The sequence below is a fragment of the Heteronotia binoei genome, chromosome 2 (genome assembly GCF_032191835.1).
Source record: "Heteronotia binoei isolate CCM8104 ecotype False Entrance Well chromosome 2, APGP_CSIRO_Hbin_v1, whole genome shotgun sequence".
NCBI classification, from domain to species: domain Eukaryota; kingdom Metazoa; phylum Chordata; class Lepidosauria; order Squamata; family Gekkonidae; genus Heteronotia; species Heteronotia binoei.
Window position 1 is genome coordinate 17,200,536 of NC_083224.1, and position 142,214 is coordinate 17,342,749.

The following is a 142,214-nucleotide window of genomic DNA, read 5'->3' on the forward strand; positions in this document are numbered from 1 at the left end:
GCTGAGGTTTTTCATGCCTACCTGTCTGGACCCTTTTATCCGTTTTAACCCGACTGCTCAGCAATTTCATTGAATACCCACGAGTTCTTGTATTGTGAGAAAGGGAGAAAGTACTTCTTTCTCTGCCTTCTCTATCCCAAGCATAATCTTGTAAACCTCTATCATGTCACCCCGCAGTTCACGTTTCTCCAAGCTAAAGAGCCCCAAGCGTTTTAACCTTTCTTCCTAGGGAAAGTGTTCCAACCCTTTAATAATTCTAGTTGCCCTTTTCTGGACTTTTTCCAATGTTAAAATGTTCCAATGTTAAAGACCTTTTAGTAGCTTGAAAATATAATACAAGTTTCAGTAATATAACTGCAATACAACTAAAATGTATGTTGTGTTACTATTTCAATGAAAATTTTTTAATAACATCATTTTTCGAGGATACTTATTTTAGTTTAGTTTTAGTTTATTTATGATTTATATCCCGCCCTTCCCCGGTGGAAGCTGGGTTTTCAGGTAGCCAGCTCAAGGTTGACTCAGCTTTCCATCCTTCCGAGGTCAGTAAAATGAGTACCCACCTTGCTGGGGGGAAAGCGTAGATGACTGGGGAAGGCAATGGCAAACCACCCCATAAAAAGTCTGCCGTGAAAACGTTGTGAAAGCAACATCACCCCAGAGTCGGAAACGACTGGTGCTTGCACAGGGCACCCTTCATTACCAGAACTTGGAATCATACATGTTGCTATCTGTGACAGAACCAGCCCGATTCAACCTTCAGACTCCGTTCCATCAGCTCCCTCTTGGGTTGCCAACTACTTCCTGCCACTAGGGTGCGCTACCACCACCTGCTCGATTTAGGGGTTCCTGACTGAGAGGAACAGGGCTCCCAATCCCCCTTGCCAGTTCTGAGGCCTGGCCTTGAGGTCCTCTGCTAGCCAGCACTTAGTTATTACAGAGACCAAAGTCCTTCTTTGGGAGACCCCTGAAGGATTGGCACCCTTGCCAACTGCATGCCTTCCCCTTTCCTGAGACTCCCCTCTTACAGTCTAAGGTGGTTGGGGAACTATGTGGTACTTTACTACGGTACCAGCCTTCAAAGGCTTTACTACCAGCCTTCAAAATAGTAAAAGGTTTATCTTTTAAAAAGTAAAAAAGTTACAAGCATAATCTTAGATTAGCAACCAGATCAGATAAAAGTTGGTTTGAAACGCATCCTTCTGTCCCTGGTTTAAAAACTTGCCCTACCAGATTGGCACATCTAAGCTTAGTAAGTTACAAAGTCTTAGTAAGTTACAAAGTAAGTTACAAATTATTATTATTCTAATGATACCTCATTGCTTCCTGCATCCAGCCACATGGTCAAATATGGCTACTGGCTGAAGAGTAGCAGTCTGTTGTCTTCCAGTACCAGTTCCAAGAGAAAAGAGGCCCCCTTGCTCTTCAGAGCAAACACTTTTACCCCTGACTCCACCCACTTACACAGTACTCTCCGTGTTACCTGGCCCACCCAGATTTAGGCTTCTTTTCCTGTTGTCCTCAGGAAGTCTCTTTTCTGGTAGGCATTCTGGGAAACCCCATGTGTTCTGGGAAATCTCCAGCTCATTCCTGGAGATAGTCTCTGGGGCTGGTCTAGCCCAATACCCTCCCCACTGTGTTTCCTGCCTGGAGAAGAAGGATTCCCATTGTCTCTTCAGGTAGCATCTCTTAAGAGGTAGGCCAGATGCTGCTGTAATGTCAGGGGCTAAATTCCTCCCCCCCCTTCTCGTCTCTGAGCTCAGAGACAGAACCTTTTAGCAGGGGTGTCAAACATGTGGTTCGGGGGTCGAATTAGGCCCCCAGAGGGTTCCTGTCAGCCGCCTCCCCAAACAACTGGCTGTCATCTGCTTCCTTCTCCCTACATCTTGCTTTCTTTTGCATAACAGTTCGCTTTGCAAGGCTTGCTCAATTGCACAGGAGTTACAGAGCAAAACCTCTATATTCTCCATGGGTTGAGGCTCCTCCCTTGGAGAGGAAGGGGGGGAGGCAGAGCATGCTTTGCCGGGCTCTCTCAATCGCACAGCAGAGCTACTGAGCCATGCCTCTCTTCCTTCTATTGGCTGAGGCTCCCCCCAGTCCCCTGGGGAAGGAAGAAAAGAGCCATAGCTTCCTTTGCCCAGTTCCCTGGATCCTGTGGAAGAAATACAAAGAAAGCATCTATCCAGGAGACAAGGCATTTCTCCACACTATCCATTAAAAAGGAATTGTTAGATGAATTAGATGCAGAAACAATTATTGACAGATTCACACAATCATGGTGAATTCAAATAATTGCTCTTAATATCACTATATTAAGAGCAACTGATTGAATTCACTAGACTGCATGAAATATGCTTTTGAACTACCTTTTAATGTGTAAGATGTTCAGTACAAGCGAACTATTTAAACATATCCACCATTTATTTAAAAAAAAATTAAAATGAAAAATTTAATTATAACGATCCGTATTTACGTTTAATATCTACTGCATACTGCCAGTAATATGTACAATATATGTACACTGTAATTACTGAAAAATATACATTTATTTTGCAAAAGTTTTAATTGTACCTTTTCCCCACTTATGTGTTTTTTGAAAATTGTATTTATTTCTTATGAAAATATAATGATAGTCTGTGGATGGACCCCCTTTGCCTCCCAGTAACTAATATTTTTAGACCCTGTCCACCGCTGGCAAAAACCTGGAGGAGTCTCAGGAAGTGTATTTGCATACGAAAGCTTATACCTTGAATAAAACTTTCTTTCTTAAAGGTACCACTGGACTTAAACTTTGTTCTACAATTAATGCGAATAAATGAAATATCCTCCTTCTGAAACTGCAGATGGGAGTGGGGAGCTCTGGCCCAAATGCGTGGTCTTTTGAGCAGCCAATCAGCACAAATTATTCCTCCCATGTGATCACCCCCTGGGCTATTTATTTAACAGAATAATAGACTGGAAGGGACCTCCAGGGTCATCTAGTCCAACCCCCTGCACAATGCAGGAAACTCACAAATACTTTCCCCTAAATTCATAGGACTTACGTTCTGAATAAAACTTCTGAATAAAGCTTCTGAATAAACGTTCTGAATAAAGCTTACGTTCTGAATAAAACTTTGTTGGTCTTAAAGGTGCCACTTGACTTTTTTTGCTTTAAAAACCTCTGTTTAAAATCCTGCTCCCTCTCCCCGGAATGGGACACAAGGTGACTTCCAACGCATAAAATATACCTGATAAAACAGCGTAAAAGGTACAAGAATCCGTAAAAACATAAAACAATTAGCAATCTATCCCTCCCGGACAGACTCCATCCACCCTCCCGCAGGGCAGGATGCAGGGATGGGGCTTGCCTGGGAGCGCCCCCCTCCTCATCCCCACCCCACTGCCTGGCGGTCATAAGAACATAAGAGAAGCCATGTTAGATCAGGCCAATGGCCCATCCAGTCCAATATTGTGTGTCACACAGCAGCCATATACACACACACACACACACTGTGGCTAATAGCCACTGATGGACCTCTGCTCCATATTTTTATCTAACCCCCTCTTGAAGGTGGCCATGCTTGTGGCCGCCACCACCTCCTGTGGCAGTGAATTCCACATGTTAATCACCCTTTGGGTGAAGAAGGACTTCCTTTTATCCGTTTTAACCTGTCTGCTCAGCAATTTCATCAAATGCCCACGAGTTCTTGTATTGTGAGAAAGGGAGAAAAGGACTTCTTTCTCTACTTTCTCCATCCCATGCATTATCTTGTAAACCTCTATCATGTCACCCTCAGTCGACGTTTCTCCAAACTAAAGAGCCCTAAGCGTTTCAACCTTTCTTCATAGGGAAGGTGTTCCAGCCCTTTAATCATTCTAGTTGCCCTTTTCTGAACTTTCTCCAATGCTATAATATCCTTTTTGAGGTGCAGCGACCAGAACTGCACACAGTACTCCAAATGAGACCGCACCATCGATTTATACTGGGGCATTATGATACTGGCTGATTTGTTTTCAATTCCCTTCCTAATAATTCCCAGCATGGCGTTGGCCTTTTTTATTGCAAACGCACACTGTCTTGACATTTTCAGTGAATTATCTACCACGACCCCAAGATCTCTCTCATGGTCAGTCTCTGCCAGTTCACACCCCATCAACTTGTATTTGTAGCTGGGATTCTTGGCCCCAATGTGCATTACTTTGCACTTGGCCACTTGGTCCGGATCCGCCAGAGACCGCCCGGGAAAGACCCGCCTTGCAAGCCCTGCAAACTTCCCTCCCATGCAGGCACCCCCGGACTCCTCACCCCCCACCCCATGGGTGACAAAGGAAAACCCCGACAGAGAAGAACAATCACTATTTGCAAAGGATTTAAACCCTTGCAACACACTACAACCCTTGCAACACCGCCCCCCCCCCCCCCCTTCCTGCAACACACCAGAGCAGAATTTGTGTCTTCCAAGACTGCAAGGACTTGCTGGGGAGGGAACCTTGTCGGGCTCTTCCTGCTTTGGCCTGACTGGACCCCCCCCCCTTCCTCTTCTCCCTCCGCCCCCCCCCCCAACTCGGCCGCTCTAGCCGACAGCTCCACTCTTTTAACCCGTTCACGGCTGCAGACCTATCAAAAAAGCTCTCTGCCCTCCTCCAAAAGACCACCCCCACCCCCCGCCCCGACTGGGCTTCATTCAGCCCGACTGCATTCAGCGACGCCCTCTAATGCGGCTGAATGGGGCTGCCTGGGAGTCACTCCGCACAGAGTGCGCCTAGGGTTGCCAAGTCCAATTCAAAAAATATCTGGGGACTTTAGGGGGTGGAGCCAGGATATTTTGGGGGTGGAGCAAGAGTGTGACAAGCATAACTGAACTTCAAGGGGGGTTTTGGCTGTCATATTGAAAGGGACCGCACACCTTTTAAATGCCTTCCCTCCATTGGAACTAATATAGGAGCACCTTCTTTTGGGGCTCATAGAATTGGACTCCCTGGTTCAATCTTTTTGAAACTTGGGAGGCGTGTTTTGAGGAGAGGCACTGGATGCTATGTTGAAAATCTGGTGCATCTATCTCAAAAAACAGCCCCCCTCCCCCAGTTAACCGCAGATCAATTCTCCGTTATACCCTATAGGAATTGGAATAATGCAGCGCCCAGCAGACATTCCTCCCCTTTCTAATGACCCTGAAGCAGGGGGAGGGCCTACAAACCAAGGGATCCCCTGCCCCCACCTGGGGATTGGCAACACTAGCTGCACCCCAGAGTGGATCGGCCCAGAGTCTTCGTACCAGGAAAAGAGGCTGAGCAAATGGCCCCCAGTCCCTTCCTTGCCTGGCTAAGTATGCACCTAAATAATGAGTGCTGGGAAACTCTGTGTTCACAGGAGAGCTGCAGATCAGAGAAGGGAAGGGCTGCGGTACTTCAAGGGACAGCTCAGGTGGTGTTGCCAGCCCCCCTGTGGGGTCTGCAGAATTGTTTCCAACTGATCCCCTGGCAACAGAAATGGCTACTTGGCACGGTGGACTCCATGGGAGGTCCCACTCCTCAAGCCCTTCACCCCTACTCTCCACCCCCAAATCTCCAGGTATTTCCCAACCAGGAGTTGGCAATCCTAGGAAGCTGGCCAGAGATATGCAAGCAAAAGGTAGTGGTGGGAGTAAAGAAAAGGGGGACTGGGTAAAAGTTGGATCTGGATTATTTTAAACCCATCCTCATGAATTCATACGATTTTTATATTGAAACAAAACGCAGGAGGGTCAAACTGATTTAAGAGGGACAGATCTGACATAATCGTTACTTTGTTGGGCCGGGCCATGTGTACCATAAAATGTTACACCAGAGAAGAGTTATAAACTTTATAAATTATTTCAGATGGCAAATGGCAATAGCAGGTTTAACTGGATTAGGTGTGATGTGCAGAGGGGCAGTAGGCATGGAAATATCAGCTTTCGTAATGAGACAGGAAACCAGGGTCTCAATTCAGTCCAGGAGGATTCAGTCCAGGAGAGAATGAAATGAATAAATGGAAACAAATCTGAAGAAGGGAAGAGTGTCTCACAACAGCACACACCCTACCACAAATGATAGCCTTTGAGGTGCTACTAGATCTGTGTCTCACAACAGCACACACCCTACCACAAATGATAGCCTTTGAGGTGCTACTAGATCTGGAAACGCAATCTATCTAACAGCATGCAATCAACTACTCAAGGCATTCTGAGTGAGAAATTCAAAACTTCATTTTATTTAACAACACAGATAAGAACTAGCCTTCAAACTTTCTGGGAATGCGGCCAACCAGAGCCGTTTCGCAGGCCATTTTCCAGTCATAATTTACACCTTTGAGGACTTCAAACTGACAGACAGATGCAATCTTGTGAGTAAAGGATGCAGGGCCGGATTAACAATTAGGCAAACGAGGCACTTGCCTATGGGCCCCCATGCCTTTAGGGGCTCCGAGGTCAGCTTTCCCCCCACCCCATTTCCTCCCCACGGCTGGGGCTAGTTTGCCTCTTCCTCCATCGGCCCCTTCCCCTCAGCTTGCCTGCCTTGCCTCCTCCCCATCGCCTTCCTCTTCGTCCGCCCACCCCCTCCCTCCCCCTTGCTTCCCTTGTTGCTTCGCTGTTCGTCCGCTTCCCTCTTCACCTGACCCCTTCCCCTTGTTTCCTTCTTTGTCCGTCTGCCCCGCCTCCTCCCCATCTGCCAGTCCAGCCCGAGGGAAACCCATCTCTGGAGTGAGAAAACCGCTTCTGTGCTTGCTGGGCTTGCAAGGCACTTTCGTCAGGGAAGAAAGGGAAGCCATTGCAAAACTCCGTCTGGGCTCTGGTTGAGTGATGGGCAGCTAGCACAGGACACTCCCCCCCCCCCCCACCTAGAAGCAGAAATCTGAATTGCCTGCAGCAAAATAAAGTGAGAAAGCCAGTCAAGCAAGCTAGCTCCATCATGCTCGCCTGTCCTTCAGCAGCTCCTCAACCCCTCTTCTGCGTCTGGCAACGCCAGGCCAGTCAGCACTGGCTCTCATAGAGCAATGGGACAGGGAGAGAGATGGATTGGGCTGGCAAAGTTGCTGCGAAGTTTGCTTCCCCACCCCCCTCGGTCACTTACAGGCTGCCTCTGTCAGTAGCAGAGGACAGATTATTTTAAAGTTCCCTTTGCTCTTTCAGCTCTTTCTATCAAGCACAAATGAGAGAGGGAGGGGGAAACAACAACTTCCCTTTGTTCCCTTCTTGGGCTGTCTCTTGCCCCCTTCTTTGACCATGTGACGGTCACCTCAAGATTGGACTACTGTAATGCCCTCTACATGGGGCTGCCTTTGTGTCGAACCCGGAAGCTGCAGCTAGTGCAGAACGCAGCGGCCAGGCTGTTGCTAGGACTCCCGAAATGGGAGCATATACAGCCAAGGCTGCGCGAACTGCACTGGCTGCCAGTTACATACCAGGTTCGCTACAAAGTGCTGGTCATTACCTTTAAAGCCCTATATGGTCGAGGACCTGCCTACCTGAAGGACCGTCTCTCCCCATACGAACCCCAAAGAGCACTGAGGTCAGCAGGGAAGACTATCCCTGGGCCAAAGGAGGCGAAATTGCAGAACACTAGTGCACGGGCCTTCTCCGTTGCAGCTCCGTGCCTGTGGAACCAGCTCCCGGAAGAGGTGCGGGCCCTGCGGAGCCTAGACCAATTCCGCAGGGCCTGCAAGACCATCCTTTTTAGGCAGGCCTTCGCAGACTGCTGACAAAGGATGGCCGAACTGATGACCCATCAAAGTGACTCTATACAGTGATCTCTGCCACTATGTAAAAGGATAGAATAGCGCCAGGAACATCCCTGTTGCTGTTAAATGTTAAATTATAAATTATATAAACTGGAATGGTTTTAAGACATGGAGTTAACTATTGTATAACTTTTAATGCCATTTTAAATTATTGTATATATTGTATAATGTTTTATTTGAATGTTGTTAGCCGCCCTGAGCCTGCCTAGGCGGGGAGGGCGGGATATAAATAAAATCTAATAATAATAATAATAATAATAATAATAATAATAATAATAATAATAATAATAATAATAATAATAATAATAGTTTGATGTGGAACCCAAACCCAATTTTAATCATGACAGTCTTAAGGGAGCCATGGGAGTCAAGCTTTACTCTTTCTCCTACACAAGCACTCCCTTTTATTTTTGCCTTCTCTCTCCCTCTCATTCTCCCAAAGGAGAAGAGCTCAGCCAATAGAAGCAAGGGAGGCATGGCTTGGCTGTCTTCCGCACAAAAAGTAGGAACCAGAAAGATGGAGCTGGGCAAAAGCGGGCTGTGATACAATGACGGCAGCAACCCCAGCAAAGAGATCCAGTTGCTTGTGAGAAGGATCTGGGGCTTCCACGGTACAGATCCAGCCTGTGGACCGTTATGTTTGAAATCGCTGGGCTAGAATCTGGGAGAGCCAAGTTCAAATGCCCTTCTGGCTTAAAACTGGACTGTCACCTTAGGACCACTACATTCACTCAAGTGGACCTGTGAACATATAAAGCTGCCTTATACTGAATCAGACCCTCGGTCCATCAAAGTCAGTATTGTCTACACAGACTGGCAGCAGCTCTCCAGGGTCTTAAGCTGAGGTTTTTCACACCTATTTGCCTGGACCCTTTTTAGTTGAAGATGCCGGGGATTGAACCTGGGACCTTCTGCTTACCAAGCCGATGCTCTACCACTGAGCCACTGTCCCTCCCCATCCTGCCTCACAAGGCTCTGCTAAGGATGGAATGGAAAAGGGTAAATGTCACAATCCTCTTTGAGTCCTTGATGGAGAATACGATGGTGCCCAGATAATCTTCATACTCATTCTTTTTAAAGGACATCTAATGTTACTACTTAAAACAGGTGCTCCATGGGACAGACTTTGACATGGTATAATGATTTAACCCACCCTAAGGATTCTCAACTCCTCCGGTGTAGCGGTTAAGTATGCGGACTCTTATCTGGGAGAACCGGGTTTGATTCCCCACTCCTCCACTTGTAGCTGCTGGAATGGCTTTGAGTCAGCCATGGCTCTCACAGAACTGTCCATGAAAGGGCAGCCTTTGTGAGAGCTCTCTCAGCCCCACCCACCTCACAGGGTGTCTGTTGTGGGGAAGGAAGATAAAGGAGATTGTGAGCCACTCTGAGATTCTGAGTGGAGGGCAGGATATAAATCCAATATCTTCTTTTTCTTTGTTGAGCAGCCCAATCTTCTTTCTATTTCTGTCAATCCCACCCAGCCCGTATCTTCCTTTTAACCAAGGAGAAGTGAGAACCCAGGCAGTTTAACAACAGATTTATTATAAGTGCTCAAACAATAAATGGGTAGCAAAGGCATTTACTGCAACAGTGAATAAAGAAACAGCAAAGGTTGGTGCAAAGAAATAAACAGCCCTAATGCGACTCTCTATACGTCCCTTTCCTCTAATACTAAAACTCATCACCTCCTTAGGGTGAGGGATCTCTCTAAAATTGGATGACCATGGGGTAATAGGATTACTGAAGGAGAATAGGGAAATGGCTGAGAAGCTGAATGAATTTTTTGCCTCCATCTTCACTGCGGAAGATGAAAACTTTTTGCCCACCCCAGAACCACTAATTTTGGAAGGGGTGTTGAAAGACCTGAGTCAGATTGAGGTGACAAAAGAGGAGGTCCTACAACTGATAGACAAATTAAAAACTAATAAGTCACCGGGTCCGGATGGCATACATCCGAGAGTTCTGAAAGAACTCAAAGTTGAACTTGTGGATCTTCTAACAAAAATCTGTAATCTTTCACTGAAATCTGCCTCCGTTCGTGAGGACTGGAAGGTAGCAAATGTCACCCCCATCTTTAAAAAGGGTTCCAGAGGAGATCCGGGAAATTACAGGCCAGTCAGTCTGACTTCAATACCGGGAAAGTTGGTAGAAACCATTATCAAGGACAGAATGAATAGGCACATTGATGAACACGGGTTATTGAGGAAGACTCAGCATGGGTTCTGTAAGGGAAGATCTTGCATCACAAACCTGTTACATTTCTTTGAGGGGGTGAACAAACATGTGGACAAAGGAGACCCGATAGATGTTGTTTACCTTGACTTCCAGAAAGCTTTTAATAAAGTTCCTCATCAAAGGCTCCTTAGAAAGCTTGAGAGTCATGGAGTAAAAGGACACGTCCTCTTGTGGATCAAAAACTGGCTGAGTAATAGGAAGCAGAGAGTGAGTATAAATGGGCAGTCTTCGCAGAGGAGGACGGTAAGCAGTGGGGTGCCGCAGGGCTCGGTACTGGGTCCCATGCTCTTTAACGTGTTCATAAATGATTTAGAGTTGGGAGTGAGCAGTGAAGTGGCCAAGTTTGCGGATGACACTAAATTGTTCAGGGTGGTGAGAACCAGAGAGGATTGTGACGAACTCCAAAGGGATCTGTTGAGGCTGGGTGAGTGGGCGTCAACGTGGCAGATGCGGTTCAATGTGGCCAAGTGCAAAGTAATGCACATTGAGGCCAAGAATCCCAGCTACAAATACAAGTTGATGGGGTGTGAACTGGCAGAGACTGACCAAAAGACAGATCTTGGGGTCATGGTAGATAACTCACTGAAAATGTCAAGACAGTGTGCGTTTGCAATAAAAAAGGCCAATGCCATGCTGGGAATTATTAGGAAGGGAATTGAAAACAAATCAACCAGTATCATAATGCCCCTGTATAAATTGATGGTGCGGTCTCATTTGGAGTATTGTGTGCAGTTCTGGTTGCCCCACCTCAAAAAGGATATTATAGCATTGGAGAAAGTCCAGAAAAGGGCAACTAGAATGATTAAAGGGATGGAACACTTTCCCTATGAAGAAAGGTTGAAACGCTTGGGACTCTTTAGCTTGGAGAAATATCGACTGCGGGGTGACATGATAGAGGTTTACAAGATAATGCATGGGATGGAGAAAGTAGAGAAAGAAATACTTTTCTCCCTTTCTCACAATACAAGAACTCATGGGCATTCAATGAAATTGCTGAGCAGACAGGTTAAAACGGATAAAAGTCCTTCTTCACCCAAAGGGTGATTAACATGTGGAATTCACTGCCACAGGAGGTGGTGGAGGCCACAAGGATAGCCACCTTCAAGAGGGGTTTAGATAAAAATATGGAGCAGAGGTCCATCAGTGGCTATTAGCCACAGTGTGTGTGTGTGTGTGTGTGTATATATATATATATATATATATATATATATATATATATATATATATAAAATTTGCCACTGTGTGACACAGAGTGTTGGACTGGATGGGCCATTGGCCTGATCTAACATGGCTTCTCTTATGTTCTTATGTTCTTAATTGCACCCTACTTCAGACCAGCTTCAGCAGAGAGAACAATTTCCTTTCCCAGCCAAGCCTATTTACACTTTCCTCTCAGGCTCTTCCCCTCCCTTGAGGTTAGTTTTTGCTCAAAAACTCTGCCACCCAATCAGAGGCACATCAGAAATCCTGGGAAACGTAGAAGATCCAGTTTGGTGTAGTGGTTAAGTGTGCGGACTCTTATCTGGGAGAACCGGGTTTGATTCCCCACTCCTCCACTTGCACCTGCTGGAATGGCCTTGGGTCAGCCATAGCTCTGGCAGAGGTTGTCCTTGAAAAGGCAGTTGCTGTGAGAGTCCTCTTAGCCCCACCCACCTCACGGAGTGTCTGTTGTGGGGGAGGAAGATAAAGGAGATTGTGAGCCACTCTGAGACTCTTCAGAGTGGAGGGCGGGATATAAATCCAATATCTTCTTCTTCTTCTTCTTCCCTGTATCTACTCCTACACAGACTTCTACCTGCCCTCTAGGCCACACTAGGCCTCAGATCATGACAGGAGATCATCAGGTCTCTTAGAGGGAATGAAGTGCCAGGAAAGGAGTGGAAGCAGTCTGGAATTTGGAGGAGAGTGGATTGGCGTGGGTGAATCATTTCAAGGTGGTGGGAAACAAGGGCAGATTGAGGAGGTCTGGTCATTGATAGGGGGGGCTGATGAATCTGCGGAGGGTTCATGATTTTTGTGGTCCATTCAGCTACTGTTGATGGCAGTGGCGCCCATTCCTTGGAGGGTTTACATTCTATGTGTACAATTTTCAGTGAACCTCTCTAAGTTTTTCTAAGGTGGAAGGGGTTCTGAGGGTAGATTATACATTGTAAGTCAGTAAAGTTGGGGAAATGCTCCTCACCTACCAATCAAAAGATGCTATGACTTGCAGGTAGGTGGGGGAGCAGTGTGGTGCTATATAAAAGGATAAGCTTTCTGAAGTTGGTGTTAGTAAATTATATCAATATTTTGGGTCAAAACTATCCCTACCTTTAAGACTTTGCATCTAAAATTCTGTATATATTTGGAACAACATGCATCTCTGAAAAGCTTTATTCCAGAATAAATATCAATAAATCAAAAGTATATTCTCAGCATACAGATAAACACCTAACCAGCACACTCAAGATTGCTACAGCACAGACATCATATTTTATGCAGTAATTCAGAGAAAGAAACGTCAGTTATTGAAGACTGCTAAACAAAGCATTAATAGCCTTATTGAGTAAAAGATAATATTGTTAATTGGATATCTGGCATTACAATGTGTGGCACACAGGGCTCAGCCCAACTAAGTGACATTTCTGTTGTATCATTAGAAAAAGAAATGAATTCAACACTCTTAGGCTAAGAAGTTACAGTTTCTGCTTTGTGGGTTCTTAGATGTTGTTGAAGATAACCACACTGACTGAATCTCTTTCTATTCCAAAACTTTTTGCCCTATGCGGATTCCTTGATGCCTTTGAAAATAGCTGCTGTGACTGAATCTCTTCCCACATTATGAGCATTCAAAAGGCTTCCCCCCTGTGTGAGTTCTTAGGTGACTTTGAAGATTGCCACTCTGGCTGAATCTCTTCCCACACTCTGAGCATTCAAAAGGCTTCTCCCCTGTGTGGCTTCGTAGATGAGTTTGAACACTGCTACTGTCCCTGAATCTCTTTCCACATTCTGAGCATTCAAAAGGTTTCTCCCCTTTGTGGGTTCGTTGATGCTGTTGAAGATTTCCACTCCTACTGAATCTCTTCCCACACTCTGAGCATTCAAAAGGCTTCTCCCCTGTGTGGATTCGTAGATGAGTTTGAACACTGCTATTGTCCCTGAATCTCTTCCCACATTCTGAGCATTCAAAAGGCTTCTCCACTGTGTGGATTCTTAGATGACTCAGAAGACTGCTACTGACCCTGAATCTTTTCCCACACTCTGAGCATTCAAAAGGCTTCTCCCCTGTGTGGATTCGTAGATGATTTTGAAGATTGCCACTCTGACTGAAACTCTTCTCGCACTTTGGGCACTGAAAAGGCTTTTCCCCAGTGTGAGTTCTCTGATGGTTTTGAAGATAGCCACTGCGGCAGAAACTCTTTCCACACTCTGAGCATTTAAAAGACTTCTCCCCTGTATGCGTTCTTTGATGCTGTTGAAGATAGCAACTACGGCTGAATCTCTTCCCACACTCTGAGCATTCAAAAGGTTTCTCCCCTGTGTGGGTTCTTAGGTGACTTTGAAGATCACCACTCCAGCTGAATCTCTTCCCACACTCTGAGCATTCAAAAGGCTTCTCCTCTGTGTGAGTTCTTAGGTGACTTTGAAGACCATGATTGTCCCTGAATCTCTTCCCACACTCTGAGCATTCAAAAGGTTTCTCCCCTGTGTGGGTTCTTAGGTGACTTTGAAGACCATGACTGTCCCTGAATCTCTTCCCACACTCAGAGCATTCAAAAGGCTTCTCCCCTGTGTGGGTTCTTTGATGCAGTTTAAGACTGCCACTCCGTCGAAATCTCTTCCCACATTCCAAGCATTCAAAAGGCTTCTCCCCTGTGTGGGTTCTTTGATGCAGTTTAAGACTGCCACTCCGTCGAAATCTCTTCCCACACTCCAAGCATTCAAAAGGTTTTTCTCCTGTGTGGGTTCTTAGATGGATTTGAAGACTGCTACTGTCCCTGAATTTCTTCCCACACTCTGAGCATTCAAAAGGCTTCTCCCCTGTGTGGGTTCTTTGATGAAGCTGAAGGTGGCCACTCTGATTGAATCTCTTCCCACACTCTGAGCATTCAAAAGGCTTCTCCCCTGTGTGGGTTCTTAAATGATGCTGAAGAGTGCTACTGTGACTGAATGCCTTTCCACACTCTGAGCATTCAAAATGCTTCTCTTTTATGTGGGTTTGTAGATGACTTTGAAGATTGCCACTGTGACTGAATCTCTTCCCACACTCTGAGCATTCAAAAGGCTTCTCCCCTGTGTGGGTTCTTAGATGAATTTGAAGATTGCCACTCTGACTGAATCTCTTCCGACACACAGAGCATTCAAAAGGCTTCTCCCCCGTGTGTGTTCTTTGATGCTGTTGAAGAGCGCCACTCTGTCTGAATCTTTTCCCACACTCTGAGCATTCAAAAGGCTTCTCTCCTGTGTGGGTTCGTAGATGACTTTGAAGATCACCACTCCAGCTAAATCTCTTCCCACACTCTAAGCACTCAAAACGCTTTTCCTCTGTGTGGATTCTTTGGTGCTGTTTAAGAAGGGAACTATGACTGAATTTCTTTTCACACTCTGAGCATTCAAAATGTTTCTCCACTCTGTGGATCCTTTGGTACACAAGTAGTTTTGATTTGTATCTGAAGTACTTTCTACACCGAAAGCATTTACATGCCTTCATTATACTGTGCTTTGAAACATGTATATTATATTGGGTTTGATCTGAAAAGTTCATGCCACACTCCAAGCTCTTGTTTCTTTCCTCCACCCTTTGAATTACTTCTTGGAAAGGAATGGATTTCTCCCTTTTCTTCATCTTGTGCCTGAGTTTCTGCCTCTGAGGCCTGCTTTGAATTCTGACGTTTCTTCTCACATCTTCATTCTTGACTTCATTTGGCGATAGATGATGCAGTTCCTCATCCTCCTCATTCCTCTGAACATCTCCTGCTGGGGGAGAGAGAGAGAGATTCTATTAGAATCCATGCAAGGAGGTCTAATATGCTCCTGAAGTTTCATCCACGCTCCAAAGATTTCAGTGCCTTCCTTCTGTTTACATGAAGCGTACAATAATATACACTTTGAAAGTACATTAAGCTTTCTGCATCAGAGATGTGTGGTTGAAACTTTTGTCATTTTTATTGCTCCTTACCTCTGTAACTTCTTTGATGTTAACTAAGGGCTGCTTTATGACGGAAGAGGTTTTTGTATTCCAAGCAATTATATAATTTCCCTACTAAGGGAATTAGAATCTGCCTAATGATGTTCATTCTCTGACTGAAACTCTTGACAAATGCCACACTTTCATTTCCCTTTTCCACGCAGTGGATTCTCTGGTTCACATGGAGACCTTTGTTTCTTGTTTTGTTGACTGGTCTTTCCTCACGGACTGGGGTTTCAGGGAGGCCCCCTCTTTGGCAAGGAATGGGCTCATCCTTCCTCTTACCTGCGTGGCTTTCCTCCTGCCTCTGTGGTCCATCTACAAAGTTTTCTTCATCATCTTCATTCTTGACTATTTCCAAAGAGAACTTGTGGAATTCCTCAGCTGTCTCTTCTACATCTGCTGCTGGAATAAGGAAAGAGTTTCAATCAGCACCCATGCAAGAAGCCAAGCCACTCGTCAGGCACTCCTCACTCTTGGGTCTGCATTTCTAAGATCTTCCTTCCCTCCAAACTGAGCTGCTGGTCACACCTTATCCCTGCCAGGCCTGCCCATAGAGCTGTTTTGATATTCAGCCCATCTCTCCTCTTCCCGTGTGTATTTTAAGGGGGAAGGTGGCAAAGAATGCTTCCCCTGCTTCTCCATTTGACTTGCCGTGCAAGTCTTTTGACTTTCTGCTCTTGATGATTAAATACAAGAAGTTATCATACAATCCAGTCCTGCAACTGCACTGAGTTTCCTTCCAGTTGTGAAGAGAGCTAGGAGGAGCTGGTTTCCAGCCTCCCTCAAATACGCATTTTCTGTGGATCTAACCAGGATCTCAGCAAGCAAAGCCAGGGCTGGCCCCAGGGTTTCTGGTGCCCTTGGCCTCCGGTCCCATCCGCCAGAAACACAGACCTGGGAAGGCTGACTCCGCTTAGCTTTCCCAGTCTCAGGAAAGCTGAGTGAGATTGGACCAGCTGCAACTGGAAGCACCTGCTCTACGCTGCCTACCACCACCGTGCTCGTCCTTACCACTGCGGGGGCAGGAGGGGCCGGGGGCCTAGGGCACCAGAAACTCTGGGGTTGTAGCTTGGTGATATCCTGGTTAGATCCACAGAAAATGTGTATTTGGGTCCCAGGAAGGCTGAGCAGCGTTAGCGGGGCACAACCTCCACTGTGGTCCTGCCAACCTTGGTGCCCCATTTACTCCACCACAGCCCGCAGGGAAGCAGAGAGGCTGGTGGCAAGGGTGAGTGCAGCAAGGAAGGGGCATTGGGGGTGGCAGGGCATACACCGGGAGGGGGCTCCCGCCAGCCACCCCTGAGGCCAGTTAGCACCTTAGGTGGCTGCTGTGCCACTGGGCTGCCCCGGCCCTGAGTGAACCCCACCGAGCAAAGGGAGACTCCTATACTTTTTGGAAGAGGTGCAATTTGTTAGGCGGGGGGGCAGGTGATGACCAATTTGAAAACCAGTCCTGCAGAGTAGGGCTGCCTTTCTCAAGGTCAGGAGCATTGTCTTGCTATTTCTGAGCTATTTTCTACACCTTAGCTGGGCTTCTTGTCTAATGTGCAGCAATTTCTGAATGATCCAGGAATTTCTGCCTTTCCTAGAAGCACCGAGTCAGCCTGTCTCTCTTATTGTCAGCAAGAGGTAGCTAGAAGACTGGCTTTTGGGGCCTCAAGGTCATTGACTTGTTCCAGTAGAGTAAGAACCTCTGATAGCCCATCCCAGAGGAACACAAAATGACAAAAAACCAGATAAGGCCTCAGAAGAATCTGTCCTGTTCCATCCTCCCAAAACACCTGTAACACACAGGAAACACACACGGGATGTGCAGAAGTGCAATCCGTGTTCTACATGACGAGGGTGATGCAAATGTGGGAAAGCTAGTTTGGCCATCCCTTGGAGCAGCACAGGGGTGTCACAGTTGTCAGCCCTCTTCCTTTGGGATGGGGGGCAAAGGTGCCAGCAGGCTTTGGAGAAACCTAAGGATCAGGGTACACTGAGTGGACAGGTATACCTAGCTGTTCTCTGTCTGCGTGTTTTTCTGTGGCAGATGCTTTCCTGCCTCTAGGGCAGGGGTATCAAACTCATCCGTTATGAAGGCCAGATCTGACATAAATGAGACCTGAATCTCTTCAACAGCACACGATTCCACCCTCTTGGGAGGAGGACTGATGCACCTAATGACAACACTGGTTGTTGTGTGGTTTGGCTTAAGTCACTTTCCCTTGGGTTTCAGTGTCAACTGGTGGGACTACTTGCTGTAGAACACCGCTGCAAGGTAGAACAGCTCCAAAGGAGGCACTCAGATCCATCTCCAACTAATAGGAAGGCCTGAAGGCATCCACGTGAGGAATGAAGGAAAGGGTTGATGTGCCTATGGCCTCATCTAGCAGGGCTGGTCTTTTCTAACATCCCATTCCTTGGAATATCTAGTATTTAAAAATAATGCGGCCACAACAGCCACAAGTGAGCTCAGTCCCAGAAGGAGTTTCTGAGCCCCCAGAATCCAGGTCCCAGAAGGCCTCTCTCTCTCTCTCCTCATTCAGCAGGCCTGGGAATTCTACCAGAATAAGAGTTGTTTAAGAGTGAAGAAGAAAGGTCCCATGGGGATTCCTTGCCGATTCCCTTGACATAACTGTAAAAGTTACCCACTTGCTGCCAGTTCATTGGGGAAAGAAACAGTCTCTTCAGATCTTCTGAAGAAACTCTGCATCCATTTTTCAGAGCCAGTTTGGTGGAGAGCCAGTTTGGTGTAGTGGTTAAGTGTGTGGACTCTTATCTGGGAGAACCGGGTTTGATTCCCCACTCCTCCACTTGCACCTGCTGGAATGGCCTTGAGTCAACCATAGCTCTGGCAGAGGTTGTCCTTGAAAGGGCAGCTGCTGTGAGAGCCCTCTCCAGCCCCACCCACCTCACAGGGTGTCTGTTGTGGGGGAGGAAGGTAAAGGAGATTGTGAGCCGCTCTGAGACTCTTTGGAGTGGAGGGCGGGATATAAATCCAATATCATCTTCATCTTCTTTCAGATGCAAGGGCTTGGTCTGTCTCCAGTGTAGCATTTCTTACATTCTTGGCTTCTTAGACAGGTTGTGGGGTGGATTATTTTTATACAGAGAAGTAAAGAAACCAAGAAAGAAGGAAATTTCTTGTGGAAGAACAGAACCGTGGTCTATCAAAGACCACAAAGCTAACCGCTCTAAGAGGGATGGATCTTTTCCAGATTACAGTCAGAGTGGATGGCCAAAATCCCATTTGGGGAAAGGGATGTTGTAAAGGCTGACAACTGAGAAATTAGGATCTGGCTCCTTCCAGAGTCATTCTGAGGGCCTCTCAGCTCCTCCTTGACCTCGGGCCACGACAGCATTTCTGGCTTGGGTGATGGCCACAACACTGGCCTCAGCTGCCCCTGGATCAGTGGGATGGCTTGTATTATTCTACCTGGCCCTGCTGAACATCACTTTCATGGGCACCTCAACTTCTCCAGGCAACCAGTGGTGGCCAATTACCTGCACAGGTTTCACAAACATATACTGCTGTTGATTCATGTATCATTCCAATGTAAGCAATTCACACCTTTAGCACCCACAAAAGATCCTTACCCAGAAAAGCCACACTCCCATAGTTCTCCAGCATGACTTCTCTGTAGAGGGCTTTCTGGCCTGGATACAGCAGGCCCCATTCTGCCACAGTGAAATACACAGCCACCTCCTCAAAGGAAAATGGAGACTGAAAGAAGAAGCAGATTCCCTCATCACAGATCATGCCGGGCAGGGACTTGACACTCTTGACAGGGAGTTTGTGAGGGTGCAGGAGGCAGAGCTCAGTATGGGTAAAGGCACTGCACTTCAGAACTGCTCTTCCTCAGACAGCAGGAGGAAAAGCTTCCCTGAGAAAGAACCGAGGGCCCTGACTATCCCCTATTCATCCTCCCCTACCTGGGCCAGAAGTTGAGTAGGCATTTCCACTTCTCCACAAAGAAAAGGGTTCAATAACGTCTCTTCACTGCCTGCAAGGAAGATATTACAGCATTGGAAAAAGTGCAGAAAAGGGCAACTGGAATGATTAAAGGGTTGGAACACTTTCCCCATGAAGAAAGCTTAAAACACTTGGGGCTCTTTAGCTTGGAGAAACGTCGACTGCGGGGTGACATGATACGAGGTTTATAAGATTATGCACGGAATAGAGAAGGTAGAGAAAGAAGTACTTTTCTCCCTTTCTCACAATACGAGAACTTGTGAACATTCAATGAAATTGCTGAGCAGTCGGGTTAGAACGGATAAAAGGAAGTACTTCTTCACCCAAAGGGTGAGTAACACATGGAATTCACTGCCACAGGAGGTGGCAGCAGCTACAAGCTTAGTCAGCTTCAAGAGGGGATTGGATAAACATATGGAGCAGAGGTCCATCAGTGGTTATTAGCCACAGTGTATTGTTGGAACTCTACGTCTGGGGCAATAATGCTCTGTATTCTTGGTGCTGGGGGGGCACAGTGGGAGGACTTCTGGTGTCCTCAGCCCACTAGTGGACCTTTTGATGGCACTTGGGTTTTTTGGCCACTGTGTGACACAGAGTGTTGGACTGGAGGGGCCATTGGCCTGATCCAACAGGGCTTCTCTTATGTTCTTATGTGACTCAGAGTGTTGGACTGGATGGGCCATTTGCTTGATCCAACATGGCTTCTCTTATGTTCTTCAAATGGCAAGGAAGAATTTTAGCCTCAAATTCCTATTGTTTTAGCTTGTCTCAACCTTCCTTACGCATCCTAATTCCCAGGGTTGTGAAACCTCGCCTTTTTTACACTCAAGAACATTTTGTAAGAACGTTTAATAAACTGTGGGAGAGGAGGAAGACAAGCCTCAGGTACCCACGAACCTCGGGGGGTTATAAACAAGGTTCCATTTATTCACCTTGGCTAAGAGCTACACACAAATTTGTCTTCCTTTTCTTTTTTAGAGCGACCTTGAATCTTTCTAATAGAAAGAAAGCAAGATATGCATATTTCTATTAATGTAAATACAAATGGCTTTGCTCTCCATAAATCTGTGAACTCCCCCTTAAAGTGGAGCAGCCATCATGACATCCTATAGCACTATTTCCCAGAACTCTATTCTCTGTAGTCTGCAGAAATATTTCTCTTTTCTCCTGTCCTGAACCTTCTGCACAAAAAGAGCCCCGATCCCCTGTGGGCAGGAGGCCCCCTTACCACTAGACAGGGCATCTTGGGCACGTTCCTGGGCCTGCACCCTCTGACCTTCCTCTGGCGGAGCTCCTTCCGCCTCAGAGAAGCTTCCTTCCACCTTCATGGATCCTCCCCACATCTGAAATAACAGCAAGGGAGAGGGGCAAGAGAAGGAACAGAATAGGCTGAAGAGATGGATCCGGACCCACTGCCGGAGTCCTCATCCCTGACTCCACCACCAGAGCTGCTTGAACCAGAGGAGCAAGAACCAGAGTTGGGTTTTCTTCACAGCCGAGTGAATCATCTAGAGCAGGGGTTCCTAATCTCCAGGCCATGGACCGTTACAAACTGGGCCGCAGAGGCACCGCACCACTTCTTTCGCCTGTCTGGGACCTGGGCGGACAAAGGAGGCAATGCAGCCTCACTCAAAAGCTGTCTCGCCTTGCAAGTGGGTAGAACAGGTAGCATGGCAACAACCTTCACCTATCCCTTCGTCTACCTAGTGTGGAGGCAGCAAAAGCAGCCCCAGTCTCCCCTCAAGACTCCCATGAAGGGGACAGGGGCAGGTGGCCTGTGGCAGCAAAAACTCCAGCACTGCCCCCTCGGTCTGTGGAAAAATTGTCTTCCACGAAATCGGTGTAAAGCTATTTCAAGCCAAAGAAAAGGAGTCCATCAAAATCATATCAAGAATATCCTAACAAAGATGGAAACAAAACAAAGGCCCACAGGCTGAAAATACTGAATTTAATTTTCAGTTCTGAAAAATGGGAGACATCAAAAGCTATAGGAACTATCAGACCATTGCATTAATTCCTTATGCAAGTCAAGAGAGGCTCAACATTTCAGAAGGACGAGTGTTGTCACACATCAAAAGAGAAACGCCAGATATCCCGCTTCAGGTGGATTCACAAAAGGAAGTAGTATTTGAGATCCTACTGCAAATATAGGTTGGTTAATGGAACACAGGAGATAATTTCAGAAGAAAACCAGCTTGTGATTGCTAGATTACATCAAAGCTTTTGACTGCAGAGATTTTTTTTTTTTTTAAGCAATGGTTGGTTTTAAAAGAAATGGGTGTGCTACAACAGTGTTCCCTCTAAACCAGAGGTGTCAAACGCATTTGTTATGAGGGCCGTATCTGACATAAATGAGATCACGTTGGGCTGAACCATGTTGGGTTGGGCTGGGCCATGCTTAAAACATTAGCACTCATTGGTTTCAAAGGTGCTTTCTTTGTATTTCTCCCATGGGATCCAGGGAACTGGGCAAAGGAAGCTCTGGCTCCTTCCTTTCTTCCCCTTGGGGGACTTGGAGGGGAGGAGTCTCAGGAAGAAGGGCTTGGCTCAGTAGCTCTGCTGTGCAATTGAGAGAGCCTGGAAAAACAAGCTGTGCCTCCTCTCCCCCCCCTTCCTCCCTCAGCCAATGGAGAAAATAGAGGTTTTGCTCTGTAGCTCCTGTGCAATTGAGCAAGCTTTACAAAGCAAACTGTTATGCAGAAGGAAGGAAGTTATAGGAAGAAGGAAGCAGATGACAGCCAGTTGCTCGGGGGCCTGATAGGAGCCCTCCGGGAGCATGATTCGACCCCTGGAATGCGTGTTTGACACCCTTGCTCTAAACTGAATTAGTGTGAGCTAGCTCACAGTTTTTTAGCCTCCAGTTCACACCTTTTTGTCTTTGCTCAGGAAGAATGGCCCCAGTGCAAACTAATTAGTGCAACAGCTGATGACTTTCCTGTCAGTAACTCACAAAGTAGAGTTTTTGCTCACAAGACTCTACAGGTTAGAGGGAGTATTGGATACAACATCTGACTGTTTTGATGCATAGCCTGTACTCTGGTCAACAGGCCACTGATAGAACAGAATATAGGTAGGACAAAATATTGATAGGACAGAATACAGACATACAGAATGGTTTCTAATTGGCAAAGGTGCCAGACTAGGATGCATTTCATCTCCCTGTCTCTTCAGTCTACATATCATAAGAAAGGCTGGATTAGATTTAGATGAAGGTGGAGTGAAAATTGGCAGAAGGAACATTAATAGTCTGAGATATACAGATGACACCACATTAGAGGCAGAACACTGTGAAGACCTGAAATAATTACTCATGGCTAAAACAGAAAGTGCTATAAGAAGATTACAGCTGACGATCAGGAAGACAAAAGTGATGAGTAGTGTGGAATTACAGGCACTGAAGGTTGATGATGTTCCTTTTGTCCACTATCAACCAAAAGGGAGACTACAAACAAGAAACCAGCAAACAAGAAGGGTAACCATGAGGAAGCTAGAAAAAAGTGTAAGGATGTGTCCCTGGTGACCAAGGTCAAATTAATTCGAGCCACCGTATTCCCCATTCCTGTATGTGTGTGAGAGAAAGTTGGACAATAAAGAAAGCTGACAGAAAGACAGTTGATTTTCTGTGCTGATGAAGGAGAGTTTACAGTTTCTACAGATACCAAGGTCTGCCAGAAAGATAAATAAGTGGATTCTAGATCAAATCAAGACTCAACTCCCCCTGGAAGCTAAAATGACTCAAATAAGGCTATCGGAATTGGGTGATATTACAGAAATCACTGAGAAAGACAATAATGCTAAAAAAAAAAGTTGAAGGGAGCAGGAAAAGAGAAGGACCAAAAATGTGATGGATTGAATCATAATTGGAAGGGACCTCTAGGGTCATCTAGTCCAATCCCCTGCACAATGCAGGAAACTCACAAATACCTCCCCCTAAATTCACAGCATCTTCATTGCTGTCAGATGACCATCCAGTCTCTGTTTAAAAACCTCCAAGGAAGGAGAGCCCACCACTTCCCAAAAAAGCCTGTTCCACTGAGGAATCGCTCTAACCGTCAGGAAGTTCTTCCTAATGTTGAGCTGGAAACTCTTTTGATTTAACTTCAACCCACTGGTTCTGGTCCTGCCTTCCGGGGCCACAGAAAACAATTCCCCACCATCCTCTAGATGACAGCCCTTCAAGTACTTGAAGATGGCGATCATATCACCTCTCAGCCACCTCCTCTCCATGCTAAACATCCCCAGCTCCTTCAATCTTTCCTCATAGGACTTGGTCTCCAGACCCCTCACCATCTTTGTCGCCCTTCTGTGGACCCGTTCAGTCAAGGAAGCTACAGCCCTCAGTCTACAAGACTTGAGCAAGGTTGTTAACTAGAGAACGTTCACAGGGTTACCATTAGTCAGTAGTGACTTGATGGCAGTTCACACACACACACAGAAATATCTGGCAGGAAGCCTTAGGAGAAGCTCATTGCTTGAGTGGAGTGACTGAAAGCCCCTCACCTGCTGTGCCTGCCTCTTCTCCTCTGCCTGACTCAGGAGGAAACCTTCGGCCAGGGCCACTGCCTGGGAACTGCTCTCTGGCCCGCATCCTCTCACCCAGCCCTGCACTTCCTGCGGCAGGATGGCCAGGAACTGCTCCAGGATCACCAGGTCCACCATCTCCTTCTTGGTGCGCCTCTCTGGCTCCAGCCAGACCTTACAAAGTCCGTGGAGCCGGCTGCAAACTTCTCGGGGCCCATCAGCCTCCTGGTAACAGAACTGCCGGAAGCATTGGCTGCGTTCATCTGGGGTCACAGGGTCTTGAACCACATTCTCTGGCATGGCTCTTTCCCAGAATTCAGCACCACTCCCTGCTTGGAAGGGATGGGGACCTTTCCTGGATGTCTTGCCAGTTCCAAGCACTTCTAGGTCCTTCTCTTCCATCTTCTTCCTTTTTCTCTTGCGTTGCTCTCAACTCTGGAAAGACACTTTTATTCCCCTGGGTGTGAAAAGGGAGAAGAAAGGATATCAAAAAAGCAGGAAGAAAACAGAAGATAATGGAATTGCATCACTGACCCTGGTGGCGAGACACCTAAGGATTACCCCAGTGGATCAGAAAGAGCGTCCTTGCTGAATTCTGCAGTTCAGGATTAACATCACTGTGCTATATTACATATCAAGCTTTGTAGGATATGCCTATTCAGCCCTTGAGTGAAAAAAACCACTACTATTCGCCTTTCTAAAAATCTGTTGGGGATGTTGTGAGCTTGGCTTCCGATTTCTGGAACTCAGTCTGTCTAGTGGGCACATCTCAAGGTAAACCAGAGCCAGGACAAAGGGACTGTTAAAGCCTTAACCATTAGAGTCCACCACTCCTTAACTACTACCCCAAGCTGGTGTGCCCGAGGAGGTTAGGAAGGCGCCCGCTCCCCTGGCTTTCCCCAAACTATTAATTATTCAATAGGGCTTTCAACTCTAGCAACAGAGCTGCACTGTAGTTTGCAGATCAGGATTAATATCACTGTACTATATTACATATCAAGCTTTTAAAGACATTCCTGTTCGGTCCTTCCGGCAACAAAAACACTATTATTTACCTTTTTAAAAATCTGTCATGGATGTGTAAGCGTGGATTTCAAATTCTGGGGATCCGTCCGCCTAGTAGGTACTTCTCAAGTGGGTAAACTGGAGCCCATGTGTAATAAAAGGATCTCCAAATCAACTATTTTAGACCTCTGGCTGTTGAGTCTCTTAAATTGGGCTGGGGACTCTACTCTTGGCACTGATGGTTCACACAACAAAACGATGGGTAAGGGCTTAACTATTGCAGGTGGCTCCTTAATAGGCCAGTAGGGTTGGGCAATAGCAGAGGGGAAGGGGCAGAGGGGTATCAGGCCTCTCCACGTGAGGGCACGGGGGCTGCTGGGTAAACAGGAGCAAGAGGAGGCAGTGATGTGTTAGAGCTCAACTGTTTCCTAGAGTCATGGAATCCCAGAGTTGGAAAGACCATATAGGCCATATAGTCCAACCCCTACTGTGGTTAAATGGTGTGAATCAAGAGAAAGGAAATCCTGGAAAGACAGGCGTAATGTTGTTCAGCTAACCATCATCAACTCAGTTCACAGTTTAGATGTTTTACCGGACCCAACATTATCGCTGGAGCAGCAAGTTAATGCAATTGGAAAACTCTGCCCTCCCAACTCAGCCTAGCTCGAAAAATAGCCCTTTCCCTTGATCTATCTCATCCGGCCACCAGAATCCACGGCATGGGGACACTGAGAGGAGACAAGTTCAGTCCGTGGTTTCCCCAAAAAACCAACTGAGAATCTCTGGCTGGTGCAAAACGCCACATCTCAGCTCTTATTAAAAGCTAGATTGAGCAGGCATTTACTGCTGTTCTGCAGTCTCTCCACTGGCTGGCCTTTTCGGTTTTGGCCCCCACAAATGAAGAGCTAAAAAGAAGCCCTTGTAGCGTAGTGGAAATGTCAAGAAGAAGAAAAATGGGGTTTATATCCCAGTCTCTGACTGCCCAATACTCCAACTGCTCAAATACTTTGGCCACCAAATGAGAAGGGAGCACTCACTGGAGAAGATCCTAATGCTGGGAAAGACAGGAGGCAAAAGAAGAAGGGGATGGCAAAAGAGGAAATGGCTGGACAGCCTTACTGATGTAACTAACACGAATTTGAGCAAACTTCAGAGGATGGTGGAAGACAGGAGGGCCTGGCGCGACTTTGTCCATGGGGTTGTGCAACGGAACAACAACTCTGACTGCCCAAAGGTTCCTCAGAGTAGCTTACAATCGCCTTCTCTTCCTCTCCCCATGACAGACACCCTGCGAGGTGGGTGGGGCTGAAAGAGTTCTGAGATAAAAAGTTTTTGTTGTGTCCTGCATTTCAGTTGCTGAAATTACAACACAGCATACCTTGCATCTCAGAACCCAGTACATTACAGTTTTATTGACTGCAAAAAAAGAGAAGTTTTATTAACTCTGTGCTTGCACATGAAAGCTTACACTCGAATAAAAGTTTGTTGGTCTTCAAGGTTCAACATGAGGAAGAACTTCCTGACCCTTAGAGCAGTTCCTCAGTGGAACAGGCTTCCTCAGGAGGTGGTGGGCTCTCCTTCCTTGGAGGTTTTTAAACAAAGGCTAGATGGCCATCTGACAGCAATGAGGATCCTGTGAATTTAGGGGGAGGTATTTGTGAGTTTCCTCAGTGGAACAGGCTTCCTCAGGAGGTGGTGGGCTCTCCTTCCTTGGAGGTTTTTAAACAGAGGCTAGATGGCCATCTGACAGCAATGAAGATCCTGTGAATTTAGGGGGAGGTGTTTGTGAGTTTCCTGCATTGTGCACGGGGTTGGACTAGATGACCCTGGAGGTCCCTTCCAACTCTATGATTCTAAGGACTCAAACTTTGTTCTGCTGCTTCAGACCAACACGGCTGCCCACCTAAATCTATCTTCATGGAAGCACCACGTTGAACTGCATGGAATGGAACTACATCAACCTCCAGAAGAAACACGCACGGCTACAAACTGATATTGTCTTTCTTTAAAAATGCAAAAACCTGCACAATTCTGAAAAAGTGTGTGTGTGCTGCACAGCGTGCACACAAAAGCTCGTACCTGGGCCTCCCTCCGCGGCTGAGAATTGATGTTTGTTCCAAAAGTCAGCTCCCGCCTTCCAGCCTCTGCTGCCGGGTGGCTCTTCATTCCACCACGTTCATCTCCCCAAGAACGGGACTCGGGCGAGGGGACTTCCAGCAGACCCTGCCCACCCCAGAAACACAGGGCAAGAACCACTGCAAATGCCAAACCATTCGCAGTCTCTCCAGGAGCGACTCCCTCCCCCCTCGAGCAGGGCAGGATGCAGTGATGGGCTGGGCTGGGCTGGGGCGCCCCTCTCCTCACCCACCCCCCACCCGCTGCCTGGCGGCCCCGATCCGGAGCTATGAGACCCCCGACAGAGAAGAGCCTCCCTCTCTGCAAAGGGTTTTAACGCCCCCTCCCCCAAACACGTGGCGAGAGCAAAATTCCTGCTTTCCCAGACTGCAAGGACTCACTCAGGGGGAGGGGATCTTCCCGGGCTGCAGCTGCCGGGCTCCTCCCGCTTTGGCCCGTCTCAAGCTTCTGCCCCCCCCCCGCCTCTCTAGCAAACAGCTCGGCTGGTTTTAACCCCTTCAGGTTTGCAGAGCCCCCCCCCCCCAATAAATAAATAAAAATAAAGCTCCCTGCCTTTCTTTTCCTGGGAAGAAGACTCAAGGCTGATCCACTCTGGGGTGCACTGCAGCCCTGTGCGGAGCGACTCCCGAGCAACCCCATTAGAGGCGTCGCTGACTGCAGCCGGGCCGAAGGAAGCCCAGTCCCGCGAGGGGAGGGGGGGTCTTTACGGGGAGGGATTTTCTTCTGGGCTCTGCAGCCGTGAAAGGGTTAAAAGAGCAGCGCTGTTGGCTAGAGAGGCCGAGGTGGGGGGCGGCGGAAGAGAAGGTGGGGGATGGAGACAGGCCAAAGAGAGAAGAGCCCGGGAAGCCTCTCCCCCCCCCCCCACCTAGGAAAGCAATGGTCCAGTTGAGTGATGCTGGCCCCTGGGCCAGGCCAACCTGCCTGGTAGGAAACCCTCAAGCACTCGGGAAGGGGAACCTCACATTCCCCTCTATCCCCCCCCCCCCACTGTTTCTCTCTCCTTGGCAGTCCCCATATCCTCTTCCCCCTTCCCTGCCTTATTCTGTGAGAATAAGGAGAGCCAGTTTGGTGTAGTGGTTAAGTGTGCGGACTCTTATCTGGGAGAACCGGGTTTGATTCCCCACTCCTCCACTTGCACCTGCTGGAATGGCTTTGGGTCAGCCATAGCTCTGGTAGAGGTTGTCCTTGAAAGGGCAGCTGCTGGGAGAGTCCTCTCAGCCCCACCCACCTCACAGGGTGTCTGTTGTGGGGGAGGAAGGGAAAGGAGATTGTAGGCTGCTCTCTGTCCTTGAAAGGGCAGCTGCTGGGAGAGCCCTCTCCAGCCCCACCCACCTCACAGGGTGTCTGTTGTGGGGGAGGAAGGGAAAGGAGATTGTGAGCTGCTCTGAGACTCTTCAGAGTGGAGGGCGGGATATAAATCCAATATCTTCTTCATCTTCTTCTTCTTCTCTCCTCCTCAGCAATTCACCAACCTACCTTTTAGATCCTCTCATCATCACCTAAATGTATTATTTATTTGCTTCATTTATACCCTGGCCTTTTCTCCAGTGCGGGCCAAAGGAACTTGTATCATTCTTCTCTGATCCTTTTTATCTGCACAACCACCATGTAAAGTGGATTAAGCTGAAACTTTGTGACTAGCCTATAATCACACAGGTGAGTTTCCATAACAAGGTGGGGATTCAAAACTGGGACCCTGAGACCCTGCTCTGAAGCTCTAGCCAATACGCCATGCTGGCTTCCCTAGGGTGGCTGCTGTTGAAGAGTATCGACCAATCAGTCTTAGGTGAGACACACAAATCAGATGCAGGTCCGGCACTAGGGGTTCTGCAGCTCCCGGCAGACCCCTGTGCTGCACCTCGCCCCTGCTCCTGTCAATTTGTGCGTGTGCGCACCACAGTAATGTCAAAAAGTGACGTCATCATGCAGCCGACTTGGCTTTTCAGAGACTTCCTTTGAAGCCTCTGAAGAGCGTGGCGTTTTAGTGGCACCCAGTCGCTTTCGGGATGAAAGTGGTCAAGCGTCTTTCCATGAGGGCACCACTCGGCTGCTTTCTACCAGAAAGTGGCCAGGTGCCACTAAAACGCCACACTCTTCAGAGAGTGCGGTGTTTTAGCAGCGTCCTGCCGCTTAAACGGCTCACACTTTGGAAGCTTCCAGGGAAATCTCTGAAGAGTGGAGGGGAGTACGGGGGCCTCTTGGCGCCCCCAGGTGGGATAGCACCCTAGATAGCTGCCTACGCCACCTTCTCCCATGCGCCGGCCCTGATCAGATGGCATCAAGTCATCCAGTGGTTGCTGACAGACCTAGAGTGGCCAGCCTCTAGGTGAGACATGGAGATCTCCCAGAATTACAATGGAACTCCCAGCGAGAGATCATGTCCCCTGGAGAAAATGGCAGCTTTGGAGGGTGGATCAGGCCCAGATGGCATACATCCAAGAGTGCAGGGTGGAAACTCAAATTTGAACTTGTGAATCTCCAGATAAGAATATCCAATCTGTCACTAAAATATGCCTCCATTCCCGAGCAATGGAAGGTTGCTAATGTAACCCCCATCTTTAAAAAAGATTCCAGGGGCAATCCAAGATATTACAGGTCATTGGTCTAACATCGATAGTGGGTAAATTGGCAGAATTGGTATCAAGAACATAAAAGAAGCCATGTTGGATCAGGCCACACAGTGTGTCACACAGAGGCTAAAAAAAACAGGTGCCATCAGGAGGTCCACCAGTGGGTCCAGGACACTAGAAGGCCTCCCACTGTGCCTCCCCCAAGCACCAAGAATACAGAGCATCACTGCTCCAGACAGAATTCCAACAATACGCTGTAGATAATACCCACTGATGGACCTCTGCTCCATATGTTTATCCAGTCCCCTATCTATGCTTGCAGCCACCACCACCTCCTGTGGCAGTGAATTCCATTTAATCCCCCTTTGGGTGAAGAGGTACTTCCTTTTATCAGTTCTAACCCGACTGCTCAGCAATTTCATTGAATGTCCACAAATTCATGTATTGTGAGAAAGGGAGACAAGTATTTTTCTCTACCTTCTCTATCCCATGCATAATCTTGTAAACCTCTATCGTCACCCCTCAGTCGATGTTTCTCCAAGCTAAAGAGCCCCAAGCGTTTTAACTTTTCTTCATAGGTTCATACTTCCTTCATATTTCATATTAAAGATCCAACTAGCAGTTACACGAAAGCCACTTAGGAAGAATCAGCATGGATTCCATAAGGGAAGATCACTAACCTTTTAGGGTTCTTTGAGGGGGTGAATAAACATGTGGACAAGGGTGACCCAGCAGATGCTTACTTGGCCCTTGGTGATTTAGTTAAGTGTCTAGGGATCATACCAGATCCAACAGTACTGCAGCAGAAGCAAGTCAACACAGCTCCAAGTAATGCCTTTCCCCAACTCAGCCTAGCCATCAGACAGCCCCTCACCTTGATACGGCTGACCTGGCCACCTGGATCCAGGCCATGGTGACATCCAGACTAGACGACTATCATGCACTGTCCATTGGCCTCCCCTCAGCATCAATTCTGAAACTCCCATTGGTGTAGCATGCTTCAGCTTGGCTATTATTGGGAGCTGGATCAATAGCTCAGGCTGGCCTGAAGTCATCAGATCTTGGACACTAAGCAAGTTTGGTTCTGGCTAGTATTTGGATGGGAGACCTCCAAGGAAGACCAGGGCCATGACCCAGAAGCAGGCAATGGCAAGCCACCTGTGAACTTCTCTTGCTCCAAAAATTCCACAGGGTCACCACAAGTCAGCTGTGACTTGATGGAAACAACAACAAACGATGGACCATACATATTACTTCCCCTCCATGGTCACTCCACTGGCTACCCATCAGTTACCTGACTCAAAATAAAGTATTGGTTAATACATGCAAAGCTCTTCACGGCCTTGGACTGTGTGAGACTGCCTCTCCCACTATGCACAATACTTTTGCTGATCTGAGTGCGCTCTCCTACAGGTGGCACGAAGCAGCAAACTTGCCTGGAGTGCCCCACGCCCTAGGGCTGGCCTTGGTAGGCACCCCACTGTGTCTTGCTTTCATCGCACAGTGCCACCGCCAGCTCCCTTCTGTCAATTGTCAGCTTTCCTTTAGGAGCCTCTTGGAAGGACACGACAGCTCCAAGGGCATCCCTTGCCTTCTCCACTGGATCTTTTAAATTTAAGTTTGTGATGTCATTTTGGGCCCCATGGCCCCTCCACCTAAAATTTTATTTATTCCCTAGCCCCGCCCCCTACCCTAAAATTTTCAGGCTACAGGCCTGCATACACAGACTCAGAGAGAGAGAGAGAGAGAGACGAAGTCTCAAAAAAAACAGAAGGGCGATCTCAATGTAAATTGTGCTTAGCAGAAGAATCCACCCATCCTCTCACCCGCCCACCCTTTATAAGGAAGAAGAAAAACAAAAGCTCATACCTGAAATAAAACTTTGCTGTCTTTGTGGGGAGAAATCCCATTTCTTAGGGGATCCTCACACACACAGGGGGTCGGTTCTTTGTCGCCCAACCAGGGCCTGCACCTGAATTTTGGAAACACAACCTATCTAAAAGCATGCAATCAACTACTCAAGACACTCTGAGTGAGAAATTCAAAACTTCATTTTATTTAACAGCATAGATAGCAACTAGCCTTCAAACTTTCTGGGAAGGTGGCCAACCGGCGCCGTTTCTCAGGACGCAAATGAGTACAACAGTTAACATTTGTAAGTATTCAAAACAATGCTAAACATTTTCACTCCATGTTTCTTCTGCATCCCCATGAGGGTCCCTTGAGCCTCTCAATGATGCTGTGACAAAAGCAGAGTCTTCAGAGCATGGATAGAGAGACCCCGAGCATTGAACTTGCAATTTACACTCTTGAGATCAATGGTTACAACATTTTGCACTGTCATAATTTACACCTTTGATGACTTCAAATTGACAGACAGATGCAGTCTTGTGGGGAGAGGATGTGCTTACAAGAATGCTTACTTTTGTAAGTGTGGAGTGTAATACAACAAGTTATCATGGTCAAGAGTGTTATGTTCCCTTCCTTCAGCAGTATTTTGGAGCAGTAAGGTCATTCTGTATGAACTGCAATTTTCGTTTTTATCTGTGTCAATACTTCCTCCCTTTTCTAGCTGGCAGCGTTCCCAGGATGTGTGTGATAGTGAAGATGAGTGGAGGGGGGAGGCAGAAAGCTATTCTGACAGTCTGGCTGGAGAAACCAAGCAAGCTGTACCTTATGGCCTAGCCTTTTCACTATAGAAAATCAATATGGTTCTGATAATTTGACGTGGAACCCAAACCCAATTTTAATCATAAGTCTTAAGGGAGCCATGGGAGTCAAACTTTACTCTTTCTCCTGCACAAGCACTCCTTTTTATTTTCGCCTTCTCTCCCCCTCTCATCCTCCCAAAGGAGGAGAGCTTAGCCAATGGAGGCTTGGCTTGGCTGTATCCCACACAAAAAGGTAGGAACCAGAAAGAGGGAGCTGTGCAAAAGCGAGCTGTGATACAATGGCGGCAGCAGCTCCAATGAAGAGACCCTGTGAGAAGGATCTGAAACTTCCATGGTACGGATGCAGCCTGTGGACCATTATGTTTGAAATTGCTGGGCTAGAATCTGGGAGAGCCAAGTTCAAATGTCCTTCTGCCTTGAAACTGGACTGTCACCTCAGGACCACTGCATGCACTCAAGTGGACCTGTCTCACAAGGCTCTGCTAAGGATGGAATGGAAAAGGGTAAATATCACAATTCTCTTTTGAGTCCCTGATGGAGAGTACGATGGTGTCCAGATAATCTTCATACTCATTCTTTTTAAAGGACATCTAATGTTGCTACTTAAAACAAGTGCCCCATGGGATAGACTTTGACGTGCTATAATGATTTCACCCACCCTCAGGATTCCCCACTCCTCCAGTTTAGTGCAGTGGTTAAGTGTGCGGACTCTTATCTGGGAGAACCGGGTTTGATTCCTCACTCCTCCACTTGTAGCTGCTGGAATGGCTTTGGGTCAGCCATGGCTCTCGCAGAACTGTCCTTGAAAGGGTAGCTTCTTGGAGAGTTCTCTCAGCCCCACCCACCTCACAAGGTGTCTGTTGTGGGGAAGGAAGATAAGGAGATTGTGAGCCACTCTGAGTGGAGGGCAGGATATAAATCCAATATCTTCTTTTTCTTTGCTGAGCAGCCCAATCTTCTTCTTTTTTCTGTCAATCCCACCGAGCCGGTCTCTTCCTTATTAACAAATATGTTTTAACTGTGACCAAGGAGAAGTGAGAACCCAGGCAGTTTAACGATAGATTTATTATAAGTGCTCAAACAATAAGTGGGTAGTAAAGGCATTTACTGCAACAGTGAATAAAGAAACAGCAAAGGTTGGTGTAAAGAAACAGCCCAAACGAGACTATCTATACGTCCCTTTCCTCTAATACTAAAACTCATCACCTCCTTAGGGTGAGGGATCTCTCTACAGTTGCACCCTCCTCCAGACCAGCCTCAGCAGAGAGAACAATTTCCTTTCCCAGCCAAGCCTATTTATACTTTCCTCTCAGGCTCTTCCCCTGCCTTGGGGTTACTTTTTGCTCAAAAACTCTGCCACCCAATCAGAGGGACATCAGGAATCCTGGGAAATGTAGGCCCCCGTATCTACTCCTACACCGGCTTCTATCTGCCCTCTAGGCCACACTAGGCCTCAGATCATGACAGGAGATCATCAGGTCTCTTAGCGGGAATGAAGTGCAAGGAAAGGAGAGGGAGCAGTCTGGAATTTGGAGGAGAGTGGATTGGCGTGGGTGAATCACTCCGAGGCAGTGGGAAACAAGGGCAGATTGAGGAGGTCTGGTGATTGATAGGGGGATGAAGAATCTTCAGAGGGTTCATGATTTCTGTGGTCCATTCAGCTACTGTTGATGGAAGTGGCACCCATTCCTTGAAGGGTTCATATTCTATGTGAACCTCTCTAAATGGGGAAGAAACTCAGCTTCACAAGCAAAAATGCTTCCAGCGCAGAGGAGAAAAAAAGTTGCTGATCTAAAGTAGTGAGGAAATGTATTTTTGGAGCGGGAAGAGGACTGCTTATGCCGAGAAATGGGGAGGAAGATGGAGAGGAAAAGTTTCTCTAAGGTGGAAGGGGTTCTGAGGGTAGACTATATATTGTGAGTCAGTAGAATTGGGAAAATGCTCCTCACCTACCAATCAAAAGATGCTATGACTTGCAGGTAGGTGGGGGAGCAGTGTGATGCTACATGGAAGGATAAGCTTTCTGAAGTTGGTATTAGTAAATTATATCAATATTTTGGGTCAAAACTATCCCTACCTTAAGACTTTGCTTCTAAAATTCTATATATATTTGGAACAACATGCATCTCTGAAAAGCTTTATTCCAGAATAAATATCCATAAATCAAAAGTACATTGTCAGCTTACAGATACACACCTAACCAGCACACTCAAGATTGCTATAGTACAGACATCGACTCCAAATTTTGATGCAGTAATTCAGAGGAAGAGACGTCAGTTATTGAAGACTGCAAAACAAAGAATTATCAGCCTTATTGAGTAAAAAATAGTACTGTTAACTGGATTTGCCTATGTCCTTTCTAATGTTTATATCTCTGGTATCTGGCATTACACTTTGTGGCACATATAGCCTAGCCCAACGTAGTGACATTTCTGTCAGATCATTAGGGGGGGAAATGAATTCAACACCCTTAGGCTAAGAAGCTACATGGTTTTTCCCCTTTGTGGGTTCTTAGATGTTGTTGAAGATAACTACACTGGCTGAATCTCTTTCTATTCCGAAACGTTGTGCCTCATGTGGATTCTTTGATGACTTTGAAAATGGCTGCTGTGACTGAATCTCTTCCCACACTCTGAGCATTCAAAAGATTTCTCCCCTGTGTGGGTTCGTTGATGCTGTTTAAGATTTCCACTCCTACTGAATCTCTTCCCACACTCTGGGCATTCAAAAGGCTTCTCCCCTGTGTGGATTCGTAGATGAGTTTGAACACTGCTATTGTCCCTGAATCTCTTCCCACATTCTGAGCATTCAAAAGGCTTCTCCACTATGTGGGTTCTTAGATGACTCAGAAGATTGCTACTGACCCTGAATCTCTTCCCACACTCTGAGCATTCAAAAGGCTTCTCCCCTGTGTGGATTCGTAGATGATTTTGAAGATTGCCACTCTGACTGAATTTCTTCCCACACTTTGGGCACTGAAAAGGCTTTTCCCCAGTGTGAGTTCTCTGATGCTTTTGAAGGTAGCCGCTGTTGCAGAAACTCTTCCCACACTGTGAGCATTTAAAAGACTTTTCCCTTGTATGCGTTCTTTGATGCTGTTGAAGATCGCAACTACGGCTAAATGTCTTCCTACACTCTAAGCATTCAAAAGGCTTCTCTGCTGTGTGGGTTCTTAGGTGACTTTGAAGATGGCCACTCCAACTGAATCTCTTCCCACACTCTGAGCATTCAAAAGGCTTCTCCCCTATGTGGGTTCTTAGGTGACCTTCAAGATGACCACTCCAACTGAATTTCTTCCCACACTTTGAGCATTCAAAAGGCTTCTCCTTTGTGTGAGTTCTTTGGTGACTTCGCAGACCATGACTGTCCCTGAATCTCTTCCCACACTCTGAGCATTCAAAAGGCTTCTCCCCTGTGTGGGTTCTTAGGTGACTTTGAAAATCATAACTGTACCTGAATCTCTTCCCACACTCTGAGCATTCAAAAGGCTTCTCCCCTGTGTGGGTTCTTTGATGTAGTTTAAGACTGCCACTCCGCCGAAATCTCTTCCCACACTCCAAGCATTCAAAAGGCATCTCCTCTGTGTGGGTTCTTTGATGCAGTTTAAGACTGCCACTCCGTTGAAATCTCTTCCCACACTCCAAGCATTCAAAAGGCTTCTCCCCTGTGTGGGTTCTTAGATGGATTTGAAGACTGCTTCTGTCCCTGAATCTCTTCCCACACTCTGAGCATTCAAAAGGTTTCTCCCCTGTGTGGCTTCCTTGATGAAACTGAAGATGGCCTCTCTGACTGAATCTCTTCCCACATACCGAGCATTCAAAAGGCTTCTCCCCTGTGTGGCTTCTTAGATGAATTTGAAGAGTGCCATTCTGACTGAATCTCTTCCCACACTCAGAGCATTCAAAAGGCTTCTCCCCTGTGTGGCTTCTTAGATGAATTTGAAGATTGCCACTCCCACTGAATCTTTTCCCACACTCAGAGCATTCAAAAGGCTTCTCCCCCGTGTGTGTTCTTTGATGCTTTTGAAGATTGCCACTCCCACTGAATCTTTTCCCACACTCTGAGCATTTGAAAGGCTTCTCTTCTGTGTGGTTTCGTCGATGACTTTGAAGATCGCCACTGCAGCTGAATCTCTTCCCACACTCTAAGCATTCAAAACGCTTTTCCTCTGTGTGGATTCTTTGATGCTGTTTAAGAAGGGAACTATGACTGAATTTCTTTTCACAATCTGGGCATTCAAAATGTTTCTCTACTGTGTGTATCCTTTGGTGCACATGGAGTTTTGATTTGTATCTGAAGTACTTTCCACATCGAAAGCATTTACATGCCTTCACTATACTGTGCTTTGAAAAATGTATATTATATTGGGTTTGATCGGAGAAGTTCATTCCACACTCCAAGCACTTGTACGTTTCCTCCAACCTTTGAATTACTTCTTGGAAATCCCTCCCTTGGCAAGGAATGGATTTATCCCTCTTCTTAACCTTGCACCTGACTTTCTGTCTCTGAGGCCTGCTTTGAATTCTGATGTTTTTTCCCAAAACTTCATTCTTGACATCATTTGGCGATAGATGATACAGTTCCTTATCCTCCTCATTCCTCTGATCATCCCCTGCTAGGAGGGACAGAGAGAGAGAGAGAGGGAGACAGAGAGAGAGAGAGAGAGACAGAGAGATCCTGTTAGAATCCATGCAAGGAGGTCTAATATGCTCCTGAAGTTTCATCCACACTCCAAAGATTTCAGTGCCTTCCTCCTGTTTACATGAACTGTACAATAATACACACTTTGGAAGTACATTAAGCTTCCTGCATCAGAGACACTTGGTTGGGACTCTTACCATTTTTATGGCTCCTTACCCGTGTAACTTCTTTGATATTAAGAAAGGGCTGTTTTATGATAGAAGAGGTTTTTGTATTCCAAGCAATTATATAATTTCCCTCCTAAGGAAATTAGCGTCTGCCAAATGATGTTCATTCTCTGACTGAAGCTCTTGGCAAAAGCCACACTTTCATTTCCCTTTTCCCTGGTTCACACAGAGGCCTTTGTTCCTTCTTTTGTTGACTGGCTTTTCTTCACGGATCCCTCTTTGGCAAGGAATGGGCTCTTTCCTCCTCTTACCTTCGTGGCTTTCCTCCTGCCTCTGTGGTCCATCTCCAAAGTTTTCTTCAGCATCTTCATTCTTGACTATTTCCAAAGAGAACTTGTGGAATTCCTCAACAGTCTCCCGTACATCTGCTGCTGCAATAAGGAAAGAATTTCAATCAGCACCCATGCAAGAAGCCAAGAAACCGGTCAGGCACTCCTCACTCTTGGGTCTGCATTTCTAAGATCTTCCTTCCCACCAAAGTAGCATCTCTTACATTCCTGGCTTCTTAGACAGAGGGAGGGTGGGGGGATGGATTATTTTTATACAGAGAAGGAAAGAAAACAAGAAAGAGGGAAATTTGTTGTGGAAGAACAGAACCATGGTCTATCAAAGACCACAAGGCTAACTGCTCTAAGAGGAACGGATCTTTCCCAGATTACAGTCAGAGTGGATGGCCAAAATCCCACCTGAGGAGAGGGATGCTGTAAAGGCTGACAACTGAGAAATCAGCATCTAGCTCCTTCTAGAGCTTTTCTGAGGGCCTCTCAGCCCCCCCCTTGGCCTCAGGCCACAACGCCCTTTCTAGCTTGAGTGGTGGCCACAATATTGGCCTCAGCTGCCCCTGGATCACTGGGGTAGCTTGTATCTATCTACCTGGTCAGGATGAACATCACTTTCATGGCCACCCCAACTTCTCAAGGCATCCAGGGGTGGCCAATCACCTGCACTGGCCTCACAAACAGATATTGCTGTTGCTTCATGCATCATCCCAATGTAAGCAATTCACACCTTTAGCACCTACAAAAGATCCTTACCCAGAAAAGCCACACTCCCATAGTTCTCCAGCATGACTTCCCTGTAGAGGGCTTTTTGACCTAGATCCAGCAGGCCCCACTCGGCCACGGTGAAATACACGGCCACCTCCTCAAAGGAAAATGGAGACTGAAAGAAAAAGCAGATTCCCTCATCACAGATCATGCCGGGCAGAGAGTTGACAGTCTCAACAGGGTGTTTGTGAGGGTGCAGGAGGCAGAGTTCAGTATGCATAAAGGCAGTGAGCTTCAGAACCTCTCTTCCTCAGACAACAGGAGCAAAAGCTTCCCTGAGAAAGAAGCAAGGGCTTTGACTATCCCCAGTTCATCCTCCCCTACCTGGGACAGATGTCGACGAGGCGTTTCCACTTCTCTGCAAAGAAAAGGGCTCGATAGCGTCTCTTCACTGCCTGCAAGGGAGACAAAATGGGAAGGAAGAATTTTAGCCTCAAATTCCAATTTTGTTGGCTCATCTCAATCTTCCTTATGCATCCCAGTTCCCAAGACTGTGAAACCTTGTCTTCTTTACACTCTAGAAAATTTTGTAGGAACATTTATTAAACTGTGGGAGAGGTGGAAGACAAGGCTCAGATACCCACAAACCTCGGGGGGGGGGGTTATAAACAAGATTTCATTTAATCACCTTGGCTAATACCTGCACACAAATTTGTCTTCTTTTTCTTTTTGTGAGCAACCTTGAATCTAATGGAAGGCAAGAGGTGCACATTTCCATTAATGTAAATACAAATGGTACTGCTCTCCATGAATCTGTATACTCCCCTTAAAGTGGAGCAGCCATCATGACATCCTATGGCACTATTTCTCAGAACTCTATTCTACGTAGTCTGCAGAAGTATTTCCCTTTTCTCCTGATCTGAACCATGGGACCAACGAGTGCTCCAATCCTCTCTAGGCACGAGGCCCCCTTACCACTTGACAGGGCATCTTGGGCACGCTCCTGGGCCTGCGCCCTTTGACCTTCCTCTGGCGAAGCTCCTTCTGCCTCAGAGAGCTCTGCTTCCACCTTCACGGATCCTCCCCACATCTGAAACAACAGCAAGGGAGGGGGATAAGAGAAGGAATGGAACAGGCAGAAGAGATGGATCTGGACCCACTCCCAGACTCCTCATCCCTGACTCCACCACCAGAGTCCACTGCTTGACTCATCCCTGACTCCACCACTGCTTGAACCACAGGGGCAAGAACCAGGAATGGGTCTTCTTCACAACCTAGTGAATCATCTAGAGCAGGGGCCCCAAATCTCTGGGCCATGGACCAGTACTGGTCCGTGGCCTGTTAGGAACTGGGCCGCAGAGCAGAGACGCCGCACTGCCCCTTTCGCCTGGCCAGGACCCGGGCAGACAAAAGAGGCAGTGGAGCCTCACTCCAAAAGCTGCCTCCCCTTGCAGGCGGGTGGAACAGGGAGCATCCTTCGCCTACCTAGTGCGGAAGCAGCAGAAGCAGCCGTAGTCTCCCCCCATTTAAAGACTCCCATGAAGGGGACAGGGACGGGGTGTGGGCGGGCGGCCTGTGGCGGTAACAAACCCAGCACTGCTCCCTTGGTCTGTGGAATAACTGTCTTCCACGAAACCAGTCCCTGGTGCCAAAAAGGTTGGGAGCCACTGATCTAGAGTTAAAAATGTCTAAGAATACACATTATTTGTTTTATTTATTAGTTCAATTTCTATCCCGCCCTCCCCGCCGAGGAAGGCTCAGAACAGCTTACAAGAGCCGAACTCCATATACAGATAAGATAAATAAGAGGTGAAAGGAGAACAAAATCCTTTCAAGAATAACCTTTTGAACAAGAAGTTTTAGAAAGTAAAGCTGTGAGGAGAAGAACTGGAAGAAAAAAACACCAGGAGGAGATGGGATATCAATAGAGCAGGGGTGACCAACGGTAGCTTTCCAGATGTTTTTTTTTGCCTACAACTCCCATCAGCCCCAGCCATTGGCCATGCTGGCTGGGGCTGATGGGAGTTGTAGGCAAAAAACATCTGGAGAGCTACCATTGGCCACCACTGCAATAGAGCTATTTCTGGCCACAGAAAAGAAGTTCATCAAAATCATAACACAAATATGCTAACAAAGATGGAAACAAAACAAGAGCTCACAGACTGAAAACACTGATTTTACATTCCAGTTCTGAAAAATGGGGACATCAAAGACTGTATCAGACCATTGCATTAATTCCTCATGGAAGTCAACTGAGGCTCAACATTTCACAACAATGAGGTCTGATGTCACACATCGAAAGAGAAACAGCAGATATTCAGTTTCAGGTGGATTCACAAAAGGAAGCGGTACTTGAGATCATACTGCAAATATAGATTAGTTAATGGAACACAGGAGAGAATTTCAGAAGAAAACCAACGTGATTCATAGCTTACATTAAAGCTTTTGACTGCAGTTTGGTGAGAGAGTTTGGAGAGCCAGTTTAGGAGAGCCAGTTTGGTGTAGTGGTTAAGTGTGCGGATTCTTATCTGGGAGAACCGGGTTTGATTCCCCATTCCTCCACTTGCACCCGCTAGCATGGCCTTGGGTCAGCCATAGCTCTGGCAGAGGTTGTCCTTGAAAGGGCAGCTGCTGTGAGAGCCCTCTCCAGCCCCAGCCCAACTCTGGGCAAGAGGCCACTAATAGGACAGCATACTGATAGGACGGAATACAGAGAAACGGAACGTTTTCCAATTGGCAAAGGTGCCAGACTAGAATGTATTTCATCTCCCTGTCTCTTCAGCCTACATATCATAAGGAAGACTGGATTAGATTTAGATGTAGGTGGAGTGAAAATTGGCAGAGGGAACATTAATAGCCTGAGATATGCAGATGACACCACATTAGAGGCAGAACATTGTGAAGACCTGAAATAATTACTCATGAAAAACAGAAAGTGCTATAGGAAGATTGCAGCTGACAATCAAGAAGACAAAAGTAATGTGTGGTGTGGAATTACAGACATGTAAAGTTGATGATGAAGAAACTGAAATTGTTCAAAATGTTTTGTTCTTTTTTGTCCATTATCAACCAAAAGGGAGACTGCAAACAGGAAACCAGCAAACAAGAAGGGTAACCATGAGGGAACTAGAAAAAATTCTTAGGCATGTGTCTCTAGTGACCAAGGTCAAGTTAATTCGAACCACCGTATTCCCCATTCCTATATGTGTGTGAGAAAAAGTCAGACAATGAAGAAAGCTGACAGGAAGACAGTTGATTTTCTGCGTTGATGAAGGAGAGTTTACAGTTTCTACGGATACTGAGGTCTGCCAGAAAGATAAATAAGTGGATTTTAGATCAAATCAAGACCCAGCGAAAGCTAAAATGACTCAAATGAGGCTATCAGATTTTGGTGATATTACAAGAAGTCGATGGGAAAGACAATAATGCTAAAAAAGAAAGTTGAAGGAAGCAGGAAAAAAGAAAGACAAAAATGTGATGGATTGAGCCCATCAAGGAAGCCACAGCCCTCAGTCTGCAATACTTGAGCAAGGTTGTTAACAAGAGAACGTTCATAGGGTTACAATAAGCCAATAGTGACTTGATGGCAGTTCACACACACACACACACACAGATAGCTGGCAGGAAGCTTTAGGATAAGGCTACTGCTTGAACAGAGTGACTGAAAGCCCCTCACCTGCTGTGCCTGCCTCTTCTCCTCTGCCTGACTCAAGAGGAAACCTTCGATCAGGGACACTGCCTGGGAACTGGCCTCTGGCCCGCATCCTCTCACCCAGCCCTGCACTTCCTGCGGCAGGATGGCCAGGAACTGCTCCAGGATCACCAGGTCCACCATCTCCTTCTTGGTGCGCCTCTCTGGCTCCAGCCAGTCCTTACAAAGTCCGTGGAGCCGGCTGCAAACCTCTCGGGGCCCACCAGCCTCCTGGTAACAGAACTGCCAGAAGCATCGGCTGCGTTCATCTGCAGTCACAGGGTCCTGAACCAAGATCTCTGGCATGGCTCTTTCCCAGAATGCAGCACCACTCCCTGTTTGGAGGGGATAGGGACCTTTCCTGGATGTATTGCCAGTTCCAGGGCCTTCGGGGTCCTTCTCTTCCATCTCCTTCCTTTATATCTTGAGTTGCTCCCGAGTCTGGAAAGACACTTTTATTCCCCTGGGTGTGAAAAGGGAGAGGGAAGGAGATCAAGAAGGCAGGAAAAAAACAAAAGAGAATGGAATTACATCACTGACCCTGGTGACAAGACACCTAAGGATTACCCCGGTAGATCAGAAAGAGTGTCCTTATTGAATTTTGCAGTTCAGGATTAACATCACTGTGCTATATTACATATCAAGCTTTGTAAGATATGCTTATTCAGCCCTTGAGTGAACAAAATCACCACTATTCGCCTTTCTAAAAATCTGTTGGGGATGTTGTGAGCTTGGCTTCCGATTTCTGGGGCTCAGTCTGTCTAGTGGGCACATCTCAAGGTAAACCAGAGCCAGGACAAAGAGACTGTTAAAGCCTTAACCATTAGAGTCCACCACTCCTTAACTACTACCCCAAGCTGGTGTGCCCGAGGAGGTTAGGAAGGCGCTCGCTCCCCTGGCTTTCCCCAAACTATTAATTATTCAATAGGGCTTTCAACTCTAGCAACAGAGCTGCACTGTAGTTTGCAGATCAGGATTAACATCACTGTACTATATTACATATCAAGCTTTTAAAGACATTCCTGTTCGGTCCTTCCGGCAACGAAAACACCATTATTTACCTTTTTAAAAATCTGTCATGGATGTTGTAAGCGTGGATTTCAAATTCTGGGGATCCGTCCGCCTAGTGGGTACTTCTCAAGTGGGTAAACTGGAGCCCATGTGTAATAAAAGGATCTCCAAACCAACTAACTTAGACCTCTGGCGGTTGAGTCTCTTAAATTGGGCTGGGGACTCAACTCTTGGCACTGATGGTGCACGCAACAAAACGATGGGTAAGGGCTTAACTATTGCAGGTGGCTCCTTAATAGGCCAGTAGGGTTGGGCAATAGCAGAGGGGAAGGGGCAGAGGGGTATCAGGCCTCTCCACGTGAGGGCACAGAGGCTGCTGGGTAAACAGGAGCAGAAGGAGGCAATGATGTGTTAGAGCTCCTCAACTGTTGCCTAGAATCATGGAATCCCAGAGCTGGAAGGACCATTTAGGCCATATAGTCCAACCTCTACTGCGGTTAAATGGTGTGAATCAAGAGAAAGGAAATCCTGGAAAGACAGACGTAATGTTGTTCAGCTAACCATCGCCGACTCAGTTCACAGCCTAGATGTTTTACCGGACCCAACATTATCGCTGGAGCAGCAAGTTAATGCAATTGCAAAACTCTGCCCTCCCAATTCAGCCTAGCTCGAAAAATAGCCCTTTCCCTTGATCTATTGGCCAACCCTGAATCCAGCCACCAGGATCTACAGCATAGTGACATCGAGAGGAGACAAGTTCAGTCTGTGGGCTCCCCAAAAAACCAACTGAGAATCTCTGGCTGGTGCAGAACGCCACATCTCAGCTCTTATTAAAAGCTAGACAGAGCAGGAATTTACTGCTGTTCTGCAGTCTCTCCACTGGCTGGCCTTTTCGGTTTTGGCCCCCACGAATGAAGAAGAGTTAAAAAGAAGCTCTTGTAGTGTAGTGGAAATGTCAAGAAGAAAAGTAGGTTTTATATCCTGGTCTCCGACTGCCCAATTCTGTGACTGCTCAAATACTTTGGCCACCAAATGAGAAGGGTGCACTCACTGGAGAAGATCCTAATGCTGGGAAAGACAGAAGGCAAAAGAAGAAGGGGATGGCAAAAGATGAGATGGCTGGACAGCATTACTGACGTCACTAACTAACACGAATTTGAGCAGACTTTGGAGGATGGTGGAAGACAGGAGGGCCTGGCGTGACTTGGTCCATGGAGTTGCAAAGAGTCAGACTCAATTGTGCGACTGAACAACTCCGACTGCCCAAAGGTGCCTCAGAGCAGTTTACAATCGCCTTCTCTTCCTCTCCCCACAACAGACACCCTGCGAGGTGGGTGGGGCTGAAAGAGTTCTGAGATAAAAAGTTTTATTGACTGCAACCCCACCCCCTCCCCCCAAAAAAGCTTTATTGACACTGCGCTTGCACATGAAAGCTTACCCTTGAATAAAAGTTTGCTGGTCTTCAAGGTGCCCTGGGACTCAAACTTTGTTCTGCTGCTTCAGACCAACACGGCTGCCCACCTAAATCTATCTTCATGGAAGCACCACGTTGAACTGCATGGAATGGAACTACATCACACTCTCTCTCTGGGCTTGGCTTCGCGAACGAAGATTTAAGAAGGGTGCAATAGTCCACGTCTGCTGCAGGCTCGCTGGTGGCTGACAAGACCAATGCGGGACAGGCAGGTCCAGCCACAGTGGCTGCAGGGAAAAGTCTGATTTAGGGTTGGTCCTGTAGCAGTGCGATTCTTCCTCCATCTCCTTTTGTCCTCAAGACCAGCTATGCGTGCGTTCTCAAAGGAAGAGACAGCCTGGTGGATGGTGTGCCTCCATGCTTTGCGATCTGAGGCTAGGTCAGACCACTGGTGATGGTCAACCTCCAGAAGAAACACGCAGGGCTACAAACTGATATTTCCTTTCTTTAGAAATGCAAAAACCTGCACAATTCTGAAAAAGTGTGTGTGCTGCACAGCGTGCACACAAAAGCTCGTACCTGGGCCTCCCTCCGCGGCTCAGAATTGATGTTTGTTCCAAAAATCAGCTCCCGCCTTCCAGCCTCTGCTGCCGGGTGGCTCTTCATTCCACCACGTTCATCTCCCCAAGAACGGGACTCGGGCGAGGGGACTTCCAGCAGACCCGGCCCACCCCAGAAACACAGGGCAAGAACCACTGCAAATGCCAAACCATTCGCAATCTCTCCAGGAGAGACTCCCTCCCCCCTCGAGCAGGGCAGGATGCAGGGATGGGGCTGGTCTAGGGCGCCCCCCTCCTCACCCACCCCCCACCCGCTGCCTGGAGGCCCCGATCCGGAGCTATGAGACCCCTACAGAGAAGAGCCTCCCTCTCTGCAAAGGGTTTTAACGCCCCCTCTCCCAAACACGTGGCGAGAGCAGAATTTCTGCCTTCCCAGACTGCAAGGACTCACTGGGGGGGAAGGGATCCTCCCGGGCAGCAGCTACCGGGCTCCTCCTGCTTTGGCCCGTCTCAAGCTTCTGCCCCCCCCCCCCCCCGCCTCTCTAGCAAACAGCTCGGCTGGCTTTAACCCCTTCAGGTTTGCAGAGCCCCCCCCCCCCCAAAATAAATAAATAAAAATAAAGCTCCCTGCCTTTCTTTTCCTGGGAAGAAGACTCAAGGCTGATCCAGTCTGGGGTGCACTGCAGCCCTGTGCGGAGCGACTGCCGAGCAACCCCATTAGAGGCGTCGCTGACTGCAGCCGGGCCGAAGGAAGCCCAGTCTCGCGAGGGGAGGGCGGTGGTCTTTACGGGGAGGGCTTTTCTTCTGGGCTCTGCAGCCGTGAAAGGGTTAAAAGAGCAGCGCTGTTGGCTAGAGAGGCCGAGGTGGGGGGCGGCGGAAGAGAAGGTGGGGGATGGAGACAGGCCAAAGAAAGAAGAGCCCGGGAAGCCCCCCCCCCCCTCCACCTAGGAAAGCAATGGCCCAGTTGAGTGATGCTGGCCCCTGGGCCAAGCCAACCTGCCTGGTAGGAAACCCTCAAGCACTCGGGAAGGGGAACCTCACATTCCCCTCTATTCCCCCCCCCCCCCAATGTTTCCCTCTCCTTGGCAGTCCCCATATCCTCTCCCGGTTCCCTGCCTTATTCTCTCCTCCTCAGCCATTCACCAACCAACCTACCTTTTAGCCGCTCACATCATCAGCAGTGTTCTCTCTAAGCTGAGTTAGTGTGAGCAAGCTCACAGATTTGTAGTCTCAAGCTCACACATTTTTGTCTTAGCTCAGGAAGGATGACCCCCACATCGCAATAATTTATGCAGTAGCTCACCACTTTAATGCCAGCAGCTCACAGCTTTAATACCAGTGGCTCAAAATGCAGAATTTTCGCTCACAAGACTCTGCATCTTAGAGGGAACATTGATCATCACCTATATGTATTCTTTATTTGCTTCATTTATACCCTGGCATTTCTCCAGTGCGGGCCAAAGGAACTTGTATCATTCTTCTCTGATCCTTTTTATCCTCACAACAACCATGTAAAGTGGGTTCGATTGAAACTTTGTGACTAGCCTATAATCACACAGGTGAGCTTCCATAACAAGATGGGGATTCAAACCAGGGTCCAACTCTGAAGCTCTAGCCAACACGCCATGCTGGCTTCCCTAGGGTGGCTGCTGTTGAAGGGTATCGACCAGTCAGTCTTAGGTGAGACACACAAGTCAGATGCGCTAGGGATTCCGCAGCTCCCGGCAGACCCCTGCGCTGCGCCTCCCCCCTGCAGTCATTTAGCGCATGCGCACCACAATGATTTCACAAAGTGACATCACTTTGCCTCCATGCCTCCACAAAGTGACAAAATATGCCTCCACAAAGTAACATCATCATGCAGCCGACCTGCTCTTCAGAGACTTCCTTCGAAGCGTCCAAAGAGCAAGGCAGTTAAGCAGCGCCCTACCGCTTTCATCCTGAAAGCAGCCAAGTGGCACCCTCGTGGAAAGGCACCGCTCGGCCACTTTCAACCAGAAAGCAGCGGGGTGCCACTAAAACACCACACTCTCCGAAGAGCATGGCGCTTTAGTGGCACCCAGCCATTTTCGGGATGAAAGCGGCCAAGTGGTGCCTTTCTATGAGGGTGCCACTTGGCTGTTTTCAACCCGAAAGCAGACGGGCACCACTAAAACGGCCCGGCACCACTAAAACGGTGCACTCTTCGGAAGAATGGAGGGGAGTAAGGGGGCACCTGTTGGTGCCCCCAGGTGGGGTAGCGCCCTACGCGGCTGCCTACTCCACCTACTCCTACCAACCCTGATCAGATGGCTTCAAGTCATCCAGTGGCTGCTGACAGACCTAGACTGGCCAGCCTCTAGGTGGGACATGGAGATCTCCCAGAATTACAATGGAACTCCCAGCGACAGAGATCAGGTCTCCTGGAGAAAATGGCTGCTTTGGAGGGTGGATCAGGCCCAGATGGCATACATCCAAGAGTTCGGACGGGAAACTCAAATTTGAACTTGTGAATCTCCAGAGAAAAATATTCAATCTGTCACTAAAATATGTCTCCATTCCCCAGGAATGGATAGTTGCTAATGTAACCCCCATCTTTAAAAAAGATTCCAGGGGCAATCCAAGAAATTACAGGTCATCGGTCTAACATCAATAGTGGGTAAATTGGCAGAATTGATATTAAGAACATAAGAGAAGCCATGTTGGATCAGGCCAATGGCCCATCTAGTCCAACACTCTGTGTCATACAGTGGCTAAAAAAAGCAGGTGCTATTAGGAGGTCCATCAGTGGGGCCAGGACACTAGAAGCCCCCCCACTGTGCCCCCCCCAAAAAACCCCACCAAGAATACAGAGCATCACTGCCCCAGACAGAGAGTTCCAACAATACACTGTGTCTAATAGCCACTGATGGACCTCTGCTCCATATGTGTATCCAATCCTCTCTTGAAGCTGCCTATGCTTGCAGCCACCACCACTTCCTGTGGCAGTGAATTCCATGTGTTAATCCCCCTTTGGGTGAAGAAGGACTTCCTTTTATCAGTTCTAACCCGACTGCTCAGCAATTTCATTGAATGTCCATGAGTTCTTGTATTGTGAGAAAGGGAGACGAGTACTTCTTTCACTACCTTCTCTATCCCATGCATAATCTTGTAAACCTCTTTCGTGTCACCCCTCGGTCGATGTTTCTCCAAGCTAAAGAGCCCCAAGCTTTTTAACCTTTCTTCATAGGTTCATACTTTCTTCATACTTCATATTAAAAATAGAACTAGCAGGCACACGAAAGCCACTGAGGAAGAATCAACATGGATTCCATAAGGGAAGATCACTAACCTTTTAGGGTTCTTTGAGGGGGTGAATTAACGTGAACAAGGGTGACTCAGTAGATGTTGGTGATTTAGTTAAGTGTCTAGGGATCATACCAGATCCAACAGTACTGCAGTAGAAGCAAGTTAACACAGCTCCAAGTAATGCCTTTTCCCAACTCAGCCTAGCCATCAGACAGCCCCTCACCTTGATACGGCTGACCTGGCCACCTGGATCCAGGCCATGGTGACATCCAGACTAGACGACTATCATGCACTGTCCATTGGCCTCCCCTCAGCATCAATTCTGAAACTCCCATTGGTGTAGCATGCTTCAGCTTGGCTATTATTGGGAGCTGGATCAATAGCTCAGGCTGGCCTGAAGTCATCAGATCTTGGACACTAAGCAAGTTTGGCTCTGGCTAATATTTGGATGGGAGACCTCCAAGGAATACCAGGGCCATGACACAGAAGCAGGCAATGGCACGCCACCTCTGAACTTCTCTTGCTCTAAAAACTCCACGGGGTCACCACAAGTCAGCTGTGATTTGATGACAACAACAACAAAAGATGGACCATACATATTACTTCCCCTCCATGGTCACTCCACTGGCTACCCATCAGTTACCTGACTCAAAGTAAAGTATTGGTTAATACATGAAAAGCTGTTCGTGGCCTTGGACCTTCCTATTTGTGAGACTGCCTCTCCCACTATGCACCACAATACTTTTGGTAGAAAAAGCCCATCAGAAACTCATTTGCATATTAGACCACACCCTCTGACATCACCATTGTTTCACACAAGGCTTTTTTGTAGAAAAAACCAGCACAAACTCATTTGCACATTAGGCACACCCCCTGATACTGCGTTCCTGCATGTTCCTGCTCAAAAAAAGCCCTGCCTTTGCTAATCTGAATGAGCTCTCCTGCAGGTTCCAACCTACAAATGGTCAAAACTAATAACCTCCAGTACACGTGCCTTCCTTGTGGTGGCTCCCACCTTAAGGAATGGCCTGTCTTTCTACAAACTGTGTAAAACAATTATTCTGGAGAGATTTTCCATGTTTGCATTAGAGTGGCCCTGTCAAGGACCCAAGCCTGGGTCCCTCGGAGTCCCCACCTCTTGGGTAAGCAGGCAGCATCCAGCGTCCACAAGGCTAGCTGCACACTAGTGGGGGAGCATTTACCCTTCCTGGATGTTCAATGGCTGACCTAAGAGTATCAGTTCTCTTACACAGGAATTTCAAAGGCATATTAAAAAGAGGGTCTACTGAATTGCAACTGATAATGAAACTCAAGCCATCCTCCAGGACTGAATTGAGACCTAGGTTTCCTGTGTCATTACCAACGTCTGCTATTGTCAATTGGCATCTGAAATCCCTCCTTTCCCCAAGATATAAAGGACCAATACAAATACAGCATTCTAGCTGTATTTGAAGAAGTGAACAGTGACTCACAAAAGCTCATGCTCTGCCAGAAATTTTGTTAGGTGCTACCAGACTCTCGCTCCTTTCCTCTAACAGAGATTGGAAGCTGTGCTGTTAGGTTTCTTTTTTTCTTCTTCATCTGTTTAAATTGGAGAGGGGGGGATCAGTGCTAGCGCATCAAAAGCAAAGGGGGAGTGAAGAAAGGCAGCCAGAGATGGAGACATGTTGAACTGGAATTTACAGATCCATAAATCTACTTTTAAATACTTAGCCATCTACTTCCAGCCATTAAACAATGGAATCCAATCCAGGTGTTCTAATTCCTAACCAGGGTCTTTCTGAAACAAAGCAAAATCCCAGAAGGCATAGAGAAATCTAATCTAGAACAAAAAGCAAAAACACTTTTCAGTATAAGCCAAAATAATTTCCTTCTCATTCTTTTTTCTTATCCCAATGTGCTCCTTCCTTTTAGTACACATACACACAGGCCCGTGGGAGGGGGCGGGGGGGGGCAGGCCAATCCAACCAATCCCACCCCCCCATCGCCTGTATGGCCTCTCCTTTTACTGAAGTCTTCTGGTGAGGAGCTGCAGATCACCCAGAGCCAAGGCAGGAAAAGAAAGGGAAGGGAGACGTGGATGCCCTGCTCTCACCGCCACCGCTCTCATGGCCCTGTTCTTGCTGCCACCACCATTCTCACCACCCTGCTCTTACTGCCGCTTCCGCTCTCGCTGCTGCGCTCGCTCGTGGTGCCATAGAGTTGCATCGGTGAGCAACGGGCATCCAAGGTGAGAGGCAAGGCGGGCGGCGCAGGGCAAGGAGGAGCACGAAGCAGCAGCCTGCCTAGAGCTCCCCACGCCCTAGGGCTGGCCCTGGTAGGCACCCCACTGTGTCTTGTTTTCATCCCGCAGTGCCACCAACAGCTCCCTTCTGTCAATTGCCAGCGTTCCTTTAGGGGCCTCTTGGAAGGGCAGGAGAGCTCCAAGGGCACCCCCTGCCTCCTCCGCTGGACCTCATTTATTTATCTTCTTTTTAAAGTTTGTGATGTCATACTGTGCCCCATGGTCCCTCCACCTAAAATTTTATTCCCTAGCCCCCCCCAATAAAAGAGAGAGAGAGAGAGAGAGAGAGAGAGAGAGAGAGAGAGAGAGAGGAAGTCTCAAAGAAAACAGAAGGGCGATCTCAATGTAAATTGTGCTTGGCAGAAGAATCCACCCATCCTCTCACCCACCCACCCTCTCTAAGGAAGAACGAAAGCTCATACCTGAAATAAAACTTTGCTGGTCTTTGTGGGGAGAAATCCCAGTTCTTGGGGAATCCCCACACCCACAGGGGTTTGGTTCTTTGTCGCCCTACCAGGGCCTGCACCTGAATTTTGGAAACACAACCTATCTAACAGCATGCAATCAACTACTCAAGACATTCTGAGTGAGAAATTCAAGACTTCGTTTTATTTAACAACATAGATAGCAACTAGCCTTCAAACTTTCTGGGAAGGCAGCCAACCGGCCCCGTTTCCCAGGACGCAAATGAGTACAACATTTAACAACAATTAAGTCCCCCATTTGTAAGTATTTAAAACAATGCTAAACATTTTCACTCCATGTTTCTTCTGCACCCCCGCGAGGGTCCCTTGAACCTCTCAACAATCCTCTGTGACAAAAGCAGAGTCTTCCGAGCATGGCTAGAGAGACCCTGAGCTTTGATCTTACAATTTACACTCTTGAGATCAATGGTTACAACATTTTGCACTGTCATAATTTACACCTTTGATGACTTCAAATTGACGGACAGATGCAGTCTTGTGGGGAGAGGATGTGCTTACAAGAATGCTTACTTTTGTAAGTGTGGGGTGTAATAAAACAAGTTGTGATGGTCAAGAGTGTTTGTTTTCTGTTCCAATTGATTTGGCTAAGATAACCCGTCCTTTCTGTAATCTGTTCAAACACTCAAGAGAGGAATGCTCTCTTCCTTTTGCAGTTAAGCGTTTTGGAGCAGTAAGGTCATTCTGTACGAACTGCAATTTTTGTTTTTATCTGTGTCAATGCCTCCTCCCTTTTCTAGCTGGCAGCGTTCCCAGGATGTGTGTGATAGTGACGATTGGAGGGAGGGGGGAGGCAGAAAGCTATTCTGACAGTCTGGCTGGAGAAACCAAGCAAGCTGTACCTTATGGCCTAGCCTTTTCACTATAGAAAATCAATATGGTTCTGATAGTTTGATGTGGAACCCAAACCCAATTCCAATTTTTCTCATGACAGTCTTAAAGGAGCCATGGGAGTCAAGATTTACTCTTTCTCCTGCATAAGCACTCCCTTTTATTTTCGCCTTCTCTCCCTCCCTCATCGTCCCAAAGGAGGAGAGCTCAGCCAATGGAGGCAAGGGAGTTTTGGCTTGGCTGTCTCCCACACAAAAAGTAGGAACCAGAAAGAGGGAGCTGGATAGAAGCGAGCTCTGATAAAATGGCGGTGGCAGCCCCAACAAAGAGATCCAGTTGCTTGTGAGAAGGATCTGAGGCTTCCATGGTTCAGATCCAGCCTGCGGACTGTTATGTTTGAAATCACTGGGCTAGAATCTGGGAGAGCCAAGTTCAAATGCCCTTCTGCTTTGAAACCGGACTGTTACCTCAGGACTGCTGCATGCACTCAGGCGGACCTGTCTCACAAGGCTCTGCTAAGGATGGAACGGAAAAGGGTAAATGTCACAATCCTCTTTGAGTCCCTGATGGAGAATACGATGGTGTCCAGATAATCTTCATACTCATTCTTTTTAAAGGACATCTACTACTTAAAACAAGTGCTCCATGGGACAGACTTTGACATGCTATATTGATTTCACCCACTCTGAGGATTCCCCACTCTTCCAGTTTGGTGTAGCAGTTAAGCGTGCAGACTATTATCTGGGAGAACCGGGTTTGATTCCCCACCCTTCCACTTGTAGCTGCTGGAATGGCTTTGGGTCAGCCATGGCTCTCACAAACCTGTCCTTGAAAGGGCAGCTTCCGGGAGATTTCTCTCAGCCCCACCCACCTCACAAGGTGTCTGTTGTGGGGAAGGAAGATAAAGGAAATTGTGAGCCACTCTGAGACTCTGAGTGGAGGGCAGGATATACATCCAATATCTTCATCTTCTTTTTCTTTGCTGAGCAGCCCAATCTTCTTCTTTTTCTGTCAATTCCACACAGCCCGTCTCTTCCTTATTAACAAATATGTTTTAACTGTGACCAAGGAGAAGTGAGAACCCAGGCAGTTTAACGACAGATTTATTATAAGTGCTCAAATAATAAGTGGGTAGTAAAGGCACTGCCTCGGCGGGGAGGGCGGGGTATAAATAAAATTTTATTATTATTATCATTATCATTATATTATTATTATTATTATTATTATTATTATTATTATTATTATTATTATTTACTGCAACAGTGAATAAAGAAACAGCAAAGATTGGTGCAAAGAAATAAACAGCCCAAACGCGACTATCTATACATCCCTTTCCTCTAATACTAAAACATCTCTTTAGGGTGAGGGATCTCTCCACAGCTGCACCCTCCTTCAGTCCAGCCTCAGCGGAGAGAACTTCCCTTTCCAGCCAAGCCTATTTATACTTTTCTCTCAGGCTCCCCCGCCTCTTGGGGCTACTTTTCCCTCAAAAACTCTGCCACTCAATCAGAGGGACATCAGGAATCCTGGGAAACGTATGCCCCTGTATCTACTCCTAATAATAATAATAATAATAAATTTATTTTTGTATCCCACCCTCCCCCGCCAAAGGCGGGCTCAGGGCGGCTCACAGACATGGAATACCATGATTTAAATAAAACATTGTAGACAAAAATTTTAAATACAATCAATTACATAAATTAATTAAAATAGATAAAACAGGTGCTATAAAATACTATAAGTCACAATCATACATAAGATGGCTAGATGGCTACAGGTCAGTTTAGCCAGGTTCTGTCTTAAAAGCAAGCTGAAAAAGAAATGTTTTGCAAGCCCTGCGGAATTGATTCAGGTCCCGCAGGGCTCACACCATCTCTGGAAGTTGATTCCACCATCGAGGGGCCATTGCTGAAAAGGCTGGCTCCCTGGTTGTCTTCAATCTAGCCTCTCTTGGCCCAGGGATTATTAAAAGATTTTGAGAGCTAGATCTCAGTGCTCTCTGGGGAACATATGGGGAGAGGTGGTCCCTAAGGTAGGCAGGTCCTCGGCCATATAGGGCTTTAAAGGTAATAACCAGCACCTTATAGCGAACACGGTACACAACCGGCAGCCAGTGCAGATCCCGCAGCCCAGGCCGCACGTGTTCCCACCGAGGTAGTCCCATTAGCAGCCTGGCCTCCGCGTTCTGCACTACCTGAAGTTTTCGTGTTCGGCATAAGGGCAGCCCCATGTAGAGGGCATTGCAGTAGTCTAGTCTCGATGTGACCGTTGCGTGGATCACAGTTGCTAAGTCGCTGCGTTCCAAGAAGCCTCCTACACAGGCTTCTCCCTGCTCTATAGGCCACACTAGGCCTCAGATCATGACAATAGATCATCAGGTCTCTAAGCGGGAATGAACTGCAAGGAAAGGAGTGGAAGCAGTCTGGAATTTGGAGGAGAGTGGATTGGCGTGGGTGAATCACTCAGAGGTGGTGGGAAACAAGGGCAGATTGAGGAGGTCTGGTAATTGATAGGGGGCTGATGAATCTGCGGAGGGTTCATGATTTTTGTGGCCCATTTGTGGCCCATTCCTTGGAGAGTTTATATTCTATGTGTACAATTTTCAGTGAACCTCTCTAAATGGGGAAGAAACATTGCTTCACAAGCAAAAATGCTTCCAGCGCGGAGGAGAAAAAAAGTTGCGGATCTAAAGTAGTGAGGTATTTTTGGAGCGAGAAGAGGACTGCTTATGCCGAGAAATGGGGAGGAAGATGGAGAGAAAAGTTTCTCTGAGGTGGAAGGGGTTCTGAGAGTAGATTATACATTGTGAGTCAGTAAATTGGGAAAATGCTCCTCACCTACCAATCAACAGATGCTATGACTTGCAGGTAGGTGGGGGAGCAGTGTGGTGCTATATGGAAGGATAAGCTTTCTGAAGGTGGTATTAGTAAATTATATCAATATTTTGGGTCAAAACTATCCCTATCTTTGCTTCTAAAATTCTGTATATATGTAGAACAACATGCATCTCTGAAAAGCTTTATTCCAGAATAAATATCCATAAATCAAAAGTACATGGTCAGCTTACAGATACACACCTAACCAGCACACTCAAGATTGCTATAGCACAGACATCGACTCCAAATTCTGATGCAGTAATTCAGAAAAAGAGACGTCAGTTATTGAAGACTGCTAAACAAAGAATTATCAGCCTTACTGAGTAAAAAATAGTATTGTTAACTGGATTTGCCTATCTCCTTTCTAATGTTTATATCTCTGATATCTGGCATTACACTGTGTGACACACATAGCCTAGCCCAACTTAGTGACATTTCTGTCAGATCATTAGGGGGGGGGGGAAATGAATTCAGCCCCCTTAGGCTAAGAAGTTACATGGTTTCCCCCCTTTGCGGGTTCTTAGATGTTGTTGAAGGTAACTACACTGACTGAATCCCTTTCTGTTCCGAAACGTTTTGCCTTATGTGGATTCCTTGATGACTTTGAAAATGGCTGCTGTGACTGAATCTCTTCCCACACTCTGAGCATTCAAAAGGTTTCTCCCCTGTGTGGGTTCGTTGATGCTGTTGAAGATTTCCACTCCTACTGAATCTCTTCCCACACTCCGAGCATTCAAAAGGCTTCTCCCCTGTGTGAATTCTTCGATGATTGTGAAGATCGCCATTGTGACTGAATCTCTTCCCACACTCTGAGCATTCAAAAGGCTTCTCCCCTGTGTGGGTTCTTAGATGACTCAGAAGATTGCTACTAACCCTGAATTTCTTCCCACACTCTGAGCATTCAAAAGGCTTCTCCCCTGTGTGGATTAGTAGATGAGTTTGAAGATTGCCACGCTGACTGAATCTCTTCCCACACTTTGGGCACTGAAAAGGCTTTTCCCCAGTGTGAGTTCTCTGATGCTTTTGAAGATAGCCACTGCGGCAGAAACTCTTCCCACACTCTGAGCATTTAAAAGACTTCTCCCTTGTATGTGTTCTTTGATGCTGTTGAAGATCACAACTACGGCTGAATCCCTTCCCACACTCTGAGCATTCAAAAGGCTTCTCCACTGTGTGGGTTCTTAGGTGACTTTGAAGATGGCCACTCCAACTGAATCTCTTCCCACACTCTGAGCATTCAAAAGGCTTCTCCCCTGTGTGGGTTCTTAGGTGACCTTCAAGATGGCGACTCCAACTGAATTTCTTCCCACACTTTGAGCATTCAAAAGGCTTCTCCTCTGTGTGAGTTCTTTGGTGACTTCGCAGACCATGAGTGTCCCTGAATCTCTTCCCACACTCTGAGCATTCAAAAGGCTTCTCCCCTGTGTGGGTTCTTAGGTGACTTTGAAAACCATACCTGTCCCTGAATCTCTTCCCACACTTTGAGCATTCAAAAGGCTTCTCCCCTGTGCGGGTTCTTAGGTGACTTTGAAAACCATAACTGTCCCTGAATTTTTTCCCACACTCTGAGCATTCAAAAGGCTTCTCCCCTGTGTGGGTTCTTACATGGATTTGAAGACTGCTCCTGTCCCTGAATCTCTTCCCACACTCTGAGCATTCAAAAGGCTTCTCCCCTGTGTGGGTTCTTTGATGCAGTTTAAGACTGCCACTCCATCGAAATCTCCTCCCACACTCCAAACATTCAAAGGGCTTCTCCCCTGTGTGGGTTCTTTGATGGATTTGAAGACTGCTTCTGTCCCTGAATCTCTTCCCACACTCTGAGCATTCAAAAGGTTTCTCCCCTGTGTGGGCTCTTTGATGAAGCTGAAGATGGCCACTCTGACTGAATCTCTTCTCACACACCAAGCATTCAAAAGGCTTCTCCCCTGTGTGGCTTCTTAGATGAATTTGAAGAGTGCCATTCTGACTGAATCTCTTCCCACACTCAGAGCATTCAAAAGGCTTCTCCCCCGTGTGTGTTCTTTGATGCTTTTGAAGATTGCCACTCCCACTGAATCTTTTCCCACACTCTGAGCATTTGAAAGGCTTCTCTCCTGTGTGGTTTCGTCGATGACTTTGAAGATTGCCACTGCAGCTGAATCTCTTCCCACACTCTAAGCATTCAAAACGCTTTTTCTCTGTATGGATTCTTTGATGCTGTTTAAGAAGGGAACTATGACTGAATTTCTTTCCACAGTCTGGGCATTCAAAATGTTTCTCTCCTGTGTGTATCCTTTGGTGCACAAGAAGTTGTGATTTGTATCTGAAATGCTTTCCACATTGAAAGCATTTACATGTCTTCATTATACTGTGCTTTGAAGAATGTATATTATATTGGGTTTGATCCGAGAAGTTTATTCCACACTCCAAGCTCTTGTTTGTTTCCTCCGACCTGTGAATTACTTCTTGGAAACCACCCCCTTGACAAGGAAATTTCTCTCTTTTCTTCACCTTGCACCTGACTTTCTGCCTCCGAGGCCTACTTTGAATTCTCACATTTCTTCTCACATCTTCATTTTTTACTTCATCTGGCGACAGATGATGCAGTTCCTCATCCTCCTCATTCCTCTGATCATCTTCTGCAGAGGGGGGGGGGAGAGAAAGAGAGAGAGAGAGAGTGATCCTGTTGGAATCAACGAAAGTAGGTCTAATATGCTCCTGAAGTTTCATCTACGCTCCAAAGATTTCAGTGCCTTCCTCCTGTTTATGTGAAGCGTACAATATACACTTTGAAAGTACATTAAGCTTCCTGCATCAGAGATGCTTGGATGGGACTCTTATAATTTTTATGGCTCCCCATCTGTGTGACTTCTTTGATGGGAAAAAAGGGCTGTTTTGTGATGGAAGAGGTTTTTGTATTCCAAGCAATTATATAATTTCTCTCCAAAAGAAATTAACGTCTGCCAAATGATGTTCATTCTCTGACTGAAGCTCTTGGCAAATGCCACACTTTCATTTCCCTTTTCCATGCAGTGGATTCTTTAGTTGACTGACCTTTCTTCATGGACCCCTCTTTGGCAAGGAGTGGGCTTATCCCTCCTCTTACCTGCGTGGCTCTCCTTCTGCCTCTGTGGTCCATCTCCAAAGTTTTCTTCAACATCTTCATTCTTGACTATTTCCAAAGAGAACTTGTGCAATTCCTCAGCTGTCTCCTCTACATCTGCTGCTGGAAAAAGGAAAGAGGTTTAATCAGCACCCATGCAAGAAGCCAAGAAGTCAGGGACTCCTCACTCTGGGGTCTGCATTTCTAAGATCTTCTTTCCTACTAAACTGAGCTGCTGGTCACACCTTATCCCTGCCAGGCCTGCCCATAAAGCTTTTTTTTTTTATATTCAGCCCATCCCTCCTCTCCCCATGTATATCTTAAGGGGGAAGGTGGCAAAGAACAGTTCCCCTGCTGCTCCCATTTGACTTGCTGTGCAGCTCTTTTGACTCTCCACTCTTGATGATTATATACAAGAAGCTACCATGATATCCAGTCCTGCAGCTGCACTGAGAGTTTCTTTCCAGTTATGAAGAGAGCCAGGAAAAGGTGGTTTCCAGCCTCCCCCAAATACGCATTTTTTGTGGATCTAACCAGGGTTTCTAGTGCCCTTTGCCTCTGGCCCCATCTGCCAGAAACACAGACCTGGGAAGGCCGAGTGGGAGTGACAGGACAGCACACATGCTGAGAGGTTCCTCACTGACTCCTCTTAGCCTTCCCAGACTCAGGAAAGCTGAGTGGGATTGGCCCAGCTGCAGTTGGAAGCACCCACTCTACGCTGCCTACCACCACCATGCTCGCCCTTGCCACTGCAGGGGCAGGAGGGGCCAGGGGCTTAGGGCAAGCTGGGGTTGCAGCTTGGTGATATCCTGGTTGGATCCACAGAAAATGTGTATTTGGGTCCCAGGAAAGCTGAGCGGTGTTAGCAGGGCACAGCCTCCACTGTGGACCTACTGACCTTGGTGCTCCATCTTCACCACCATGGCCCGCAGGGAGGCTGACAGGCTGGTGGTAAGGGTGAGTGCAGCAAGGAAGGGGCACTGGGGGTGGCGGGGCATGCACGGAGAGAGGGCCACCGCCAGCCACCCCTGGGACCAGTTAGCACCTTAGGTGGCCGCTAGCCCACTGGGCTGCCCCTGCTCTGAGTGAACCCCACAGAGCAGAGGGAGACTCCAATGGTTTTTGGAAGAGATGCCATTTGTTAGGGGGGCATATGATGATCGATGAGAAAACCAGCCAAGCAGCGTAGAGCTATCTTTCTCAAGATCAGGAGCATTTTCTTGCTCTTTCTGAGCATTTTCTTGCTATTTCTCTGCACCTTACAATCATAGAGTTGGAAGGAACCTCCGGGGTCATCCAGTCCAATCCCCTGCACAATGCAGGAAACTCACAAATTCCTCCCCCTAAATTCACAGGATCGTCATTGCTGTCAGGTGGCCATCTAGCCTCTGTTTAAAAACCTCCAAGGAAGGAGAGCCCACCACCTCCCGAGGAAGCCTGTTCCACTGAGGAACCACTTTAACAGTCAGGAAGTTCTTCCTAATGTTGAGCTGGAAACTCTTTTGATTTAATTTCAACCCACTGAAGATTTTGGATTTATATCCCGCCCTATACTCTGAATCTCAGAGTCTCAGAGCAGTCACAATCTCCTCTACCTTCCCCCCCCCACCCGACAACAAACACCCTGTGAGGTAGGTGGGGCTGAGAGTGCTTTTACAGCAGCTGCCATTTCAAGGACAAGCTCTGTGATAACTATGGCTGACCCAAGGCCATGCTAGCAGGTGCAAGTGGAGGAGTGGGGAATCAAACCCGCTTTTCCCAGATAAGAGTCCGCGCACATAACCAGTACACCAAACTGGCTCTCTATTGGTTCTGGTCCTACCTTCTGGGGCCACAGAAAACAATTTTGCACCATCCTCTATATGACAGCTCTTCAGGTACTTGAAGATGGTGATCATATCACCTCTCAGCCACCTCCTCTCCAGAATAAACGTGCCCAGCTCCTTCAACCTTTCTTCACAGGACTTGGGTCTCCAGACCCCTCACCATCTTTGTCGCCCTCCTCTGGACCTGTTCCAGCTTGTCTATATCCTTCTTAAAATGTGGTGCCCAAAACTGAACACGCTCCAGGTGAGGACTTACCAGAGCAGAGTCAAGTGATACCATTACTTCATGTGATCTGGATACTATACTTCTGCTGATATAGCCCAAAATTGCATTTGCCCTTTTAGCCACCAACATCACACTGTTGACTCATGTTCAGCGTATGGTCCACTAAGACCCCTAGATCCTTTTCGCATATACTACTCTAAGGCAAGTTTCCCCCATCCTATAACCACGCATTGGATTTTTTCCTACCTAAATGCAGAACTTTACATTTATCCCTGTTAAAATTCATTTTATTGGTTTTAGCCCAGTTTTCCAGCCTGTCAAGGTCATCCTGTATCCTGTTGCTGTTTTCTACTGTGTTTGCAACCCCTTCCAATTTAGTATAATCTGCAAATTTAATAAGCATTCCCTCTAATCCTTCATACAAATCATTTATAAAGATGTTAAACAAAACAGATCCCAGGAAAGATCCTTGAGGCACTCTACTTGTCACTCCTCTCCAAGAGGATGAGGAACCATTCACAAGCACTCTTTGGGTGTGATCTGTCAACCAGTTACAGATCCACCTAACGGTAACAGGAGCCAAACCACATTTTTTCAGCTTCTCAACAAGGATAGTACGTGGAACCTTATTAACCTTAGCTGGATCTTAGCTTGGAACTTTAGCTGGATCTATTGTCTAATGTTCAACGATTTCTGAATGTTCCAGGTATTTCTGCCTTTCCTAGAAGCACCGAGTCAGCCTGTCTCTCTTATTGTCAGCAAGAGGTAGCTAGAAGACTGGCTTTTGGGGCCTCAAGGTCATTGACTTGTTCCAGTAGAGTAAGAACCTCTGATAGCCCGTCCCAGAGGAACACAAAATGACAAAAAATCCAGATAAGGCCTCAGAAGAATCTGTCCTGTTCCATCCTCCCAAAACACCTGTAACACACGGGAAACACACACGGAATGTGCAGATGTGCAATACGTGTTCTACAAGACTAGGGTGATGCAAATGTGGGAAAGCTAGTTTGGCCGTCCCCCGGAGCAACACAGGGGTGTCACTGTTGTCAGCCCTCTTCCTTTGGGACAGGGGGCAAAGGTGCCAGCAGGCTTTGGAATAACCTAAGGATCGGGGAACAATGAGTGGACAGGTATACTTAGCTGTTCTCCGTCTGCGTGTTTTTCTGTGGCAGATGCTTTCCTTCCTCTAGGGCAGTGGAATCAAACTCATTTGTTATGAAGGCCAGATCTGACATAAATGAGACCTTTTTGGGTTGGACCAGGACATGTGTGTACTTATTTAAGATTAGGTAGCAGAGATATAAACTTTCTAAAGGATACAGACAAACACAACTAAATATTTTGGGGCTCTAAATATCTTGGGACTAAAAACGCTTGGGGCTCTTTAGCTTGGAGAAATGTCGACTGCAGGGTGACATGATAGAGGTTTACATGGGATGGAGAAAGTAGAGAAATAAGTCCTTTTCTCCCTTTCTCACAATACAAGAACTCGTGGGCATTTGATGAAATTGCTGAGCAGAAAGGTTAAAACGGATAAAAGTACTTCTTCACCCAAAGGGTGATTAACATGTAGAATTCACTGCCACAGGAGGTGGCGGCTACAAGCATAGACAGCTTTAAGAAGGAATTGGATAAAAATATGGAGCAGAGGTCCATCAGTGGCTATTAGCCACAGTGTATGTATGTATGTATGTATATATATATATATATATATATATATAAAATTGGCCGCTATGTGACACAGAATGTTGGACTGGGTGGGCCATTAGCCTGATCCAACATGGCTTCTCTTATGTTCTTTTTTTTTAAAAAAAACTTAAAATAAAATATGCTTAAAACAATAGCACTCATTGGTCTTAAAGGTACTTTCTTTGTATTTCTCCTATGGGATCCAGGGAACTGGGCAAAGGAAGCGCTGGCTCTTTCGCTCCCTCCCCAGGGGACCAGGAGGGGGAGGAGCCTCAACCAAAGGAGAAAACTGAGGTTTTGCTCTGTAGCTCCTGTGCCATTGAGCAAGCCTTGTAAAGCAAGCTGAGATGCAGAAGGAAGCAAGAGAGAAGGAGAAGGAAGCAGGCAAGAGCCAATTGCTCAGGGGCCTCATAGGAGCCCTCCAGGGGCCTGATTCGGCCCCTGGACTGCATGTTTGACAACCTTGCTCTAGGAGCTGAGAGGGACTTAGCCTTTGGGAAGGAGTGGATCACTTGCCTCTTCAGGAGATGGGAGGTTGCTGCAACGCTTTCTCTATCCTGTTGTGGATCAACCAACTGTGCTTCAGCTGGGAAATTGTCTGTGTTTACTGAGATATTGAAGCTCTTCAGCAGCACAGAATTCCACCCTCTTGGGATGAGGACTGATCCACCTCATGACAACAACGGCTGTTGTGTGGTTTGGCTTAAGCCACTTTCCCTTGGGTTGCAGTATCAACTGGTGGGACTACTTGCTGCACAACATCCCTGCAAGGTAGAACAGCTCCCAAGGAAGCACTCAGACCCACCTCCAACTAATAGGAAGGCCTGAAGGCATCCATGTGAGGAATGAAGGAAAGGGTTGATGTGCCTTTGGCCTCATCTAGCAGGGCTGGTCTTTTCTAACATCCCATTCCTTGGAATTTAAGGCTAGTGTGGTCATTCAACAGCCACAAGTGATCTCAACCCCAGAAGGAACTTCTGAACCTCCAGATTCCAGGCCCCAGAAGGCCTCTCTCCCTCCTTACCCACCAGGTTTGAGAATTCTAACCAACCAGGAGTTGCTTAGAAGTGAAGAGGAGGGGGCGTGGCGTCGCGCGGAGGAGATGGACGTCTGAAAACAGAGCTCCATACTTACCCCCGTTAACCCCACTCATTAAAGCGCTCAGTGTTGCTTTCACTTCCCTTTTTTTTTCTTAAAGTAGTATGGAAACAACAGAAGGTCAAAAATCCAGACCAAAAAGAAACACAAAGAACTCTGTAAAAGATTATTTCCCGAAAAAATCCAAGGCTAAGGCCTTGAGAAAGACAAACTTCCCAGCAGGCAAGACGGTGGCGGAAGGCGGGAAAACCACAACGGATGAGCTAGCCTCATTTCGTTCGGAGGTAATGGAAGCCTTTCAAAACTTGAACAAAACATGACTGATAAAATCTCTGCCATTATCCAGCCTTTATCTGCCCAAATGGTGGAATTTAAAACATCTTTGGAGAAGGTGGCAGAGACGGCAGACTCTGCTTATAATATGGCGAGTGTGTCGCAGGAGAATGCACAATATTTTTATAAACGAGATGAATGGGCCACTGATAAGATCACTGCACTCGAAAATCAACTGAAAATGGGGAACCTTTGATTCAGTTGAAGTTCCTCACCTTATCACTTTATTACAGAAAACGGATTTTGGCCCGAACTTCATCAAGATAATTCAATCCTTGTAAGAGTCGCCTTCAGGTATTCTGAATATTAATAACTTAGATTCAGAAGAATTTTATCTCTCCAGAGGGACTAGGCAAGGTTGCCCCTTGTCTCCTCTGCTTTTTGCGATTGCAATTGAACCTCTTGCAAACGCTATTCGTAATACTACTACTATTGCAGGCATCCCTATTAAAAAGAATTCCATTAAGTTGTCTTTGTTTGCTGATGACTTAACGCTTTTTGTAATGAAACCTGACTCTTCTCTACCTGCTATCTTTGATTTATTATCTGTATTTTCTTCTATATCAGGCCTTCGAGCTAACCCATCCAAAACTATTCTTTATCCCATCTCAATTTCAGATGCTCTCCAAGATTCCATCTATTCCAAGTACCACTTTAAAAGAATTGATAGGTTTTGGACATATTTGGGGATTAATATTCCTTTAAGATTGGGCGATATTTTTAAGGTCAACCATCATCTTTTGATTAAAGACATCCTTAACCTGCAAAAGAATAAGAATTCTTCCATCATTCCCTGGAACGAAAAAATTCAGATTAAAACTTTTATTTTTCCCAAATTTTTGTTTTTATTTCGAGCCATTCCTATTCTTATTCCTGAGGATTTATTCACTGATTGGCGGCGTTCGTTCTTAAGATATATTTGGAATAAGGGCTTATCTAGAATAGGGTACTCTACCCTTATTCGTTCTAAACTCTTAGGTGGCTTGGCTCTTCCCGACTTACACAAATTTTATGAAGCTGCCATTTTAGGTGGTCTTATCAGATACTATGATTTTGCTTTGTATCCAGATTGGAAGGTTCTGGAAGACACTTATCTAGGCAAAAATCGTTTCACTCTATATTATGGGAATCCCCGAAGAACAGATCACCAAATATCCCATCCAATCTTTTTCTTAAAGCTATTTTTCAGATTTGGGACAAACGTTGCCTTTCTTTAGCCCCCCCAGTGTCTCCACTTTCTCACTTCCTAGATATTTCTTGGTTTCAGCCCGGGTTTTTATATAAGTCTTTTCCAATTTGGAAACAATCCAATTTATGTCAGTTTGTAGACATTTTGTCCAATGGAAATATGCTTGATAAGAAATCCTTGGAGGACAAAACTGGTGGAAAAGCAATCCCATGGTTTGAATATATGCAAACTAATAACTTAGTGACATCACTTTCAAAGAAATATAATTTCAATCGTCCTCTCGCTTTTTTTGAACATTTGTTATTCTCACCTTCTTTAAAGTGGAAGGGATTGATTTCATTTATTTATAAAGGACTGCTTGAAATTGATACCATTGATTTGCTTTCTTACCAGGAAATTTGGCAACGGGATGGCTTAACCAATTTTAAAGAGGAGGTTTGGCAACAAATCTGGTTCAAATTCATTGAATATTCAAATTCATTGAATATTCAATTGCAAATTCATTCGAATTCATTGAATATTCAATTGCAAACACAAATTTTTTTGTTTAGGTGGTACCTAACACCCCAGAGATTGAGTCACATTGTGATAAATCAATCTTCCAAATGTTGGAAAGATTGTAGAGATGAAGGCACGTTCATTCATTGTTGGTGGTCGTGCCTGGTGGTGCATTCTTTTTGGGCAATGATTGTAGCAAAAATCAAAGATATCACAGGCTACAGTTTACCCTTAAGACCGGAACTCATATTGTTAGACTGCTGGAAAGGTATTCCTATCACGTCACTCAACAGATCCCTGATATCTCTCTTACTAACTGCTGCTAAAATGGTGTTGGCTCAATTTTGGAAATCTCCCAATATTCCTTCGGTTAAAATCTGGTATGCAAAAATCTGGGAGGTTTATGCAATGGACAAGATAGCTGACGGCTTACATTGTACAAGTGACCCAGAAGACAACAATTCCCTGATGTACAAGTGGCTTCCGTTTCTTGAGTTCCCTTTTGGCCCAGTAGATCAAGTGCGTTCACATATACCTTGTAGATACTATGATATTATCAATCTGATGTAATCTGGATATGATCAAAATAGTTATCTATTAATTCAGCTGCCAATGTAATGTAATGTAAAATTTTATTTGTATCCCGCCCTCCCCCGCCGAAGCAAGCTCAGGGCGGCTAACAACATTTATGTATTTGTTTGTTTTGTTGTTTTGTTTTTATTTTGTGTATATTACCATTTTATTGATTTTTTTTCTTATTCACAAAGATTGGTGATACAGTCATTGATTGCCTTGTATATGCTTTTATTAAGCTCAATAAAATGTTTTTGAAAATTAAAAAAAAAAAGAAGAGGAAAATTTCCATGGGTATTCCTTGCCCATTCCCTTGATGTAACTGTAAAGGATACCCACTTGCTGCCAGTTCATTGGGGAAGGAAATAGCCTCTTCCAATATTCTGGAATAACTCTGCAGCCATTCTTCAGCTACAAGGCCTTGGTCTGTCTCCAACATAGGATCTCTTACATGCAGGTGGGGAGGGGATGGATTATTTTTATATGGAGAAGGAAAGAAACCAAGAAAGAGGGAAATTTGTTGTGGAAGAACAGAATCATGGTCTATCAAAGACCACAAGGTAAACCGCTCTAAGAGTCAGAGTGGATGGCCAAAATCCCATCAGGAGAAGGGGATGTTGTAAAGGCTGGCAGCTGAGAAATCAGGATCTGGCTCCTTCCAGAGTCTTTCTGAGTGCCTCTCAGCCCCACCTTGGCCTCAGGCCACAACACCCTCTCTGGCTTGGGTGATGGACACAACACTGGCCTCAGCTGCCCCTGGATCAGTGGGGTGGCTTGTATCATTCTACTCAGCCCTGCTGAGCATCACTTTCATGGTCACCTCAACTTCTCAAGGCACTCGGTGCCGGCCAATTACCTGCACTTGCCTCGCAAACACATACTGCTGTAGATTCATGCATCATCCCAATGGCAGTGATTCACACCATGAAAGATGCTTACCCAGAAAAGCCACGCTCCCATAATTCTCCAGCATGACTTCCCTGTAGAGAGTTTTCTGGCCTGGATCCAGCAGGCCCCACTCCGCCACGGTGAAATACACGGCCACCTCCTCAAAGGAAAATGGAGACTGAAAGAAGAAGCAGATTCCCTCATCACAGATCATGCCGGGCAGAGAGTTGACACTCTCGACAGGGCGTTTGTGAGGGTGCAGGAGGCAGAGTTCAGTATGCATAAGGGCAGTGTGCTTCAGAGCCTCTCGTCCTCAGGCAGCAGGAGCAAAAGCTTCCCTGAGAAAGAAGCAAGGGCTTTGACTATCCCCTGTTCATCCTCCCCTACCTGGGACAGATGTCGACGAGGCGTTTCCACTTCTCCGCAAAGAAAAGGGCTCGATAACATCTCTTCACTGCCTGCAAGGGAGACAAAATGGGAAGGAAGAATTTTAGCCTCAAATTCCAATGTTGTTGGCTTGTCTCAATCTTCCTTACGCATCCCAGTTCCCAAGATTGTGAAACCTTGTAAGAACGTTTTGTAAGAACGTTTAATAAACTGTGGAAGACAAGCCTCAGGTACCCACGAACCTCGGGGGGGGGGGGGTTATAAACAAGGAGGTTGCATTTATTCACCTTGGTTGATAGCTGCACACAAATTTGTCTTCCTTTTCTTTTTGTGAGCAACCGTGAATCTTTCTAATAGAAGGAAGGCAAGAGATGCATATGTTTATTAATGTAAATACAAATGGAACTGCTCTCCATGAATCTATGTACTCCCCCTTAAAATGAAGCAGTCATCATGGCATCCTATGACACTTTCCCCAGAACTCTATTCTATGTAGTCTGCATTTCACTTTTCTCCAGAACAGAAACTTTTGAATTTCCCTTTTCTCCAGAACAGAAACTTCTGCCAAACAAGAGCCCCAATCCCCTCTGGGCAGGAGGCCCCCTTACCATTGGACAGGGCATCTTGGGCACGCTCCTGGGCCTGTGCCCTCTGACCTTCCTCTGATGGAGCTCCTTCTGCCTCAGAGAACTTTGCTTCCACCTTCACGGATCCTCCCCACATCTGAAATAACAGCAAAGGAGGGGGTAAGAGAAGGAATGGAATAGGCTGAAGAGATGGATCCGGACCCACTGCCAGAGTCCTCATTCCTGGCTCCACCACAAGAGCTGCTTGAACTATAGCGGCAAGAACTGGAGTGCAGTTTTCTTCATAGCCTAGTACTGGTCTGTGGCCTGTTAGGAAGTGGCGCCACACCACCCGTTTCACCCGGGACCTGGGCAGACAAAAGAGGCAGTGCAGCCTCGCTCCAGAGCTGCATCCCATTTTGGCGTAGTGGTTAAGTGCGCGGACTCTTACCTGGGAGATCCAGGTTTGATTCCACACTCCTCCACTTGCACCTGCTGGAATGGCCTTGGGTCTGCCATAGCTCTCATAGGAGTTGTCCTTGAAAGGGCAGCTTCTGGGAGAGCTCTCTCAGCCCCACCTACCTCACAGGGTGTCTATTGAGGGGGGAAGGCAAAGGAGATTGTGACTGCTCTGAGACTCTGAGATTCAGAGTATAGGGCGGGATATAAATCCAATATCTTCTTCTTCTCCCCTTGCAGGCGGGTGGAACAGGTAGCATGGCAGCTTCACCTGCCCCTTCGCCTACCCAGTGCAGAAGCAGCAGAAGCAGCCGCAGTCTCCCCCCATTTAAAGACTCCCATGAAGGGGACAGGGATGGGGGTGTGGGCGGGCGGCCTAGGGTGGTAGAAACCCAGCACTACCCCCTTGGTCTGTGGAAAAATTGTCCTCCACGAAACTGGCCCCTGGTGCCAAAAAGGTTGGGAGCCACAGATCTAGAGTTAAAAATGTCTAAGAATTGATAGGAGCAATACACTGAAACATTATTTATTTTATTTATTAGTTCAATCTCTACCTTGACCTCCCCGCCAAGGGACGCTCAGGGCAGCTTACAAGAGCCGAACCAGCACAGTTCACCCTAAAACAACTAAAAACAGTAAAAACATCATGACGTGCGATATGTGCGATGGCGAGACACAGCAGATCTCCATATACAGATAGGATAAATAAGAGATGAAAGGAGGACAAAATCCTTTCAAGAAGAACTTTTTGAACCAGAAGGTAGAGTTTTAGAAGAAGAAGAAGATATTGGATTTATATTCCGCCCTCCACTCCAAAGAGTCTCAGAGCGCCTCACAATCTCATTTACCTTCCTCCCCCACAACGACACCCTGTGAGGTGGATGGGGCTGGAGAGGGCTCTCACAGCAGCTGCCCTTTCAAGGACAGAGAGCGGCCTACAATCTCCTTTACCTTCCCCCCCCACAACAGACACCCCGTGAGGTAGATGAAGACATTGGATTTATATCCCACCCTCCACTCCGAAGAGTCTCAGAGCGGCTCACAATCTCCTTTCCCTCCCCCCCCCCCACAAACAACAGACACCCTGTGAGGTAGATGAAGATATTGGATTTATATCCCGCCCTCCACTCCGAAGAGTCTCAGAGCAGCTCACAATCTCCTTTCCCTTCCTCCCCCACAACAGACACCCTGTGAGGTGGGTGGGGCTGGAGAGGGCTCTCACAGCAGCTGCCCTTTCAAGGACAACCTCTGCCAGAGCTATGGCTGACCCAAGGCCATGCTAGCAGGTGTAAGTGGAGGAGTGGGGAATCAAACCTGGTTCTCCCAGATAAGAGTCCGCACACTTAACCACTACACCAAACTGGCTGCATGGAGAAGAATTGGGAGAAAGAAACCACCAGGAGGAGATGCGATATATCATTAGAGCTATTTCAAGCCAAAGAAAAGGAGTCCATCAAAATCATATCAAGAATATCCTAACGAAGATGGAAACAAAACAAAGGCCAACAGACGGAAAACACCGAATTTAATTTTCAGTTTTGAAAAAATGGAGACATCAAAAGCTATAGACAACAATCAGACCATTGCATTAATTCCTCACGCAAGTCAACTGAGGCTCAACATTTCACAACAATGAGGACTGGTGTCACACATCAAAAGAGAAACTGCAGATATTCCCTTTCAGGTGGATTCACAAAAGGAAGCGGTACTTGAGATCATATTGCAAACATAGGTTAGTTAATGAAACATAGGAGAGAATTTCAGAAGAAAGCCAGCTTGTGATTGATAGATTACATGAAAGCTTTTGACTCAAGGGATTTTTTTTTTTAAAGCAATGTTTGGTTTTAAAAGAAACAGGTCTGCTACAACAGTGTTCCCTCTAAACTGAGTTAGTGTGAGTTTTTTAGCCTCCAGCTCACACCTTTTTGTCTTTGCTCAAGAAGAATGGCCCCAGAGCAAACTAATTTGTGCAGTAGCTGACGACTTTCCCGCCAGTAACTCACAAAGTAGAGAAGGGGTGACCAACGGTAGCTCTCCAGATGTTTTTCCCCTACAACTCCCATCAGCCCCAGCCATTGGCCATGCTGGCTGGGGCTGATGGGAGTTGTAGGGGGGGAAAACATCTGGAGAGCTACCGTTGGCCACCCCTAAAGTAGAGTTTTTGCTCACAAGACTCTACAGAGTCTTGAGAGCCAGTTTGGTGTAGTGGTTAAGTGTGTGGACTCTTATCTGGGAGAACCGGGTTTGATTCCCCACTCCTCCATTTGCACCTGCTAGCATGGCCTTGGGTCAGCCATAGCTCTGGCAGAGGTTGTCCTTGAAAGGGCAGCTGCTGTGAGAGCCCTCTCCAGCCCCACCCACCTCACAGGGTGTCTGTTGTGGGGGAGGAAGGTAAAGGAGATTGTGAGCCACTCTGAGACTCTTCAGAGTGGAGGGCGGGATATAAATCCAATATCTTCATCTACCTCACAGGGTGTCTGTTGTGGGGGAGGAAGGAAAAGGAGATTGTGAGCCACTCTTCGGAGTGGAGGGCGGGATATAAATCCAATATCTTCTTATCTTCATCTTCTACAGGTTAGAGGGAGTATTGGATACAACATGATTGTTTTGATGCACAGCCTGTACTCTGGGCAAGAGGCCACTGATAGGACAGAATACAGGTAGGACAGAATACAGAGAAACAGAACTGTTTCCAAGTGGCAAAGGTGCCAGACTAGGATGTATTTCATCTCCCTGTCTCTTCAGTCTACATATCATAAGGAAGGCTGGATTAGATTTAGATTGGGCTTTTTTTTCCAGCAGGAACGCACAGGAATGCAGTTACAGCTTGCTTGGCATCAGGGGGTGTGGCCTAAGATGCAGATGAGTTCCTGCTGGACTTTTTCTGCCAAAAAAGCACTGGATTTAGATGTAAGTGGAGTGAAAATTGGCAGAGGGAACACTGGCAGAGAGAACATAAGAGAAGCCCTGTTGGATGAGACCAACAGCCCATCCAGTCCAACACTCTGTGTCACACAGGTGTCAAAAGAATCAAGTGCCATTAGGAGGTCCATCAGTGGGCCAGGACACTAGAAGTCCTCCCACTGTTGCTCCCCCCAAGCTACAGCATGGCGTTCGCACACTGTCTTGCACACTGTCTCGACATTTTCAGTGAGTTATCTACCACAACCCCAAGATCTCTCTCTTGGTCAGTCTCTGCCAGTTCACACCCCATCAACTTGTATTTATAGTTAGGATTTTTGGCTCCAATGTGCATTACTTTACACTTGGCCACATTGAACCTCATCTGCCATATTGACGCCCACTCACCCAGCTTCAATAGATCCCTTTGGAGTGCCTCACAATCCTCTCTGTTTCTCACCACCCTGAACAATTTAGTGTCATCTGCAAACTTAGCCACTTCACTGCTTATTCCCAACTCCAAATCATTAATGAACAAGTTAAAAAGCATGGGACCCAATACTGAGCCCTGCGGCACCCCACTGCTTACCATCTTCCATTGCAAAAATTGCCCATTTATACTCATTCTCTGTTTCCTATTAATTAACCAGTTTTTGATCCACAAGGACTTGTTCTTTTACTCCATGACTCTCAAGCTTACTAAGGAGCCTTTGATGAGGAACTTTATCAAAAGCTTTCTGGAAGTCAAGGTAAACAACATCTATTGGTCCCCTTTGTCCACATGTTTGTTCACCCCCTCAAAGAACTCTAACAGGTTAGTGAGGCTAGATCTTCCCTTACTGAACCCATGCTGAGTCTTCCTCAATAACTCGTGTTCATCAATGTGCCTACTCATTCTCTCTTTGATAATGGTTTCCACCAACTTTCCTGGAATAGAAGTCAGACTGACTGGCCTGTAATTTCCCTGATCTCCTTTGGAACCCTTTTTAAAGATGGGGGTGACATTTGCTACCTTCCAGTCCTCAGGAACGGAGGCAGATTTCAATGAAATATTACATATTTTTGTCAGGAGATCCACAAGTTCACCTTTGAGTTCTTTCAGAACTCTTGGATATATACCATACGGGCCTGGTGACTTATTAGTTTTTAATTTGTCCATCAGTTGTAGGACCTCCTCTCTCGTCACCTCAATCTGACTCAGGTCCTTCAACACCCCTCTCAAAACTAGCAGTTCTGGAGTGGGCAAACATTTCTCAACTTCCACAGTGAAGACGGAGGCAAAAATGCATTCTGCTTCTCAGCCATTTTCCTATCCCCCTTCAGTAATCTTTCTACCCATTGGTCATCATTAATAGTCTAAGATATGCAGATGACACCACATTAGAGGCAGAACATTGTGAAGACCTGAAATAATTACTCATGAAGGCTAAAACAGAAATTGCTATAGGAAGATTACAGCTAACGATCAGGAAGACAAAAGTGATGAGTAGTGTGGAATTACGGATATTGAAGGTTGATGATGAAGAAACTGAAATTGTTCAAGATTTTTTGTTCCTTTTGTCCATTATCAACCAAAAGGGAGACTGCAAACAGGAAACCAGCAAACAAGAAGGGTAACCATTAGGGAGGTAGAACAAATTCTTAAGAATGTGTCTCTAGTGACCAAGGTCAAATTAATTCGAGCCACCGTATTCCCCAGTCCTATATGTGTGTGAGAGAAAGTTAGACAATGAAGAAAGCTGACAGAAAGACAGTTGATTTTCTATTTTGATGAAGGAGAGTTTACAGTTTCTACAGATACTGCCAGAAAGATAAATAAGTTCTGCCAGAAAGATAAATAAGTGGATTTTAGATCAAATCAAGACCCAGCGGAAGCTAAAATGACTCAAATGAAGCTATCAGATTTTGGTGATATTACAAGAAGTCGATGGGAAAGACAATAATGCTAAAAAAAAAAAAAGTTGAAGGAAGCAGGAAAAAAGAAAGACAAAAGATGTGATGGATTGAGCCAATCAAGGCAGCCACAGCCCTCAGTCTGCAATACTTGAGCAAGGTTGTTAGCAAGAGAACGTTCATAGGGTTACAATAAGCCAATAGTGACTTGATGGCAGTTCACACACACACACACACACACACACACACAGATAGCTGGCAGGAAGCTTTAGGATAAGGTCATTGCTTGAGCAGAGTGACTGAAAGCCCCTCACCTGCTGTGTCTGCCTCTTCTCCTCTGCCTGACTCAGGAGGAAACCTTCGGCCAGGGCCACTGCCTGGGAACTGCTCTCTGGCCCGCATCCTCTCACCCAGCCCTGCACTTCCTGCGGCAGGATGGCCAGGAACTGCTCCAGGATCACCAGGTCCACCATCTCCTTCTTGGTGCGCCTCTCTGGCTCCAGCCAGTCCTTACAAAGTCCGTGGAGCCGGCTGCAAACCTCTCGGGGCCCATCAGCCTCCTGGTAACAGAACTGCCGGAAGCATCGGCTGAGTTCATCTGCGGTCACAGGGTCCTGAACCAAGATCTCTGGCACAGCTCTTTCCCAGAATGCAGCACCACTCCTTGCTTGGAGGGGATGGGGTCGTTTCCTGGTTGTCTTGCCAGTTCCAGAGACTTCTGGGTCCTTCTCTTCCATCTCCTTCCTTTTTCTCTTGGATTGCCTCTGACTCTGGAAAGACACTTTTATTCCCCTGGGTGTGAAAAGGGAGAGGGAAGGATATCAAAAAGCCAGAAAGAAAACAAAAGAGAATGGAATTGCATCACTGACCCTGGTGACAAGACACCTAAGGATTACCCTGGTGGCTCAGAAGGAGTGTCCTTGTTGAATTTTGCAGTTCAGGATTAACGTAACTGTGCTACATTACATATCAAGCTTTGTAAGATATGCTTATTCAGCCTTTGAGTGAACAAAACCACCACTATTCGCCTTTCTAAAAATCTGTTGGGGATGTTGTGAGCTTGGCTTCCGATTTCTGGGGCTCAGTCTGTCTAGTGGGCACATCTCAAGGTAAACCAGAGCCAGGACAAAGGGACTGTTAAGGGCTTAAACATCAGAGTCCACCACTCCTTAACTACTACCCCAAGCTGGTGTGCCCGAGGAGATTAGGAAGGCGCTAACTCCCCTGGCTTTCCCCAAACTATTAATTATTCAATAGGGATTTCAACTCTTGCACTGCAGTTTGCAGATCAGGATTAATATCACTGTGCTATATTACATATCAAGCTTCAGTCCTTCCGGCAACAAAAACACCAGTATTTACCTTTTTTTAAAATATCTGTCATGGATGTTGTAAGCGTGGATTTCAATTTCTGGGGATCCGTCTGTCTAGTTGGTACTTCTCAAGCGGGTAAACTGCAGCCCAGGTCAAAGTGACAGGTAAGGGTTTAACCATTGCAGGTGGCTCCTTAATAGGCCAATTGGGTTGGGCAATAGCAGAGGGGAAGGGGCAAAGGGTCCTCTCCAGGAACTCAGTGTCTGGGACAGGGACGCTCAGTATTCTTGGTGCTTAGGAGGGGCAGTAATGTGAGGGCTTCTAGTGTCCTGGCTGTCCCCACTAATGGACCTCCTGATGGCACCTGGGTTTTTTGGCCACTGTGTGAAACAGAGTGTTGGACTGGACAGGCCATTGGCCTGATCCGACATGGCTTCTCTTATGTTCTTAGGGGCTGCTGGGTAAACAGGAGCAGGCAGAGATGTGGCAGAGCTCCTCAACTGCTTCCTAGAATCATGGAATCCCAGAATTGGAAAGGGCCATAGAGGCCATGTAGTCCAACCCCCAGCTTCCTGGCTACTGTGGTTAAACGATGTGAATCAACTGAAAGGAAATCCTGGAAAGAGAGATGTCATGCTGTTTGAGAATGCAGAAGTCTTGAGGAACATTCTGTTCCCCTCTTTTGACAGGGTTCAGCTAATCGTCACTGATTCTGTCCAGAGCCTTGTTGTTATACTGGACCCAACATTATTCTTAGAGCAGCAAGTTAGCACAGTGGCAAAACTCTGCTCTCACAAAACTGTCCCCTGATCTATCTCATCTGGGCACCAGGATCCATGCCACGGTGGCATTGAGAGGAGACGAGTTCCATGCACTGTACCTTGGTCTCCCCACAAAACCAATTCAGAATTTCTGGCTGGCTGATGCAGAAAGCCACATCTCAGCTCTTAACAGGAGCTGGATGGAGCAGGGATATTACTGCTGTTCTGCTAGGGTTGCAAAGTCCAATTCAAGAAATATCTGGTGACTTTGGGGGTGGAGCCAGGAGCAAGGGTGTGACAAACTCCAAAGGGAGTTTTGGCCCTCACATTTAAAGGGACCGCACATTTTAAAAATGCCTTCCTTCCATAGGGAATATTGAAAGATAGGGGCACCTTCTTTTGGGGCTCATAGAATTGGACCCCCTGGTCCAGTCTTTTTGAAACTGGGCGGGGGGGGTATTTGGGAGAGAGACTCTGGATGCTATACTGAACATTTGGTGCCTCTACCTCAAAAAAACCAGCCCCCCCTCCAGAGCCCCAGACAACCGCGGATCAATTCTCCATTACTTTCTATGAGAATAATAAGAGTTCCCAGTAGACGTTTCCCTCCCCTCTCCCCGCTTTCTGATGACCCTGAAGCAGGGGGAGGGCCTCCAAACCGGGAGATCCCCTGCCCCCACCTGGGGATTGGCAACCCTATGTTTTGCAGACCCTCTAATGACTGACCTCTACAGGTGCCTTCTGGGGGCCCCTCCCTTCTCACCCACCCGCTGCCTGGAGGTCCCGATCCCCCAGAGGTCGCCTTCCAAGCCCTGCAGACCCCCTCCCGATAGGAGCACCAAGGGCTGGGAAAGGGAGACCCCGGCAAAGAAATGCATCGCTCTCTGCAAAGGATTCAAGCGCCCAAACACGTGGCAAAAACAGAATTTCTCCATTCCAAAATGACTTACCGGAGAGACCTTCCCCGGCTCCAGCTGCCGGGCTGTTCCCGCTTTGGCCTGACTCAAGCCCCCCCCCCCTTCTCTTCCCCTCCCCCGGGCTTCTCGGCCTCTCTACCAAACAGCTCGGCTGGTTTTAACCCATTCAGGTTTGCAGAGCCCCCCACCCACCCCCCAAAAGAAGGAAAAAACAGCTCCCTGCTCTTCTTTTTTCTGGGAAGAAAAAGACTCCGGGCTGTACGGAGCGACTCCCGGACAGCCCCATTGAGCCGCATTAGAGGGCTGAAGGAAGCCCAGTGCCCCGGGAGGGGAGCTTTTTTGGAGGGAGTATTCCCTTTCGCCATCTGAAGCCGCAGACATGGAGTTATGGGGGTTTACACAGGGAGCTAAAAAGGCAAATGCAATTTGGGGCTGTATCCACAGAAGTCTAGTGTCCAGATCACTTGAAGTGATGGTATTGCTTAACTCCAGGAGTGGCCAATGGTAGCTCTCCAGATGTTTTCCTTTTTTTTGCCTACAGCTCCCATCAGCCCCAGCCATTGGCCATGCTGGCTGGGGCTGATGGGAGTTGTAGGCAAAAAAACATCTGGAGAGCTACCCTTGGCCACCCCTGCATTTAATCTGCTCTGGTAAGACCTCACCTGGAGTATTGTGTTCAGTTTTGGGCACCACGTTTTAAGAAGGATATAGACAAGCTGTAACGGGTCCAGAGGAGGGGGACAAAGATGGTGAGGGGTCTGGAGACCAAGTCCTGTGAGGAAAGGTTGAAGGAGCTGGGGATGTTTAGCCTGGAGAGGAGGTGGCTGAGAGGTGATATGATCACCACCTTTAAGGACTTGAAGGGCTGTCCTGAGGGTGTGGAACTGTTTTCTGTGGCCCCAGAATGTAGGACCAGAACCAATGGGTTGAAATTAAATCAAAAGAGTTTCCATCTCAACATTAGGAAGAACTTCCTGACTGTTAGAGCCATTCCTCAGTGGAACAGGCTTCCTCCTTGGAAGGTGGTGGGCTCTCCTTTCTTGGAGGTTTTTAAACAGAGGTTAGATGGCAATCTGACAGCGATGAAGATCCTGTGAATTTTAAAAGGTAAAGGAAAGGTCCCCTGGGCAAGCACCAGTCGTTACTCTGGGGTGTTACTGCTTTCACAACGTTTTCACGGCAGACTTTTTACAAGGTGGTTTGCCATTGCCTTCCCCAGTCATCTACACTTTCCCCCCAGCAAGCTGGGTACTCATTTTACTGACCTTGGAAGGATGGAAGGCAGAGTCAACCTGGAGCCAGCTACCTGAACCAGCTTCTGCTGGGATCGAACTCAGGTCGTGAGCAGAGGGCTTTGACTGCAGTACTGCAGCTTTACCACTCTGTGCCACGGGGCTCTTTTTTATGTGAATTTGGGGAGAGGTATTTGTGAGTTTCCTGCATTGTGCAGGGGGTTGGACTAGATTACCCTGGAGGTCCCTTCCAACTCTAGGATTCTATGATTCTATGAGCCGCAAAGCAGAGAAGAAAAGGGTTGTGGTGCTTTAAGACTGGGCTCAGGTAGGGTTCCAACCTCCCTGTAAAAAAGCCAACATTCAGGGTCCTGGGGGTAATCAAGAACAAGCTAAGGAACCCCATTCCTAAATAATACATTACAGTCTTCATTAATTCTTTACCATGTAGTAGTAAATAGTAATATCAAACAAACACCTCGTATGCAGTTATCAAATGCACAGGAAGCAATGAAAAACATTCAGTAGTACAAATAGAAATTACACTCAACAAGTTTCATACAAAACATACTCCCAAATCCATACTTAGAGTTGGACCTTCCTTAGAATCATAGAGTTGGAAGGGAATCGTATACTTAGAATCATAGAGTTGGAAGGGACCTTCAGGGTCATCTAGTCCAACCCCCTGCACAATGCAGGAAACTCACAAACACCTCCCCCTAAATTCACAGGATCGTCATTGCTGTCAGATGGCCATCTAGCCTCTGTTTAAAAACCTCCAAGGAAGGAGAGCCCACCACCTCCCGAGGAAGCCTGTTCCACTGAGGAACCGCTCTAATGGTCAGGACATTCTTCCTAATGTTGAGCTGGAAACTCTTTTGATTTAATTTCAACCCATTGATTTAATTTTAACCCTGGTCTTACCTTCTGGGGCCACAGAAAACAATTCAACACCCTCGTCCATAGGACAGCCCTTCAAGTACTTGAGGATGGTGATCCTATCACCTCTCAGCTGGCTCCTCTCCAGGCTAAACATCCCCAGCTCCTTTAGCCTTTCTTCATAGGATTTGGTCTCCATGAGTTAAAACTGCTCTCCAAAATTATGTTAAAAATTCTCTAGGTAGCTAAATAGAAAAGTCTCTGGTGGTGCTACTCATGGAGATAAAAATATCCATTCAGCTGACCAGTAATCCATACAAGAGGCCCAGTTTTGGAATCTTGATCCACAGCTGAGCTTCTCTCACGGAGCAATACCCTCTAAATGTATCAGTTTAAACACAGAGGGGGAGAAATTCTTAATGAGTGGAATGCCCACTCGGGCCTGCTGCATTTGCTCAAGCGGATCTGCCTCACAAGGCTATGGTGCGGATGAAATGGAAAAGTAGAAAAATGTCAAGTATATCCTGTGCCTTTCTCAGCAGGCACAGCGTTCTCCCGCTGAGAAGGACAACCGGAGACAACAAACTGGTTCTGATTAAGTTTATTTCTTGACTCACTCTATTCGGACAGCCTCAGTTCCAGGGTCAGAACTGATTCTCCGTCCATCTCAGCCCTCTTGCTAATGCCCGGTACTAAAGGCTGGCCCAGGGACCCAGCAGCCTTGGTTCCACCAGCTTGTTGCAGTCTCAGCACTAACGGCTGGTCCTTTTCGGGAAAAGTGTCATTTCAGGGAGAGGCAAGGCTTGCTATTGCCATCTCTGTAAGACACCCCAAATCAATCAGCAAGTATGCTTTTTAGAGGCAAGCCTGAACAGTCTGCCTCCCTTCTCAGTTCCCTGATAGCCTTTGGAGCCCTCAGTGATTATTTGGGACTCCTATTTCAGTATCGATGATAAACCTGAACCTCTCAGCTCAGTCCTTTTGGAGACCCGGTCGGTTACACGTATGTTCACGGTCCCTTCTTCCTGCCAGGGAACAGCACAGACTCTCCCCAGGTTCTCAGTCTTGCTTCTGGAAGAGATTTCTTCTTTCAGCTGCGTGCAGATTGTCTCTGGTGTGAAATTTGTAGCCACAACCAATGTGGTATACCAGTTAGAGCATCAGGCTAGGGCAGAGGTCAAACTCATTTGCTATAATGGCAGAATCTGACACTTTGTCAGGCTGGGCCATGCATATTGTAAAATATCACATGTGGTATCGGAGATATAAAGTTTGTAAAGTTGATTTCAGATGCTGAATAGCAATAGCAGGGGAATCACAATAGTGAGCTTGATTGGACTAGGTGTGATATGTAGAGGGGTAGTGGGTGTGGAGATATCAGTATTGCTACTGAGATAGGAAACCCAGGTCTCCGTTTGGTCCAGGAGGATGCAAAGAATACATGGATGTAAGTCTGACATTGCTTGTGAGAAGGATCCAAGGCCTGCAAGGGCCAGATTCAGCATGTGGGCTGTATGTTTGAAACCCCTGGACTAGAATCTGGGAGAGCCAGGTTCAAATGCCCTTTTGCCTGGAAACTGGACTCACAACGCTATGGTGTGGATGGAATGGAAAAGTAGAAATGTCACAATCCCCTTTGAGTCCTTGATGGAGAGTATGATGGGGTACAGATAAGCTTCATACTAATTGTTTTTAGGAGAGCTAATTTGGTGTAGTGGTTAAGTGTGCGGATTCTTATCTGGGAGAACCGGGTTTGATTCCCCACTCCTCCACTTGCACCTGCTGGAATGGCCTTGGGTCAGCCATAGCTCTGGCAGAGGTTGCCCTTGAAAGGGCAGCTGCTGTGAGAGTCTTCTCAGCCCCGCCCACCTCACAGGGTGTCTGTTGTGGGGGAGGAAGGTAAAGGAGATTGTGAGCCGCTCTGAGACTCTTCGGAGTGGAGGGTGGGATAAAAAATCCAATATCTTCATCTACCTCACAGGGTGTCTGTTGTGGGGGAGGGAAAGGTAAAGGAGATTGTGAGCCGCTCTGAGACTCTTTGGAGTGGAGGGCGGGATATAAATCCAATATCTTCATCTACCTCACAGGGTGTCTGTTGTGGGGGAGGAAGCTAAAGGAGATTGTGAGTCGCTCTGAGACTCTTCGGAGTGGAGGGCGGGATATAAATCCAATATCTTCATCTACCTCAAAGGGTGTCTGTTGTGGGGGAGGAAGGTAAAGGAGATTGTGAGCCACTCTGAGACTCTTCGGAGTGGAGGGCAGGATATAAATCCAATATCTTCATCTACCTCACAGGGTGTCTGTTGTGGGGAAGGAAGATAAAGGAGATTGTGAGCCACTCTGAGACTCTTTGGAGTGGAGGGTGGGATATAAATCCAATATCTCCATCTACCTCACAGGGTGTCTGTTGTGGGGGGGAGGAAGGTAAAGGAGATTGTGAGCCGCTCTGAGACTCTTTGGAGTGGAGGGCGGGATATAAATCCAATATCTTCATCTACCTCACAGGGTGTCTGTTGTGGGGGAGGAAGGGAAAGGAGATTGTGAGCCGCTCTGAGACTCTTCGGAGTGGACGGCGGGATATAAATCCAATATCTTCTTCTTCATCTTCTTCTTTTAAAGGACCTTTGGCCCTGGATAGCCCAAGCAAGCCTGATCTCATCAGATCTCAGAAACTAAGCAGGGTTAACTCTGGCGAGTCCTTGGATGGAAGACCTCCTTGGAGTACCTTGGGGGATGTGGGGTTTTCACTGTCAAGACGGTGTGCGTTTGCAATAAAAAAGGCCAACGCCATGATGGGAATTATTAGGAAGGGAATTGAAAACAAATCAGCCAGTATCATAATGCCCCTGTATAAATCGATGGTGCGGTCTCATTTGGAGTACTGTGTGCAGTTCTGGTCGCCGCACCTCAAAAAAAATATTATAGCATTGGAGAAAGTGCAGAAAAGGGCACTAGAATGATTAAAGGGTTGGAACACTTTCCGTATGAAGAAAGGTTAAAACGCTTGGGGCTCTTTAGCTTGGAGGAACGTCGACTGAGGGGTGACATGATAAAGGTTTACAAGATTATGCACGGGATGGGGAAGGTAGAGAAAGAACTACTTTTTCCCTTTCTCACAATACAAGATTTTGTGGGCATTCAATTAATTTCCTGAGCAGTTGGGTTAGAACTGATAAAAGGAGTGGAGAGCGGGATATAAATCCAATATCTTCTTCTTTTCTATAAAAAGCCCTGTGTGAAACAATAGTGATGTCAGGGGTATGGCCTAACATGCAAATGAGTTCCTGCTGGGCCTTTTCTACAAAAAAAAAGCCCTGTCCCCACGAATGAAGAACAGTGGAAATGTCAAGAAGAAGAAAATTGGATTTTATACCGTGCTCTCTCACTGCCCAAAATTTGGGCCCCAAATGTGTCTCAAGAGGAGCTTGCAATCACCTTCTCTTCCTCTCCCCACAACAGACACCCTGCGAGGTGGGTGGGGCTGAGAGAAAAAATGTTACTGACTGAAAAAGTTTTATTTGAGGTGTAAGCTTTTCTGTGCAAGCACACTGCACTTGCACATGAAAGCTTACATCCTGAATAAAACTTTCTTGGTCTTCAAGGTGCCCCCGGACTCAGACTTTGTTCTGCTGCTTCAGACAGACACAGCTGCCTGCCTGAATCTATCTTTATGGAATCACCACATTAAGCTGCATGGAGTGGAACTTCATCAAGAAGAAGATGATGATGATGATACTGGATTTATATCCCACCCTCCACTCTGAATCTCAGCGTCTCAGAGTGGCTCACAATCTCCTTTATCTTCCTCCCCCACAATAGACACCCTATGAGGTAGGTGGGGCTGAGAGGACTCTCACAGCAGTTGCTCTTTCAAGGACAACTCCTACCAGGTAAGAGTCTGCGCACTTAACCACTACACCAAACTGCACAGCTACAGGCTGATATCTCCTTTTTTACAAAATGCAAAAACCTGGATGATTCTGAAAAAGCGTGCGTGCACACAAAAGCATATACCAATAAAAGGTGTTGCTGGATTCAAGAGTTGTTGTATAATTAATGCACATAAATTCCTGCAATTGGGAGGGGGGGGTGAGCGCTGGAAGAAATTTGTGGCATTTGGGCATCTGCATGAATGATTCCTTGCATGTGATCACCCCTGGGGCTTCTTCCTGGGGCCCCCTCCACAACTCAGAATTTCTGTTGGTTTCCAAAAGTTGGATTTGCCTTCCAGCCGCAAGAAGGACACCTGGGTAGCTCTTCGTTCCATCATGTTTATCTCTCCCAGGAGGGGACTCCAGCGAGGGAACCTCCACCTCAGAATCACAGGGCAAGAACCACTGAAAATACCAAATGATTCCCAATCCCTCCCGGAGAGACTCCATCCCTCCTCCAGCAGGGCAGGATGCAAGGATGGGGCTGGCCTGGGGGCACCCCCTCATCACTCACCCTCCACCCGCTGCCTGGCGGTTCTGATCCCCCAGAGGCCACCGGGGAAAGTACCACTGTGCAAGCCCTGCAGACCCCCCCCCCCCCACACACAGGAGTCACTGGAGCAGAGGTGCCAAACTTGCTGAAAGTAAAGTAAAAGCCACATAGAATAAAAGTCAGATGTTTGAGAGCTACGAGACACAAATGTCAGATGTTTGAGAGCTGCAAGACAGGAAGGCAGGCAGGCAAATAGATGAGGCAGGCAGGCAAATAGAACGGAAGTCCTTCTTCACCCAAAGGGTGATTAACACGTGGAATTCACTGCCACAGGAAGTGGTGGCAGCTACAAGCATAGCCAGCTTCAAGAGGGGATTGGAGCATACGGAGCAGAGGTCCATTAGTGGCTATTAGCCACAGAGTATTGTTGGAACTCTGTCTGGGGCAGTGATGCTCTGTATTCTTGGTGCTCGAGGGGGGCACAGTGGGAGGGCTTCTAACCCCACTGGTGGAGTTCCTAATGGCACTTGGGTTTTTTGGCCACTGTGTGACACAGAGTGTTGGACTGGTGGAACCACTGGCCTGATCCAACATGGCTTCTCTTATGTTCTTATGAACATATTGAGCAGAGGTCCATCAGTGGCTATTAGCCACAGTGTATTGTTGGAACTCTCTGTCTAGGGCAAGTGATGCTCTGTATTCTTGGTACTAGGGAGGGACAATAGTGTGAGGGCTTCTAGTGTCCTAGTCTCACTGGTGGACCTCCTGATGGCACTTTGTTTGTTTTTTTGTGGCCACTGTGTGACACAGTGTTGGACTGGATGGGCCATTGGCCTGATCCAACATGGCTTCTCTTATATTCTTATGGGGTATAGGTAGAAAAAAAGCAACTTTAAATGCATTCTCTAAGCTGCCAGCTGGCTTGGAGAAGTTATTTAAAGAGAGAAATGCCTTCTCCAAGCCAGCTGATAGGGTGGGGGGCTTCAAGAGCCACCAAATATGTGTGAAAGAGCCACATGAGGCTTCCCAGTCAGTTTGGCCACCCCTGCTCTGGAGCAAGGGGGGGGGTGTGTGTGTGCAAGGGAGACCCCGACAGAAGTGCATCCCTCTCTGCAAAGGATTTAAACGCCCCCCCCCCCCCCCCCAAAAAACGTGGCCACAGCCGCTTTTGTGTCTGGAGAGCGACAGCACTTACTGCAGAGGAGGACTTTCCCCGGCTCTTCCCGCTTTGGCCTGTTCCAAGCCCCCCCTTCTCTCCCCCCCCACCTCCTGGGCCTCTCTAGCAAGCAGCTCGGCTGGTTTTAACCCCTTCATGTCTGCAGAGCCCGGAGGAAAGCTCCCAGCCCTCCTTTTCCTGGGAAGAAGAGTCCGGGGTGATCCAGCCTGCGGTGCACTGCAGCCCTGTGCGGAGCGACTCTCGAGGAGCCCCGTCCAACCGCATTAGAGGGCGCATTATACTGCAGCCGGGCTGAAGAAAGCCCAGTTCTGCGGAGGGAGAGAGGGAGTCTTTATGGAGAGGGCAGGGAAGTTTTTGGAGCGGTCTGCAGCCGTGAAAGGGTTAAAAGAGCCGAGCTGTTGGCTAGAGAGGCCATGGGGGGGGGCGGGGAAACAAAGGGGGGTGGGCTTGAGGGAGGCCAAAGCGAGAAGATCCCGGGGAGGTCCCTCCGCAGTAAGTCTTTGCAGCCTCGGAAGGGAGAAATGGTATTGGGGGGAGGGGTGGTGTTTAAATCCTTTTAACACGTGACGTTCTTCTCTGGGGGGGGGGGGGGTCCGCTGGGCTTCCTTGCGAGGCTTTGGAAGGAGGGTGGGGGGAGGATCCAGGCCAGCCTCCTCCTTGCATCCTGCCCTCCTGGAGGGTGGAAGGGTGTTGCCTGGGATAGATGGCTCATTGTTTTGTATCTTCAAAGCTTCTTGGCTCTTATACCTTAGAAGGAGGGCCGTAGTTAGAATTTTACAAGTTAGGGAGCTTTTTTTAAAAATCCAAGGGGCACCCTTTTCCATCCACGACGGGGCTTGCCACTTCTTAGAACAGGGGTGGGGAACTTTTTTTTTTTTCTGCCAAGGGCCATATGGATATTTATGACATCATTCGCGGGCCATGCAAAATTGCCAACTTAAAAAAAACAGTGCTCCACCCTGGGAGAACGATTCAGGCTGGCAAAATTAATGCAAATGATTGTTTTTCTATTTGAAGTCATGTGGGGAGAGCCTAATTTGGCACACGCACACGCCGCAGCCCTAGCCAAATGCTTTTTTTTTTAGAAAAAGCCCAGCAGGAACTTATTAGCATATTAAACCACATCCCGTAATATTAGCGTATTGGATCACACATATTAGGCCACACCATCTGGGAATAATCAACTTGAACTCTGGTAGCTGGTTCCCACCCCCCACCCTGCCACCCCTCCCTCCCTTCATGCGGAAACTGCAGCTGCTCCCAGCAGACCTTTAAAGGCACCCACATACCCCAGCAGCAGTCCTTCACAATGCCCACCACTCGGGCTCCACAGAGAGAGAGAGAGAGAGGAAGGAAGGGGGAAAGGGAGTAAAGAAATGGGTGGAAGAAGGCATAATAAAGGAAAGAAAGAAATGGAAGAAAGGAAAATAAATGGAAATAAAGAATTAGGAAGAAAGGGAAATGAAATGGGAGGAAGAAGGGAATAAAAGTAAACAAGGGGGGAAGAAATGGGAATAAAGGGCAGAAGAAAGGAAAATAAAGAAATTGAGGAAGAAATAGAAATAAAGGGAAATAAAGAAATGAGGGGAAAACTTACCTGTAAACGGCCCTTGGGACAGATGTTCCCCACCCCTGACTTAGAAACTTTCTGGGATAGGTGCAAAAGCTGCAGGCTCTGAATGTGACGGAATTGAGGCAGCCAGCCCTAAAACTTTGGAGTGAAGAAGGGACTGCACTTTGTGTGCTAGCAGGGGGGTTTCCTTCCATCTCCCTCTCTCCCACCCTGGCACTTTGCAGCCAGGAGCTCCATCCCTCCCCCCCCCCGCCCATTCCGTACGGCTTCCTCTGCCTCCCTCCGTTCCACCTGTTGCTTTTCCTGCTGCAATGCACTGTGCCCTGCTCAGCTCTCCTACAGTGGCTGCCACTGATGACACTTCGCCTGCTCAGCCTGTGCCCCATACGCCCCCTGAAAGTTGAGGGACCCTGCCTGGAAGTCAGGGGACAGTGCCCCGACAGGCCTCCCTGTGGCTACAGGCCTGGTTAGAAGTCACATGAAGTCCCATTCTGGGGAGAGGGAGCAGGATAAACATTCGATTCAATAAATAGCCACCATGGTGTCCCAGGGATGATCACATGGGAGGAATCATTCGTGCCGATTGGCTACCCGAAATACTACACATTTGGGCCAGTGCTCCCCCAATCTGTGGTTCCCGGGATGTGTCTGTTTTATGTAGTTGCATTAATGATAGAACAAAGTTGAAGTCCGGTGGCACCTTTAAGACAAACACAGTTTTATTCTAGGTATAAGCTTTTGTGAACAAGCACACTTCTTCAGAAAAGTCCAGGGTTTTCTGCATTTTGTAAGAAAGGAACTATCAGTCTGTATCTGTGCAAGTTTCTTTGTAAGACTGATCAGAGTTCCATTCCTTATAGCTTAATGTGGTGCCTTCCATAAAGATAGATTCAGGTGGGTAGCTTATACCTGGGATAAAACTTCTTTGGTCTTAAAGGTGCTACTCGATCAAACTTTGTTCTGCTGTTTCAAACCAACAGCTACCCCCCTAAATCTACATTAATTATAGTTTGACCGTTTAATAGGACTCAAAGCAATCAATAGGATGGTATAGTCAATAAACTGTGAAATGGAATTTGGGCTGTAGAACCAACCAGGGCTTTTTTGTAGCATGAACTCCTTTGCATATTTGGCCACATACCCCGATGTAGCCAATCTTCCTGGAGTTTACAGTAGGCCCTGTACTAAGACCCCTGTGAACTCTTGGAGGATTGGCTACATCAGGGGGCATTGCCTAATATGCCAAGGAGTTCCTGCTACAAAAAAAAGTCCTGGAACCTACCAGGAATCTGAAAAACAGTACTGAAGGGAAGCAGTACTGAAGGAAAGCATAAATGTTAATGCAAAATTACATAGCAGGCTACAACTTACAGCAAACTATACACAGTAATATAGAATCCAGTCCCCAAGAATTCATTCATCCAAATGGCTTTGTGAAGTCTTTGGTATAGGTTATTATTATTTTTATTTTGTTTTATCAGATTTATATCCCATCTTCCCCCGACAGGCTCAGAGCGGCTAACAGCAGTTTAAAAACATTAGCAATTTACATAAGAACATAAGAACAAGGTTAAAACGGATAAAAGGAAGTACTTCTTCACCCAAAGGGTGATTAACATGTGGAATTCACTGCCACAGGAGGTGGTGGCGGCCACAAGTATAGCCACCTTCAAGAGGGGTTTAGATAAAAATATGGAGCACAGGTCCATTAGTGGCTATTAGCCACAGTGTATGTGTGTATATAAAATTTTTTGCCACTGTGTGACACAGAGTGTTGGACTTGATGGGCCGTTGGCCTGATCCAACATGGCTTCTCTTATGTTCTTATGTTAAGAGAAGCCATGTTAGATCAGGCCAATGGCCCATCCAGTCCAACACTCTGTGTCACACAGTGGCCAAAAAAAAATTATATATATATATATATATATATATATATATATATATATATATACACACACACACACACACACACACGCACACTGTGGCTAATAGCCACTAATGGACCTCTGCATATTAAAATTAAATATATAAAACATTTCCATACATATTAAAAATCCGAGATATTAGTTCAGTGAGATTGTTGATGCTGAAGGTAATAGCCCCCTCCCCCTAACCATTAAAGGCGAGTTTGAATAGTTTGGTCTTACAGGCGCTGCGGAAATGTGGCAGGTCCCACAGAGCCTTGATGTTTCACAAAGTGGGGGCTATTACTGAGAAGACTCTGGCTCTAGTGCTGATCAGTCGAGGTCCTTTCGGTGCAGGGATCTTAAGGAGATTTTGAGACCCTGAACGTAGTGTTCTCTGGGGTACGTATGGGGAAAAGCGGTCCCAAAGGTAGACAGGTCCCAGGCCATATACGGTTTTAAAGGTTATAACCAGCACCTTGAAGTGAATCCGGAACACCACAGGCAACCAGTGCAACGATTCCAGCACAGGTTGAATGTGCTCCCGTACAGGTAGCTCCATTAACAACCTGACTGCTGTGTTTTGCACCAGTTTGCAGCCTCCTAAGTTGAGTCAAGGGCAGCCCCATATAGAGGGCGTTACAGTAGTCTATTTCCGAGGTGACTGTTGCATGGATCACTGTTGCCAAGTTGTTGCACTCCAGGTATGGAACCAACTGCCTTATCTGCCTAAGAAGGTAGAATGCGGATTTGGCCTCCATTGCTACCTGGGCCTCCATTGTCAGCAGAGGCTCCGGGAGCACCCCCAAGCTCTTGACCCACAATGCTGGTGCTAATAGCGTCCCATCAAAGGCTGGCAAGGGGATTTCCCTACCCAGGCCACTGGACCTCTGTCTTCGCTGGGTTCAGTTTCAATCGACTCTGCCTGAGCCATTTCACTACGGCTTTCAATGCCAGGTCCAGATCTTCCAGGGCGCAGCTGGACTGGCCCCCCAACAATAGATAGAGCTGGGTGTCATTCGCATACTGGTGACAACCCAGCCCATATCTCCAGACAATCTGGGCAAGGGGGCGCATGTAGATGTTAAACAACATCGGGGAGAGGACTGCCCCCTGAGGGACCCCACATACAAGAGGCTGCCTCTGGGACAACTGCTCCCCTATAGCCACCCTTTGTCCCTGGCCTTGGATAAAAGAAGTAAGCCATTGAAGGGCAGACCCTGAATCCCCACGACGGCGAGGCAGCAGGACAGAAGCTGGTGGTCGACTGTGTCAGACGCAGCCGACAGATCTAACAACAGCAGCGCTGCCTAGCTGCCCCGATCCAGATGTCTCAAGAGATCATCCATGAGGGCGACCAGTACTGTCTCCGTCCCATGGCCTGGCTGGACGCCGGACTGAAACGGGTCTAAGACGGAAGCGTCATCCAAGAATCCCTGTAACTGTACTGCGACTGCCCTCTCAATGACTTTACCCAGTTGCTACCCTGTTGCTTTGGTAGAAAAGCACTCTTGAATAATTAGGTCTTGCTTAGTTTGTGGAAAGCCAGGGCAGCGGGTTCTTTGAGAGCCAGTTTGGTGTAGTGGTTAAGTGTGCGGACTCTTATCTGGGAGAACCGGGTTTGATTCCCCACTCCTCCACTTGCACCTGCTAGCATGGCCTTGGGTCAGCCATAGCTCTGGCAGAGGTTGTCCTTGAAAGGGCAGCTGCTGTGAGAGCCCTCTCCACCTCACAGGGTGTCTGTTGGGGAGGAAGGTAAAGGAGATTGTGAGCCGCTCTGAGACTCTTTGGAGTGGAGGGCGGGATATAAATCCAGTATCTTCATCTACCTCACAGGGTGTCTGTTGTAGGGGGGGGGAGGTAAAGGAGATTGTGAGCCGCTCTGAGACTTCGGAGTGGAGGGCGGGATTTAAATCCAATATCTTCATCTACCTCACAGGGTGTCTGTTGGGGAGGAAGGTAAAGGAGATTGTGAGCCGCTCTGAGACTCTTTGGAGTGGAGGGCGGGATATAAATCCAGTATCTTCATCTACCTCACAGGGTGTCTGTTGTAGGGGGAAGGTAAAGGAGATTGTGAGCCGCTCTGAGACTCTTCGGAGTGGAGGGCGGGATATAAATCCAATATCTTCATCTACCTCACAGGGTGTCTGTTGGGGAGGGGGGAAGGAAGGGAAAGGAGATAGTGAGCTGCTCTGAGACTCTTCTGAGTGGAGGGCGGGATATAAATCCAATATCTTCATCTACCTCACAGGGTGTCTGTTGTGGGGGGGGGGGAAGGTAAAGGAGATTGTGAGCCGCTCTGAGACTCTTCGGAGTGGAGGGTGGGATATAAATACAATATCTTCATCTACCTCACAGGGTGTCTGTTGTGTGTGGGGGGGAAGGTAAAGGAGATTGTGAGCCGCTCTGAGACTCTTCGGAGTGGAGGGCGGGATATAAATACAATATCTTCATCTACCTCACAGGGTGTCTGTTGGGGGGGTGGGGAGGAAGGTAAAGGAGATTGTGAGCCGCTCTGAGACTCTTCGGAGTGGAGGGCAGGATATAAATCCAATATCTTCATCTACCTCACAGGGTGTCTGTTGTGGGGGGGGGGAGAGAAAGGAGATTGTGAGCCGCTCTGAGACTCTTCGGAGTGGAGGGCGGGATATAAATCCAATATCATCTTCTTCTTCCTGACCTCAGGCACACCAACTTGGTGCAGTGGTTAAGAAGTGGTGGACTCTGATGGTTAAGCTCTTACCAGTCCCTTTGTCCTGGCTCCAGCTTACCTTCAGATGTACCCACTAGACCAGGGGTGTTCAATTCATTTGTTTGAGGGCCGGATCTGACATAAATGGGGCCATATTGGGCTGGGCCATGTGTGTACTTATTTAAAATTAGGTAGCAGAGATACAAACTTTTTAAAGGACACAGACAAACACAACTAATTTTTTTAAAAATTAAAACATGCTTAAAACGTCAGTGCTTGTTGGTCTTAAAGATGCTTGCTTTGTATTTCTCTCATGGGATCCAGGGAACTGAGAAAAGGAAGCTCTGACTCTTTACCTCCCTCCCCAGGTGACCATGAGAGGGGGAGATGCCTCAACCAATGGAGAAAATCGAAGTTTTGCTCTGTAGCTCCTGTGCGATTGAACAAGCCTTGCAAAGCAAGCTGAGATGCAGAAGGAAGCAAAAGAGAGGGAGAAGGAAGCAGACAAGAGCCAGTTGCTTGGGGGCCTGACACCCCTGCACTTGACAGACTGATCCCTAGAAATCAGATGCCAAACTCATAACACCCAGAAAAGATTTTTTTTAAGAAAAAAAGAAAATACTAGTGTTTTTTGGTGCCTGAAGGACTAAACAGGCATATATTTAAAAGCCTGGTATGTAATATACTACAGTGACATTAATCCTCATCAGCAAGGGCGCTCCTTCTGATCCACTGGGGTCATCCTTAGCTGTTTCTTCACCAGGGTCGGTGATGTAGCTCTATTCTCTTCTGCTTTCTTTTTGCATATTTGATCTCTCTTTTTTTCTGATCTCTTTCCCTCTCCCTTTTCACAGCCAAGTCAATAAGAGGGTCTTTCCAGAGTCAGAGGAAACCCAAGAGAAAGAGGAAGAAGATGGAAGAGAAGGACCCAGAAGGCCCTGGAACTGGCAAGACATCCAGGAAAGGTCCCCATCCCCTCCAAGCAGGGAGTGGTGCTGAATTTTGGGGGAGAGAGATCATGGTTCAGGACCCTGTGACCGCAGATGAACGCAGACTATGCTTCCGGCAGTTCTGCTACCAGGAGGCTGATGGGCCCCGAGAGGTTTGCAGCCGGCTCCACGGACTTTGTAAGGACTGGCTGGGGCCAGAGAGGCGCACCAAGAAGGAGATGGTGGACCTGGTGATCCTGGAGCAGTTCCTGGCCATCCTGCCGCAGGAAGTGCAGGGCTGGGTGAGAGGATGCGGGCCAGAGACCAGTTCCCAGGCAGTGGCCCTGGCCGAAGGTTTCCTCCTGAGTGAGGCAGAGGAGAAGAGGCAGGCACAGCAGGTGAGGGGCTTTCAGTTGCTCCGCTCAAGCAATGAGCTTCTCCTCAGGCTTCCTGCCAGCTGTTTCTGTGAGTTTGTTAACTGCCATTCAGTCACTTCCATCTTATAGCAATCCAAGAGGATCCTTTCATTAACAACCTTGCTCAGGTCTTGCAGACTGAGGGCCTTTGTGGCTTCCTTGATTGAGTCAGTCCATCATGTGTCTGGTCTTCCTCTTTTTCCTGCTGCCTTCCATTTTTCTTAGCATTATTGTCTTTCCCAGCGGCTTCTGTCTTATCATAATATCACCAAAATCCAATAGCCTCATTTGAGTAATTAACTTCCAGGGGGAGTTGAATCTTGATTTGATCTAAAACCCACTTATTTATCTTTTTTTGGCAGACCTCGGTATGTGTAAAAACTGTAAACTCTCCTTCATCAGCACAGAAAATCAACTTTCTTCTTGTTAGTTTTCTTCCTTGTCCAACTTTCTCTCTCACACATATAGTAATGTGGAATACTGTGGCTCAAATTAACTTTGGTCTTGGTTACCAAGGACACATCCTTACGCTTACAAATCTTTTCTGGCTCCCTCATGGTTACCCTACTCAGTCTCCTGATTTCTTCCTTGCAGTCTCCCTTTTCGTTGACGATGGACACAAGGAACAGGAAACCTTGAACGATTTCACGTTCTTCATCATCAGCCTTAAATTTCCATAATTCCACACTAGTCATTACTTTTGTCTTCCTGATATTCCGCTGTCGTTTTCCTTTAACACGTTCTGCTTTAACCTTCATGAGTAATTATGTATAATCTTCACTATGTTCTGCCTCTAATGTGTCATCTGAATATCTCAGACTGCTAATCTTCCTTCTGTGAATTTTCATCCCACCTTCATCTAAATCTAATCCGTTATTCCTTATGATATGTTCTGCTTATAGACTGAAGAGACAGGGAGATAAAATATATCCTAGTCTGGCACCCTTTCCAATTGGAATCCATTCTGTTTCTCCACATTCTGTCCTAACGGTGGCCTCTTGTGCATTGATACAGATTGTGCATCAAAACAATCAGATGTTGCAGCGCACTCATTTCTTTTAAAACCAACCATTACTTTTTTTTGTATCCCTGCAGTCAAAAGCATTGATGTGTAAGCCAGGATTCACAAGCTGGTTTTCTTCTGAAATTCTCTCCTGTCTTCCATTAACCAAAATAAATTTGCTGTATGATCTCAAGTGCTGCTTTCTTTTGTGAATCCACCTGAAACAGAATATCTGGCATTTCTCTTTCAGTATGTGACAACACTCGTCCTTATTGTGAAATGTTCACTTTACTTACATGAAGAATTGATGCAATGGTCTGATAGTTCCTACAATCTTTGATGTCTCCGTTTTTGGGAATTGGAATGTAAAATGAGTGTTTCATGTCTGTGGGCCCTTGTTGTGTTTCCATCTTTGTTAGCATATGCCTGTTAAGACTGTGAAGGACTCCTTTTCTGTGGCTTGAAATAGCTCTACTGATATATCCCATCTCCTCCTCGTGGTTTCTTTCTTCCAGTTCTTCTCAGTGCAGTTTTGCTTTCTGAAACTCTACCTTCTGGTTCAAAAGATTCGTCTTGAAAGGATTTTGTCCTCCTTTCATCAGAGACCGTGGACAGCTATATCTCGCCATCACACATATAGCACTTTATGATGTTTTTACTGTTATAAATTGTTTTTCATTAGTTTATGGGGAACTGTGCTGGTTTGGCTCTTTCAATTTGCCCTGAGCCTGCCTTGGTGCGGGGGGAGGGCTATGAATTGAACTAATAAATAAAATAGATAATGTTTCAATGTATTGTTCCTATCAGTTCTTTTTACCTTTAGATTATTCACTAGGCTGTGAAGAAAACCCAACCCTAGTTCTTGCCCATGTGGTTAAGCAGCTCTGGTGGTGGAATTAGGGATGAGGAGTCTGGAGTGGGTCCGGATCCATCTCTTCAGCCTGTTCCAGTCCTTCTCTTACCTCTCTCCCTTGCTGTTGTTTCAGATGTGGGGAGGATCCTTGAAGGTGGAAGCAGAGTTCTCTGAGGCAGAAGGAGCTCCATCAGAGGAAGGTCAGAGGGCGCAGGTCCAGGAGCGTGCCCAAGATCCCCTGTCAAGTGGTAAGGGGGCCTCCTACCTTGAGGGGATCTGGGAATATAGTGAAGTTGTTGGGCAGAAAGTTCAGGACAGGAGACAAAGCGAATACTTCTGCAGACTACGTAGCATGGAGTTCTGGGAAATGGTGCCATAGAATGTCGTGATGGCCACTCCACTTTAAGGGGAAACATACCGATTGACGGACAGCAATTCCATTTGTATTTACATTAAATGGAAATATTCATATCTCGCCTTCCTTCTATTAGAAAGACTCAAGGTGGCTCAAAAAAGAAAAGGAAGACAAAGCTGGGTGCAGCTAAATGCCAAAGTGAATAAATGGAACTTCCATGTTCCCCTGACCAGCATGGCCCAGACTCCCCAAGGTCATCAGATCTCAGAAGCTAAGAATGGTCAGCCCTGGTTAGTGTTAGGATTGGGAGACCACCAAAGAAGTTCTGGGTTGCTAGGCAGAGGCAAGCAATGGCACACCACCTCTGAAGGGCTCTTGCCTTGAGGAACTGAAGTCACCATAGGTCAGCTATGACTTGACAGCACTTTAGACACACACATACACACACACCCTGTTCTAGGGCAGCAAATCTAGGAAAATCCACTGTCAGATTTGGGCTCTGTGTAATTTGGGCTCTGTGTCTGTTTAAAGACTTTTCGGGGCATCTGGGTTGCAACACTCAGAAAGAGGATACTGGATTAGGGATGCCAGGCCATGGCCTGGTCCCCCTGTAAGGTTTGAGGGTAGAAGATGGGCTGGACACGGTGTCATTTTCATATCTCATCCAGCCAATGCCTGAATGTTAAGTCAGGCTATCTGCAGACGCTCTGGAAACACATTGGCAGCACCCTAGACTTTTTGCTGATGTGCTAAAATCACATGGGTTTAGGACTGGCTTAGAACGAGAAAGACAAATACTTCAAATAAACGACTGGCTACGTCAGTGGTGTCGTCAGGAAAGTTTCGGATTTCTGGACCACGGCTTACGCTTTCAAGATGGTGGTCTTCTGTCAGGAGATTGTTTGCACCTTACGGCAGTAGGAAAAAGGGTGTTTGGTAACAGCCTTGCTAACCTAATAAGGAGGGCTTTAAACTAAATTGTATGGGGGAGCAAGACAATAATTTAAAGCCTCGTATGATGCCAGAAACTGGGGATAAGAACATTAAAGATATGCAAAGAGTGGTGCATAAGCTAGATAATGTTAACTTGCAGGCCTGAACGGATGCATAAAACGTGGATTCCGATGTCTCTACTCTAATGCACAGAGTATTGGAAACAAACAGGAGGAACTGGAAGTCCTAATAAAGGAAGGAGACTATGACATAATAGGCCTTACTGAAACTTGGTGGGATGACACTCACAACTGGGATATTAGGATTCAGGGGTACAACTTATTTAAAAGGGACAAGCAAATGAGAAAGGGCGGAGGCATAGCAGTATATGTGAAGGAGGTATCTACTTGTGAGGAAATATGTGAATCTGAGCATGGCAGCTCAGTTGAGAGTCTCTGGGTAAAAATAAAAGGAGTAAGAAATAACAGTGATATTATTGTGGGGGTCTGCTATATAAACCACCAAGTCAGGCAGAGGACTTGGATGAAATACTTCTACAGCAGATTGCAAAGTTCTCCAAGAGAAGGGATACAGTGATCATGGGAGATTTCAATTACCCGGACATCCGTTGGAAATCCAACTCTGCTAAAAATGAAAAATCAAATAGATTCCTGACTTGTCTTGCTGACAACTTCCTTTTCCAGAAAGTGAAGAAGGAAACAAGGGGAACTGCTATCTTGGATTTGATTCTCACCAACAAGGAAGAATTGATCGAAGATATGGAAATAGTGGGCACCCTGGGCAGTAGTGACCATGTGATTTTGGAATTTACAGTCTTAGGGAAGGGAAAAGCTATATGTAGTCAGACTTATAGGTTGGATTTTAGAAAGGCAAACTTCGATAAATTTAGAACTATGCTGGGTAAAATCCCATGGTCAGAAATACTTAGGAAGAAGGGGGTTCAGGAGGGGTGGGAGTTTCTTAAAAGCGAAATACTGAAAGCACAATCACAGACAATTCCTATGAGAAGAAAAAATTGAAAAAGCCTAAAGAAGCCGAGTTGGCTCCATAAACAGCTCTCTGAAGACCTGAGAAATAAAAAAGATTCCTTTAGGAATTGGAAGGAGGGCCTTATAACCAAGGATGAATATAAACAAATCACCAGTGCTTGTAGAAAAAAAGTTAGGAAAGATAAAGCTCAGCGTGAGCTTAGGCTGGCCAAAGATGCTAAAAACAACAAAAAAGGGTTCTTTTCTTGTGTTCAGAGTAAGAAAAAGAGCAAAGACACGGTAGGCCCATTGCGAGGGCAGGAAAGTGAAATTGTAACAGGTAACAATGAGAGGGCGGAACTGCTGAATTCCTACTTTTCCTCAGTCTTCTCTTCTGAGGGAAACGGTGCTCAACATGGCAAAAACAGACATATAATGAGGGTATGAAGTTCCAACCTAGCATCAGCATAGGGTAGTGCATAAACACCTAGTTTATTTAAATGAAACGAAGTCCTCAGGGCCAGATGAACTGCATCCAAGGGTTCTAAAAGAGCCTGCAGATATAATTTCTGAGCCTCTGGTTATTATTTTTGAGAATTCTTGGAGAACAGGAGAGGTGCCGGAAGATTGGAGGTGGGCGAATGTTGTCCCCATCTTCAAGAAGGGGGAAAAGGAGGATCCGGGTAACTACTGACCCGTCAGCTTGACGTCTATACCTGGAAAAGTTTTAGAACAAATCATGAAACAGTCGGTCCTGGAACATTTAGAAAGAATGGCTGTGATTACTAAGAGCCAGCATGTTTTTCTCAAGAACAAGTCATGTCAGAGTAACCTGATCTCTTTTTTTGAGAAAGTGACTACCTTGCTGGATCAGGGGAATGCTGTAGACATTGTTTATCTTTACTTCAGTAAGGCTTTTGATAAGGTTTTACCTTGTTAACAAGTTGGTAAAATGTGGTTTGGATCCTGTTCCCGTTAGGTGGATCTGTAACTGGTTGACAGATCGCACCCAAAGAGTGCTTGTGAATGGTTCCTCATCCTCTTGGAGAGGAGTGACAAGTGGAGTGCCTCAGGGATCTGTCCTGGGACCTGTTTTGTTCAACATCTTTATCAATGATTTGGATGAAGGAATAGAGGGAATGCTTATTAAATTTGCAGATGATACTAAATTGGGAGGGGTTGCAAACACAGAAGAAGACAGATACAGGATGACCTTGACACGCTGGAAAACTGGGCTAAAACCAATGAAATGAATTTTAACAGGGATAAATGCAAAGTTCTGCATTTAGATAGGAGAAATCTAATGCATGGTTATAGGATGGGGGAGACTTGTCTTAGCTTTAGTATGTGTGAAAAGGATCAGGGGTCTTAATGGATCATACTCTGAACATGAGTCAACAGTGTGTTGCAGTGGCTAAAAAGGCAAATGCAATTTTGAGCTGTATCAACAGAAGTATAGTGTCCAGATCACGTGATGTGATGATATCGCTTTGCTCTGATGAGACCTCACCTGGAGTATTGTGTTCAGTTTTGGGCACCACATTTTAAGACGGATATAGACAAGCTGGAGCGGGTCCAGAGGAGGGTGATGAAGATGGTGAGGGGTCTGGAGACAGAGTCGTATGAGGAAAGGTTGAAGGAGCTGGGGATGTTTAGCTGGAGAGGAGGCGGCTGACAGATGATACGATCACCATCTTCAAGTACTTGAAGGGCTGTCATATAGAGGATGGTGTGGAATTGTTTTCTGTGGCCCCAGAAGGTAGGACCAGAACCAATGGGTTGAAATTAAATCAAAAGTGTTTCCGACTCAACATTAGGAAGAACTTCCTGACCATTAGAGTGGTTCCTCAGTGGAACAGGCTTCCTCGGGAGGTGGTGGGCTCTCCTTCCTTGGAGGTTTTTAAACAGAGGCTAGATGGCCATCTGACAGCAATGAAGATCCTGTGAACTTAGGGGGAAGTGTTTGTGAGTTTATGAGCAGGTGTTGGACTAGTTGACCCTAGAGGTCCCTTCCAACTCTATGATTCTATGACTGGATGTGTCATGTCACATGGTTTCTAGTCTCCTGCCAGTCCAGACTCCATGATGGGTAAGAAGGCCCAGGAGGTGGGAGAATGTCATGTCTGGATTTTGGTCTGATCTAGCAGGGATTCTAAAGCCATTTGTGCTCCAGGGCTCACAGGGCACATTTCAAGCCACACAGAATTCTGAAATGTTTGCAGCATTTATAACCCCCTGAGGTTTGTAGCTACCTGAGACTTGTCTTTCACCTCTCCCACAATTTACTGAATTTTATTACAGAGTTTTCTAGAGTGTAGAGAAGACAAGGTTTCACAACCTGGGAATTGGGATGCGTAAGGAAGATTGAGACAAGCCAACAAAACAGGAATTTGAGGCTAGAATTCTTCCTTCCCATTTTGTCTCCATTGCAGGCAGTGAAGAGACGTTATGCAGCCCTTTTCTTTGCGGAGAAGTGGAAACGCCTCCTCAGCCTCTGGTCCAGGTAGGGGGAGGGGGACAACGGGGAATAGTCAGGGCCCTCAGTTCTTTCTCAGGGAAGCTTTTGCTCCTGCTGTCTGAGGAAGAGAGGCTCTGAATAGCACTGCCTTTACACATACTGAGCTCTGCATCCTGCACCCTCATAAACTACCCCCACTGAGAGTGTCAGGCTCTGCCTGCCATGATCTCTGATGAGGGAATCTGCTTCTTCTTTCAGTCTCCATTTTCCTCTGAGGAGGTGGCCGTGTATTTCACCGAGGCGGAGTGGGGCCTGCTGGATCCGGGCCAAAAAGCTCTCTACAGGGAAGTCATGGTGGAGAACTATGGGAGCGTGGCTTTTCTGGGTAAGCATCTTTCAGAGGTGCTAAAGGTGCAAATCGCTGCCATTGGGATGATGCATGAATTAACAGAAATATATGTTTGTGAGGCTAGTGCAGGAAATCGGCCACCACTATTTGCCTCGAGAAGTTGGGGTGGCCATGAAAGCGATGTTCAGCATGACCAGGTAGAGTGATAAAACCGCCCCCCTGGTCCAGGGGCAGCTGAGGCCAGTGTTGTGGGAATCATCCAAGCCAGAGAGGGTGTTGTGGCCTGAAACAAAGGCAAGACTGAGAGGCCCTCAGAACGACTCTGGATGGAGCCAGATCCTGATTTGTCAGTTGCCTTAACAGTATCCCCTTCCCCATATCGGGATTTTGGCCATCCACTCTGACTGTAATCTGGAGTAGATCCATCTCCCTTAGAGTGGTTTGCTTTATGGGCTTTGATCTAGATTATTGTTCCGTCCTTCCAGAAGAAATTTCCCTCTTTCTTGGACTTCTTTCCTTCCCCATGTAAAAATCATCCATCTCCCCACCCTCTTTCTGTCTGAAGAAGCCAGGAATGTAAGAGATCCTATGTTGGAGACAGACCAAGGCCTTGCATGTGAAGAACGGGTGCAGAGTTTCTCCGGAAGATCTGAAGAGACTGTTTCCTTCCCAAATGAACTGTCAACAAGTGGGTATCCTTTAAAGTCATGTCAAGAGAACTGAAAAGGAATACGCATGGGATCTTTCCTCTTCACTTCTAAGCAACATTTCTCAGAGTGGTTTGTCTTGTGGGTTTTGATATAGATCACTGTTCTGTCCTTCCAGAAGAAATTATCCTTTCTTGAATTTCTTTTCTTCTCCATATCAAAATGACCCATCCCCCACCCTCTCTCTGTCTATTTAAGAAGCCAGGGATGTCAGAGATCCTATGCTGGAGACAGACCAAGGCCTTGCATGTGAAGAACGGGTGCAGAGTTTCTCCAGAAGATCTGAAGAGACTGTTTCCTTCCCCAATGAACTGGCAACAAGTGGGTATCCTTTACATTTAGTAGTCCCACAGGTTAACACTGCCACCCAGGGGGAGCTGGCTTAAGCCAAACCACACAACAACCTCTGTTGTCATAAGGTGGATCAGTCCTCATCCCAAGAGGGTGCAATCGTGTGCTGTTGAAGAGACGCAGTAGCCCAGTAAGCAAAGAGACAAGTTCTCAGTTGAAGCACAGGTGGTTGATCCACAATAGGAGGCCAGGGAGCAACTTCTTTCCAAACGCTAGGTCCCTCTCACCCCCTTTTGCACTCAGCATGTCCCGATGCCTGGGTTTCTCCAAAGCCAGCCGTCACCATTGCCCCCCTATCCCAAATGAAGTGGGTAGACAACAATGACACCCCTGTGCCCCTCTATGGGTCTGCCAAACTAGCTCCCCCACATTTCCCTCTTTCTTGGACTTCTTTCCTTCCGCATGTAAAAATGATCCATCTCTCCACCCTCTTTCTGTCTGAAGAAGCCTGATCATGCTGAAAATGTATTGCATATTGGTATGTTTGGGGCATATTCATAAGAACATAAGAGAAGCCATGTTGGATCAGGCCAATGACCCATCCAGTCCAACACTCTATAAATGTCACCCCACAGTCGACGTTTCTCCAAGCTGAAGAGCCCCAAGCGTTTTAACCTTTCTTCATATGGAAAGTGTTCCAACCCTTTAATCATTCTAGTTGCCCTTTTCTGCACTTTTCCCAATGCTATAATATCTTTTTTGAGGTGAGGTGACCAGAATTGTACACAGTATTTCAAATGAGACCACACCATCGATTTATACAGGGGCATTATGATACTGGCTGATTTGTTTTCAGTTCCCTTCCTAATAATTCCCAGCATGGCGTTGGCCTTTTTTTATTGCAGTCGCACACTGTCTTGACACACACTATTCCCTGTGTGTTACAGGTCTTTGGGGAAGATGGAACAGGATAGAGTCTTCTGAGGCCTTAGCTGGACTTTTTGTCACTATGTGTTCCTCTGGGATGGGCTATCAGAGGCTCTTGCTCTACTAGAACCAGCAGGACTGGATCTACATGTTTTTTTGAGGGGGGGGGCAAAATTAAAAACTGATGCCCCCTTATGGACCATTCTATCTTATGGTCCCATGGAATACAGTGGACTCCATACCCAATTTGGCACCTCCCCCCTCTGTCAGCGCCCAGAGCAGGCACCCCCCTCTGCCCCCCCCCTAGATTCAGCCCTGGGAACCAGTGAATGACCTTGAGGCCCCCTAAGCCAGTCTTCTGGCTATCTCTTGCTGAGAATAAGAGAGACAGACTGACTCGGTGGTTCTAGAAAAGGCAGCGATTCAGAAATTGCTGGGCATTAGACAGTAGGCCCAGCTAAGTTGTAGAGAATGGCCCAGGAATAGCAAGAAAATTATCCTGACCTTATTTATTTGGTCAATTTATATTCCTGACCTTGAGAAAGGTGGCCCTACACTGCAGGGCTGGTTTTCTCATCGGTCATTAACTCCCCCCCCTAAGAAATGGCACCTCTTCCAAACACCATAGGGGTCTCCCTCTGCATTGTGTAGTTCACTCAGGGCCGGTGAGTCCCAGTTGACCAGGTAGGTGGCCACCTAGGTCACTACCTGGCCAAAAGGGTGGACATTGGGTGCCCTCTCCCCGCACATGCCCTGTTGTCCCTTCCTCACTGTGCTTGCCCTTGCCCCCTGCCTCTCGCCTCCATGCGGGCAGTGCCGGCAGGGAAGGGGCACCGAGGAACCTTGAAAGGGTGGCAATAGAGGCTCTGCCCAACTGACCCTGCTCAGCTTTCCTGTGACCCAAATACACATCATCATCATCAGCCTTTATTGGCAGAAAAGAAATATACAGTTACACAGAATAAAAATTACCTATAAAATACAAAAGGTACAGTTAAAATTTAGAAACACCGTTATCAATTAAAACTATGGCTACAGAATCCTTTGGCGTATCTTGGTGGCCAGAAAAATAAATTTGGCTACTATTTCAGTGTCTTTTGGGGAGAAACCGCTCAGGAGCCTACAGACTTTTAAGGCATCTGAACAGCCTCCTGATTTCTACAAAATGGGACAGCAGTGAGTTACGAAGCTGTGAATATAACAAACAGCGGAGCAAAACATGAGGGACTGTTTCAACGGATGTATGGTCACCGTTGAAACAGTCCCTCATTGGGTTACACATTTTCTGGGCATCATACCAGGATCTCACCAAGTGAGCCCAGGGCCGGCCCCAGACTTTCTGGTGTCCTAGACCCCTGGCCCCCATTCCCTCCGCAGCAGCAAGGGCAAGCAAAGCAGTGGCAAATGGCGCGGAGTGGGCTTGCTCGGAGCCAGACTCCAGTTGCACTTGCTGCTGCGCTGACGTTGCTCAGCTTTCCTGGCCGACACCACTCACCTGGAAAGGGTAAGCAGGGTCAGTGGGGGCGCTTCTGAACACACGCACCATCCTGCCGCACCCACTTGGCCTTTCCGGGTCTGTGCTTGTGGCGGAGAGAAACGGGGGCCTGGGGTACAAGAAACCCTGGGCCTGGCCCTGGGTTCACTTGGTGCGAGCCTGATTCGATGCACAGAAAAGGGGTATTTGGGGGAGGCTGGAAACCAGCTCCTCTTGGCTCTCTTCGGAACTAGAAGGAAACTCTCAGTGCAGTTGCAAGAGTGGATTTCATGAGGACTTCTTGTATTTCATCGTCAAGAGCGGAGAGTAAAAAGAGCTGCACGGCCAGTTAAGTGGGAGCAGCAGGGCAATCATTCGTTGCCACCTTCCCCCTTAAAATACGTTTGGGGAGAGGAGGGATGGGCAGAATATCAAAACAGCTCTATGCAAGGGCCTGGCAGGGATAAGGTGTAACCAGCAGCTCGGGAAAAAAGATCTTATAAAAGAAATGGAGACCCAGGAGTGAGGAGTGCCTGACTGGTGGTTTGGCTTCTTACATGGGTGCTGATTGAAACTCTCTTTATTCCAGCAGCAGATGTAGAAGAGACAGCTGGGGATTTCCAGGAGTTCTCTTTGGTAATAGTCAAGATTGAAGATGCTGAAGAAAACTTTGGAGATGGACCACAGAGGCAGGAGGAAAGCCACGCAGGTAAGAGGAGGGAGAACCCCATTCCTTCTCAAAGAGGGGTCCTCCCTGAAACCCCAGTCCACGAAGACAGGTCAGTCAACAAAACAAAGAACAAAGGTCTCTGTGTGAACCAGAGAATCCACTGCAGGGAAAAGGGAAATGAAAGTGTGGCATTTGCTTTCAGTCAGAGAATGAATGTCATTTTGCAGATGGGAATTGCCATAAGAGAGCAGTTGTATAATAACTTGAAGTACAGAAATAGCTTCCATCATAAAACAGCCCTTCAAATCAAAGAAGTCACACAGATGGGTGGCCATAAAAATGGTTAAGAGTCCCAACCAAGCATCTCTGATGCAGGAAGCTTAATGTACTTTCATAGTGTATACTCAGTTGTACACTTCACTGTAAAACATGAGGAAGACACTGAAATATTTGGAGCATGGATGAAACTTCAGGAGCACATCAGACCTTCTTGTGTGGATTCTAACAGGAGATCTCTCTCTTTATTCCAGCAGGAAGTGATCAGAGGAGCGAGGAGGATGAGGAACTGCATCATGTATCACCAGACGACATCAAGAAAGAAGATGTGAGAAGAAACGTCAGGATTCAAAGCAGGTCTCAGGGGCAGAAACTCAGACGCAGGTTGAAGAAGACAGATAAATCAGTTCCTTGGCAGAGAATGAATTTCCAAGAAGGAATTCACAGCTTGGAGGAAACGTACAAGTGCTTGAAGTGTGGAATGAACTTCTCAGATCAAACCCAATATAATATACATTTTTCAAAGCACGGTATTATGAAGGCTTGTAAATGCTTTCGGTGTGGAAAGCACTTCAGATACAAATCAAAACTCCTTGTGCACCAAAGGATCCACAGAGTGGAGAAACGTTTTGAATGCTTGGAATGTGAAAAGAAATTCAGTCATAGTTCCCTTCTTAAACAGCATCAAAGAACCCACTCAGAGAAAGAGCCTTTTGAATGCTCAGAGTGTGGGAAGAGATTCAGACAAAATGGTGCACTTCAAGACCATCGAAGCACCCACACGGGGGAGAAAACTTTTGAATGCTTGGAATGTGGAAAGAGATTCCATCAAAATATCAGTCATCAGCAGCATCCAGAAACCCACACAGGAGAGAAGCCTTTTGAATGCTCAGAGTGTTGGAAAAGATTCAGTCACAGTAGCAGTCCTCAAAGTCATCAACGAACCTACACAAAAGAGAAGCCTTTTGAATGCTCGGAGTGTGGGAAGAGATTCAGTCACAGTGGCAATTTTCAAATACATCTAAGATCCCACACAGGGGAGAAACCTTTTGAATGCTCAGAGTGCGGGAAGAGATTCAGTCATAGGGGCAATCTTCAAACTCATCTAAGAACCCACACAGGGGAGAAACCTTTTCAATGCTCAGAGTGTGGGAAGAGATTCAGTCAAAATGGTGCTCTTCAACAGCATCAAAGAACCCACACAGGGGAGAAGCCTTTTGAATGCTCAGAGTGTGGGAAGAGATTCAGAGTCAGTAGCAGTCTTCAAAGTCACCTAAGAACCCACACCGGGGAAAAGCCTTTTGAATGCTCAGAGTGTGGGAAGAGATTTAGGGTCAGTAGCCATCTTCAAAGTCACCTTAGAACCCACACAGGGGAGAAGCCTTTTGAATGCTCAGAGTGTGGGAAGAGATTCAGGGTCAGTAGCCATCTTCAAAGTCATCTACGAACCCACACAGGGGAGAAGCCTTTTGAATGCTCAGTGTGTGGGAAGAGATTCCATGACAGTCATAGTCTTCAAAGTCATCTACGAACCCACACAGGGGAGAAGCCTTTTGAATGCTCAGTGTGTGGGAAGAGATTCAGCTGTAATGGCGATCTTCAAAGACATCTAAGAACCCACACAGGGGAGAAGCCTTTTGAATGCTCAGAGTGTGGGAAGAGATTCAGTCGGAGTAGCCATCTTCAAAGTCATCTACGAACCCACACAGGAGAGAAGCCTTTTGAATGCTCAGAGTGTGGGAAGAGATTCAGGGTCAGTAGCAGTCTTCAAAGTCACCTTAGAACCCACACAGGGGAGAAGCCTTTTGAATGCTCAGTTTGTGGGAAGAGATTCAGTCGGAGTAGACATCTTCTATGTCATCTAAGAACCCACACAGGGGAGAAGCCTTTTGAATGCTCAGAGTGTGGGAAGAGATTCCATGACAACCATAGTCTTCACTGTCACCTACGAAGCCACACAAGGGAGAAGCCTTTTGAATGCTCAGAGTGTGGGAAGAGATTCAGTTGGAATAGCCATCTTCAAAATCACCTAAGAACGCACACAGGGGAGAAGCTTTTTGAATGTTCAGAGTGTGGGAAGGGTTTCAGCTGCAGTGGCTATCTTCAGAAACATCAAAGAACCCACACTGGGGAAAAGATTTTTCAATGCTCAAAGTGTGAGAAGAGATTCAGTCAGATTGGCAGTCTTCAAAGTCATTTACAGACCCATACAGAAGAGAAGCCTTTTGAATGCTGAGAATGTGGGCAGCGTTTCGGTCATAGTAGCACTCTTCAGAAGCTTCAAGAAGTTCACATAGGGCAAAAAGTTACAGAATAGAGAGAGATTCTGTCAGGCTGGCTGTCTTCAACAACATCTAAGAACTCACAGAGGGGAAAAATCATGTCACTTCCTAGTCTAAGGGTGTTGAACTAATTTTTTTATAACGATCTGACAGAAATGTCACTTCATTGGGGCAGGCCACATGTGTAATACCAGGTACCAGATATATAAGCTTTAGAAAGAACATAGGCCAACCCAATCAACAATTTTATTTTCACTCAGTATACAAACATACTTAAGGAATGACCAGCCTTACACTATTTCCTTTATTTAGCGGTCTTCAGTAACTGACCTCTCTTTCTCTGAAGTCAGTGTCAGTGCTGTAGCAGTCTTGAGTGCTGTTTAGGTGTGTATCTGTAAGCTGAGAATGTAGTTTTGATTTATGGACATTTATTCTGGAATGGAACTTTTTCCATTCCAGACATATACGGAATTGTTCCAAACATATACGGAATTTTAGAAGCAAAGTCTTAAGGTGGGGGTAGCTTGGACCCAAAAAACTGATAAAATTTACTAATACCAAGTTCAGAAAGCTTATCCTTCTCCATACAGCATCACACTGCTCCCCCTGCCAACTGCGATTCATAGCATCTTTTGATTGGTAGGTAAGGAGCAGTGTGAATGTCCCATTTTCCCAAATGTACTGACTAACAATGTAGACTCCACCTTCAAAACGCCTCCCACCTTAGAGAAACTTTTCCTGTCCATCTCCCTTCCTCCGCTTCTCTGCATACTTTTTTTCTCCTACACTCTGGAAGCATTTTTGTTTGTGAAGCAGGGTTTCTTCCCCATTTGAAGAGGTTCACCCAAAATCATACACACGGAATATAGATACTCAACAGTAGCTCAATTGACCACAAAAATCATGAACCCTGCACAGATTCATCAGCAACCTGTCAATGACCAAACCTCCTCAATCTGCCCTTTTCTCCCACCACCTTGGTGTGATGCATCCACACGAATCCACTCTCCTCCAAATTCCAGACTGCATCCACTCATTTCCTTGCAGTTAATTCCCACTTAGAGACCTGATCTGTCACGTTCTGAGCCCTAGTGTGGCAAGGAGAAGCCTGCGTAGGTGTAGATACAGGGACCTACATTTCCCAGGATTTCTGATGTCCCTCTGATTGGGTGGCAGGGTTTTTGAGGGAAAAGGAGCCCAAGAGCAGGTGGGACCTGGGAGGAAAGCATAAATAGGTTTGGCTGGAAAAGAAAGTTGTTCTCTCTGCTGAGGCTGGTCTGGAGGTGGTTGCAGCTGTGGAGAGATCCCTCACCATAAATAGGTGGTGAGTTTTTGTATTAGAGGAAGGGGACATATATATAGTCGCATTTATTTCTTTGCATCAACCTTTACTGTTGCTTTATTCCCTGTTGCACTCAAAGTCTCTACTACCCACTTATTGTTTGAGCACTTATAATAAATCCGTTGTTAAACTGCCTGGGTACTCACGTCTCTTTGGTCACGGTTAAAAGGTATTTGTTAATAAGGAAGAGAAGTGGGTTGGGTGGGTGCTCTGGACCCTCCCAGTCAGACCCTTACCAGGGTGGTGGCAGCCAGTAGAAGGCCATTCCTTGTCCCCTGTTGTGTAACATCTTCCACAAAGACACATACCGGTATATGCTCCACAGTGTTGAGGTTTGAGCATGGGAACTAACCACGAGACTCAGGTTCATAAGTCCAGCTCTGCTGTAGAAGTTGGTGGGTGACGTTGGGCCAGTCACTCTCTCAGCCTAACTTATCCTGCACAGTTGTTGTGAGGACAAGAACATCGATGAGTTAAACAATACTTGCACTTGAGGATGAAGCCATATTGGTTAGAGTGAATATACTCAGATACGAAGGTGTTAAGCGTGTTAACTTGGATGGAAGCAAAGATTTCAGCATCTGAGTTGAGAAATGGGTAGGTAAGATTTCATGTCTAGTAAATCTCTGCCTTTTGGGGGGATGAGAATAATACAAGATTCTGACCAAACGTATTCTGAACTGAACAATACAAAGAAAAGCAAGGAAGAGAGGCCTAGAAAATAAAATGAGAAATAAAACCAGCACCTTCTGTTACCCTAACAGATGTATTTCTCCTCCCCAGTTGTGGATTTCCAGCAGAATGGTTTCCAATTGGGAAAGGTATAAACAATACAATTTGTTTCCCGATCTCTTCAGTCTGCGTGTAGAACATATTATAAGTATATCTGGATAAGTTTCAGATGAAGGTGGAGTAAAAATTGGTAGAGGATTAATAATTTTATTGTGGGGGTACTTTTTGTACTTTTATGGGTGTGCACGTGGAGTCAGTGTGTGCATCTGGAAGTCATGGCGACCTCTAGAGACAGTCCCTGCTGGGGGAATGGAGGAGATTCAGAGAGATGGCTGAATCATGGCTGTTTTGGAGAATGTCAATTCAGAGTTGCTGTAAATCAGAAGTTACTTGAGAGGGAATGCCAAGAAACGTCTCTCCTCAATTTGTAAAGACTTATTTGGATAGCAGGAACAGCTACTTGTTCGTAACAAACTATCTGGTGTTTATATTCATACAAGGTTACCTCATTCCCATGCCTGTTCACCTCATAAGTCCTAAACCTGAATCCTACTTGACCTTTGCTCTTAAAAGTGAAATAAAATAGATTTACCATCTTCCTCTCATGTGCCATTATCAAACAAACAGACTGCACTGAAAAAATACAGTAATATGTAGATCTTCTATTTTGAAGCACTAAAAATATATATTTCTCAAGTGCTTTTACAATGTATCACACACATGACTGTATAACAATTACAATAACCACATTCCAAGGTTTATAAGGCGACATCTACTTAAGACCTCATGCACTACTCCTTTGTAAATTTCAATGACAATGTTCAAAGTAGCATTTTAATCAATGTAGATCCAGAGCCATGCACCTTGAGGAATGTCAGCAAAAGTCCACAACAAGAGAGAAAGAGAACTCACCTCTTCCAGAACTTAAGGCAGTTTTGTTGCTCTTCTTCTGCTCAGTCTCTCATACAAATAATTTCTAACGGAGCTATTGTAGCACAAAACATACACTGTAATACACCATACATACGAATATATTTTACATATATCCATTCTTAAACACACCAACTTACCCACAGATAACACCTTCTTATGCATAGATCAACGCAGTCTCTTGAAAGTTCTGCACCCAGCTCTTACCCACAAAACAATGCATGAGGAATAAATAGATCCCATAGGGATGTTTTCAGTGTCTTTCTTAAAGTGGCAGTCCACAATTTCATTCTACTAGCTTTCTAATAATATCCAAGGCATCAGCTAAGAAGTACCAAATGTGTTGCTACTCTAATTTGCCAACTATAACATATCCAGAAACTCCTAAATCTGTTGTAGGAAAAAGAGGGTACTTAACCTATGTCAGAGGTAAGTATTGGTTTCCAGTTCTGTTCCAGAAAATACAAATTTACAGGGTAAAATTAAACCATCTTATAAAAATGATGAATACTCAACACTAGCATTCAGGCCACTGAGCACTGCTGCCTGGAATTTAAATATCCAGTAGATTTCTTGTTGTAAGAGTACTTGATTGATATCTTCCTCAATGAAAGGTTTTGAGTTATATTTGTATAATTTTTTTAAATCTCTGATGGAATGACCTGTCTCATTAAAATGTGTGAACATGGGAGATTCTGGAATCCGTCTCTAGTCTGGACCTATGATCCAGCACCCTGGCTTTCAGAGCTCCCAATGTCATTCCTGCGTACCATAAGCCACACCCACAAATTGCTGCACATACTATTTGTTTTGGCTCACAAATTTGTCAAGGATTTAAGTTTTACTACCAACCCAGTGACAGGGTTAGTAAATTCTTTCATAGATATCATCATTTTACAAGCCTTGCATTTTCCACATGGGTAATGCCCTAGAGTTCTATGGGTTTCTTCCTCCTAGAGATTTGAAGGCCCAGGAAACTGGAAAAAAAATTTTTTTTGGGGGGGGAGGGGGGACTTTTTTTTCCCCCTGAAGCCTTTTTTTGCTTCCTCCCCACCAAAAAAAAAATGGAAAAAAGAAAGGAAATTGATTATGGAATGTTTTATTTTAAAATGATGAATAAAGTATTTTAAGACATAGTGTTCAAATATTTTTCAAATCATTTCTAAAAAATATGTATGGTATCAGATTATTCTAATTTTTGTGCACTGAGGACAAGGAAATCCTAGGTCATGCCCATTCACTGAAATTTAGTCCTACGCTCCCTTCTATACACTTCCCCCCTCTTCAGTTCTTTTTATGAGAATGAGTTTTTTTAGTTTTATTTAATACTGTGGAGAGGAAATATGAATAACTGTTACTTCTGGGTTTTTAAAAACTGTTTTGTGGAGGTTTTTTTGTCTCTTCCACATCAACTAGTAAACAGTTCAGGAGAGTGTTGCTCCATTTGTTACAATCACAAATAAATATTATTTAAAACATAAATTCTGTTTGTAATAATTGTTTGGATACATTTTATTTTTAATATGCTAGCTGTGATAATTTCATGCCAAGTAAAATTGTCCATAGTCATATTTTATGTTCCTAAAGTAAACAAATGACTTTCAATCTGGAAAAGAAAAAAGAAGATAACAATGGATTTATATTCCGCCCTCCACTCAAGAGTCTCAGAGTGGCTCACAATCTCCTTTATCTCCCTCCCCGACAACAGACACCCTGTGAGGTGGTGGGGCTGAGAGGACTCTCACAGCAGCTGCCCTTTCAAGGACAACCTCTGCCAGAGCTATGGCTGACCCAAGGCCATGCTAGCAGCTGCAAGTGGAAGAGTGGGGAATCAAACCTGGTTCTCCCAGATAAGAGTCTGCACACTTAACCACTACACCAAACTGGCTCTCTTCTGTGCTAGGGTAACATTTTTTTTCAATTTTTCCAAAAATTTCCATTTTTTTCTGAGAAAAAGGGTTTTTTCCCCTGAGCTTCAAAATTTCCGGAAATTTTACATCTCTAGTCCTGCATTGCTCTTAAAATCTGCCCTTACCAACATGTTTCTTAGGCTTTTAGGATTCCTCAAGCCAATTTTTGGTGGATTTCCACATCCTGGTAAGTGTGCAACTATGTCTTTTGATAGATCTGTTAATCTTCTAAGAGATGGGAGAACTGAGAAAACCACAGGTGAGGTTTTCCATACCATTATTAGTTCTTTCCAGGAGCAATTATTTCCTACTTTTGATTTCTGCTTTGGTTTTGGCATTGGCAATAATCTTAATTGGAGAAAAGAAAGGGAAAGAGAACTCACCTCTTCCAGAACTTAAGGCGGTTTTGGTGCTCTTCTTCTGCTCAGTTTCTCATACAAATCATTTCTAACGGAGCTATTGTAACAGCAAAATACACTATAATACACCATACATACAAGAATTGTTGCTCTAGTTTTGCTGCTTCTTTTTTTATAATCTGCCTCTTTAAGTACAGTTTCTCTAAATTCTTAAAAACTGAGATTAATTTTTTAGACGCTTTGGTAAGAAGGGATGAAGAATATAGATTATATGTCAAATTATATTCTAAACCAACAGACAAAAATGGATTATTACAATTTCAAGCCTACCATCCCGAACATCTATGTAACAACTAGCCTTATGGGCAGTTTTTAAGAGAAACTCTACTAAAGAGGAATATTATTTAAAAAGCAGCAGGAAAACTAGAACTATTCTCTAACAGAGGCTATCCAATGAAGGTTATTGCTAAAGTTAAAACCAAAGAAGAAGAAGATATTGGATTTATATCCCGCCCTCCACTCCGAAGAGTCTCAGAGCGGCTCACAATCTCCTTTACCTTCCTCCCCCACAACAGACACCCTGTGAGGTGGGTGGGGCTGGAGAGGGCTCTCACAGCAGCTGCCCTTTCAAGGACAACCTCTGTCAAAGCTATGGCTGACCCAAGGCCATGCCAGCAGGTGCAAGTGGAGGAGTGGGGAATCAAACCCGGTTCTCCCAGATAAGAGTCCGCACACTTAACCACTACACCAAACTGGCTGAAATAAAAAGTAGGGAGGAAGAATTGGCTACAGATCTCTGTAGCCTGGAGAGAAGCTGTAATTCTGGAGGCTCCCCAGGTCCCACCTGGAGGCTGGCATCCCTCCCTTTCCTCTTCCCCGTTTCTCCTGCTGCCAGCCGCTCTTCTCCTTCTCTCTCTCTGGGGCTGCAAGCATGGGGTTCAGTTCTGGGGGGCACAAAACAAGGGGGAGGGAAGGATCCACTTTCAGCCTCCTTTCTCGGCAGCAGGGCTCTGCTCTGTCGCTTCCCTCCAAGAAATATTTTTCAAAACTCCCCGGGCGGGCCCTTTCCTGCCTGCCTGTCTTGGGCTTCAATTCAGATGCTATTCAGTGGAATCCTATCCATTTGGGTGCCAGCGTGTGTGGCGTGATATGCAAATTATTTCCTGCTGGGCTTTCTCTACAAAAAACCTCTTGCGAATTAGTGGTGATATTAGTGGGTGTGGTCTAATATGCAAATGAGTTCCTATATATACATATGTGTGTATGTACGTATATCTATGTATGTATGTCTATATACATATGTGTGTGTGTGTGTGTGTGTGTGTATGTATATATATGTAGGTATATATATGTGTATGTATGTAGAAGAAGAAGAATATATTGGATTTATATCCCGCCCTCCACTCCAAAGAGTCTCAGAGCGGCTCACAATCTTCTTTACCTTCCTCCCCCACAACAGACACCCTGTGAGGTGGGTGGGGCTGAGAGGGCTCTCACAGCAGCTGCCCTTTCAAGGACAACCTCTGCCACAGCTATGGCTGACCCAAGGCCATTCCAGCAGGTGCAAGTGGAGGAGCGGGGAATCAAATCTGGTTCTCCCAGATTAGAGTCCGCACACTTAACCACTACACCAAACTGGCGTATATATGTATATATATAGGTGTACTATACACCTATATGCAGTTGTTTTGTTTTGTCGGCCTTGGAGATCCGGCGCTCTCTCTACGGGGCCGCAGAAAGTTGCCGATGCAGGCTCCTCTATTGCAAAAAGGGCGCAGGCTAAGCATGTCTCCCAGTCCTTCTTACTGGGCGGAGGAGGAGGAGGAGGCGGGAGCTGGGAGCCACTTTCTCAGCCCCCCTTCCCTGAGACGCCTGAGCGGAGGGACCCCGGAGCAGCCCCGTTCAGCCGCACGAGAGGCGCCGCTGACCGCAGCCGGGCCGAGGGAAGGCCAGTCCCGCGGGGGTGGAGTCTTTACGGGAAGCTGCAGGGAGCTTTTCTTCTGGCCTCTGCAGCCGGGAAAGGGTTAAAAGAGCGGAGCTGCTGGCTAGAGAGGCCGAGCGGGGGAGGGGGAGGGGGAGGCTTCAGACAGGCCAGAGCAGGCAGAGCCCGGGAAGGTCCCTCCGCAGGAAGGAAATCCTTTGCAGGCGGGGCTGCTGCTCTTCTCTGTCGGGGTCTCCTTTGCACAGCCCCCGGGGGGTTGGGATCCGGAGGCTTCTGCAGGGCTTGCAAGGCGGCTCTGCAGATCTTTCCCTCGTGTGGTCCTGAGGCAGGGTGGGGGGTTTGCAGGGCTTGCAAGGCGGGTCTTTCCCCGGCGGCCTCTGGGGGATCGGGACCGCCGGCAGCGGGGATGTGTGCGTGAGGAGCGCCCCCCCCAGACCAGCCCGCTCCCTGCATCCTTCCTTGCTGGAGGGTGAATGAAGTCCATCCAGGAGGGAGACTGTTTGGTATATTAAGGGAGTTTGGGTATTATTTTAACGGGCACATTTTATCTGCATTTTATTTAAAGAGCCCCGTGGTGCAGTGATAAAGCTGCGTGCAGTGATAAAGCTCAGACCTGCGTTCGATCCCCGGCGGAAGCTGGTTTTTCAGGTAGCCGGCTCGAGGTTGACTCCGCCTTCCATCCTTCTGAGGTCGGTCAAATGAGTCCCCAGCTTGCTGGGGGGAAAGTGTAGATGACTGGGGAAGGCAATGGCAAACCACCCCGTAAAAAGTCTGCCATGAAAACGTTGTGAAAGCAGCGTCACCCCAGAGTCAGAAACGACTGGTGCTTGCACAGGGGACCTTTCTTTTCCTTTATCTGCTCAAAATCACCTCAAGCCCCTTTCCGGGGAGAGGGAACAGGATATCAATTTGACTGAATTGAATCTGAGCCAACAGGGTGTTCCTGGGGTGATCACATGGGATAAATTATTTGTGCTGATTGGCTACCCGAAATACCACACAGTTGGGCCAGTGTTCCCCCCATCTGCACTTTCCATGGGCGGGGGGTATTGCTGTTATTTGCATTAACTATAGAACAGAGTTTGAGTCCGGTGACACCTTTAAGACAAAGTTTTACTCGGGGTATAATCTTTTTGTGTGCAAACAGGCTTGTTCAGAATCATCCAGGCTTTTGCATTTTTGTAAGAAAGGCAATATCTGTCTGTACCTGTGCAGGTTTCTTCATAAGGTTGATGGACTTCTATTCTGCACGGCATAATGTGGTGCCTTCCATAGATTCAGGGGGTTAGTCGTGCTTGCACATGAAAGCTTATCCCTGGAATAAAACTTTTCCAGTCCCAAAGGTGCCTCTAGACTCAAGCTTTGTTCTGCTGTTTCAGACCAGCACGGCTGCCCACTTGAATCTACGTTAATTATAGTCTGCCATTTAATGAGATTCAGTATATTCAACAGGATTCAATACACTATGAAATAGAATCTGGGTAGTAGAACCAATGAAAAATCTGAAACACAGACTGAAGGAAAGCATAACTGTTAAGATGACCCAATAAATGATGTAACATTATATAGCAGGATATAGCTAACAGTGAACTATACGCAGGAATATAGACTCCAGTACCCAGTAATTCATCCAAGTAAATTTGTAAAGCCATTTGTACAGTGCAACCTCATTACTATGGTTGAAAAGCCCTATTGAATAATTAATAGTTTGGGGGAAGCCAGGGGATTGGGCGCCTTCTTGACCTCCTCAGGCAAACCACCTTGGTCTAGTCGTTAAGGAGTGGTGGACTCTAATGGTTCAGCCCTTACCAGTTGCTTGTTCCTGGCTCCAGTTTGCCTTGAGATGTGTCCACTAGACAGACTGATCCCCAGGAATTGGAAGCCAGGCTCATAACATCCACAACAGATTTTTAAAATAGTCAATACCGGTGTTTTTGTTGTCTGGAGGACTAAACAGGAATATATTTGAATGCTTGATATGTCATATAGCACAGTGACGTTAATTCTGATCTGCAAACTACAACAAGGATGCTCCTTCTGATCCACCAGAGTAATCCTTAGGTGTCTCTTCATCAGGGTCAGTGATGTAACTCCGTTCTATTCTGTTTTCTTCCTTCCTTTTTGATATCTGTCCCTCTCCCTTTTCACACCCAGGGGAATAAAAGTGTCTTTCCAGAGTCAGAGGCAGCAACCTAAGAGAAAAGGGAAGGAGATGGAAAAGAAGGACCCCAAAGGGCTTGGAACTGGCAAGATATCCAAGGAAGGTCACCATCCCCTCCAAGAAGAGAGTGGGGCTGAATTTTGGGAAAGAGCCGTGCCAGAGATCTTGGTTCAGGACCCTGTGACCGCAGATGGACGCAGCCGATGCTTACAGCAGTTCTGTTATGACGAGGCTGATGGGCCCCGAGAGGTTTGCAGCCGGCTCCATGGAGTTTGCAACCAAGGGCTGGAGCCAGAGAAGCGCACCAAGAAGGAGATGGTGGACTTGGTGATCCTGGAGCAGCCCCTGGCCATCCTGCTGCAGGAAGTGCAGGGCTGGGTGAGAGGATGCGGGCCAGAGACCAGTTCCCAGGCAGTGGCCCTTGCCGAAAGTTTCCTCCTGAGTCAGGCAGAGGAGAAGAGGCAGGCACAGCAGGTGAGGGGCTTTCAGTCACTCCGTTCAAGCAAGCACCTTATGCTGAGGCTTCCTGCCAGCCATTTCTGTGTGTGTGTGTTAACTGCAATCCATTCACTTTCATCTTATAGCAATCCTAGGAACGTCCTCTCATTAACAGCCTTGCTCAGGTCTTGCAGACTGAGGGCCCTTGTGGCTTCCTTGATTGAGTTAATCCAGTTTGGTTGTCTTCTTTTCTTGCTGCCTTCCACTTTCCTTAGAATTTTTGTCTTTCCCAGTGTCTCCTGTCTTCTCATAATGTCACCAAAATCTGATAGCCTCTTTTACGTCATTTTAGCTTTCAGGGAGTATTGAGTCTTGATTTGATGTAAAACCCGCTCATTTATCTTTTTGGCAGTTCTCGGTATCTGTAGAAACTGTAAACTCTCCTTCACCAGCACAGAAAATCAACTTTCTTCCTATCAGTCTTCTTCATTGTCCAACTTTCTCTTACACACATATAGTGGTGGGGAATAATGTGGCACAAATTAACTAGATCTTGGTCACCAGGGACACATCCTTACACTCTCATGGTTACCCTTCTCAGACTCCTGATTTCTTGTTTTCAGGCTCCCTTGTTTTCAGGCTCCCAAGAGAAAATCTTGAAGGATTTCAGGTTCTTCATCATCAACCATAAATATCCGTAATTCCACACTAGTCATTACTTTTGTCTTCCTGATATTCAGCTGTCATTTTCCTTTAGCACGTTCTGCTTTAGCCTTCATGAGAAATTATTTCTGGTCTTCAGTACATTCTGCCTCTAATGTGTCATCTGCATATCTCAGACGGTCAGTGTTCTTTCTGCCAATTTTCACTCCACCTTCATCTAAATCTAATCCATCTTTCCTTATGATATCTTCTGCTTATAGACTGAAGAGACAGGGAGATAAAATACATTCTAGTCTAGCGCCTTAGCCAATTGGAAACCATTCTGTGTGTCTGTATTCTGTCCAAACAGTGGCCACTTGCCCAGAGTACAGGTCGTGTATCAAAACAGACATTGCAGGATACCCATTTCTTTACAAACCAACCATTTTTTTTTTCATCAACTTGTCTACTGCTCTGCTCTTAAGTCTGCTTTTTAAGCATACGAAAGCTTACATTCTGAATAAAACTTAAGCAGGAGTCAAGTTTCACCTTTAAGACCAACCAATTTTTATTTAGAAGGTAAGCTTTCGTGTGCTCTTAAGCACACTTCAGCAGTGGCCCAGAATGCAACATGGTACAGATTTAAGAACCGATGATTTAATTTAATCATTTAATTTAATTTCAGAACCAAAGGACAAATTAATTTTACTATTCTGCCATTGTACCATTTGGCATTCTAAACCACTGCCTACCAGATAATTTGACTTCACTGTCATTGGTTCTTAAATCTGTACCATGTTGCATTCTGGGCCACTGCCTACCAGCTCTGTAGGGCTCTGCTCAGCTATGTATGGCTTGGCTCACTGTGCTGGATTCCTCGTCTGATGAAGTGTGCTTAAGAGCACACGAAAGCTTCCGTTCTAAATAAAAATTGATTGGTCTTAAAGGTGCCACTTGACTCCTGCTTTGTTCTAAAATAAGAAATGTTTCAGTGTGTTGTCCCTATCAATTCTTAGATATTTATACCTCTAGATGATTCACAAGGCTGTGAAGAAAACCCAACCCTGGTTCTTGCCCTTGTGGTTAAAGCAGCTTTGATGGTGGAGTCAGGGTTGAGGAGTCTGGGAGTAGGTCCGGATCCATCTTTTCAGCCTGTTCCAGTCCTTCTCTTACCCCTCTCCCTTGCTGTTGTTCCAGATGTGGGGAGGATCCGTGAAGGTGGAAGCAGAGTTCTCTGAGGCAGAAGGAGCTCCGTCAGAGGAAGGTCAGAGGGCTCAGGCCCAGGAGCGTGCCCAAGATGCCCCGTCAAGTGGTAAGGGGGCCTCCTGCTTAGATGGAATCAGGACATGTAATGAAGTTACTGGGCAGAAGGTTCAGGACAGGAGAAAAGGGAAATATTTCTTCAGAGTATGTAGAATGGAGTTTTGGGAGATAGTGCCATAGGATATTCTGATGGTCACTCCACTTTAAGGGGGAGTATAAGATTCACGGAGAGCAATTCCATACTTATCTTATTTACCTTAATCGAAATATGCCTGTCTCTCCTTCCTTCCACTAGAAAGACTCAAGGTGGCTCAGAAACAGAAAAGGAAGACAAATCTGGGTTCAGCCAAAAGCCAAGGTGAATAAATGGAACTTCCATGTTCCCCTGACCAGCATGGCCCAGACTCCCCGAGGTCATCAGATCTCAGGAGCTAAGAATGGTCAGCCCTGGTTAGTGTTAGGATTGGGAGACCACCAAAGAAATTCAGGGCTGCTGTGCAGAGGCAGGCAATGGCACACCACCTCTGAGTGTCTCTTGCCTTGAGGAACTGGAGTCACCATAAGTCAGCTGTCGTTTGACAGCGCTTTAGATACACACACACCCTGTTTGGTGCAGGGAATCTAGGAAAACCCATTTTGTAGGTCAGTAATCTGGGCTCTGTGTCCCAACTTGAAGATTTTTCAGGGTATCTGGGTTGCAGCAGAAAGAAGACATCGGAATAGGGAAGGCTAGGTCATATCCTGGCCCTCCTGTGTGGGTAGAGCATGGACTAGACATGGAGGCATTTTCATGTCTCATCTGGCCAGATACCTGAATGTTGTCAGACTATTAGCAGAGGCTCTGGAAACACATTAGCAGTACCCTAGAGTGGCGTTTCCCATGGACACCTGTATACCAGGCCATGGACGCCTCTCAGAGAGAAAGCTGCACTGCCCACATCTTCCCTCCATCCCTTTGCTGCATCCCTTTTCCCCTCAGCCTTTGCCCCATCCCCTGGCCTTCCGCTTTGCTCCGGTCGGGCACCAGCTGCTGGGAACGTTGGGGCTGCTGCCGCCTCAGCTGCTCGGGCCTGGGTGTCGCTCCTCCCTCCCCCCCATTGTGGACACCAGCAGGGTTGGCCACAGCTCTTCCAGCGGTGCTGTCATCATCGGGCGCTGCTGAGCCCAGCCAGGGAGGCTGCGCTGGGAGGGTGTTTTGGGCAGACCATCCCAGCTGCTGCTCCTCGTTGCTGCATTGGGACCCCACTGGGCTCGCCGCCAACAGCGAGGGACGGGAGCAGGGGAAATCCTGCCCTAGAGTTTTAGCTGATGTGCTAAAATCACGTGCGTTTAGGACTGGATGTGTCCTGTCACATGGTTTCCAGTCACCTGCTTTTCTCCTGCCAGTCTGGACTCCAGGAAGGGTGAGAAGGCCCAGCAGGCGGGAGAATCTCATGCCTGGGCTTTTAGTCTGATCTTACAGGGATGCTAATGCTATTTGAGCTCCAGGGCTCACAGAGCACATTTCAAGCCTCACAAAAGTCTGAAATGTGTTGGCAGCATTTATAACCTGCTGAGGTTTGTGGGTACCTGAAGCTTTTCTTTCACCTCTCCCGGAGTTTACTAAATGTCCTTACAAAATGTTCTTGAATGTAAAGAAGACAAGTCTGGGAATTGGAATACGTAAGGAAGATTGAGACAAGTAAACAAAATAGGAATTGGAGGCTGAAATTCTTCCTTCCCATTTTGTCTCCCTTGCAGGCAGTAAAGAGACATTATCAAGCCATATTCTTTGCAGAGAAGTGGAAACACCTCCTCGACCTTCGGTCCAGGTGTGGGGGGATGAACGGGAGATAGCTAGTAACCTAGCTTCTTTCTGAGGGACACTTTTGCTGCCGCTGAGGAAGAGAGGCTCTGAACAGCTCTGTCTTCACACATACTGAGCTCTGCCTCCTTTAGCCTCACAAACTCCCCCTGTTGGAAGTGTCAAGTTCCTGCCCGGCATGATCTGTGATGAGGGAATCTGCTTCTTCTTGCAGTCTCGGGTTTCCTTTGAGGAGGTGGCCGTGTATTTCTCTGTGGCGGAGTGGGGCCTGCTGAATCCGGGCCAAAAAGCCCTCTACAGGGAAGTCATGCTGGAGAACTATGGGAGTGTGGCTTTCCTGGGTAAGGATCTTTCGTGGGTGGTAAAGGTGCGAATCACTGCCATTGGGATGATGCATGAATCGATAGCAATATATGCATGTGAGGCCAGTGCAGGTAATTGGCCACTACTGGGTGCCTTGAGAAGTTGGGGTGCCCATGAAAGTGATGTTCAGCAGGGCCAGGTAGAACGATACAAGCCACCCCACTGATCCAGGGGTAGCTGAGTCCCATGTTGTGGCCAACACCCAAGCCAGAGGGGATATATTGGCTTGAGGCCAGGGCAGGCCTGAGAGGCCCTCAGAAGGACTCTGGAAGGAGCCAGATCTTGATTTCTCAGTTGTCAGCCTTTACAACATCCCCTTCCCCAGATGGGATTTTGACCATCCACTCTGACTGTAATCTGGAAAAGATCCATCCCTCTTAGAGCTGATAGCCTTGTGGGCTTTGATATAGACCATGGTACTGTACTTCCAGAAGAAATTTTCCTCTTTCTTGGATTTCTTTCCTTCCACATATAAAAATGGTCTATCGGCTCTCCCTCCCTCTCCCTCTCTTCCCCACTCATAGAAAGCAGGAATGAAAGAGATCCTACACTGGAGACAGACCAAGCTCTTGCATCTGACAAATGGCTGCAGAGTTTCTCCAGAAGATCTGAAGAGACTGTTTCCTTCCCCGATGAACTGGCAGCAAGTGGGTATCCTTTACAGTTATGTCAAGGGAATGGGCAAGGAATCCCCAAGGGACCTTTCCTCTTCACTTCTAAGCAACTCTTGTTCTGGTAGAATTCCCAGGCCTGCTGAGTGAGGGGAGAGAGAGAGAGGCCTTCTGGAGCCTGGAATCTGGAGGCTCAGAAGCTCCTTCGGGGGCTTAGTTGATTCGTGGATATTGAGTGGCTGCACTAGCCTTAAATACTGGATATTTCAGGGAATGGAATGGGGGGAAGGGATTTAGATAAGAACAGCCCTGCCAGATGAGGCCAAAGGCACATCACCCCTTTCCTTCATTCTTCACGTGGATGCCTTCAGGCCTTCCTATTAGTTGGATGTGGGTCTGAGTGCTTACTTGGGAGCTGTTTTACCTTGCAGGGATGTTGTTCAGCAAGTATTCCCACCAGTTAACACTGCAACCCAAGCGAAAGTGGCTTAAGCTGAACCATGCAACAACCTCTGTTGTCATGAGGTGGATCAGTCCTCACCCCAAGAGGGTGGAATCGTGTTCTTCTGAAGAGATTCAGTAGCCCAGTAAACAGAGAGACAAGTTCTCAGTTGAAGCACATTTGGTTGAACCCCACAACAGGATAGAACATATGAAGCTGCCTTATACTGAATCAGACCCTCAGTCCATCAAAGTCAGTATTGTCTACTCAGATTGGCAGTGGCTCCCCAAGGTCTCAAGCTGAGGTTTTTCATGTCTACTTGCCTGGACCCTTTTGCCTGGATCCAGGCAGATATGATTCAGAAATTGCTGCACATTAGACAGTAGGCCCAGCTAAGTTGTAGAGAATGCCTTACACTGCAGGGCTGGTTTTCTCATTGGTCATTAACACTGTATTTGGGGGAGGCTGGAAAGCAGCTGCTCCCGGCTGTCCGCAACTGGAAGGGAACTCTCAGTGCAGTTGCAGGACTGGATTTCATGACACCTTCTTGTGTTTAATCGTTAAAAGCAGAGTCAAAAGAGCTGCAAGGAAAGTCAAATGGGAGCAACGGGGGAATCATTCTCTGCCACCTTCCCCCCTAAAATATATATGGGGAAAGGAGGGATGGGCAGAATATAAAAACAGCTCTACGGGAGGGCCTAAAAAGTGTGAACATCAGCTCAGTTTGGTAGGAAATAGAAGTCCAGACCCAAGAGGGAGGCGTGCCTGACTGGTGGCTTGGCTTCTTGCATGGGTGCTGATTGAAACTCTTTCCTTATTCCAGCAGCAGATGTAGAGGAGACAGCTGGGGAATTCCAGGGGTTCTGTTTGGAAAAAATCAAGAATGAAGATGCTGAAGAAAACTTTGGAGATGGACCACAGAGGCAGGAGGAAAGCTGCACAGGTAAGAGGAGGGAGAAGCCCATTCCTTGCCAAAGAGAAACCCCAGTTCATGAAGAAAGGTCCGTCAGCAAAAGAAAGAACAAAGGCCTCCGTATGAACCAGAGAATCCACTGTAGGGAAAAGGGAAACGAAAGTGTGGCATTTGCAAAGACCTTCAGTCATAGAATGAACGTCATTTGGCAGACGCTAATTCTCTTAGGAGACCAAAAGTACAATTTTGCGAAGTACAGAAACAACTTCCATCATAACACAGCCCTTACTTCACATCAAAAAAGTAACACAGGTGGGGACCCATTAAAATGGTAAAAGTCCCAACCAAGAGCCTCTTATGCGGGAAGCTTACTGTGCTTTCAAAGTGTATATTATTGTACACTTCACTGTAAAACAGAAGGAAGGCACTGAAATGTGTGGAGAGTGGATGAAGTGTAAGGAGCACATGAGACCTCCTTGTGCGGATTCTAACAGTAGATCTTTCTTTTTATTCCAGCAGGAGGTGATCAGAGGAATAAGGAGGATGAAGAACTGCATCATGTATCACCAGATGACATCAAGAAAGAAGATGTGAGACGAAACGTCAGGATACAAAGAAAGTCTCAGAGGCAGAAAGTCAGGTGCAGAGTGAAGAAGAGGGATAAATCTGTTCCTTGCCAAGGGGGGGATTTGCAAGAAGTAATTCACAGGTTGGAGGAAACTTACAAGTGCATGCAGTGTGGAATGAACTTCTCAGATCAAACCCAATATAATATTCATTATTCGAAGCACGGTATAATGAAGGGATGTAAATGCTTTCAGTGTGGAAAGTGTTTCAGAAACAAATCACAACTCCTAGTGCACCAAAGAATCCACACAGCGGAGGAACATTTTGAATGCTCAGAATGTGGGAAGATATTCAGTCATAATTCCCTTCTTAAACAGCATCAAAAAACCCACTCAAAGGAAAAACCTTTTGAATGCTCAGAGTGTGCGAAGAGATTCCGCTTGCGTGGTGATCTTCAAATTCATCTACGAACTCACACAGGGGAGAGGCCTTTTGAATGCTCTGAGTGTGGGAAGAGATTCAGCCGTAGTAGCTATCTTCCACAGCATCAAAGAACACACACAGGGGAGAAGCCTTTTGGCTGCTCAGAGTGTGGGAAGAGATTCAGTCACAGTGGCCGTCTTCAGAGTCATCTGAGAACCCATAGAGGGGAGAAGCTTTTTGAATGCTCAGAGTGTGGGAAGAGATTCAGTCAGAGTGGCAATCTTCAAAGTCATCAAAGAACCCACACAGGGGAGAAGCCTTTTGAATGCTCAGAGTGTGGGAAGAAATTCAGTCACAGTAGCAGTCTTCAAAGTCACCTAAGAACTCACACAGAGGAGAAGTCTTTTGAATGCTCAGAGTGTGGGAAGAGATTCAGTTGGAGTGGTGATCTTCAAAATCATCTAAGAACCCACACAGGGGAGAAGCCTTTTGATTGCTTAGAGTGTGGGAAGAGATTCAGTGAAAGAAGCACTCTTCGAAAGCATCAAAGAATCCACACAGGGGAAAAGCCTTTTGAATGTTCAAAGTGTGAGAAGAGATTTAATGACAGGAGCAATCTTCTACAGCATGAAAGAAGGCACACAGGAGAGAAGCCGTTTGAATGCTCAGAGTGTGGGAAGAGATTCATTGAAAGAAGCACTCTTCAAAAGCATCTAAGAATTCACACAGGGGAAAAGCCTTTTGGATGCTCAGAATGTGGGAAGAGATTCGCGTACAGTAGCAGTGTTCTAATTCATGTAAGAACTCACACAGGAGAGAAGCCTTTTGAATGCTCAGAATGTGGGAAGAGATTCAGTCACAATAACAATCTTAAAAAGCATCAAGGAATCCACACGGGACAAAAAGTTTTGGAGTAGAAGGAGATTCTGTCGGTGTGGTTATCTTCAACAACATCCATGAACCCACAGAGGGGGGAAACCATGTCACATCTAAGCCTAAGGGTGTTGAACTGATTTTTTTTACAATGCTCTGGCAGAAATGTCACTTCGTTGGGCTGTGTGTACCCTACATGTGTAATGCCAGGTTCCAGAAAGAACATAAAGGTAGTTCCCTGTGTAAGCACCAGTCATTTCTGACTGAGGTGACGATCATGATGTTTTCATAGCAGATTTTACGGGGTGGTTTGCCATGGCCTTCCCCAGTCATCTACACTTTCCCCCCAACAAGCTGGGCACTCATTTTACCGACCTCAGAAAGATGGAAGGCTGAGCAGGGCCGGATTTTTTTTGGGGGGGGCACCTGGTGTGGCTTGCCCTGGGCACTGAGAAAGGGGGGCGGCATCAGCTTGGCAAGGCACATGATCAGGGAAAGGGAACCTTTGCTGCAGCTCTGCCGGTCCTGCCGCCGGCACCCCTGCTCTCCCCCACAAAGTCGGCTCCACCTGAGGCACCTCCTGTTCTCTCTGAGGCACAGTCACACTACTGTTGGCCCCACTCCCTCAGCTTCTGTTGCCGCCAGCACTGAGGTCAGAGACGCCAGCTTGCTTAAATTGACTCGAGAAAGATGATACTTTTGCATCGCTGGAAATTTAGTGTGTGTGCGCCAGACGAAGCATTTGTGGGAAACGGATCGATTACTGGTTCACTGTTGCACTATTTTTCATCTTGAGGACAACCAGCGTTGGAAATTACTATCGGTTATAAGGAAGTGTGCACCTGGTCACCATGCATTCCATGCAAGCGGAGAGAATGAAGAAATAGAGCGAGTGCTCTTTAAATACGGAATTCGTTGTTGACAGTGGAAGCGGCACGATTAATGACTTTTGGTTTGAATCAATATTGTCAAATTGTAGCATCTGTGCAAATGAATTGTTGATGTGGTTTGTTTATGTTTATTGTCTATACATTCTTTTTTAATCTTTCGCTGTATTTGGTCGTGAGCCTAGTGCTTTTTCTATTTCCAGCACTGAGGCACCAGCACCGAGCCTAGGAACACGTGTGTCCTGCCTGGTTCCCAAAGCCTGCCTTTTCCAACATTGACTGACTTCATTAATCCTACCGACATCCAACACATATCTATACGTGACCATGATTTATGTCTGTGTGAAAAAAAATGTATAGTCCCTTTTGACTAGGTTTAATGTACACCAAGCATCAACCCACGCAAATTCTTCTGCCATTTTAAAGAAATCCTCTGATAAAACATTGCTCCTGTTACCTTTATGTATCAGCTTTTTCTGAGTCTTCCTATCCATATCTGGGCTATATACTGCGTTGTAATCACCAATAAGAGACACATTATCATACTTCTGTCCATAATCACATAAAGTGTGGTGAAGTTCTTTAAAAAAAAATCCGTTTTTCATTTGGAGCGTATACATTTATTAGTAAGAATTTCTGATTTTCCTTTACTATTTCAATTCCCTGATACCTGGCATCTTCTGAAGAGAATAATAATTTAGCACTGATAACCTCCTTAACATAAGTAACCAGACCTCTCTTCTTTTTTCTCCTCTCCGAGGTTATAATAGCCTTCCCTAATCTCTTATCCTCTAGAAGATGTTGATCTTTTTGCTTTATACGAGTCTCTTGAAGACAAATAACGTCTACCTTTAACAAGGCTTTTGGGGGGCTCTAGGGTCTCGACAAAACTCCAGTTAAGGAGCAGGGTCGACAGAAGGGTCGGGGGAAGGGTGTTGGGGGACTTGGGTCCTTCCAGCATTCTTTTCTAATTACCTTTGTCCCAAAAGCTCTTGGGCGTCTTTGGGCGAGAAAGCTCTTGCCACCGGAGAACGGAGAGGAGGGTGGAAGGCGGTGGCGAATTGAAAACAACTTGTTTCTGGAGAACTAAGTTGAAGGTCTTTTTTGTTTTCGGAGGAGAGAAGGTGCAAGGAATCAGAGGTTTGGGCGTGGCTGTGAGCTGTTCGTCCAGGCTAGTGACGGGAGGAGCAATGCTGGGAAAGGCGGGCCATCGAAGGCAGCAGTGACGTGGGCGAGGAGGAGGAGGAGGAGACTCAAGCTGAGCGTTGGCAGAGTGCGTGAGGAATTGGAAGGTGCGAGGAATCGGACGGTTTGGCTGTGAGCTGTTCGCATCGGCTGGTGACGGATCAAGCGGAGGAGCTACACTGGAAGGGACGGGCCATCGGGTGCAGCAGTGACGTGGGTGGAAAGGAGGTGCATTGGAGCGGCGGAGGGAAGACTTTGGACTCTGTATTGGCGTGGAGACTTGGCTATTATAGACAATTAGTTTGGAAACGATTGAAGACTGCTAGCAAGAAAGAAGATAGAGAGAAGAAGACAGAGGGCCAAGAAAGTGGGACAGAAGGAGAATTAATTTTATTCGGTTTGTGTTAATTATAGTTTGTGTGATGAATGTAAGAAATTGATTGACTTGATTATCTGAATGGTAATTAATTGGTAGGAATGTTATTAATGGATTGAAATGCTGGAATCAATTAATTAACTGAATTGATTAATAGATTAGGCTAAGAGACAGCTGTAAGCAAACTAGAAATAACTCTTTTCTAAACACAGATAGGATTTTACTATAAAAATGAAAAAAGAAAAAGGAAGATTAGGATGACTTAGCAAACAAAAACAAAATTTTCACCAGGACAACCTAAATCAATTGGTGCAGTGTTAGCACAGGATACAGTTAAGGAATTGCAAACCTCTTTCATGACTGCAATTAGTCAACCACAAAGGTCTGTAAGGGACCTAATGAGTGAGTTGGCAGAAAAATTAGAAGGTGTTGATGGATGGGTGAGGGAAACCAAAAAAGATATTAAGGATTTAGTTAAAAGAACAAAATCAATAGAAGAAAACTTATCTATAACGGATGAACGTTTAGGAATAATGGAGTCCAAACAAAAAGATTTAACTGATAAAATGGCCAAGGTTGAAATGGATAAGGCGGAATATATTCTAAGATTCTTAAATATTCCTGAAGAGAAAAATGAGGACTTGATGACTCTAATAGTAGAGGTTTTAATGGATACGCTGAAAATGGAAATGAAAGAGGTGGAAAGAGAAATAGATTATGTATATAGAGTGAATATTTTATATGCAAGGAAAAATGACTTGCCCAGAGAAGTCCGTCTCAAATTTTTGTGTAAAACAACAAAGGAGAAGGTGTGGAGGAAAACAAAAAAGCAACCTCTAATAATAAATGGGTTACAAATTAAGATTATGAGGGAAATACCATGGATGATAAGACAAAAAAGAAAGGAATACAAGATGTTGGCATTTATGCTACAGGAGAAAGAAATTATGTACAAGTGGCTTATCCCAGAAGGATTACTTTTTACATTCCAGAATACACGCTATAGACTAGATTCGATTATGAAAGTGGAAGATTTTTTAAATAATCAGGCAAAAAGTTGGTCAAGAAGAAAAGGACAAAAGAACCTGAGGCTAGAAACCAAACGGATAAAACTCTGGACGTTTTCGATCAATTCTCTCAAACTGATCGGGAGGAGGGTGAGGCGGTATATGACGGAGAAGCAACTCAAATAGAAACAAGACAGCAGAAAAAAAAATCAACGAATAGAATACAGAGGAATATAGTTCCTAATATGTCTGAACAAATGAAATTAATATCAATAAACGTGAATGGATTAAATTCTCCATGGAAAAGAAAAAGGGTGTCATTACTACTGAAGAAACTTTCCATCAGTACTTTGGCCAAATGTACACTTCAACTAATCCTTCTTCCTTCCTAATTGACAATTTTTTACAAGACGATAACATAGTCAGTCATTGATCTCTTGAACATCAACGCTTTTTGGACTTCCCAATAACCCCTTTAGAAATAAATGCAGCTATTAAAGCTTCCAAACCCAACAAAACTCGGGGTAGAGACGGTTTACCCTCGGAATTTTACAAAATATTTGGCCCTTCTCTTACACCCTACCTTACCTCAGTATGTAATTCCGTCATGGAGTCAGGTCATATGCCTCCCTCATGGTCTCAAGCAAAGATAATCCTTATCCCTAAAAGGGACAGAGACCCACGTAATACTTATTGCCCCATATCCCTACTTAATAATTACTATAAATTATTTACTTCAGTTTTGACTGCTAGACTAAATTGTATAATTGGTTCTTATATTCACCCCAATCAATCAGGTTTTATCCCAAATCGTGACATTACTGATAACACAAGACAAACTATTAATTTGATTCAATACTGTGCTTTTCAACCTTATGAATCTTGCATCCTTGCCCTGGATATTGAAAAGGCTTTTGACACCTTTGAGCCTCAAGGTATTACCCAAGGTATTACAACATATGGGCTTTGGGCCAAAATTTATGACAATCATAAATTCACTTTATTCTTGTCCATCAGCTCTTTTGCATATTAATGGTCAGCAATCTCCTACTTTCCTTCTAGAAAGAGGGACACGCCAAGGCTGTCCTCTCTCACCATTGCTATTTGCCATGGCAATAGAATCTCTTGTGAACAAGATACGAGCTTCTTCAAGGGTTCAGGGCATCGCAGTTCAAGGTCTTACTTTTAAAATCAGTTTATTTGCGGATGACATAGTCCTTTACATTTCCAAGCCTTTACAATCCTTGCCAGCAATTTCTAGCCTCTTGTCTGAGTTTGGTAGGTTGTCTGGTCTTTGTGTTAATACGTCCAAATCAATTCTTTACCCAATCAATCTACTTCCTTTTTAAAAAAATGTCATAGCTTCTAACTATCCATTTCACTGGGTCAAAGAAACACGGTCATATTTAGGTTTGAAAATTCCGCTAAAACTCCCTGACTTGTTGAAGGTAAATTATATCACTACTATATCAGATGTTTCTAAAACCCTAAAGCAATGGGACAAATTACAATTGTCTTGGATGGAAAGAATTGAAGTTATTAAATCTTTTATTTTCCCGAGACTTCTATACTTATTCCAGGCCCTCCCCATAGAGATACCTCAGACCGCTCTGAGATCCTGGCAACAATCACTGCCTGTTTTCATTTGGAATTACAAAAAAGCGAGAATAAAAATAACTACTATATGTAGGTCCAAGGCAAAAGGAGGAATGGCAGTTCCAGACATTATACGCTATTACAAAGCTACAATTTTGTCTCAATTGGTCAAATTACTATACCATCATCCTCTGCCCCCTTGGAAGTCTATAGAAGAGGGTCATTTTTCTCCTCTCAAATATTATGAAATATTATGTATCAAGAAATCTGAACTGCCACTTTGGCATTTCGTAAATCCTTTTCTCAAGGCTTTCTTATTCGTTTGGGACTCTGAATGTTTTTATTTAGCGCCAGGATACTCTATCATTTCGTCCTTTATAGGCCAAAAATGTTTCCCCCAGCTCAGCTACCTTCCTCTTATAAAATCTGGAGAAGCTCTTCAAAAGTTTTTCTTTTTGATCTTCTCTCCATCTCAAGACAAGTTTTACCCAAAGATAAACTAGAAAAAAATAGTTAACGCCTTCATCATGGTTTGAATACTTCCAAATCAGACACCTACTTCAAGATCTCAGAGTGAGCCAGTCCATTTCTCGTCCTTTGACAGATTTTGTACACCTGATCCTTCAACTGCCTAAAAACAAAAAAACCCCAAAAGGTCTCATCTCACGGCCATACCAAATTCTTTTAACTAAATTAGAAATCTCTCCACCTTCATATACTATTCTTTAGCAAAAGGATTGTAATGTTACAATTTCCCCAGAACAGTGGGATTCCATCTGGGCTAGTGAAACACTACAATCCAAAATAATAAACATTTCTCAACAAAACTATAAGTTAATTGCTCGCTGGTACCATACACCGCATCAACTCTCTCATATATTGCCCCATGGAGCCTCTGATTGTTGGAGGAACTGTGGCTTCAAGGCATCCTATATTCATTGTTGGTGGGACTGTCCTAAAATCAGATCTTTTTGGTCTCTAATTTGTGCTCACATTTCTTCCTTAACAAATATTTTAATCCCCGTTACTCCAGAGGTAATACTTCTTAACCACTGGTCGGGTATTCAACTAACCCCTTCTAAAAAATCTTTAATTGTCAAATTATTAACAGCTGCAAAAACGACAATTGCACAAGCCTGGAAAAACCCAAGTAGCCTGTCACTTGATTCCTGGTTTCTTAGGATTTGGGAACATATTGCAATGGACAAAATTCAGGCAGCTTTGGATCAAAATGATCCCCTCCAAGCTTACACCAATTATGTTGCAATATGGCTACCTATTTTGGAAAAACCAGATAGTGATCCGTTTTATATCAATTCTCTTACCAAAAGTTTGACGTACAAAGATCTCTTGTTGTAAGTCTCCTTTTGATGTATCCTTTCCTTTTGGATATTTCAAGTTCCACTATAATCAGTTCGTTATGAGCATACCATTTCCTTTTTCCCTTTGTTGTTGTTGTTATGTTATTATTTGGATCGTTACGTTTTACAAACTGACTTGGATCATATCTCAACGTTAGCTGTGGTACACCAATGATAAGTATGATATGTTTCGGTCATATACTGCTCTTTGCTAAAATTTTACTTAACTTATATTTGTATGATCCTTCTTACTTTAATAAAAATATTGAAACTTAAAAAAAAACAAAAAACATGCAGCCCAGTAGCTGTATCAGGCCCCTAAGCAACTGGTTGTCATCTGCTTCCTTCTCCCTCTCTCTTGCTTCCTTCTGCATCACAGCTTGCTTTGCCAGGCTTGCTCAGTCACACAGGAGCTACAGAGCAAAACCTCTGTATTCTCCATTGGCTGAGGCTCCTCCTTTGAAGAGGAAGGGGGGGAAGGCAGAGCTTGTTTTTCCAGGCTCTCTCAATCATACAGCAGAGCTACTGAGCCAAGCTTCTCTCCCTTCTATTGGCTGAGGCTCCCCCCCACCCATTGGGGAAGGAAGGAAAGAGCCAGAGCTTCCTTTGCTCAGTTCCCTGCATCCCACGAGAGACACAAAGAAAGCACCTTTAAGACCAACAAGTTCTAAGTTTAAAAAAAACATTTAATTGTGTTTGTGTCCTTTATGAAGTCTGTATTTCTGCTACCTAATCTTAAAATAGGTACATGCATGGCCTGGTCGACACGGCCCAGCTCAACATGGCATTTTTTGCCTCCATCTTCACTGTGGAAGATGAGAAGTGTTTGCCTGCTCCAGAACCACTTATATTGGAAGGGGAGTTGAAAGACCTGAGTCAGATTGAGGTGACAAGAGAGGAGGTCCTACAACTGATAGACAAATTAAAAACTAATAAGTCACCGGGTCCGGATGGCATACATCCAAGAGTTCTGAAAGAACTCAAAGTTGAACTTGTGGATCTTCTGACAAAAATATGTAATCTTTCATTGACATCTGCCTCTGTTCCTGAGGACTGGAAGATAGCAAATGTCACCCCCATCTTTAAAAAGGGTTCCAGAGGAGATCCGGGAAACTGCAGGCCAGTCAGTCTGACTTCAATACCGGGAAAGTTGGTAGAAACCATTATCAAGGACAGAATGAGTAGGCACGTTGATGAACACGAGTTATTGAGGAAGACTCAGCATGGGTTCTGCAAGGGAAGATCTTGCCTCACTAACCTGTTACATTTCTTTGAGGGGGTGAACAAACATGTGGACAAAGGAGACCCGATAGATATTGTTTACCTTGACTTCCAGAAAGCTTTTGATAAAGGCTCCTTAGGTCCTCTTGTGGATCAAAAACTGGCTAATTAATAGGAAGCAGAGAGTGAGTATAAATGGGCAGTCTTTGCAGTGGAGGACGGTAAGCAGTGGGGTGCCGCAGGGCTCGATACTGGGTCCCATGCTCTTTAACTTGTTCATAAATGATTTGGAGTTGAGAGTAAGCAGTGAAGTGGCCAAGTTTGCAGATAACACTAAATTGTTCTGGGTGGTGAGAACCAGAGAGGATTGTGAGGCACTCCAAAGGGATCTGTTGTGGCTGGGTGAGTGGGCGTCAACGTGGCAGATGAGGTTCAATGTGGCCAAGTTCAAAGTAATGCACATTGGGGTCAAGAATCCCAACTACAAATACAAGTTGATGGGGTGTGAACTGGCAGAGACTGACCAACAGAGAGATCTTGGGGTCGTGGTAGATAACTCACTGAAAATGTCAAGACAGTGTGCGTTTGCAATAAAAAAGGCCAACGCCATGCTGGGAATTATTAGGAAGGGAATTGAAAACAAATCAGCCAGTATCATAATGCCCCTGTATAAATCGATGGCGCTGTCTCATTTGGAATACTGTGTGCAATTCTGGTCACCACACCGCAAAAAGAATATTTCAGCATTGGAAAAAGTGCAGAAAAGGGCAACTAGAATGATTAAAGCTTTGGAACACTTTCCCTATGAAGAAAGGTTAAAATGCTTGGGGCTCTTTAGCTTGGAGAAACGTCGACTGCGGGATGACATGATACCGGAATACATAGGCTGTGTGAAAAAGTTCTATATATGTGAATATATATATTTATGGGCCACTGTGTGACACAAAGTGTTGGACTGGATGGGCCATTGGCCTGATCCAACATGGCTTCTCTTATGTTCTAAAATTATATAGCAGGATATAGCTTGCAGCAAACTGTACACAGGAATATAGACTCCAGTACCCAGTAATTCATCCAAGTAAATTTGTAAAGCCATTTGTACAGTGCAACCTCATTACTATGGTTGAAAATAGGGTGGCCAGACCGTCCCGGTCACCCGGGAAAGTCCCGGTTCTGGCTCCCGGGCTGGCTATACCGGGACCATTAGAGGTCCCAGTTTAGCCAGCCAGAGAGCCGGTGGGCTGCGCGCGCGGGCGGGGAAGGCGGCGAGTGAGGGAGGGAGCGTCCCTGCGCGTGCGCAGGGCGATTGTGGCGGGCTCTGCGCATGCGCGGGGACGCTCACTCGCCGCCTTCCCCGCCCGCGTGCAGGGCCAGGCAGCGGTGGCGGAGGCCGGGGAGGTGGCGGAGAGGCCGGCGCTGGTCGCTGGACCAGCGCTGGCCTCTCCGCCGCCAGGCCCCGCGCGCGGGCCTCCACCCGCCCTGGAAGCAGGTAAGCAAGGCAGGGAGGGAGGGGGCCGAAAGCGGGGGGGCGGCTGGCGGGAGGGGGCGGCCTTCCTTCCCTCCTCCCTTCCCTCCCTCCTCCCTTCCCTCCCTCCTTCCTTTCTTCCTTCCCTCCCTTCCTCCTCCCTTCCTTCCCTCCCTCCCTCCTCCCTCCTTCCTTTCTTCCTTCCCTCCTCCCTTCCTTCCCTCCCTCCTTCCTCCCTCCTTCCTTCCCTCCCTCCCCCCTTCCCTCCCTCCCTCCCCCCTCCCTTCCCTCCTTCCCTCCCTCCCTCCCTCCCCCCTCCCTTCCCTCCTTCCCTCCCTCCCTCCCTCCCTCCTTCCTTCCTTCCTTCCTTCCTTCCTTCCTTCCTTCCTTCCTTCCTTCCTTCCTTCCGTGGCTCTCAAATATCCAATGTTCATGTCTTGCGGCTCTCAAACATCTGACCTTTATTCTGTGTTGCTCTTTTGTTAAGCAACTCTGGCCACCCCTGGAGTAGACAATACTGATTCAGTGTAAGGGAGCTTTGTGTTTGTGTCTTCTGGTGCAATTTTGTTCTCAAATCCTGTATTTACTTCATCAGTATATGGGATAAGGCACTTTCTCAACTGTGCTGCATAATGCAGCCTATTTATTTTGTCCTGTTTGCTCTGTTGACTCTATCTGCGCCACCTTCATCACTTTCGGGGTGTGGATCCCCCAGTGGGGTGGTCTCCCGACTCCCTCCGCTGGCTGTTTCTGATAGCCCTGCGCCCCCTCTTTCATTTGATATGTGTCCCGTGCGGGTGCCACCCTCCCTCCGGGAGATGCCGCAAAATGAGCCCCCTTGAGGCTTATGGCGGCAGGGCTCGGGGGAAGCGAACTAGACTGCTGTTCTTTTGAGGGGTTATAGAGTGTCATTTGGGGGAAATGATGTCACAGGAAGTGATGTCACTTCCTGCTTTCGACAGGTGGCGTGGGGGGAAATGATGTCGCAGGAAGTGATGTCACTTCCTGTTTCCGGCAGGTGGCGCAGGGGAAATTATGTCACAGGAAGTGATGTCACTTCCTGTTTCTGGCGGTGGCATGACATCACCGGAAGTGACGTCATTTCCTGTTTCCGGCGGAGCGCGCGCGCGCACACATTCCTTCCCCCCCCCAAGGTGTCCCTGGCTGGCCTGCAGAAATTATGGCCACCCTAGTTGAAAAGCCCTATTGAATAATTAATAGTTTGGGGGAAGCCAGGGGATTGGCGCCTTCTTGACCTCTTCAGGCAAACCACCTTGGTCTAGTCGTTAAGGAGTGGTGGACTCTAATGATCCAGCCCTTACCAGCAGTTTGTTTCTGGCTCCAGTTTGCCTTGAGATGTTCCCACTAATATTTTAAATTGTTTATATTGTTTTAGATGAATCATGGGATCCCCATGTCTGTTAGCCGCCCTGAGCCCGCCTTGGCGGGGGAGGGCGGGATATAAAAATAAAGTTTTTTATTATTATTATTATTATAGACAGACTGATTCCCAGGAACTGGAAGTCACGCTCCTAACATCCATGACAGATAATTTAAATAGTCAATACCCGTGTTTTGGTTGTCTGGAGGACTAAACAAAAATATATTTGAATGCTTGATATGTCATATAGCACAGTGACGTTAGTCCTGATCCACAAACTACAACAAGGACGCTCCTTCTGATCCACCAGAGTAATCCTTAGGTGTCTCTTCATCAGTGTCAGTGATGTCACTCCGTTCTATTCTGTTTTCTTCCTTCCTTTTTGATATCTGTCCCTCTCCCTTTTCACACCTAGGGAATAAAAGTGTCTTTGCAGAGTCAGAGGCAGCAGCCCAAGAGAAAAGGGAAGGAGATAGAAGAAAAGGACCCCGAAGGGTTTGGAACTGGCAAGATATCCAAGGAAGGTCACCATCCCCTCCAAGCAGGGAGTGGTGCTGAATTTTGGGAAAGAGCCATGCCAGAGATCTTGGTTCAGGACCCTGTGACTGCAGATGAACGCAGCCGACGCTTCCGGCAGTTCTGTTACCAGGAGGCTGATGGGCCCCGAGAGGTTTGCAGCCGGCTCCACGGACTTTGTAAGGACTGGCTGGAGCCAGAGAGGCGCACCAAGAAGGAGGTGGTGGACCTGGTGATCCTGGAGCAGTTCCTGGCCATCCTGCCGCAGGAAGTGCAGGGCTGGGTGAGAGGATGCGGGCCAGAGAGCAGTTCCCAGGCAGTGGCCCTGGCCGAAGGTTTCCTCCTGAGTCAGGCAGAGGAGAAGAGGCAGGCGCAGCAGGTGAGGGGCTTTCAGTCACTCCACTCAAGCAATCTCTTATTCAAGCCAAGCTTGGAGAATGCATTTAAAATGAAAGTTGCTTTCTTTCCACCACTCCCTCCTTCCCACATATATCTCCTTCCTTCCATCCTGCGGCTCTCAAACATAACGTTCATGTCTTGTGGCTCTCAAACATCTGACACTTATTCTGTGTGGCTCTTACATTATGCAAGTTTGGCCACCCCTGGCACAGATCCTCAGGATTTTTGTGTAGTTCACCCCAGACTTGCCATCAATCACATCATCTTCCTACCAGCAGATGACAACACAAAAATCGTGGCTCCACTATTTCTTGCCTTGACATAATTGTGACGCAAGAATCCTCTTGAATCCTCAGGATTTTTGTCCTGTCATGCAAAATCCATTACCTCATTGCTTATACTTTCCATTCCCCCAGAATCATGGATCTGTCTCTGAATGTTGCTGCTGCAGTGAAAAACAGTATTTCCAAACAATGGGTTCTCATGGATCTTTGCATTTGATCCAGCCCCCATATGCACTCTCCAGTCACAGTTCAATAATCATTGACAGTGCCACAAAAATCATGGAGCCACTGCTTTATGGCACTGCCATGGCACAAAAATGTGGTTTTGAAGCACAAACTCTCATGCATCCTCACATTTTTTGCATTTGGTCACCCATATTCAGTGTCCGGTCACAGACTGTGGCCATAGCTACAGACTGCACCGCAATCATTCATGAGGATCCCTTTAAAATCATCTCGATCCAACTTTCACCAGCCTCCCTTTTCCTAACCTCCTGCACTGCCTCTTGCTTGCATATTTCTTTCCAGCTGCCTTGAGTGAAACAAAGGGAGGAACTGGCAACCCAACCCCTGGGTGGGAAATACCTGAAAATTTGGGGTGTGGAGAGTACAGATGGAGGGGTTCAGGAAGGAGTGGGACCTCCCACGTTGTCCAATGGAGTATATCCTGCCAAGTAGCCATTTTCTATTGGCTGAGGATCAGCTGGCATTCTGGGAGATCTGCAGGCCCCACAGGGAGATTGGCAACCCTACCTGAGGCCAGCCTTAAAGCACCACACCTCTTTCCCCTTTCCACACCCCAAAGCCGCCATGTTCTGTAGGGGAACTGATCTGTATAGCCTGGAGAGAAGCTGTAATTCTGGAGGATCCCCCGGCCCCACCTGGAGGGTAAGCAACCCATGAGTACCAGAGAACAAAGTAAACCGCCCTGAGCCACTTTGGTGGGAAGGGCGGGATATAAATCAAAATATAAATAAATAAATAAACACACCAAAATTACTGTGGAATATTAACAAGATACATTCACCATACAAAGTTTATAAAGGTAAAAGGTAGCCCACTGTGTTGCTTTCACGTTTTCACAGCAGACTTTTTACAGGGAGGTTTGCCATTGCCTTCCCCAGTCATCTACACTTTCCCCCCAGCAAGCTGGGTACTCATTTTACCGACCTCGGAAGGATGGAAGGCTGAGTCAACCTGGAGCCGGCTACCTGAAACAGCTTCCGCTGGGATCGAATTCAGGTCCTGAGCAGAGGGCTCCGACTGCAGTACTGCAGCTTTACCACTCTGCGCCACAGGGCTCTATACAATCTTCATACAAGGTTGAAAATATTTTTAAATCCATCAGATGTAACACCCAAGTAGAAAAGTACAAGACATAGCAGACTCTTGAGCAATTCATTCATTCCACCAAAGTCACAGTCCAGACTTCTTCCTCTTCCTGGATTATTCAGTGCTGGTGTGTGTGTGGGGGGGGAATTAAAGTGCCAGTGCTTGAAATTGACTCTGTCGTGCAAAGTTCCTTTAGAGTTCATAAACGCTTTTCGCCCTTCTTCAGAGACCTGATTTCACACTTTCCCTCTTCTAAAGCACAGAATTGCATCAAGCGGGAGGCTGGCACCCCTCCCTTCCCTCTGCCCCGGTTTCCCTGCTGCCAGCCGCTCTTCTCCTCCCTCTTTCCCCTCTCTCTGGGGCTGCAAAGGGGGAGCTCAGTTCAGGGGGCGCACACAACAAGTGCTGGTGGGGGAATCCACTTCCAGCCTCCTTTCTGGGCTCTGCTCTGTCGTTTCCCTCCAAAACAGCCCAGACAGACGGGCCCTCTCCCGCCTGCCTGCCTGGGAGCTCCGCAGTTTCCTCTCCCGGGGCGCAGAAAGCGGCTGATGCAGGCTCCTCTTTCCCCCAAAGAGCGCAACTGCAGCATCTCTCCCCCCGCAGTCTCCCTTCCCTGGACGGAGGAGGCAGGAGCTGGGAGCCACTTTCTCAGCCTCCCTTTGCTGAGAGACCCCCGAGCAGCCCCATCGAGCGGCATTCGAGGCGTCGCTGACCCAGCCGGGCTGAAGGGAGCCCAGTCCCGCTTGTTTCCTGGCCTCTGCAGCCGTGAAGGGGTTAAAGGAGGCGAGCTGTGGGCGGGAGAGGGGGAGTGGAGGGGGCGGGAGAGGGAGGCGGGGAAGGTCCCTCCAAGGAAGGCCTTCCAGTCTCCGAAGGGAGGACTTTGCATCCCGCCCCGTGTTTGCAGGAGGGGGAAGCCGCATTGAGATCCTTTCCAGGCGGGATGTTCTTCTATGCAGGTGGGAGTTGCCCTTTGTGAGCGCCCTGGGGGGGGGGGGGTGGTTCCAGGGCTTGCAAGACGGTCTGCGGAGGGGGCGGGGGGGTTCAGGCCAGGCCAGCCTCCTCCCTGCATCCCGCCCTGCTGGAGGGTGGAAAGAATTTAGCAGGGAAGGATTGTTCGTTGTTGCATATTTTTAAAGTTTCTTGTATCTTTTGCACTGTTCTATGGTGGGTATTTTATCTGTTCCGAGGCACCCATTGCGGGGAGAGGGAGCAGGAGATCGACTGGGTTGAAGAAAGAAACACCGTGGGGGGGACTCATTCCTGCTGGCTGGCTGCCCCAAATGCCACACGTTAGTGTTCCCCCCACCAGCAGTTCCAGGGACGTGGGGGGGGGGGGGAGATACAACAAAATTTAAGCCCGGTGGCACCTTTAGGACACACAAAGTTTTGTTCAAGGTATAAGCTTTTGTGTGCAAGCACGCTTCTTCAGACTAGTCCACGTTTTTGCATTTTGTAATATAGGAAATGCCAGTCTGTAACTCCAGTTTCTTCTTAAGACTGATGGAGTTCCACTCCATGCGGCTTAATGTGGTGCCTTCCACGAAGACAGATTGAATAAAACTGTTTTGCTCTTAAAGATGCTGCAAGACTCACCTAAATCTACATTAATTATCGTGCACTATTTAATGGAACTTAATGCAATCAATAGGATGGTACATTCAATAAACAATTATATAGAATGTGGGTTCCAGAACCAAACAGGAATCTGAAAAACAGTGTTGAAGGAAAGCAGTACTCCAAACATGACCCAATAAATGATGCAAAATTACACAGCCAGGTACAACCTACAGCAAACGAGACCTAGTAATATAGACTCCAATAGTTCATCCAAAAGACTTTCTGAAGCATTTTGTGCAGTGCTTCCCTATTGCTAGAGTTGAAAAGCCTCTTCAATAATTAAGTCTTGCTTAGTTTGCAGAAAACTGGGAGTGTGGCAGCCTTCATGACTGCCTCAGGTCCGCCATCTTGGTGTAGTAGTTAAGGAGAAGTGAACTCTAACGGTTAAGCCCTTACTGGTCACTTTGTCCTGAGCTCCAGTTTACCTCAGATGTACCCACTAGACAGGCTGATCCCCAGAAATAGATACTTAAGCTCATAAGATCGACAACAGATCTTTTAAAAAGTAAATACTGGTGGTATTCTTGCCTGAAGGACCAAAGAGGTATATCTTTAAAAGCTTGATATACCACAGTGACATTGATTCTCAACAACAAAATACAAGGACTCTCCTTCTGATGCACTGGGGTAATCCTTAGGTGATTCTTCACCAGGTTCAGTGATGTAACTCTGTTTTCTTTTCTTCCTGCCTTTTTGATATCTTTCCCTCTGCCTTTTCACAGCCAAGTGAATGAGAGTGTCTTTCCGGAGTCAGAGGCAACCCAAGAGAAAGGGGAAGGAGATGGAAGAGAAGGACCCCGAAGGGCTTGGAATTGGGAAAATATCAAGGAAAGGTCTCCATCCCCTCCAAGCAGGGAGTGGTGCTGAATTTTGGGGGAGAGAGATCATGGTTCAGGACCCTGTGACCACAGATGAACGCAGCCGATGCTTCCGGCAGTTCAGTTACCAGGAGGCCGATGGGCCCCGAGAGGTTTGCAGCCGGCTCCATGGACTTTGTAAGGACTGGCTGGAGCCAGAGAGGCGCACCAAGAAGGAGATGGTGGACCTGGTGATCCTGGAGCAGTTCCTGGCCATCCTGCCGCAGGAAGTGCAGGGCTGGGTGAGAGGATGCGGGCCAGAGAGCAGTTCCCAGGCAGTGGCCCTGGCCGAAGGTTTCCTCCTGAGTCAGGCAGAGGAGAAGAGGCAGGCACAGCAGGTGAGGGGCTTTCAGTCACTCCACTCAAGCAATGAGCTTCTCCTGCCTGCTATTACAGTGTGGGTCAAGCCACTTCCAATGTGGCAACCCTAGGAACGTCCTCTCTTTAACAGCCTTGCTCAGGTCTTGCAGACTGAGGGTCTTTGTGGCTTCCTTGACTGAGTCAGTCCATCATGTGTTTGGCCTTCCTCTTTTCCTGCTGCCTTGAGCTTTCCTTAGAATTTTTGCCTCTCTCAGTGACTCCTGTCTTTTCATAATGTCATCAAATACCTCATTTGAGTCATTTTAGCTTCCAGGGGGAGTTGAGTCTTGATTTGATCTAGAACCCATTTATTTGTCCTTTTGGTGGTCCACAGTATCTGTAGAAACTTTCTCCTCCAACACCACAAAGAATCCATTTCCTTCCTTGTCCAGCTCTCACAGCCACACAAAGTAATGGGGAATACTGTGGCACAAATTAACTTGCTCCAGTGACACATCCTTACGCTGAAGAGAATCTTTTCTAGCTCCTTCCTGGCTGCCTTTCCCAGTCTCAGTCGCCTGGTTTCTTCTTTGCAGTCTCCCTTTTGGTGGATGAAACCAAGGAACAAAAAATCTTGAACAATTTCAATTTCTTCATCATCAACCTTAAATTTCTGTAATCCTCCGCTAGTCATTATTTTTGCCTTTTGTTCTGCTGTAAGCTTATTTTATCATCTTTTGCTTTACCCTTCCTAAGTAAATATTTCAAGTCTTCACTACTTTCTGCCAATAATGTGGTTGTCAAGAGTGCCTCTGGCCATGAATTGGTGGGGGAAACAGTTATGCTTGTATGTCACCTGCAATAACCTTTGAGTCCTGCTTGACTGCTATTGCTATACTCTCACCTACTGACCTGTTTTATCTGCAGTATATCTGTATCCATTTCCTCCCTGAGAACTAGTCACAGAGGGCCTCCAAGGTCAGCTGCGTTATCTTGCTCACAGAGACTCTCGTGGTTTCGTTTCTGCTTGATTAGGGGGGCTTGGATTGCTTATGAGGGGATTCAATTGTAGATTTTAGCGCTTTAGCTTTGAAACCATGTAACGGATGGACCCAACGTAGAGCTGTATGGGCAGGGGCCGTGGGCTTCAGTTTCAACAAGACCTGCTTGCCTGTAACGTCTTTGCTTATTCAATAAACGCCTTTCTGAGTTGATTCGTGAAGAACGTGCAGGACCTGACAGTGGTGCCATCTCCATATCTCAGACTATTGATGTTCCTTCCGTCCTTTTTCACTCCACCTTCATCTACGTCTAATGCAGCTTTCCTTATGATGTGTTCTGCATGAGGATTGAAGAGACAGGGAGATAAAATATACCCCAGTCTGCCAACTGGAAGCCCCTCTGTTTTTCCATATTCTGTCCTACCAGTGGCCCCCTGCCCAGAGTTCAAGTTTTGCCTCAGAACGATTGGATGTTGTGGAAACCCATTTCTTTTAAAACCAACCATAGCCCTTCTTGATCTCCACAGTCAAAAACATTGATTGAAGCTATGAATCACGATCTGTTTTTATTCTGAAATTCTCTCCTGTGCTCCATTAACCCACATACATTTGCAGTATGATCTTAAGTGTCTCTTCTTTTTGTGAATTTATCAGGAATAGAACATCTGGCATTTCTTTTTCAATAGATGACAGCAGTCCTTGAACATATGAACATATGAAGGTGCCTTATACTGAATCAGACCCTTGGTCCATCAAAGTCAGTATTGTCTTCTCAGACTCCAGGGTCTCAAGCTGAGGTTTTTCACACCTATTTGTCTGGACCCTTTTTTGGAGATGCCAGGGGTTGAACCTGGAACCTTCTGCTTCCCAAGCAGATGCTCTAGCACTGAGCCACCGTCCCATCCCTACCGTCCTTGTTGTAAAATGTTGCGCACCAGCTTAGATTTGCATGAGGAATTCCTGTAATGGTCTAGTAGTGTCTACAGTCTTTGGTGTCTACATTTCTTGAATTGGAATGTAAAGTAAATGTTTCCAGTCTGTGGGCGATTATGTTGTTTTCCATCTTTGTTAGCATTTTCTTGCTAAGATTTTGACAGACTCCTTTTCTGTGGCTTGAAATAGCTCTACTGATATTCCACCTCCTGCTGGTGATTTGTTTCTCCCAGTTGTTCTCAGTGCAGGTTTAGTTTCTGAAACCAACCCTAGTTGTTGCCCTTCCGGTTAAATCAGCCCTGGTAGTAGAGTCAGGGATGAGGAGTCTGGGAGAGGGTCCGGATCCATCTCTTCAGCCTGTTCTGTTCCTTCTCTTGCCCCTCTCCCTTGCTGTTGTTCCAGATGTGGGGGGGACCCGTGAAGGTGGAAAGAAGCTTCCCTGAGGCGGAAGGAGCTCCATCAGAGGAAGGTCAGAGGGCGCAGACCCAGGAGCGTGCCCAAGATGCCCCATCAAGTGGTAAGGGGGCCTCCTGCCCAGAGGGGATCGGGGCATGTGATGGAGTTGCTGGGCAGAGGGTTCAGGAGAGGAGGAAAGGGAAATACTTCTGAAGACTGTGTAGAATGGATAGGATGTCGTGATGACTTCTACACTTTAAGGGGGAGCATACAGATTCATGGAGAGCTATTCGGTGCTTATTTTCATCAATAGAAATATGCATATCTCACCTTCCTTCCACTAGAAAGACTCAAGGTGGCTCAAAAACAGAAAAGGAAAACAAATCTGGGTTCAGCTAAATGCCAAGGTGAATAAATGGAACTTCCATGTTCCCCTGACCAGCATGGCCCAGACTCCCCAAGGTCATCAGATCTCAGGAGCTAAGAATGGTCAGCCCTGCTTAGTGTTAGGATTGGGAGACCACCAAAGAAATTCAGGGCTGCTGTGCAAAGGCAGGCAATGGCACACCACCTCTGAATGTCTCTTACCTGGAATAACTGGAGTCAGTATAAGTCATCTGTGACTTGATGGAGCTTTAGACACACAGACACCCCCCCCCCCTTGTTCTGGGGCAGCAAATGTAGAAAAACCCATTGCCAGAGGCAAGTAATTGGGGCTCTGTGTCCAGTTTTAATGCGTTTCAGGGTGGCAACACTCAGAGAACATTGGATTAGGGATGCCGGGCCATGGCCTGGTCCTCCTGTGAGGTTTGCGGGTGGAGCATGGGCTGGACATGATGCCATTTCTACGTGTACTATTAACACAGATCCAAATCCGACTCTATAGCGTGATTCCACTAAGTAGCTCAGAATAAGGAATAGATGATTAATGAATAATAGATTAATCAATAACAGAATTGACATAAATAATTTCCTTGACGTCCAGGAGGAAAAAGAAAAGAAACAAGAAATAGAATGAACATAAGCAGTGATGCGAATGGGAGCATCACTGATAGAAAGCCTAACCACTGTGAAAGATTTCTATTAAGAAACTGAAACAAAGAAATTAAAGCACCTGGGTCTTCGTTTGGAGAACTTGGGCTAAGAAAATATCTACGTGAGACTTTTATTTCCTTTATATATTTCCTAGTGTCGGATTCGTATTTGTGTTCATTGTACATATTGTAATACCGGCAATCTATATTGTTTGTCATTTTCATGCCTCATCCAGCCAAATACCTGAATGTTAAGTCAGACTTTCAGCAGATGCTCTAGAAAACACTTGCAGCGCCCTAGAGTTTTAGCTGATGTGCTGAAACCACATGGGTTTAGGACTGGATGTGTCATGTCACATAGTTTCTGGTCACCTGCTTTCTTCCTGCCAGTCTGGACTCCAGGAAGACGGCTCTGGAGGTGGGAGGATGTCATGCCTGGACTTTTGGTCTGATCTAGCAGGGATACTGGAGCTCCAGGGCTCACAGGGCACATTTCAAGCCTCACAAAAGTCTAAAATCATGTACTAGCAGCGGTCATAACTGCCTGAGGTTCATAGCTACCTGAGACGTGTCTATCACCTCTCCCACAATTAACTAAATTTGATTACAGAGTTTTCTAGAGTGTAAAGAAGACAAGGTTTCACAACCCTGGGAATCGGGATGCGTAAGGAAGATTCAGACACGCCAGCAAAATAGGAATTTTAGGCTGAAATTCTTCCTTCCCGTTTTGTCTCCCTTGCAGGCAGCGAAGAGACGTTATCGAGCCCTTTTCTTTGCAGAGAAGTGGAAACGCCTCCTCAGCCTCTGGTCCAGGTAGGGGGAGGGGGACAACGGGGAATAGTCAGGGCCCTCAGTTCTTTCTCAGGGAAGCTTTTGTTCCTGCTGCCTGAGGAAGAGAGGCTCTGAAGAGCCCAGCCTTAACGCACGCTGAGCTCTGCATCCTGCACCCTCACAAACTCCCCTGTCGAGATTGTCAAATCCCTGCTCTACCAAGGCCAGGGCTTTTTCGGTCCTGGCCCCGACCTGGTGGAATCAGCTCCCTATGGAGATCCGGGCCCTACCTGGCTTGCTGGCCTTTCGTAGGGAGCTGTTCCGCCAGGTCTTTGGACGAGGCAGCGGGCATCTATTTATCGACCGGTTGGCCTCCCCTCTACTGCTGCACTGCACTACTGTACTGTGATGGTGTATTGTGGTACTATTTTGTGCTCTACCACCTTGCTGTCATGTCACCTTGCTGAATTATCTTGCTGCACTTTGATGAATGTTGTAATTGGTTTTATCATGATTGTTTTGTGATTTTGTTTCTATTTGCTGTACTCTGCTCTGAGTCCCCAATGGGGGAATGGGTGGAATATAAACAAATAATTAATAATAATAATAATGATCCGTGATGAGAGAATCTGCTTCTTCTTTCAGTCTCCATTTTCCTTTGAGGACGTGGCCGTGAATTTCTCCATGGCGGAGTGGGGCCTGCTGGATCTGGACCAAAAAGCCCTCTACAGAGAAGTCATGCGGGAGAACTATGGGAGCGTGGCTTTTCTGGGTAAGGATCTTTCATGGGAACTAAAGGTGCAAACTGCTGCCATGGGCTTGATGCAGGAACTGCACTGCAAGTCTAATGGGAGCAGCGGGGGGAATCATTCTTTGCCATCTTCCCCCTTAAAATACATATGGGG

At 46.5% G+C, this 142,214-nt stretch overlaps 6 protein-coding genes across 6 annotated transcripts in view; 3 read left to right on the forward strand and 3 right to left on the reverse strand.

Moving 5' to 3' along the window:
* Positions 1-12,337: 12,337 nt before the first annotated feature.
* Positions 12,338-14,679, reverse strand: LOC132567530 (gastrula zinc finger protein XlCGF57.1-like). Its single transcript, XM_060233214.1, has one exon. It carries the CDS (start codon positions 14,667-14,669, stop codon positions 12,798-12,800), a length of 1,872 nt encoding a protein of 623 aa, XP_060089197.1. The 5' UTR covers positions 14,670-14,679; the 3' UTR covers positions 12,338-12,797.
* A 477-nt stretch (positions 14,680-15,156) lies between these two features.
* On the reverse strand, positions 15,157-50,016 carry LOC132567227 (zinc finger protein 79-like). Its single transcript, XM_060232916.1, has 7 exons — positions 49,951-50,016; positions 38,841-38,955; positions 35,622-36,626; positions 30,634-30,746; positions 26,713-26,856; positions 20,336-20,450; positions 15,157-15,551 (listed from the first exon to the last, which is right to left on the reverse strand). The coding sequence occupies exons 1-7, from the start codon at positions 50,014-50,016 to the stop codon at positions 15,157-15,159; spliced, it is 1,953 nt and encodes a 650-aa protein (XP_060088899.1).
* A 4,805-nt stretch (positions 50,017-54,821) lies between these two features.
* Positions 54,822-72,685, reverse strand: LOC132567228 (oocyte zinc finger protein XlCOF6-like). The gene is made up of 4 exons (XM_060232917.1): positions 72,204-72,685; positions 66,679-66,793; positions 55,887-56,899; positions 54,822-55,607 (listed from the first exon to the last, which is right to left on the reverse strand). The coding sequence occupies exons 1-4, from the start codon at positions 72,624-72,626 to the stop codon at positions 54,822-54,824; spliced, it is 2,337 nt and encodes a 778-aa protein (XP_060088900.1). The 5' UTR covers positions 72,627-72,685.
* A 19,328-nt stretch (positions 72,686-92,013) lies between these two features.
* On the forward strand, positions 92,014-115,347 carry LOC132567229 (zinc finger protein 436-like). The gene is made up of 9 exons (XM_060232918.1): positions 92,014-92,212; positions 96,674-96,744; positions 96,979-97,084; positions 101,037-101,156; positions 101,648-101,852; positions 102,306-103,324; positions 113,242-113,429; positions 114,113-114,186; positions 115,329-115,347. Exons 1-9 carry the CDS (start codon positions 92,014-92,016, stop codon positions 115,345-115,347), a joined length of 2,001 nt encoding a protein of 666 aa, XP_060088901.1.
* Positions 115,348-117,376: 2,029 nt separating this feature from the next.
* LOC132567230 (gastrula zinc finger protein XlCGF57.1-like) lies at positions 117,377-121,434 on the forward strand. Its single transcript, XM_060232919.1, has 3 exons — positions 117,377-117,539; positions 119,438-119,557; positions 120,044-121,434. The coding sequence occupies exons 1-3, from the start codon at positions 117,377-117,379 to the stop codon at positions 121,432-121,434; spliced, it is 1,674 nt and encodes a 557-aa protein (XP_060088902.1).
* A 13,827-nt stretch (positions 121,435-135,261) lies between these two features.
* Positions 135,262-142,214, forward strand: part of LOC132567231 (zinc finger protein 436-like) — a 9,148-nt gene continuing 2,195 nt past the window's right edge. The window contains exons 1-5 of the mRNA XM_060232920.1: positions 135,262-135,356; positions 136,740-137,212; positions 139,511-139,625; positions 141,281-141,351; positions 141,955-142,081. Coding sequence (XP_060088903.1) covers positions 136,748-137,212; positions 139,511-139,625; positions 141,281-141,351; positions 141,955-142,081 — 778 coding nt within the window. The 5' untranslated portion in view covers positions 135,262-135,356; positions 136,740-136,747. The remainder of the gene's footprint in view (positions 135,357-136,739; positions 137,213-139,510; positions 139,626-141,280; positions 141,352-141,954; positions 142,082-142,214) is intronic.

Bases quoted from the DNA above. Each gene is read 5' to 3' on its own strand.
- LOC132567530 (XM_060233214.1), bottom strand. From the start codon at position 14,669: ATGAAGGCATGTAAATGCTTTCGGTGTAGAAAGTACTTCAGATACAAA.
- LOC132567227 (XM_060232916.1), bottom strand. From the start codon at position 50,016: ATGCAACTCTATGGCACCACGAGCGAGCGCAGCAGCGAGAGCGGAAGC. The intron at 36,627-38,840 runs GTAAGGGGGCCT...TGTCCCTCCTAG, and splicing joins CCAAGATGCCCTGTCAAGTG to CAGGGGATGATCAGAGGAAT. The intron at 20,451-26,712 runs GTACGAGCTTTT...CTGTTATTTCAG, and splicing joins AGCCGCGGAGGGAGGCCCAG to ATGTGGGGAGGATCCATGAA.
- LOC132567228 (XM_060232917.1), bottom strand. From the start codon at position 72,626: ATGGAAGAGAAGGACCCAGAAGTCTCTGGAACTGGCAAGACAACCAGG. The intron at 56,900-66,678 runs GTAAGGGGGCCT...CCCCCTCTGCAG, and splicing joins CCAAGATGCCCTGTCCAATG to AAGATGATCAGAGGAATGAG. The intron at 55,608-55,886 runs GTAAGAACCCAC...GAGGAGAAGCCT, and splicing joins GGAGCAGTCTTCAAATCCAT to TTTGAATGCTCAAAGTGTGG.
- LOC132567229 (XM_060232918.1), top strand. From the start codon at position 92,014: ATGAGGAGTCTGGAGTGGGTCCGGATCCATCTCTTCAGCCTGTTCCAG. The intron at 101,853-102,305 runs GTACAAGTGCTT...GAAAAGATTCAG, and splicing joins ATTCACAGCTTGGAGGAAAC to TCACAGTAGCAGTCCTCAAA. The intron at 103,325-113,241 runs GTCTTCACTGTC...CTGTGACCGCAG, and splicing joins GAGATTCCATGACAACCATA to ATGGACGCAGCCGATGCTTA.
- LOC132567230 (XM_060232919.1), top strand. From the start codon at position 117,377: ATGATCTGTGATGAGGGAATCTGCTTCTTCTTGCAGTCTCGGGTTTCC. The intron at 117,540-119,437 runs GTAAGGATCTTT...TCCTTATTCCAG, and splicing joins TGGGAGTGTGGCTTTCCTGG to CAGCAGATGTAGAGGAGACA. The intron at 119,558-120,043 runs GTAAGAGGAGGG...TTTTTATTCCAG, and splicing joins GCAGGAGGAAAGCTGCACAG to CAGGAGGTGATCAGAGGAAT.